Source organism: Macaca nemestrina, chromosome 5 (genome assembly GCF_043159975.1).
Source record: "Macaca nemestrina isolate mMacNem1 chromosome 5, mMacNem.hap1, whole genome shotgun sequence".
Taxonomy (NCBI): domain Eukaryota; kingdom Metazoa; phylum Chordata; class Mammalia; order Primates; family Cercopithecidae; genus Macaca; species Macaca nemestrina.
Genome location: NC_092129.1, coordinates 106,244,902 through 106,362,792, shown reverse-complemented (window position 1 = coordinate 106,362,792; position 117,891 = coordinate 106,244,902). Strand labels below are relative to the sequence as shown.

Below are 117,891 nucleotides of genomic sequence, written 5' to 3'. Positions count from 1 at the left end.
AAATTAAAACAATTGAACTCATGGAGATAGAGAATAGAAGGATGGTTACCAGAGGCTGAGAAGGGTAGTGATGGAGTGGGAGGGAGGTGAGGATGGTTAATGGGTTAAAAACAATAGAAAGAATAGATAAGACATAGTATTTAATAGCACGACAGCAGGACTATAGTCAATAATAATTTAATTGTACATTTAAGGATAAATGCTTGATGGGGTGGATACCCAATTTTCCATAATGTGCTTATTTCACATTGCATGCCTGTACCAAAATATCTCATGTACCTCAAAAATATATACATCTACAAAAATTAAAATTTAAAAAAATTTTTAAAAGACTAATTTAGACGACGATATAACTGACCTGAAATAGAGGAGTTTTATGGATGCTGAGCTAGATATGACCCAAGATATTGTGAGCAGAGACAGTATATGTGGAGAATCAGAAGCACAGCAAAATGTTCCCAAGAATATTTTTGCAATTCTTCAGTCTGTAAGGACAAGAGAACAGTATGTACCTGTACAGTCACTGACTGAAATGCAGCACCCATGGATCCCATGTTACATTATACCAAAAAACCTATCCCAGTTGCACACAACAGACATGACCAGGGTAGATTCAAAGGAAAAGAAACAAGGCTTGAAACTCAACACTGCAGCACTTAGCATGGTAGGGCACAGAAATCTCTAACAGAGGGTGCATCTGCCTATGAGACACAGACCCCTGCAGCATAGCCAGTTTCCCAAGCAGGATTTCCCCTGAACCAGAAGAAACAATCTCAGACATCCATTATCGTAAGTCCAGCAGATACTACCTCTTTAATAACCATGTTTAATGCAAAGGATTTTCTACAGAATCTTAGATTTGGCCCATCAGATGAAGAGCAGAAACTAGGATGCCAATGAAATGAAAATAAAATGAAACTACAATTCAGAGAAGATAAGCACAGATGCAACCAGATGACAACTAACTAGTTGTCACCATTTCTTAGAGTAGTAGACCAGTACCTTAAGCATATAAGTGGATGACTGAGGCTGGGAAGTGGTGGGACCAGGTTGTAGCAGTTTTTGTACAGTTTTGAATTGTGTGCTAGTTCAAAACTTTGCCATAACTTTTGCTTGATGGTTGACATATTTGCTAAAATTAAAGACTTTCATACCAAATGTGATGAAATTTGTCTAGAACAAAATGTTCAGAATCAGATGGAACAGGATTAGAACTCAGCTATCACAAATCTAATTTGCCTAGAGTTACAAATGACTACAGTTCTTCTTTTTCTTAATTTGGATTAAGAAACATGGGTATACCTTGATCTCAAGGCTGAAACTCACGATTTAGGAACTTACCAGAAATTACAAATGAAAAAGATCACAGACCGATGTTTTATAAGACCATTTGATGCTTTGTGTTTCAAAGGGATAATGACTCTTATCTGTGTAAGCAAACTTACTGGCTTACAATTGTATTTTAATATTTACCTTCTAGTTTGTAATGGAGAATGTGTATTTTTGAAAGCTTTTTTCCCCATTGGTTAAATTAACATTACTTAAAATTTATTTCTTTTGAAAATAAATGCGGGGTAGAAATTTGTGTATATTTAGAGGGTATACGTCTCTCTAAGCCCCTCGCTTCTGATTTTTCATTGCTCTCTAGTTCCTTTTATTGAAAATACTATGTTGTCAGTGGTAACAAACTTTAGTTTCTGAAACTTCCAAAACAAAGCAAAGGAATCTTGAATGAATCAAAATGTGAGCCTGTGTGTATATTTTACCCATACTTTAATCAAGAACAAGTCTTTGGCTGTAGAAGAAATGCTCAGCCTTCCTAAGACTTCTTTACTTATAATGAATACATTTAATGACTGTGCATTCTTCTCATAGATGTCTGACCATAATACCCTTTAATTGAAAATCTCAATACACAAATTAAAACTGAATAGGCTGTAGTATTTTTTATTTTGGGAGTCAATGTATGATTTGGGAGAGGGAATATGTATCAGCCCCATGAGAGTGTCACCTTTAACTATCATGTCTTTTCTCATAAATTCATTATGGCATTTTGAGCAATGCGATCCCATGTTGACCATGTTACTAAGCCCCTTCTTAGTCAGCTTGAGCTGCCATGACAAAATGTTATAGACTGGGCAATGTAAACAATAGACGTTTATTTCTCACAGTTCTGTAAATAGGGAAGTCCAAGATCAAAGTGCCAGAAGATTCAGTTCCAGTGAGATCTCTCTCCCTGGCTTGCAGTCAGCTGCCTTCTTGCTAGCTCCTCACATGGCAAGGAGAGAGAGAGAGGGAAGGAACAAGCTCTTTGATATGTCTTTTTATAAGGACACTAATCCCATTGTCTGGACTCCACCTCATAACCTCATATGAACCTAATTCCCTCCCAAAGGTCTCATCTCCTAATGCCACCACACTGAGGGTTAGGGCTTCAATATACAAATGGGGAGGGCTTGACACGTTAGCAGCAGAATGTATCTGAGTACTGTTGTACCAAATTATGTTACCAGCAGTGAAGCCAGCAACCTCAATTCCTGCCTCCTCAGAAGAAAGAATTTGACCAAGAGGCTTAGGTAGAGTGAGAAACCAAGGCAAGTTTTGCAGCAGGAGTGAAAATTTATTTAAAAGCTTTAGAACAGGAATGAAAGAAAGTATGCTTCGAAGAAGACCAAGCAGGTGACTAGAGAGATGAAGTGCATGGTTTGACTTTTTGACTTGGGGTTTTATACAGTGGCATGCTTCCGGGGTCCTGTGTTACTTCTCCTCTGATTCTTTCCTTGGGGTAGGCTGTCTGCATGTGCAGTGGCCTGCCAGCACCTTGGAGGGGCCGCATGCGCAGTGTGTTTACTGAGATTGTGCACATGCGCACTTGAGGCCTTCCTTATCAGTGGAGTGTTTCTAGAGGAAGGACCAATACCAGTTACTCTGTCATTTTGCCTCTTAGTGCATGTGCTTGAGACTACTCATCCAACTCCTGAGATTTTATTGGGAAGTTGCTGATCCTCAGTTTCAGCTTTTTTTCTATCTATTGGGAGACTGCCTTTCCCTGGCAACGGCTGTGATCAATTATTATTTTAGACAGACAGCTTAATAACTGTCTAACCATCCTGTGATGGTTACCTGACATTCCTGATGGTGGGGTGGCCCTCCCTTGCCCTGCTCATGTCTGACTAGCTACCTACTGTAACAGACACAAACATTCAGTTCATAAAAGCCCTCTGGGGTTTTTAATATTTTTATTCCTTTCACTTACAAGTACCTACTGAATACTCTTGAACCAGGCACTGTCTCTGGGATACAATTGAGTTTGTCAATTATACGATGATTCATTAAGCATACACATGTATCTTTTTACCCTATCATAGATTTACAAAGTTCTATTAGCATGACAAAAAGCAACCCAACACCATCTTCAATGAGATTTTTTTGAGAAATTTCTCTCACTGTATCTTCAACTCAAATGAATTTTGCCTACATACAATTGCACAGATACATTTTTTTTTAGTCTAAAATTCTAAAACCTTCATACCAACTTATTATTCAGCTTTAGGATAGTTTTAAGACCAGAGATATTTATGTAAAAACCACTTGCAGAAACTTTTGTAATCCTTTATTACAATTTCAAAATCCATAAAGCTCTAAATAATGTTATTTTCTTTTTAACATCTGATCTGAATAGAGATGAAACTCTTTATCATCCTTATTCATTGCATTTAATGTGAATATTTTTACATTTTGTTGAAGAAATATTAGGGTTTTGCCCCCAGTGCTAAGAAGCCAGCTACACTAACCAAAAGGAAGCACACTTGTACTGAAGAGGAAATGGTACACTCATTTTTTTTCTCACATCAAATTAATAAAGGAGAACCTCTGGAGTTTTGTGTTCAACTGGCAGTAGCACATTTTTAAAGGGACAAAGACAAATGGTTTTGGGATCAGGGAAGGCCATTAGGAAGTTTGGTGGCTTGAAAAAAGTATGTCTTCCCTGAGTTTGCAAACTTTGAAGCTTCTTGGTTCATGCAGTTCCCTCAACCTGGAATTTTGGCACCATTTCTATGTTTTGTCATCCTTCAAGGCCCTGTGAAAATACCACCTGCTTGGTCAAGTTCTCCCTGATTCTCACCCCCAGCCTCTAAGGTGAATCAGTCATTTTTGTTCCCTGTGCCCTACAGCATCTGCCTTGCATCATTGCAACAAGAGCTTGCTTTTCAGTTATGCCTTACCTGACTAGGCCCCAAAACTGTTATCTCTTCAGAGCAGTGACAATTCTTATTTATATTTCTGTCCTCTAGTACCAGTCACATGACTTGCACATTATAGCCACTCTATTTATATGTATTGAATGAATCTGGAGATGTTTAGCCTGGGGAAAATAAAACTTGGGGTAAACATGAAAGCTAAACCCAAATATGTGAATGTGTATCATTTAAAGAGAGAAAAAAACATATTGATAGTGGCAGGAGGTAGACAAATCCCTAGGAAGATAGGGGTGGATCCCTGGTGAAACCCCACCTTCAAACCAAAGACAGTTTAAAACCTGAAAGCCAAGCTACAAGTCTCAGAATCCAGGAACCAGACTGAAAACCTCTCTTCCCATTTGGAACACTTTTGTCTGATTGACCCCCACTCTTCACCTATTTTATATATACCAATCCTTACCTAATTGGTTTTTAATACTGTCATGCTCACCTTCAAGTGATGCCTTTGTTTTAGCCTTTTTTGCATACTCACAAACCAATCAGCCTGCAATCTCCCATTCTGAGCTCATAAAATCCCAGAACTCAGCCACACTTTGGGACTGCCTGCCATTGGGCAGGGGGAGCTACCTGACTTCACAGAGGGGGTTGCCATCTCCAGGTCCCCTCTCTGCTTAGGGCTCTCACTCAGTAAAATTCTCCACCCTGTTCACCCTGTGGCTGTCGGTGTAACCTCATTCTTCTTGGACATGGGACAAGAACTTGGGACCTGCCAAATGCAGATATGAAAAAGGCTCTAGTGATATAGCCCTCCCAGCCTCTGCTAGTGCCAGGTAGTGGCCCCATGTGACAGAAAGCAGCAGTGGTCTGGGCCAGCTCTGGAGCTATAGGCTGGAGTGGAGCAATGGGACTGAAAGAGCTGTTAACATGCCCCCATTCATCAGGCTGTGGACAGGGAGACTGAAAGAGCTGTTAGCATGCTGTAACATCTCCTTTAGGGCTTTGGGGTTGCTGGCATCGCTGTTCATGCTCCACCGCTTTCCCCCTGTCCAGATGCTGGCACTCAAGGCAGAGGCAGCTCGCAGCATGCCCAGCACAGCTATGGGCTGAGCATGAATGCTACAGTGAGCACAGGATCCACGCCAGAGCACAAGCCAGGTGCAGCCCTGTAGGTAAAGTGGGTGGGTTGTCTCCTATGGTGAGTCTGGGGATGAGCGAGGGACAGGTGGGGGCATCACTGGCCACAGAGGTCTCTGGCTGGCAAAACAGCACCAAAAACTTCTACATCAATATTCTGTGTTATGACAGAAGGCAATATTTGGATGAAGGCTGAAAATTAAACATAGACTTTATGCAATACAATTTAGCATGTTATTAATAAAAAGACACCAAGATGGAACATACTACCTCAAAAAAATTGGTGAGGGGAAAGTAAGAAGGCATTCCAACAAAAAGAGGGACCTGTTAAAGTGATGTTGGAGCTGTTTGACAGGACTATTCAAACCTGGGACTAGCTTAAGCGTCTAAAATAATATTAAAAGTAGTGGACCATAATCCACTGGATAAAAGGGAATCCATAAATTAATAATGAGACAAAACTAACAACAACTAAAAATCCCACACAGATCAGAGAGGGGGAGGAGGGAAAGTACTTATTTACAGAAGCTGGTCAACTAACAAATGTAGAAAAATCATCATTTGCAGTCATAATAATAATAATTGGCTGATATGAGATTAATCAATGGACACCAACATTTTGGAAAGAAAAATAGCTTAGAGCTTTCTGAGCTGTGCAAGGCATACAAAATGTATTGAACCACAGAGACATGAGTATGCAGCTTCAGCCTTAACCACCACACCCATGCCTTGGAGTAACTGTTTAAAGGCATTTTGTTCCTGACTGACTGCCTCACCCATTGTCTTCTTGTTCCTGGAATTTGTGATAGAAAAAACAATGTATAGTCAATCAATAGCTTATATTATTTTAATGTAAACTCATGGTAAACAACTTAGGAGTTACTTCTTTTTTTCTTTTAAAACCCACTTGTAACTGCTGCTAATTGCAGAATATATTCAGGGCAACTTCGATCTATGCTTCTGGGCTGCAGTCCTCAAACTCAGCCTGAATAAACTTTCTACTTATATTAGTTTTGCTACAGCTTTTTCTCTTAGGTTGATAAAACCATTGGATGAGGATTGTTTGGAATGGGACATAGTTGCTCAAAGTAAGTCCCCATTTTCACAAAAGGAGAAATATACTTTTATAGGGGAGAAACTCTACAAACCAATGGCCCTGCATGCCTCAAAAATATGAATAACATGAAAAACAAAGAAAGGCTGAGAAATATACCAGTTAAACTAAACTATAGAATAAAGGCCAGGCATGATGTCTCATGCCTGTAATCCCAGCACTTTGGGAGGCCAAGGCAGATGGATCACTTGAGCCCAGGAGTTCAAGACCAGTGTGGGCAACATGGCAAAACACTGTCTCCACAAAAAATTAGCCAGATGTGGTAGTGCATGCCTGTAATTTAGCTACTCCGGAGGCTGAGGTGGGAGGATTGAATGAGCCCAGGAGGTCAGGGCTGTAGTGAGCCATGATTGGGCCACTGCACTTCAGCCTGGGTAACAGAGTGAGACTGTCTCAAAAAATAAAAATAAAAATAAAGGAATGTGACCACCGGATATGTGCATGACCCTGGGTTAGATCTGCTTTGGAAAAAGAAAAGCTGCTCTAACAGACAGTTTGGAGACAATTGGTGAGATTTGAATGTAGCTTGTATATTAGATAATGTATCCGGATTCATTTTCCTGATTTTGATAATTACACTAGGCTTATTTAAGTTCTTGTTCTTGGAGATACACTCTAAAAAATATAAGGGTAAAGGATCATTTTCTCTGCAACTTACAAGTGGTTCTGTGGCAGTGAAAAGGAGGCTTAACATGACTAGCTCCATTTTGCTCCTGACTCCCTCCCCTGCAGTGATATAATGTAGGTTAACTGCTTCTACTTATCTCTGCACATAGGCCAAGATAACTATGGGAGGAATTTAGTTTATAGTTTAATTTTGAAGCAAAGATGATCACAGTTCCTTCCCAAAACTAAAGGCCCCAAGGAGATAAGAATAGTGTACGCACAAGTAACGATGCTATGTTAAAGATTTATAGAAGCATTTTGACCTAACCAAGGATACAATTTTCACAAGACTCCCTTGGACCATTGCTGCTGCCCAGATGTCTGTGATCATTAGCCACCTCTTGATCATAACTCCCTCCCTCTTCCCCTTCCCCTAACATAAAAGGAGCCTAAAATTCTATTAACTTAAGATGGTTCTTTAGGACATTAGTCCACCATTTTCTTGGCTTGATGGCTGTCTGATAAAATCTTCCTTGTTCCAACACCTTGACTCTTGACTTCTTGGCTGTTCTGTGACAAGAGGGGTATAAGTTTGGACTTGTTTACAAATTTGGCAATCTCATCAGCCTGGAGTGACTGCTCATGGTCAGTTGACTTTATCCAGGGAATTGTTGGGTAAACCCCTAGCAGCTGTTAGAGCCATTTGTTCTGTGAGTTCTGCCCTTAATTCCTCAGGATAGCACTGGCTGCCCAAATACATCATTGTTGAAGCAAGGAACCAACAAACTCCTGCGAGTTGATGGATTCAATTGGGAAGTAGAATAAGTTGCTTCAGTGTATACAACTGGGAACACTAGCAAGCAAGTGGGAACAAAAGCCCTCTGTTTGGGCTTTTCCTCAGAAGAAGTCACTTTGTTTTTATATTTGATTGGGGTACCCTGTTAGAGAGGAGAATAGTTGTTGGACTTTTACCTGATTTGAGAACAAATTCATTTGCATTTGTCTGTCGGTTGTTTCTTTGGGCCCCAGGCTTACATGTTTAAAAACATGGGAAAGTTCAAAGGCATGCCTGATTTTCTGGGACTCTAGCTGGTTATATATTACGACCTGCTTGGTGAATATTTAAAAACTGATGGGCAAATTACAGTAAGGAAAATTTAGAGCTCAAATGATTAACCTGCAACTAACTATACAGTTAGAGGCTTCTAAAGCTATTTCTCTTTTCTGACTGCTTTGAATCTGCTGTTATTAAGCTATTGGTGTTCAGATACAACTCACTGTTTATAGTCTAGCTAAAATGTAAACATGAGAAACTCATTTGAAACTAAAGGAAACAAAAGGGTAAAATAGGTTTTTAAAAATCAAACTGCCATAGAGATTGTTTTATCCAAATTTTGGTCTACAGCTTTCGTTGGATTATTTATTTGGGCTAAATTTAACCATGTGAACAAGTCTCAATTCTGTGAGAGACATAATTTGTACCCAGCTATCTTTTATAAAGTAGTGAGTTTGTATTACTATCTCGTGGCTAGAGTTCCAAGGTAAAAGCTATTGGAAACTTTGTGTATGTGTATATATGTAAGTGTACATATACATAAACACATCTACATATACATAGTTTGCTTAAGTAAATGAGTGCTTGTAAATTAAATAAACAAGTTCAAATGCTTTTCGAGTTCACATGACTTAAGTAAATATTTAATAAGTAAACAGTTTTAAAAAGTATTGGTTAAAAAATAGAAATGTCTTCATAATTATCAGCATCCATTTTTGTCTGGGTTTACTGATTATATTTGCTTCTGCTAGAAATTTCAAGGTGTCAGGGTTTGGCACAAAGGTCATAAGACTATAAATCCAGACAAAAACAGAATAATATTTCTTTGTATAATTTTTTGACAAATAAGACTAATATTGTTGATTCAGAAAAAACAGTTAAATATTCTGGGTTATTGACAAAAATATCCATGTGTTTAACTTTACGATTCTAACTTAGGTGAACACCTGATATTCACAGGCTTTAAAATAGGGTAACAGGAAAATAACTTTAAATGATGACTAGGTTTGTCTAGTATCTCAGTTCTAACAAGTAACCTAGATAAACTGCTAAAAATGAATGAATTCAGTAAATATGAATGAAATAAATGCTTGTAGATAAACTTTTTGTGTAGCTTTAATATTTAAATTTAGTTTGGATGCTCGTTAGCTGTCTGGGTCACTTTCAATTAAGAAAGGCTAATAATATGGGGAAATGTGTTTCTAAAAATTGTGGAGTCATTTCATCTATAAAATATTAGTATCTGACAGACAGTTCAATATTTCTTGCTTGCTAGGTTTTTACTAAAATTTAAGATTATTAAAGATAATAATTCTAGTTAATATATAATTCTGTATATAAAGTGAACCAAGGTAAGATGCAGTTTTTGATTAGAGAATAAGTTATAATAAAGACATAAAGTTGTACTTTTATTGGGAAAAATAATGATTGTATATAATATGAAGGTTATTTAAAAGTTATATATGGGCCTGTAATCCTAGCGCTTTGGGAGGCCAAGGCGGGCAGATCACTTGAGGCCAGGAGTTTGGGACCAGCCTGGCTGACATGGTGAAACCCCATTCCTACTAAAAATACAAAAATTAGCTGGCATGCTGGCATGCACCTCTAATCCCAGCTATGCAGGAGGCTGAGGTGGGAGAATCCCTTGAATCCAGAAGGCAGAGGTTTCAGTGAGCTGAGATCACGCCACTGCACTCCAGCTTGGGTGACACAGTGAGACTCTGTCTCAAAAAACAACAAAAAGATTATTTATGAAAGAAGATAGAAAAGAACCAGTAAGCAGAAGAGAGGTGTGAAGGAAGTTATTAATATAAAGATGTGTTTTGGGTAGGGAAGATTATAATGAGAAGAAAATTTATAATTCTGTATGTGATTAAGTTGGCGATAATTAAAAGTGAATTATTTATAATAGTCTTTCTAAGATGGATATCCAATATGGTTTAGATCTTTGTCCCCACCCAAATCTCATGTCAAATGGTAATCTCCAATGTTGGAGGTGGGATCTGGTGGGAGGTGATTGGATTATACAGGTGTTTCTCATGAATGGTTCAGTGCCATCGTTTTGGTACTGTCCTCATGATAGTGAATGAGTTCTTGTGAGATCTGGTTTGTACAAGTGTGTAGAACTTCCCCCTCTCTCTCTGGCTTGCTCCCCCTTCATTTTCTGCCATGATTTTAAGTTCTCTGAGGCCTCCTTAGAAGCTGAGCAGATGCCAGCATCGTGCTTCCTGTATAGCCTGCCAAACGGTGAGTCAACTAAACCTCTTTTCTTTTTTTAATAAATTTCACAGTCTCAGGTATTTCTTTATAACAGTAAGAGAACAGACTAATAACAGTCTCCTATGTTAAAATAAGATTTTTGCTTTTTTGAAATCTTTGAGCTATCACTTTAGCTAATTAAATGACTTACTTTACAGTGACTTGTAATACTATTTTATGATATCAAATGTTTTAAATCTTTGATATTTGACGAATTCTCCAAAATCAAATTCTAAATTCAGTGTTATGACCTCAAACTAAATGTTTAGAGGTCCAAGAGGGACATATTGAGTCAATTAGGCCTATTAAAATTATGGAAGAAGCATTGTAAAATATAAAATTGTATTTAACTTTCTTTGGGTTATATTTATGTAAATGTGTTATTAGTATGTATTCCAAAATTATCTGAGATTCCTATAATTCTGATATGTCTCAGTATATGTTATCAGTAATAATACTTATGTTAAATTGTTGTATGGACTTTTAACCATGACTGTCATAAGAGTTTTATCACTCTCAATTATTGTTTTACTTTAATTCTTCTCAAAAAGCATTTTATTAGCAGCTACAGTTCAAAACATGCTTCTTTTGGGGAGTTCACGTAAAGGACTTGGGTGAGTGTTTTTGAATACAGGTTTCTGATAACTTTGCAGATTGTGCCATTGGACTAGAAATAAAACTAGACTCTAAAAAGCTGATGTGTTCATTATCCCTGTAACCAAAACCCACTTGCTCCCTAAAAACTATTGAAATATAAAATAGATAAATGAATTAAATAAAGAAAGTTAAAAAGGAAGAATAAAATTTTAAATAACCTCGCTAACCTACCTCTCATGATAAATTCTGCAATTGGTTGAGAAATTATCATAATCTAGAAAGTATAGGGCAGTGTGACTGAGCACCAAATGCAAAATCCCCAAATACAAACTCCACTAGAAGAATGCAGGCTTCTGAAAGAATTCCCAGCAAGATGCAATAAATATATTAAGGTAAGAGCAACAACAAAAGGCTGATGTGTTCGTTTTTCTGACTTTGATTCAATGAAATTGCTACTACCTTTTTTCCCGAGGTCCTGCAAGCTGAATCTTATACCTTGTGATACAGGTGAAAATTAAAGATGCTTTTAAGTCTTACATCTGATCACCTCAATTGACTACCTGCTAGACTCTAAGAAAACTGGTTTATAGATTGTTCCCAACAATAACCTTTATTTTTCTTCTGTTTGAAAGCCCATCTGCCATGCCATCTCCTAAAATAAGATGCAGCTGTTTAATGGGACTGGTCTATTCCCAGACTGGTTACATTTAAATGTTAAGTCTCCACTGCAAGCTAAACATAGATCATATGTTACATGCATGTTTGTTCAATATGCATGTGTCAGAACCATGTTCATGAATAATCATAGCTTTTCCTGTAACCTATTAAGTATGTATGTTTAGCTAACCTGTTATATCCACACAGGAACCCCAGATACAACTGACAATGGAGAATAAACTTACTGCCTTTCCTATTAATATGGGAGGGACATATATTCTGTAGTTAACACCCATCTATCCTATGATTCAAAGACTATGATGGTTACAGTGGTGTTGAGGGAAACTGTGACTTACCCCTTAGTGCAATCTTTAGATTGTCATCTTGGAGACCAGAATTGATGGGAAAAACTGAAAAGATGAACCATATTCTCAAAAGAAGCATTGTCAAAATATGTCAAGAAATGAATTTGATTTGGGATAAGTCATTGCTGGTTGCCCTGTTGTGGATTACAGTGGCTCTCTGAAGTAGACTCAAATTGAGTCCCTTATGGTAGGCTATTTGAGGTGTCTGCTCCAGTGGGACCGCCAACTGATGCTTTAAGAGATTTAGCAATTGCCAAATATGTTAAGACTCTGGGCATTATACTGACTTCTGTTCATGAGTTTGCTTCTAGCAGGACCACTCATCCCACAGATGTAGCGCTAGATCATTTTCAACTGGGAGACTGTGTCCTCCGAAGACTGAAAAAACAAGGACTTGAACACTGATTTGCTGCCAAGTTGACAGGGCCATTCAAAGTGCTGTCAAATATTCACTCATCAATTAAACTTGCTGGAATAAAGCCATGTTTGTCCTTTGGGGATTTTCATTTGCTTGGCAAAACAACTCTTTAGTTAGGATCTCGCAATCTATTGCCTCTTCTGCTAAACTCTCCCACTGCCAGATTTGTCTTCCTAAACTGTATACAATTTTACTTAGGTTGGTGCAACTGTGGTTTCAGACCATGAATTTTAAATCATTATAACCAGGCTCAAATATATCTTTATTAATCAAAATAGGAACCATTACAATCAACACATTTTTGCCAATGAGAAATAAGTTTGCTTATTCCTGTAGTGTAAAAATCCATGCTTAAGGATTCAGTGAACTCTTGGAAAGCATTTTCGGCATCCTACTGGTTGTGGAAGTTGTCAAGATGCTTGAAGAAGTAGTAGTCGGTTGACAAGAGGTCAGGTGAATATGGCAGATGAGGCAAAACTTCATAGCCCAATTTGTTTAACTTTTGAAGCACTGTTTATGTGACTTGCAGTCAGGCGTTGTCATGGAGAAGAATTGGGCCCTTTCTGTTGACCAATGCCAGCTGCAGGTTTTGCAGTTTTTGGTGCATCTCATCAATTTGCTGCACATACTTCTCAGATGCAATGGTTTTGCTGGGATTCATAAATTTGTAGTCGATCAGACCGGCAGCAAACCACCAGTGACCATGACCTTTTTCTGGTGCAAGTTAGGCTTTGGGAAGTGCTTTGGAGCTTCTTCTTGGTCCAACCACTGAGCTGTTCATCACCAGGTGTTGTATAAAATCCACTTATCATAGCACATCACAATCCAACTGAGAAATGGTTCATTGTTGTTGCTTGGAATAAGAGAAGATGACAATTCAAAATGACAGTTTTTTAAATTTTCACTCAGCTCATGAGGCATCCACTTATTGAACTTTTTCAGCTTTCTAATTTGCTTTAAATGCCAAATGACCATAGAAAGGTCAACACTGAATTCTTCAGCAAAAAAGTGTAATTGTAAGAGGATCAGTTTTGATGATTGTTCTCAATAGGTCATTGTCAATTTCTGATGGCTGGCCACTATGCTTCTCATCTTCAAGGCTCTCGTCTCCTTACAAAACTTCTAACCACCACTGCACTGTACATTCGTTAGCAATTCCTGGGCCAAATGCGTGTTGATGTTGAGAGTTGTCTCTGCTGCTTTATGACCCATTTTGAACTCGAATAAGAAAATCACTCGAATTTGCTTTTTGTCTGACTTCATTTCCATCGTCTATAATAAATATAAAACAAATAGCAAGTAATAAGTCATTAACAAAAAAAAAGCGAGAACTGTGCATTAAAATGATGAATAACATAACCACATTTATTTAAAAATGTATTCCAATATCAAACGGCAAATTTCAACAATGCAAAAACTGCAATTACTCTTGCACCAACCTGAAGCCTGTTTCTCCAATCACCTACAGGGTCTGATTGATAACTTCGTACCCAGAGGTCCATGCTTCTTTCTTACTCAGCACTGCATTACACATTATGTGCAAAGAAATAATAAAGACCCACAAGCCTACAAGTGTAATTTCTATTGACCAAATGACCTCCCTAGGTTAAGCCACCTATTGCACTTACATTAATTCCTCCTCTAAAGTAGAGACCCATATTAATAAAATTATACAATAGGCTACCTGACTTCAACAAACCTTAGAACACCAAAGCAGAATTAATCTGGGCACTTTCGGGGACTTGTTTATAGACCTATTCTCTGGGATCCCTAGTGGAATTCAGTTAATCCTGGAAAGCATTCTTAAATTGGGCCTTAATATTCTTCTTTTGTCCTGGTGGCCTACAGACTAGTAAAACTAACTAGGTATTGTGTAACCAAAGGTTGCATGAGTTTGACTAAAACTATCAAAGCAAGAAAGAAGATGTCCATGATCATTGCTCCTAAAAGAAGCACTAAGGAATATTTCCTTAGGCAGGTCAAATGATTTTATTCTACAGGCGCCCCTCATCAACTTGTTCGTCATCAACCTTGTCCAGCAAGAAATAGGCAGATGAGAGACAAAATTCTTTTGTACCCAATCCCACAAGACTGTGGAATGACCTTCAACAGTGCAGAAATTGTAGTAGTGAAAGCAGGTCTAGCATGACTAGTTCCACTTGGCTCCTAACCCCACCAGTGCCCCCCAGCACCCTGCACAATGATATCATTTAGGTTAACTGCTTTTGATTATTTCTGTACATAGGCCAAACTAATTATGGGAGGAATTTACAGTTTACCTTTAAAGCAAGGATAATAGTCCCTTCCCAAAACAAATCCCTGAGGAGACAAGGATGGTGTACACATAAGTAACCATGCTATGTTAAAGATTTATAGGAGCATTGTGACCTGACCAAATGCAGTTTCACAACCCTCCCTGAGACCCTTGTTGCCACCCATATGTCTGTGATCATTGATCACCTCTTGATCTCAACTTTCTCCCTTTTCGCCTTCCCCTAACATAAACGCGGCCTAAAATTCTATTAACTAAAGATGGTTCTTTAGGACACCAGTACATTATATTCTTGGTTTACTGGCTGTCCAAAATAAAGTTGCCTTCCTTTCCCCAACACCTTGTCTCTCAACTTATTGGCTATTTTGCAGCAAGTGGTATAAGCTTGGACTTGTTTACAGCTCAGCAATATATATGAAGAAAAACAGAAATTTTATATATATACACATACATATATATATATGAGGAGAGGGAATATGTGGGTGAATCTAGGTAAAAGCTATATGAATGTCAATTTTAATAATCTTACAGATTTTTGGTCAGTCTGATTCTCTTTCAGTATAAAAGTGCATAATTTAAAAAATGTTGAGAGTTCTATTCTGAGAGGTGTTCAAGCAGAGACTGGATGAATTTCTGAGTAATAGGGATTTTAGCTTGGTTTATAAAATGGGACTGGATGATTTCAATTTGACCCTTAATGTGATGATTAACTTTATGTGTCAACTTGGCTAGGCCACAATACCCTGGTATTTGGTCAATCAGCAGTCTGAATGTTTTTGTGAAGGTATTTTTTTTTACATGAGATTACCATTTAAATCAGTAGACTTTGAATAAAGCAGGTTATGCTCCACAGTGTGGGTAAGGTTCATTCAATCCACTGAAGGCCTTAGGAGAAAACACTGAAGTCCCCAGAGGAAGAGGGAATTCTGCCTCCTGACTGTCTTCAGACTGAAACTGCAACATCATCTCTTCCCTGGGTCTCAAGTCTTCCAGCCTACCCTGCATATTTTGGACTTGCCAACCTCCATAATCACGTGAGCTAATGACTTAAAATAAATCAATGGTTTCTGTTTCTCTGGTGAACCTTGATTAATAAACTTAGATTCTATTTCCAGCTGCCTTCTTGCAATTTTCATCTTCCCAGAAGCCCCTTACCCTCTCTCCCACTCCTTGTGTTCAGGGCCTGACATGTAATAGAAGCTCCTCCCCACTACCAATTATGTAACGCAAGGCTGAGAAGAAGCTCAAGGTGCAGTCTAAAAACTAAGATATCATTTGTTATTCTTATTATTGTAAGTTTTGTAATTACCACGATTGCTATATAGAACATGTCAGGATCGTGGCTAGCCTGAAGCCTAACCTCTGAATGATCCATGTCTAATCACAGAGTATGAGTGTCTTAAATGTCATCCCACTCCACTGCTGTGATATATGCCTTCATTAAGATTAAGGAGAAAGAATTTAAATATCGGGGCTGAGCATTTGAACAATGATGTCATTTCTTTTGATCACCTAATGAAAATGTATGGCATTTAACAGTGAATAAATCAGTTTACATAAGGATGCTAGCTTCTACCACTCTGCTCATGCCATTTCCAGGAAAGCCTTCATCATATTTACTGTAACAGTGCATTTCTAAGGGTCTTCCAATTGCAGAAAGTACACTATGGCTGAAGAAAGGTTCGGCACTTTAGTTCTGCCATTTTGTTACCAAGTGATGTAAATAAAATTTAGACACTGGTCAGCATGATGAGAACCCAAAGAGATGAAATGTAGAGACTGGTTTCCTGCAGATGTGATGTTTTAGAGCAATCATAAAAAAATTCCAAATAGAGAGGATAAATATAAGGATAGAAACAGTCACGGAGTAATAAACTAACACCTTTAAAGAAAAGTAAAGAAGTGTATCACGTAGCTGAAATGGGTGAGAATTGTGTCACCTACAGAATCTAACTCATAGTCATCAGAGGAAATAAAAATATTCCCAAGAAGCCATGGCAACTGTTCCTGGAGGCAACTGTGGATGCCACTCCTGGCAACTGCGACCCTGCCGTAATTTCAGAAGTTAGACATCATTTGCTAAACAAGAAACTTCTGATTTCTTTTTAAATTAATCGTGAGGATGGGAAGGGGGAAAGTTTCACTGTCCTCGATTTTGCAGATTCCTTTGAGCTCCAAAGCACACAGAGGGCCACAGGCATGCCTTCTTTTGAGAAAGACACTCTCTGACCTTCTTATCTAAAGCGGCACATGCACCCCATGGCGTTCTAGCCCCTCACTCTGCTGTCTCCACAAAGCCTATTCTTGCCCGAGGCCAGCAGGCTGGCAGCTGGTAAGGCCTACGACCTGAAGCTGGCGGCCTGCATGTGCGGCCTGCTTCTGTGACTTGACAGCTGGGGGGCGGGGTCGGGAGGAGGAAGACCTTGGATAAGGTACTTAGTTTTTCTGTTCCTCCGTTTCTTCTTCTGAAAAATAGGAATGTTAATAGTGCCTATCTCATAAGATTGTGAGAATTAAATGAGTTACTATTGAAAGCCCTGGGAGCACTGTCTGGCAAATAGTCATACTCTGAAATAAAACAGGTGAGCAAAATGTATTCATTGTTTATTGTCTGCCCTATTGGAAGATGAGCTCCACAAGAGAAGGGCCTTATCTTACCCTCTATTGCACCCTCAGTGCTTATGGCAGTGCCTGACCCATGGTGGGCCTCAGTAAATACCTGCAGAAGGTAAGGCTGGGAGCATTGTCGGCTTCTTTTGTGCTGCTTTCCTGGTTTCTCTCTTCTCTTACTCAAATGACCTCATTTGGGTGATCTGGCTTATGTGTTTAGTTAGAAACTCATTAAAATATTTTATGCCAACAAATTCTACAGGCATGTAATCTTGTTAATCCATTCATTCATTAATTCGTTTATTAAGATCATATAGTTGAAGGCCTATAGTGTCTCCTGACTCAAATATATGGCCCAGACAATACTCAGCATGTATTTCAACTATAAGATAATGAGATGTCATTTAAATAACCACTTTAGGCTAAGCCGTTGGGTACAGAGGCCAGCAGGGAAAAGGGATAAGTTAGGAACAGTCAGGGTTGAGATCAGGAACCAACTTTGCCATTGAACATGCATGGGAGGGGTGGCCTGCCTTCCAAATCACAGAATAAAAGGGATCCAACCAAGCTGGCAGCTTTATCTAGGGTCTTCTCTGGTGAACAGAGTGACACAGAGCACCCTGCGGACGGGGTAATCATCGGGTCTGGTCCTAGCTAAATGGAGGGGCAAGAGGACCCATTTGAATTGAAGCAGGTCCTTAGCAACTGAGCTGACTCAGGGTTCAACTCCAAGGAAGTTGGAAGTTGCAGTAGTCTGGGCTTAACTAAGAATTCACACGTTCTCCAGTCCCAGACACATGGCCTGTATTTTAGAACAGAGTCCAGTGCCAGCAAGAAACGGGAGAACTAATCAGTGACCAGTGCGCAGTTGCCAGGGAGACAAAACCAGCCCTACTGCAGTCTCCATGAAACCCTTGGTTTTGGCCTTTCCTCATTTGGGGGGCTGGGCTTTCATATGCATTTGAAAACCAACATCCTTTAGTTCTTGGAAATGTTGCTTATTACTTCTTTAGTAATTACCTCCTTTCCATTTTCTCTCTTTCAGAAATTCTTAATTAAATCTATCTCCCAGTTTGATCCTCTATTTTTTTTATTATTTCTTTTTCTGTTCTCCTGTTAGAAATCTATAGGGGCTTTTGTTTGTTTTGCTCACCGGTCTATTTCCTTAAATTTATCTCCTAGCAATTCTACTGATTTCAGTTTTCAAATGTTAACTTCCAAGAGCCTACCAGTTCTTGTTTTATGGATATAGTGTATTCTTGTCTCCCTCTGAGGAATGTGGTTATAAAGTGTTTGTGGCTGTTACTTTTCTTGCCGTATAGTTGCTGAATCTTTTGAGTTCCTCTTTAGTTTTTCCTTTTTTGTCTCTGCCTTGCTTGTTGAAGACTTCCTTGACATCTGCTCCTCTTTGTCAGTCCTTACTCATAAGAGTGAGCCCCTTGAGAGTGGAGTGAAGCTCTGTGTTCAAGGCTAGTCCTTGTTTCCTGGTTAGCTTCACTGTGGGATTATGGGTAGAGATGGCCATTTTGTTGAGTGACCCTAAAATACTGGCATCTGTAGGTCTGTTCTCCTGCTCAATCTGTTTATCCAGAGAGCATCCTCCACTCTCCTAGCCAGAGAGCTAAGGCTGGTCACCAGAGAATGGAGGTTGAGTTGGGCAGGGGCTCACTACTTGGTATTAGACTTTCACTAATCCCCTGCTTCCATCCTCTTGCCTCTTCTCCTCCACTTCTCCCAACTGGTGTTCCTGAATCTGTCCCTTCTTTGGGAACTTCAGAAAGTTAATCAAGTCTTCCTAGCAAATTCTAAAGATCACAAGGAGTAGCTTATTCAGCAGGATCAATTTTACAGGGTTGCAAATCAGAACTTAAAGACTTTTTTCAGGCATCGCCTTTTGAGGACAATGATTAAAAGGGGCTAAAAAAACCATAAAGAGCTTAGTATAGAAGAGCACGATTGTGCAGGCTAGCATATTCACATGCATGCTCCCAGACACTTTAGGGTGTAGGACCGGGCATGGGTGGGAGTGGAGGGGCAGCCCAGGGACTTCCATGTGTGCTTTTGTTTTGGGTTCATAGTAGGAGCCTATTGGGTAAATCACTTTACCTTCACTAGTAAAATTAAATTAGAGGCTTAGAGTGTGGGATCTTTAGGTTCCCTTCAGCTCTAAGATCATCTGTTCTATTCCACAGTAATAAAGTCATCTCATTTTTATCCCTGTAGGTAGCTAGGATGAATCAAATACAGACATCATAAATTCTACTTCCGGACATTAAGGTGATATGACATGAATGTCACAAATAACAGTAATATCTCCCACATCTTGTGGTTTGAAGGGATAAATGAAGAAGCAATGTTACCTGTGCTTTGCACTTGTAGTTATTTGAGCTTTTCTTTCAGGCTTGAAAAGGCAAAGGCTGTAAAATGGTTTCTTTTAAGGCTTGTTAACATTGGAATTTTATATTTAAAAACCTGCATTATGTATTTAGGAAATAAGAGTGAAAGAAATCAGTGTTGGTGGCTGGGGATGAATTTGAATGTGTAATTGTACACATCACTTCTGAAGGGCAGCTGCAGGAAGCATGTTGGTACGGTGTGCTGGGGTCTATGAGATTGGTTGCTAATGAACGCTTAGCACACACACATTTACACACACAGACACACTCACGCGTGACCTTGGCATCTGCCCTTGGAAATGTCTGGAAATGCTTTCAACACTGCCTTTGTGTACAGTGAAGTGTCCTAGTAATCAGACTTATGAGATACTGGGATCTATTTCAGCAAAAGAAGAAAAAAATAAAGAGAAGGTACTATTCCTCTGGAAAACCTTTGTTCTTCCATAAGCTTAGTTCCTTTCCCTCATACCTCCTTGGGATAAGAGTTTTCTCAATTAGAAACGCTTTTATCTGCAATTTGTAAGATAATGGCTCCCTGGCACCCTTGCAGGTCTCCACACAGGCCCTGGAGGTGAGGCTCAGCTGCAGCCTGACTTGTCTTGGTGAATGAACGCCTTGTCATGCTCTCAGGAACTTGGCATGAATGGCAGTTCTGTGTGGTGCTGTCAAGGCTGTTGCCATTCACCTCCCCACCTTGTGGGAGTTGTCACAAGGTCATTTCCCATCTGTTTCCCTGGTTCTGGTGAAGCATGGGACTTTCCATCTGTCCCCCTTCTTCGGGAACAGTTGCAGACTATAATAGTGCTTGGCTGGAGCCTAGCGTTGTTGACTTCTCAGTCACAGGGTGAGGAGTGACCCACTGCTTGTGCTCCCCATCATCTCCCCCCTTGGCTTGTTGTCATCCTGTGGAACAATGGCTGCAGGTAGCTGGCACCATGCTGATCTGTTTTTTTTTTTTTGAGATGCATCGCGCTCTGTGGCCCAGGCTGGAGTGCAGTGGCCGGATCTCAGCTCACTGCAAGCTCCGCCTCCCAGGTTTATGCCATTCTCCTGCCTCAGCCTCCTGAGTTGCTGGGACTATAGGCGCCTGCCACCTCGCCCGGCTAGTTTTTTGTATTTTTTAGTAGAGATGAGGTTTCACCGTGTTAGCCAGGATGGTCTCAATCTCCTGACCTTGTGATCCGCCCGTCTCGGCCTCCCAAAGTGCTGGGACCATGCTGATCTTTTATGCTGTCTATATGAGTTACACATTAGCTAAATCCATTTTGGCTTGTTGTCTCCTTAACCAGCTGAATCTCTAGAAATACGGCCAGCAAAGCTAGCAGCAGCCCTCATGCTACTGCTTAGTGACTGCCTGGCTGCTCGGCAGAAAACTCAACCAGCTTAAGAAAGAAGGGATGTTTCCTTTCCTCACATACCAAGCAGTCAGGACACAGGCAACTGTTAAGTCAGCAACATGATGTCAGGGCTGATCCACTGCAAAAATTCCTCAGTCATCTTGGTCCTAAGATGGCTGTTCTGGTTCTGGACATCACATCACATCACATCTGCATTTAAGGCAAGATGAAGCAGTGAAAGCAGGAATCATCATCTGTCTGCTTTATTATGAAAGCAAAAGCTCTCTCAGAAATACTCCAGCAGACTTCACCTTGTGCACTATTGGCCATAACAGGATCATAACACCCTGAGCTTCAAAAAGAAAAAAAACAGTTTCTGAAAAAGAGGAGCTAGATCAGCATGATTGGCCTACACTAGACCAGACTCGTCAGAGTACACACTTGGGCTGGTCTCCTTTCCTTTCTGAACCAAACATGAGTTTCATTGGTGGGACATAAGAGTATAAGGTGGATAGGCAACAAGTTGTATCTGCCATTTGAACCAATGCTGCCAGTCCCAGTCCCTTATCCCAGCTTAGTAGGAAAGACCTGTCAGTCGCTGACTCTACTATCTCTTCTTGCTTGCACATCAATTATGTCTCATATTTGAACTGACCAATGAATAACTGGGGCATTGCAAACACAATTTCCAGTTCTTCAGAAACTCTAAGCCTAATCTGAAAGAAATAAGTTGAGAGTTGTCACAATTAAGGACTATAAATGCACCAGCCCCTGAACTCCTTTCTTTTCTTACCTGACAACATCAAATGTTCAGAAGCAAAATGACATTAGGTGAATGTTGAGAGTCTGATGCCACCATAAGCTTACTCACCTTTGCAGTATTCCAAATAAAATAAATTTCTTTCAGGTAAGAGTACTACTATATCCCCTCTTATTTAAGTAAGAGATAATTGGGATTATTGCCTGTGTTTGGCAATTTTTTTTTTTTTTTTTTTTTTTTTAAGACGGAGTCTCACTCTGTCGCCTAGGCTGGAGTGCAGTGGTGCAATTTCGGCTCACTGCAAGCTCTGCCTCCCGGGTTCCTGCCATTCTCCTGCCTCAGCCTCCCGAGTAGCTGGGACTATAGGTGTACGTTGCCATGCCCGGCTAATTTTTTGTAGTTTTAGTAGAGATGGGGTTTTACTGTGTTAGCCAGGATGGTCTCGATCTCCTGACCTTGTGATCTGCCTGCACTGGCCTCCCAAAGTGCTGGGATTCCCTCAGGAGCTAGGCTATGAGAACTTCGCCTACCTTTTCCTTCTCTCCCACCTAACTCCTAAATATCCCTCAAGATGCTGCTTAAAAATAACTTTCTTTTTCATGTGTTTATTATAATGCTTACCACTGGCACACTGGAATTATTTACTTAGACAGTTGTCTCACCCACTACATTAGGAAATTTTCCAGGGGAACGGTTTTGTTCCAAACACTGAGCACAAAGTAGAATGCACAGTAGTAAGTTCTTAACATGTTTTCATTGAATAAAATCTATTTATACCTTCCTTGATGGCTGTCAAAAAACTATTTAAACCATGAAGAATTAATAACATAATTAAGTTGTATATCTCCACCGAAGCACATCAAAATAAAAAGTGCATTTATGGTCCAAAACAAAGACATAAGTAAAAAGCAAATTCAAAGCAAGAAAAATATCTGCAACTCCTATCATACAAATATGATTAATTTCCTTAATATGTAAACCCTTAGAAATTGAGATGAAAAAGATCAATCAGCCAAAAGATACATGAGCAAGGACATGAACAGACAGTTCACATAAAAATGATCCTTAGTGAGAAGACACTCAACCTTACCCATACTTTTAAAAATGCAAATGAAATGATAAGTGAGAAGCCATTCTCACTTACCATGTTGGCAAAAATCCAAAAATTCAGTAATATACTCTGTTAGAGAGACTGTGGGAAAACAGGCACTTTCGACATTTCTGGAGGAACCCAAGTGACACAGCTCTGAGAGGGGACAATGTAGCAATTTCCATACAGTATTACAAATGCTTTCATCCTTTAACTCAATTAACCTAGGACAGGGAGTTTATCCTGTAGAAATCTCTGCACAGTTACAGAATGACATGCACAAGTGATGTGTTATGGTATTGTTTGTAACAGCCTAAGAAACAGCCCATTTCCATAAAGAGAGGAGTGGTTAAATAAAGTGCAGTATGTCCTCAAAATGGAATACTAGGTGCTGAAAAAGAATGAGGACACCTTGTCTGTTATATTGTGAGAAGGTATTCAGGATAGATGGTTCAGAAGAAAAGCTCAGAATAGTGAACCCATTACGATGCCTATAGTGTCATAAAGAAGAGGAAAAGAATATGTATTTGTTTTGGTTTGCAACTGCATAAAGTACTGGAAAGGTATACTGTAAGGAGGGGGGCCGACCAGGTGGATAGAATAGAAACAAAACTCAACGTATACCATTTTAATTTTTAAAATCCATGAATTAAAAACTAATAATCCACCTGTGAATTATTACTTATTAAAAGTTAAAACTTTTAAATCCTACACCTTGCACATAGTGTTTAGAGCCAAACTGCATGTGTTTAAATTTCTGCCTCACTTATTACATAAATGAATTTCAGCAAATTTCTTAACCCTTCTCTGTCTTGAAGGAATTTGATGGGTTAATAAATACAAAGGAATCAAGCCTGAAACACAGTGAGTTCTACATGACTGTAGTCTGTTATTAATACTGCATTTAACAGTAATAATTTTGAAGAACTCTTTAACCCTCTAGTGATAAGATTTCTTGAATTCTTCTGATCTTCCTCACTTCCCCCCCACCCCACACCAAAGGTGGTAAAATGAATGCCAAGAGAAATAGAGTAACATCAAACAGCACTGAGCCAGGGCCAGGTACAAATACAGGAGCCAACACTTGGGCATTGCTGGATCTTTCCATGTCACACGTATGGAAACCCTAAGAAACAAAGTCATTGATTTCTCTTCCTGTTTAGCAAATCAAAAAGAGAATATAATAAATTGGATTATGAGGCATTATGAGTGCACAAAGTGTTGGAAGATGTGTAGGAATCTATAAAACACAGCTCCTGAAAGTATCTGCTGCAATTCTTGATGAAATCAATAGACGACATCTTTCCTAGATACTCAGAAAACGGGAGTCGCTGTCAGGCTGGGAGTTTCTAGAGACAGAATCTAAGTAAATATGTGGCTACAGGTTCCATAGCACTGCTTGTATTTACAGTTTTGAACACACCCATCCCATGGTTGCTTATTTAAAAAAATAAAAACTCACGGATGCAGAAATGATATAATCAGCAAGGCACTGTCAGTAAATTTGCCAACTCCCTTTGGATGGCTTATATTGCCTGTTTCTGTGGAAAATGAATTTGTGCATGACATTTTGATGTTTGGATTATCGGATAACGCCGATTCAAAACAGCACAAAGAAACAGCTTAGGCATTTTTCCTTCTAATCAGAAAAAGAAGCTTAACACATTGTGGAGAAATTGTGCCCCCTGCTGATTTAATTTGATATTAGCGTCATTGGTTTTTTGGGTTTTTTTTGTTTTTTTTGTTTTTTTTAAAGACCTGCAGTGCCGCAAGGTAGCGCAGTGTCTTCAAGGTCAGTAATTTACATGGCCTCCTCTCAGAGGCTGAGGCAGCCTCTCCGTGCAAATAGGAAGTTTTTGCTTGATAGTGACCTTGGGAAAAAGGAAGCAAAGGAGGAATGCCTCCTTTTATGAGCTTTGTGGCAATATTCTAAGAACCTTCTCAGTATTGCCCGTACCTTTGGCGACTCTGAATAGGGAAAGCCAGCAAGCAGTGCAGAGAGAGGAGCTAGTTGCTGGTGAGCACACGCCCCTTGTAATTAATCCCCACTTCCGGACCGAAGGACGGTAGAGCTCAGTCTGCGAAAACTATTATCACCAATGAATAGCAATCGCGATGGAGCATTCCAGATGCTCAGCTGTCATTCTATTAACTAGATGTGAGCCACCCTCTGAAAGGCTCCAGCCCTGGACAATATTGTTAACCAGGGATGTAGCATTAGTAACGGCAGCCTCCTTCTGTGGCCCTCATTTTCATCTTGATGCTTTGTTCCCTTCTTGTTTATTGCCTCTCCACCCGGGCTTTTAATCTGCTTTCCTAGGCTGGTACTTATTTCCAACAAGCTGCCAAGTAATCCCTCTGGAAAAGTCAACGGCCTTTTTTTTTCTTTCTGTTCTTTACTTGTGTTTTTCTTTTTTTATGTATTTTTCTCTCTCTCTGTGTGTGTGTGTGTGTGTGTGTGTGTGTGTGTGTGTTTGCTTGTATTTTGCTCGTGTTCTTTGCTTTGCTTGTGTTCTTCTTCTGATATTTGCATCTTTAGGAGAAATTCCTGAATGAACACAGAGAGGACTTTAGCAATGCATTCGGCCTTGGAGAAGATAAAGGAGGAAGTTTTCAAAGTAGGGGAGGACCTTTCCTCACATCTCTCCTAGACAAGGCCGCAGGCTGCGTGGCTGCGTCTCTGCCGACTGGGACAAGAACAGCCTCTTCCAGTCTACATGATGCAATACTTTTCCAAGATTCAGTTAACAGAGAGGTAGTAAATATTGTCTTTCCCTCCTCTGTACCTTAAAAGGGCTTTCACTCTTTCCAAGGGCCCTTTGCTCTTTGGTTAGAGTTGCCAGATTTAGTGAATGAAAGTCCAGTGTACCCAGTTTGAATTTTATTTTAATATGAATTTCAGATAACGATTTTTTTAAAAGTATTTGTATTTGTTGTTTATCTGAAATTCACATTTAACTGGGCTGCCGTACTTTACCTGGCAACCCTATCTTTGATTGAACTCTGTTTTCACGCTATTTAGCGTGAAACTGTTTCCAGGGCATTCTAAATCGAACTGAGTGACTGCTGAGCCAGGGCGGGAGGTGGTGGGTCTTGGAACCCAGGGTGGCCTGGGCGGTGCGTCTCCTCGCGCTGCTGCCTCAGGCTCTCGCCTCCCTCTAGCGGCCGCCAAGGACTTCACACACTCCGAGCGGAAGCCCTACTGGGTGGCAGCTGCCGGTTCCAACCCGGGAAAGGGCACGTCCGAAAGAGCTCACCCTCAGCGACTTTCTCCTGGAGGGCTGCGGTGGGGGCCTGCACAAGAAAGTGGCCTTGTTCCCAATAGCGGAAATGGAGTTTCCCTTGTTTCACTTAAAAATACAATGACAAAAATGCCTCTGTACAACAGCCTAAGTTGACAGTTGATGTCTAACCCTGGGCTGTACTCACCACTAAACACTGATAGATGTTGTCATTTTCATGCTAAAGAGACCCCACTCATCCCAAATAATTTGTCAAGGAATATTCATGTAGACAGCAAGTTTTGGAAGGTGGAGATGCTTATCTGTCTTCTGTGATGTGCCTGTGCCTGTGCCTGATAGCCAGTAAATAAGTTTAAATGAATTGACAGTGAAATACACTACAGGCTTGGCATTAAAAACAAAGAGGAAACCTATTCCTACCCTCAGAGAATGACCACTTCATCGCAGAGGAGATGATGGCTGCAGTGCTTATGCTCAGCAAAGACTATGGAATTTGAGTCTTGGAATATTAGTTCCTCTCTTAACTTAGGAAATGGATGTCTGGAGGTCTGGGCCAGCCGATAAGGGATTGATATACCTGAGACTGTTTTACAAAACACTGCTTTTAGTGTTTAATGACGTGAGATAGTGTCTAGAGCAGTAGAATGGAGCCAGAACATGGGTTCTAGAATCCAGAGATGACTCCCAGCTTACATCTGAGTTCCTTAAAGGACAGTTTCTGTAATGTAGGTGTTCCATGATTACTTGTTGAAAGAATGAATAAGACTGTGTCTATCACAACCATCTCCACACTCATTGGCTTTAGTGGAGTCAAGGCAAGGTAGAGATTTTAATGACAGAATTCTGGTGATAGGGGCCCCTACCACCAATGGCAGTATTAAGGGGTGATTAGGGAAAAGGGTAGCTTTTAGTCTCTTTCAAGTCACGCAAACAAAGATCACAGAATTTAAGCAGAAGCAAATGTCTTGCTTTACAGTTTCAAGACAAAGTCCCTGGAAGTTGCCCCCTTTTAAATAGATTGTCTCTTAGCCTTGCTATGCAGATACACTGGATCCTGTAACCATGTTAGCCCTATCTGTAATCTTACAAAGTTGGGTGGTAGGTATTTGCTCAGGAAATTGAGACACTAGGTACTCACACTTTTAAAAATAACACATAAGGAAGGCAATAATAATTACATAAGATAATATATTCCAGGCTCTATCTCTTGTTATCTCATTTAATCTTCACTGTAACCCTATAAGGTTATTATTGTTGCCCACATTTTTACAGATGTGGAAATGTCAGCTTAAAGAACTGAAGTAACTTGGCGAAGGTCATAGAGAGAGCCAATATGCAAACTCACATCTGCCTTATTCAACTCTTTCCAACATACGGTGCTGGTACTTGAGTACATGAGGAGGCCTGTTTGTATGCCTCCAAGCAGAATCAAATAGGAAATGTTTGCTAGAAATAAAAAGGAAGCATCAAAGGAAGATATGGAAGGGTCAACCAAAGGGTGAATGGGCTTTGTCCTTTCTTCACTGGAAGTCTGAGCTCAGAGGTGCTGGGTCTCAATAGCTCATTCCTTTAGGAATGAGGTTCTTTACACTTGGACACAGGGAGGGGAATATCACACTCTGGGGCCTGTCGGGGGGTGGGGGTCTAGGGAAGGAATAGCATTAGCGAAAATACCTAATGTAGATGATGGGTTGGCGGGCACAGCAAACCACCATGGCACATTAATACCTATGTAACAAACCTGCACGTTCTGCACATGTATCCCAGAACCTAAAGTATAATTTTTTAAAAATTAAAAATATATGTAAAAAAAGAAATAACATTCTTTAGGTAACAAAGGAGAGGGCAGTGATTCCAAAATCTTTCTCAGCTTTTAAAATGTACACATTTTCAGGCCTTAGCTCCTGGGTATTCTGATCTAGTAGTACTGGGATGGGGCCCTGGAATCTGAATTTTTAGCAAACATAGCAAATTTGAAACCCAGGAGATGTGATGTTATCTGATGTTAATTACTCCTCCAATCAACAACTTAGACTAAATTCTTAAGGTAATTTTCTAACAAATATTTGTATTATTATTTGTATAAGATTATGTTAGGAGAGGAACATAAGGCACTCATTGAATGAACTGGTGTATTTCTAGAGAGCAATATTAATATATCAGAATTCTGATGGTATTTTCTATGCCATTTCACTGGCATTTGGCAGCTTATAACATAGCCCCAGTGGAGATGTAAACTCCTTAAATCTGGTAATTCCACTTTATATTGGATTATAAAAGGTTATGTGGGGGTAAGAACCTCAAACCATTCAAAGAACAGTTAATCTCATGAAAAGAAAAATTTTGAAACCAAAATGTAATAGTGGTTGTTTTAATTCTATGTTCTTTCAGTCACTTAGATCCTCTACTCATTCTCTGAATAAGCATTTTGTAAGTGCTTACCATGTTTCAGGCTATGCTAGGAGCTATGAAGAAGGGGGAATAAGAGCTGCTTAGTTTCATTAACTTTAGTGTGATACACCTTCTGAATCCCGTGAATAAAGAGTCTGGGTAAACTAAGGTCAATAAGTAAAAATAAAACAGATTACAGATGTTCCCACAGTGAAACTGATCACTGTGCACACTGGTGTTTACTTTAATGGACACACGAATGGGAATGGCGTCAGCACCACACTCTGAGTATCATCAGTTGACTCATGAGAAATCCAAAACACTTTGAAAGGAGGTAAGAAGCTGTGTTACATCTTCAACTTTGAGCCCCATCTTGCTGAATCAGGGAGTCACCTGAATAGGCTTAATATTGAGACCAAACAAGAACGGTTTCAAGTTGTTCAACTAGATATTTCCTTCTTTCTTTGTTACTATATGTTGTTTTTCCTAATTATCTAACTCTTAGGCCTCCCAATTCTATCCCTCCTTGTCAATTTACACCATCCATACTCTTCTGGTTAATTAGGATTTCCTTCTTTAGTCATCACCCCAGCACATAAATTTCATTATTTTTAACTTATCTTACTTATCTCAGTGTAAGAAACTCATCTAAATACACCTATCCACTTCCTTTTGCAGACAAGATCATAACATTTGTAATTTGTCTCAGTTGTAGCTGAATAAGTTACCTAGAAGATGATTTTACAGGTTATTTTTATTTCTTTGCTTATCCTCTGTCTACATTTCTGACATGTGCACCTGCTCCAATATCTGAGGTTAAATCTTTACTGGTGGGGCAGGTGAGTAGTTGATATATGACTAACAGGCAATTCTCCTTCAGGAAACTCAAGATTGTGTAAGTATGCCTGACTCATCCCTGCTGCTGCAACTGAATCATGTAATAAAAGAGCAACAACAAAGAGAGGCGATGATGACAACTTAGCTGCAGCATCTCGTTCTCTAGCTCAACAAGCCAACAGGGAAATTATGACCCTGGTGAAACAAGTAGCTCTCAAAATCATTCCAGTCATTCCAAGGAGTGATGTGATTTTTCTTCACATGTTCACAATGAAGATACTATGTAGTTTAATTGATGCTTTTTTTCAAAGTGTGTTCTCTTGTTTCTATATACCTCCCTTATAAGGCTCTATACTGTCATTCAACCTAATTTCTGTTCAACAGAGATTTCTTAAACACCTCCTACATGCTAAGCACTGTGTTAGGAGCTGTAAATATCATTAGGTGGATACAGACATGGCTGTCTTCTGGTACATTCTTTTTCTATCATTTAATCAGATTCATCTATTTTTAAATATGTTGATAATGAGTCAGGATATAAGAATATGAGGCTAAAAGCATGGGCTCTGATCAGAGAGACTTGGTGATGAGCCTTAAGCTTATCACTGTTATGGTGGTCATAGACTTACTTGCATGTACTACTGAGCCTTTATTTTCCCATTTGTGAAATAGAGCTCACAGTAGTACCTACTCCCCAGAATAGTTTTGAGGATTAAGTGAGATAAGTGCCCCAGTGTCTTGAATTTAGCAAGTGTTCAAGAAGTAGAAGTTCTATTTAATTAATAATATGATTTTCTTGAGAATGTATACACAGACTCACTAGTTCTCTGCCAGAAGGTAAGGGACCTCCTTGAGCCTCCTAAGAAAAGCTTTTGACAAAGGTTAAAACTGATGTGTAACTGAATTCATAACAAACTTGTTGAATGGCCAACCAGGAAATATTAAGGTGAAGATTTATCATGTCAAGTGAAATTAAGAGAATATGAACTAGTGCTGTGACCCCAAGCTCCCTTTCTTTAAAAGACATTTTCTCTGATTTCTTCTGAATAAAACAAGTCTTGAGAGAGGCTGTGAAATAATGGTTCTGTGGTTATTAGGTCATCTTTAGAAAGTGCTATATAAAATATTATACATTATATATTCACAATGCACATCATTAGCATGTTAAAAATTCAGAGAAACTAGAAGAAAAAAAGCCAGTTTTAATTTCTTATCATTTTCCAAATTCATTTGTCTGTAGGATTCTTCTTTTGTTGAATAGCATCAAGTAGCATCTCAAGGAACACCCTTTGGGAAATGCTACTGAGAGAAGCTAAGAACTTGCTTCACAATTGTCAAACACTGAAAAGGATTCATACTTGGGAAACTGGCAAACTCTTTTTCTGACCCTGACCCTTACCAGTAGTATAATCATGGGCAAGTCACTTGATTTCTTCACATATAAAACAAAATGATAATATATCCTCCATGGACAGCCATAGAGAGAAGATTCATTACAAAATGCATTTATGGTAGGAACAGAAGTTGACAATAAAAGTTAATATTGTCACAATGTGCATCCTAATTTACACCAAACTCATTGCAAGGAAGCAGGTTTTAAAAGTAAAGTCTTGATACTGGAAGACTGGGAAGAGTTTGGGTGTGCTCAGGACAGAGCTATTGACTAAAGTGTGGGTATGTGTAGAGAAAGAGGAGGAATCAAGGCTGGGAAGACAGAGAAAAGGAGGAAGATAATTTGGTGCTGGGATACTGAGGACACTGATAGAAATGGTGAAAGACAAATGTGAGAAGGGGTGGCTGAGGGGTAAATCTAGACTCTTTTTTGGCATGCTAGTTTGAAGAGCAAGCAAACCATCCAGTTGGCAATTTCATTTATCTAGATCTTAGGAAAGAGTTCAGAGCTTGTGAAACAGGAAACATTAGCATATTACTGTGAAATTTTTGAGAGAAGAATCATTTCTTATTCAGCTCCATATCTTCTGTGTTCAACCTGGTGTCTGGTGCATAGTAGAAGCTCTTAAAAGTTTGATAAATGAATTAATCAATGAACAAATTAATTATCGGCAAGTCTAACAATCCAAGTAGATTCCAAGTCATATAATCAAAGCAGAATAAAACACCAGTTAAATGAATGAAATGATAGCTGAACCCCTGGAATTAGGAAGATTCACAATTAAAGGTACATAGAGAAAAAGAAGAGGACCAAATACAAAACAAAGAGGTACAACTTATTTGATGGCTGGCAGGAGCTACAGAAAACAGAGTCAGAGAGACTGAAGGAGAAATGAGTGTTTTGCAAAAGGACTAGAAAGAAAGGAGAAAGTAGGTGTCAATGATATAAAATGATTCTGCGAGATCAAGTAGAATAAGACTTATTTTCCATAAATATCGTTTCCTTTAGCTATGCTGTAAGAAGAGCAGCATAACCACAGGGTCCAAAGCCCTGATGTCCAAGACGTGGATGATATAGCCTGTGTAGAAGGAAGACTTACCACCCCCACCCCTCCACATACACACTTGGTTGGAATTTAAACTTAAAATAAGCTCCATAATAGGAGGAAACCAGAGATCTAACTTGGTTCTTCTGCTTTTGACATAGAATAGTTCTTTTTAAATTTTTAATCATAGAAAATTTTAAACATAGGCAAAGGTAGAGAGAGGAGTGTAATGAGCTCCAGTGTAGCTGTCACCCAAGTTGGACCATTATCAATTCATTCTCAATTTTGTTTTATGTGTACCTCCACCCACTTTCCCACACACACACACCGGATATTGCAAAGCAACCACCAGATACTATGTCATTTTACTCATACATATTTTTGTGTTTCTAAAAGTTTAAGGATCAGTCTAAAATTGCAATCACAATAACATTATTGCACACCAAAAAATTCAAGTTATTTTTTAATGTCACAACCAACCAGTATTCCAATGCCCTGAATTATCTCGTTCAAGGTCTTTTGGTATAATTTTTTAATACAACAACTAGCACCAGAAACCGAAATGTCTTCTCCCCAGTAAAAGGAGTGGTGGTGTCATTTAAATTCCCTTGTGGATTAGTCTTTTCCCTGCAAACATTTCTGTGCATATTGGTCGCACAAATAAATGACTCATTGGCAGTTTTGATAGCTTTGATAGTTAAATACCTTTGAGGATACTACTTATGCTAATAAAAACCTTCTTATGGTGCACAATGGAAGCTTTATTAATAGGTGAGGAGGAGAGCCTCGTGGGTGTGGACAACTCTATTGCCAGCACAACCTAGAGTCTGGTCAAGGGGAAAGGATACAGAGTCAGATCAAGAGGAAAGAATAGGGAGGGGAGAAGAAAACAGAATGAAAAAAAAAAAATCTTTGTTTTAGAAACTCATAGCCAGAAAAGGAAACCTGAAACAACGCTTTTTAATTCATACTTCCCTGGAAGGAAAGAAGACGCTAAAATAACAGAGGAGCTAGCCTAGAGAGAGCACACAGGATAGGCATGCTATCCAAATTAACTCATTTAATCCTCACAATAATGATCTAATGTCAGTACTATTATTTTGGAAATTTAGAAGCAGAGGCAAATGGAAGTTAAAAATCCCCATCTCCAAGGGAGCATAGCAGTATTTCTGCTACCTGGAAAGAAAGGCGATGGTTTTCCTACATATGTCAGGGAGTAACTGGGCTTCTTTTCTTTTGGATAGCAAAGAGAACTTAGACATCAGACACCCCCAGGGTGGGCCCCTTTTGAGAGCAAGCTCTAAGGCACCATGCAGATCTCGGGGTCTAAAGCAGAGCACACAATTATCTGGAGAGACCTGGTGCTCATTGAGGAAGGAGGGGAAATGATATCACATCCTCACCTTAGACGTGAAAGAGTTGTGTAAAGGGGTAAAGGGGACCAACCAGACAGGAAGATAAGGAAGAAGCTAGGACACAGCCAGCCAATTCTGCCCACATGCCAGTGAAATGGAGAAACTGATGCTGTTTATGCTTGTTGAGAGTTTCCATGGCTTTGCAGGAACTAACCCAATGTTTTCTGTGTTTTTTCACCTACTTTCTTATACTCTATAAGAAAACCTACTACAAAAAACTCCTGCAAGAAGAAAAGAGTTTGTGCGTTTGCTTTGGAAACAGCAGGCTGGGAAAAAAAAAAAAAAAAAAACCTGGATAATTCCAAAGGATACTAGGAAAAGGCATCCGAAAGTAAGCAACATGATGGTAGCTGGTAAAGGGGAGGTAAGGAGGCCTAAGAATGAAAGGAATAAATTATAAACCTGTTTTAAGAGTGAGAGTAGCTTAAGGTTTTAAGATTTATTTTGGGTGGGGGGGAACTTGTTCCTTGACAACAAGCAATTTCAGCATAATTAAAAGAAATCCTTTTAAGAGTTTACATTACAGTCATACTAGGCCCAAGGCAAATTGTTAAACATGCTTCTGCTCCTCATTTCAGCCTTAGACATCCCCTTACCTTTCCACTGTAATAGACTTTCCAGGACTGTTTCAAAATTGAGGTACACACATATACACGTTCATATGCACACATATATACACTAACATATTTGGACTAAGCTATTTCAAACTCATGAGAATGCCAGGTCACCATTTGTTTCTATTAGAATGGCCCTTGGTAATAAGTGAATAACCCTGGTTCTCAGTCCAGTGTTAAATCTCAGTAAAAGATAATGAATAAGGACACAACTTCTTATGCTCTTTGCATGATACTTGAACACTCTCATGCTCACATGTATAAAATCAATTTATTATTTAGCTAACTTTTGGTGGCAAGTGACAGAAAAGTTTGAAGTCAGGAAAGGGAGTCATTGTATTACATAACTGGTGTGGCCAGAGTGCAGTTGACTTCAGTCACAGTTTGATCCAAGACAATGTCAGCAAGATATTTTCTCTCTATTGCCATCTGACATGGTTTGAAGGCTCACTCCACATCTCATGTTGAAATTTAGTTGTCACTGTGATGGTATTAAGAGGTGGGGCTGGGAGGCAGAGTAAGATGGTAGAATAGAAGCCTGCAACATATGTACCCCCTGTAGGTATGCCAAATTTTCACAACTATCTACACACAGAAAAGCACCGTCACAAGAACCAAAAATCAAGTGAGCAATCACAGTACCTGGTTTTACCTTCATGTTGTTGACAGAGGATTGAAAAGGGTTGAACAGACAGCCTTGAGCTGCTGACACCGTTCCTCCCCCAGCCCTTTTCATGTTGTTGACAGAGGCATTGAAAAGGGTTGAACAGACAGCCTTGAGTTGCTGACACCATTCCTCCCCCAGCCCTGGCAGTGGCCATGTAGCACAGAGTCTATGCACTTCGGAGAGAGAGAGAGAGAGTGCAGTGACTGGGGTACTTTACCTTGAACTCAGTGCTGACCTGTCATAGCAGAAAGCAAAGCCATGCTAGGTTCAGCCAGTGCCTGACATGGAAGGTGCATCTGAAGCAGACCTAGTCAGAGGGGACTCACCCATTCCGTAAGTCAGAACTCAAGTTTCTTGGCAAGCCTCACCACCGCAGGCCAAAGGGCTCTGACGCTCTAGGTGAACTTGAGAGACAGTCTAAGACACAAGGACTGCAATTCCTAGGCAACTCCTAGTGTGGACTGGGCTTACAGCCAGAGGACTAGGGTGGCATGTGACCTAGGGAGACACCAGCTGAGCAGCTAAGGGAATGCTTGCGCCAGTCCTCCCCCAACCTGAGGCAAAACAGCTCACAGCAACAAACATGTCTCCTTCCTTCTGCTTAAGGGGAGGAGAGCGAAGAGCAAAGAGAACTTTGCCTTGCATCTTGGATACCAGCCAGACGCAGAAAGGTAAGGCATCTGAAACATGCTAACTACAAGTGTAACCTAGCACAGCCCCAGTTGTGGTGGCTACAGTGTAAAACTCCTTCTGTTTGAGAAAAGCAGAGGGAAAAATAAACAGAACTTTGTCACACACTTTAGAAGCCAGCTCAGCCACAATGGGATAGAGCAACAAGCAGACTCTTGGGATCCCCGAGTTCAGGTCTAAGCTCCTGGACAGCATTTCTGGACCTGCCCTGGACCAGAAGGGAACCCACTTCCCTGAAGGCTGAGTCTCAGGCCTGGCGGCATTCACCACAAGCTAACTGAAGGGCCCTTGGGCTTTAAGTGAACATCAGCAGTGGCCTGTCAGGCCGCTCCCCATCCCCATGGGCCGGGGGGTGGTGCCAACAAGGAGAGGCTCTTCTGCCTATGGAAAGGGGAAGAAAAAATGAGAAAGACTTTATATTGTGGTTTGAGTGCCAGCTTAGCCATAGTAGAATAGAACATCAGGCAAATTTCTAAGGTTTTTTTTTTTTTTTAATTTATTTATTATTATTATACTTTAAGTTGTAGGGTACATGTGCATAACGTGCAGGTTTGTTACATATGTATACTTGTGCCATGTTGGTGTGCTGCACCCATCAACTCGTCATTTACATCAGGTATAACTCCCAATGCAATCCCTTCCCCCTCCCCCCTCCCCATGATATGCCCCGGTGTGTGATGTTCCCCTTCCTGAGTCCAAGTGATCTCATTGTTCAGTTCCCACCTATGAGTGAGAACATGCGGTGTTTGGTTTTCTGTTCTTGTGATAGTTTGCTAAGAATGATGGTTTCCAGCTGCATCCATGTCCCTACAAAGGACACAAACTCATCCTTTTTGATGGCTGCATAGTATTCCATGGTGTATATGTGCCACATTTTCTTAATCCAATCTGTCACTGATGGACATTTGGGTTGATTCCAAGTCTTTGCTATTGTGAATAGTGCTGCAATAAACATACGTGTGCATGTGTCTTTATAGCAGCATAATTTATAATCCTTTGGGTATATACCCAGTAATGGGATGGCTGGGTCATATGGTACATCTAGTTCTAGATCCTTGAGGAATCGCCATACTGTTTTCCATAATGGTTGAACTAGTTTACAATCCCACCAACAGTGTAAAAGCGTTCCTATTTCTCCACATCCTCTCCAGCACCTGTTGTTTCCTGACTTTTTAATGATCGCCATTCTAACTGGTGTGAGATGGTATCTCATTGTGGTTTTGATTTGCATTTCTCTGATGGCCAGTGATGATGAGCATTTTTTCATGTGTCTGTTGGCTGTATGAATATCTTCTTTTGAGAAATATCTGTTCATATCCTTTGCCCACTTTTGGATGGAGTTGTTTGTTTTTTTCTTGTAAATTTGTTTGAGTTCTTTAATTGACAAATGGGATCTCATTAAACTAAAGAGCTTCTGCACAGCAAAAGAAACTACCATCAGAGTGAACAGGCAACCTACAGAATGGGAGAAAATTTTTGCAATCTACTCATCTGACAAAGGGCTAATATCCAGAATTTCTAAGGTTTTTTAACTCCAATCCCTGGCCACCAGACAGCATCTCTGGATCTGCCTTGGGCCTAGAGGACCTTACCACCCTGAAGAGGACATAAGCCTGGCTGGCTTTGTCATGAGCTGATTTTAGAGCCCTAGGTCATTGAGTGAACAAAGGTGGTAGCCAGGGAGTGGTTACAGCAGGCCATGGGCAAAACCTAGTCCTGTGCTGGCTTCAGGTCTGACCCAGTGCAATCTCAGTGGTGTGACCACAGGGATGCTTACATCACCACATCCCCAGTTCCAGGTAGCGCAGCGTGTGAGCGCGCGCACACACACACACACACACACACACACACACACACACACACACAGAGAGAGAGAGAGACACTCCATGTGAGAGAAAGTAAAGGAAAAAAACAAGAGTTTCTTCTTCCTGGTAATCCAGAAAATTCCCCTGTATCTTATTGAAGACTGCCTAGGTGATACCTCTATGAGTCTGCAAAAACCACAGCAAAATTGGGCTTAAGGCCAAAGTCCTTTCAAATACCTGGAAAGCTTTCTCAAGAAGGACGGGCACAAACAAGCCTGAGAAGACTACAATAAATACTTAATTCTTCAGTGCCAAGACACTGAACAACTGTAAGTACCAACACCATCCAGGAAAACAGGACCTCACCAAATGAACTAAATAAAGCACCAGGGACGAATACTGGAGGAACAGAGGTATGTGTTGTTTTGAGGAATAGTTGTTTTGAGGAAACGCAAAGAAATTCAAGATAACACAGAAAAGAAATGCAGAACACTATCAGATAAATTTAAAAATAGATTGCAACAAAAAGAATCAAGTACAAATTCTGGAGCTGAAAAATGCAACTGACATACTGAAGAAATGCGTGAAAGTAACTTAATAGCATACTTGAGCAAGGAAAAGAAATAATTAGTGAGCTTGAAGAAAGGCTATTTGAAAATACACAGTCAGAGGAGACTAAAGAAAAAGGAATAAAAAACAATGAACCATGCCTACAAGATCTAGAGAATAGACTCAAAGGGGCAAATCTAAGAGTTATTGGCCTTAAAGAGGAGGTTGCAAGAGAGGGGTGGAAACTTTATTCAAAGGAATAATATCAGAACTTCCCAAATCTAGAGAAAGATATGGACAATTAAGTACAAGAAAGTTATAGAACACCAAGCAGAGTTAACCCAAAAGAAGACTACCTCAAGGCACTATTAATCAAACTCCCAAAGGTCTAGGATAATGAAACAATCCAAAAAGCAGCAAGAGAAAATGAACACATAACATACAATGGAGCTCCCATACCTCTGGCAGCAGACTCTGTAGTGGAAATCTGAAAAGAGCCAGGAGAGAGTGGCATAACATGTTTAAAGTTCTGAATGAAAAAAAAAAAATCACCCTAGAACAGTATATCCAGTATAAATACCCTTCATGCATGAGGGAGAAATAAAGACCTTCCAAGACAAACAAAAGCTGAGGGATTTCATCAGTATCAGACCTGCCCTACAAGAAATGCTAAAGGCAGTTCTTCAATGTGAAAGAAAACGATGTTAAAAAGCAAGAAGAAATCATAAGAAGCTACAAAACGTACTGATAGTGATAAACACACAGAAAAACAGAATATTATGACATTGTAACACTGGTATATAAAGTACTATTATCTTAAGTACAAAGACTGCACGATGGGCTGGATGTAGTGGCTCATGTTTGTAATCCCAGCACTTTGGTAGGCCCAGGCAGGTGGATCACCTGAGTTCAGGAGTTTGAGATCAGCCTAGCCAACATGATGAAATCCCGTCTCTACTAAAAATACAAAAATTAAGCAGACGTGGTGGCAGGCGCCTGTAATCCCAGCTACTCAGTAGGCTGAGACACAAGAGTCACTTGAACCCGGGAGGCAGAAGTTGCAGTGAGCTGAGATCGTGCCATGGCACTCCAGCCTGGGCAACAGAGCAAGACTCCATCTCAAAACAAACAAACAAACTACACGATGAACCAATCAAATATAGTAACTGCAACTTTTTAAGGCATAGACAGTATAATAAGATATAAATAGAGACAACAAAATGTTAAAAAGCAGAGGATAAAGTTAAAATGTAGAGTTTTTCTTAGTTTTCCTTTTGCGTGTTTATTTACAGAATCAATGTTAAGTTACCATCAGTTTAAAATAACGGATTATAAGATAGTATTTGCAATCTCCACAGTAACCTCAAATTCAACAACATACAATGAATACACAAAAAACAAAAAGTAAGAAATTAAATTATACCACCAGAGAAAATCATCTGCACTAAAAGGAAGACAGGAAAGAAGGAAGGAAGGAAGAGAAGACCACAAAACAACCAGAAAACCAATAATAAAATGGGAGGAGTAAGTCCTAACTTTATGAATAATAACATTGGATGTAAATGAACTAAACTTTCCAATCAAAAGACGTAGAGTGGCTGAACGGATTAAAAAAAAAAAACACAAAAACCATGATCTCTTGCCTGCAGGAAACACACGTCACCAATAAAGATACACATACACTAAAGAAAAAGGAATGAAAAAAGATATGCAATAGAAATCAAAAAAAGAGCAGGAGTAGCTATACTTACATCAGACAAAATAGATTTCAAGACCAAAAACTGTAAGAAGAGACAAAGAAGGTTATTATATAGTGATAAAGGGGTCAATGCAGCAACAGGATATAACAATTGTAAACATAACACTTCATCCAAATGTTATGTAACATTTTTCTCCACAGCACATGGATCATTCTCAGTGGTAGACTATATGCTAGGTCATAAAACAAGTCTTAAAACATTCAAAAATTGAAATAATATCAAGCATCTTTTCTGATCACAATGGAATAAAACTAGAAATCAGAAATAAGAGGAACTTTGGAAACTGTAGAAAAACATCGAAATTAAACAATATATTCCTGAATAACCCATGGGTCAATGAAGAAATTAAGAAGGACATTGAAAAATTCTTGAAGCAAATAATAATAGAAACACAACATACCAAAACCTATGGGATATGGCAATGGAGTATTAAGAGGGAAATTTATAGTTATAGGTGCCTACATCAAAAAAGAAAAACTTCAAAAAATAACCTAATAATATATCTTAAAGAAGTAGAAAAGCCATTACACTACCTGACTTCTAACTATATTACAGGGCTATGGTAACCAAAGCAGCATGTTACTGATACAAAAACAGACACGTAGACCAATGGAACAGAATAGAGTGCCCATAAATGAAGTCACACACCTACAACCATCTGATCTTTGACAAAACTGACAAAAATATGCAATGAGGAAAGGACTCTCTATTTAATAAATGATACTGGGATAACTGACTAGCCACATACAGAAGATTGAAACAGGAACGCTACCTTAATTCATATAAAAAATCAATTCAAGGTGGCTTAAGGACCTAAATGTAAAACCCAAAACTATAAAGACCCTGGGAGACGACATAGGCGATACCATTCTGGACATAAGAATGGGCAAAGATTTCATGACAAAGATGCCAAAAGCAATTGCAACAAAGGCAAACATTGACAAACAGGATCTATTCAAACTTAAGAGCTCTGCACAGCAAAAGAAACTGTCAGCAGAATAAATGGACCATCTACAGAATGGGAGAAAATATTCACAAACTATGCATGTGACAAAGGTCTAATATTCATCATCTGTAAGAAACATAAACCGATTTCCAAGAAATAACAAACAACCCCATTAAAAAGTGGGAAACGGACATGAACAGACACTTTTCTAAAGATGACATACATGTGGTCAACAAGCATATATAAAAAAGTGCAATATCACTGTTCATTAGAGATATGCAAATCAAAACCACAATGAGATACCATCACACACTAGTTTGAATGGCTATTACTAAAAAGTCAAAAAATAACAGATGCTGGTGAGATGGCAGAGAAAAGGATGCTTATGTACTGTTGGCGGGAGTCTAAATTAGTTCAGCCATTGTGGAAAGCAGTGTGGCGACTCCTCAAAGAGCTAAAACCAGAACTACTGTTTGACCCAGCAATCCCATTACTGTGTATATACCCAAAGGGATAAAACTTATTCTACTATACAGACACAAACAGGTGAATATTCATTGCAGCACTCTTCACAAAGACATGGAATCAACCTAAATGCCCATCAAAGATAGACTGGATAAAGAAAACGTGGTACAAATACACCATGGAATACTATGCAGCCATAAAAAAGAGTGCAATCAAGCCCTTTGCAGGAACATGGGTGAACCTGGAGGCCATTCTTCTTAGCAAACTAATGCCTGAACAGAAAACCAAATACCATATGTTCTCACTTATAAGTGGGAACTAAATGATGAGAACACATGAACCCAAAGAGAAACAACAGAAACAGGGGCCTTCCTGAGGGTGGAGAGTGGAAGATGGGAGAGAAGTATAAACAAACAAACAAACAAACAAAAAAACTATTGGGTACTAGGCTTAGTAATACAGTGACAAAATAATCTGTACAACAAACTCCCGTGACACGTGTTTACTTATATAATACCCACATATAAAAGTTTAAAAAAAAAGAACTAGAAAAGCAAGAGCAGACCAAACCCAAAATTAGTAGAAGAAGAGAAATAATAAAGATCAGAATGGAAATGCATAATTTTGAAGAAAACAATACAAAAGATCAATGAACAAAAAGTTTGTTTTTTTGAAAGATAAACAAAATTGACATCTTGCCAGACTAATAAGGAAAACAAGGGAGAAGACTCAAGTAAATAAAATCAGAGATGAAAAAGGAGACATTACAAGTTAAACCAGAGAAATTAAAAGGATCATTAGTGGCTACTATGAGCAACTATAGGCCAATAAATTGGAAAATCTAGAGGAAAGGATAAATTCCTAGACACACACAACCTAACAGGAGGGAACTACAAAGAAACCCAAAATGTGAACAGACCAATAACAAGTAATGAGATTGAAGCCATAATAAAAATGTCTCCTAGTAAAGAAAAGCCCAGGGCCCAGTGGCTTCACTGCTTATTTCTACTAAACATTTAAAGAAGAACTAATATCAGTCCTACTCAAACTGTTCCAAAAAATGGAGGAGTGAATACTTCCAAACTCACTCTTTGAGGCCAGTATTACCCTGATACCAAAACTAGACAAAGACACATCAAAAAAGAAAAGAAAACTACAGGCCAATATCTCCAAGGAATATTTAGGCAAAAATCATCAACAAAATACTAGCAAACTCAATTCAACAATATATTGAAAAAATCGTTCATAATGAGCAAGTGGGATTTATACAAGGGATTCAAGCATGGCTCAGCGTATACAAATCAATCATCAATGTAATGCATTATATCAACAGAATGAAGGACAGAAACCATAAGATGTTTTTTCATTTGGTACAGAAAAACACTTGCTAAAGTTCAACATCCCTTCATGATCAAAACCCTCAAAAACTGAGTATAGAAGGAATATACCTCAACATAATAAAAGCCATATATGACAGACCCACAGGAAGTATCATATGGAATGAGGGAAAACTGAAAGACTTTCCTCTAAGATCTGGAACACAAAAAGGACACCCATTTTCACCACTGTTTTCAACATAGTACTGGAAGTCCTAACTAAAGGAATCAGACAAGAGAAAGAAATAAAGAGAACTCAAATTGGAAAGGAATAAGGCAAATTATCCTTGTTTACAGATGATATGATCTCATGTTTGGAAAAATCTAGACTCCCTACCAAAAAACTATTGGAACTGATTAACAAATTCAGTCAAGTTGCATGATACAAAGTCAACACACAAATAACAGTAGCATTTCTATATGCCAACAATGAACAATCTGAAAAAGAAATCAAAAAGGTAATTTCAGTTACAATAGCTACAAGTAAAATAAAACAACAATGAAGTGAGAGATCTCTACAATGATAACTATAAGACATTGATTCAAGAAATTGAAGAAGATACAAAAAATTGAAAGATAGTCCATGTTCATGGACTGGAAGAATAAATATTGTTAAAATGGTCTTACTACACAAAGCAATCTACAGATTCAGTACAATCTCTATCAAAATACCAATGAGAGTCTTCACAGAAATAGAAGAAATAATCCTAAAATTTATATGGAATCACAAAAGACCCAGAATTCTCAAAGCTATCCTGAGCAAAAAGAACAAAACTAGAGGAATCACATTGCCTGACTTCAAGTTATACGAGAGAGCTATAGTCACCAAAGCAGCATGGTACTGGCTTAAAAACGGACACATACAAAAATTAGCCAGGTGTGGTGGTGTGCGCCTATAATCCCAGCTACTTGGGAGGCTGAGGCAGGAGAATCTCTTGAACCCCGGAGGCAGAGATTGCATTGAGCAGAGATCGTGCTACTGCTCTCCAGCCTGGGCAACAGAGCTAGTCTCTGTCTCAAACAAACAAAACAAACTAACAAATAAACAAAAAACCTGACACATAGACCAATGGAACAGTACAGAGAACCCAGAAAAATATTCATACACCTACGGTGAACTCATTTTTGACAAAGGTGGTATATCTATATAGCAGAAGAATGAAACTTGTCCCCTATCTCCTGCCATATACAAAAATCAAATTAAAAATGTTTAAAGACTTAACTCTGAGATCTTTAAACTATGAAACTACTGTAAGAACACATAGGGGAAAGTTTTCAGGACATTGGTCTGGGCAAAAATTTCTTGAGCAATACCCACAATCACAGGCAACCAAAGCAAATATGGGCAAATGGGATCACATCAAGTTAAAAAGCTTCTGCACAGCAAAGGAAACAATCAATAAAGTGAAGAAACAACCCACAGAATGGGAGATAATATTTGAAAACTACTCGTCTGACAAGGGATTGAAAACTAGAATATATAAGGAAAAAACTCTATAGTAAAAAGAAATCTAATAACCAATCAAAAAATGGGCAAAAGATTTGAATGGACGTTTCTCAAAAGAAGACATGTGATTGGCAAACAGGCATATGAAAAGGTATTCAACATCATTGATCATCAGAGAAATGCCAATCAAAACTACAATGTGATATCATTTCAGCCCAGTTAAAATGTCTTTTATCCAAAAGTCAGACAATAACAAATGCTGGCGAGGATGTGGAGAAAAGGGATCCCTCATGAACTATTAGTGGGAATGTAAATTAGTACAACCATTAGTACAACTATGGAGAACAGTTTGGAGGTTCCTTAAAAAACTAAAAATAGAGCTACCATACCATCTGGCAATCCCACTGCTAGGTATCTAACCAAAATAAATGAAATCAGAATTTCAAAGTGATATCTGCACTCCCATATTTGTTGCAGTACTCTTCACAATAGCCAAGATTTGGAAACAACCTAAATTTCCATCAACAGATGAATCTATAAAGAAAATGTGGGACTTGAACACAATGGAGTACTATTCAGCCATAAAAAGAATGAGATCCTGTCATATGTAACATGGATGGAACCAGAGGTCATTATGTTAAGTAACATAAACCAGGCACAGAAAAACAACTATTGCATGTTCTCACTTTTCTGTGGGATCTAAAAATAAAAACAATTAAACTCATGGAGTTAGAGAATAGAAGGATGGTTACCAGAGGCTGAGAAGGGTAGTCAGGGAGTGGGGAGAGAGGTGAGGATGGTTAATGAGTTAAAAAAAAATAGGAAGGATAGATAAGATGCAGTATTTGATAGCACAACAGCAGGACTATAGTCAATAATAATTTAATTGTGCATTTCAAAATAACTAAGAGTATAATTGGATTGTTTGTAAAACAAAGGACAAATGCTTGAGGGATGCATACCCTGTTCTCCATGATGTGCTTATTTCACATTGCATATGCCTGTATCAAAATATCTCACATATCCAATAAATATATACAAAATTATGTACCCACAAAAATTAAAAATTAAAAGAGATGGGACCATTAAGAGGTGATTAGGTCATGAGGGCTGAGGGCTCTGCTCTCATGAGTGGATTACTGTTGTTATTTCAGGGAAGCGTTACATTGAGAGCGAATTATTATAAAAGCAAGTTCAACCCTTTCTTGATTGCTCACTCTTGTGCTGTCTTGCCTTTCACCTTTTACCTTGGGGTGATACAGCAGAAAGGCCCCTCACCAGGTGCCAGTGCCATACTTTTGGAGTTCACAGCCTTCAGAATCATGAACCAAATAAACTTCCATTCTTTATAAATGACCCAGTCTGTGGTATTCTTTTAGAGCAATGTAAAATGGACTTATACACCATCTCTTAACTATGCATTTTTTGTGTTAACTTGGTCCCAAGACAGCCTCTCTCCACATAGTGGCAAGAGTGTTTCTCAGTGCCTGCTTTATATTCTGCCAGGTGAACAACTTTAGCAGAAAGCTTCTCTTCCCCAGTAGTGTCAGAAAATCCCAGGGCTGACTCTGCTTGGCCCAGCTTGGTCTTCATGTCCATTTGTAGACCAATCACTATAACAGGGGTGACAGAATAACCTGGTGAGAGAGAAAGGGGTCACTAATTCCTCCTGAAACATATAAATTGGTGAGTGGGGACAGAGAGAGGAGGACAGGTGAATCCTCAGAAGTCACTTAGATTATAAACAAGCGGATGGAAAGGAAAACTGGGAATGTAAAGACAGATTAACATTTGATAGACAGATGGATTGATAGATGATGACAGGAGATAAATAGTTATTTAGATTATTGATAGACGAATAATGACTATTGTCAGCCATTTACACCTTAAATATGACTAGAGCTTTTATGTACACATTTTAATAAGTGTGTGTATCCACTGTTGGTATCTTGAATGGTTTCTTCACCTTCCTTTGCTAAGGGATAGATGTTAGCCTTAGTATTTGAAACATTTCTTCTCTATCAAACCAGGTAGACTAATTTTATTTCCTCCTTTTTTGGATTGCTGAAAGTGCTGAAAGGAAAAATAACAGCCCCAATTATTTCAATCAGGTGAGAGGAAATTTATTTCTAACTAAAATGACATTGATTAAAAACAAACATCATATATGTCAGCAAAAAAAGTGTCCCAGGACTTCGCCGAACAGTCTTTCATTGCTAATGTTATACAGTTCACAAAAGTTTGGCCTTCTTCTGCAAGGAAAATTATGTTTTTCATTTATTCACTCAACTTATTCAATAAATTGTTTATTGAATATTGAGGCAGATTTATCATAAAGCGAATGAAGCTTAATTTTTATTATTTTATTATATGCTTTTCAAAGACCTGGAGGAACCCTTAGAGATGTGTTTACATGCTTATATATTTTGGTAAAACTAGTGAATGTAAAAAATATTTACAATGCTGGCCATAAAAAAGAACAAAGCCATGTTCTTTGCAGCAACATGGATACAGCTGGAGGCCATTATCCCAAGTGAATTAAAGCAGGAACAGAAAACCAAATACCACATGTTCTCACTTGTGAGAGCTAAACATTGAGTATTTATGGACATAAAGATGGCAACAATAAATACTAGGTACTACTAGAGGAGGGAGGGAGGGTGGGAAGGAGGGACACAAAGGTTGAAAAACTAGCTGTTAATGTAAAAAACAAACAAACAAAAAACTCTCAAAACTAGCTGTTGGGTGCTATGATAACTTCCTGGGCAATGGTTTCAATAGTACCCCAAACCTCAGCCTAACATAATATACCCACATAACAAACCTGCACATGTATCCCTGAATCTAAAATATAAGTTGAAATTATCTTCAAAAAATTAGCTGTAGTAGGTTAAGTGCACTCTCTTTCCACTCCAACCTTCCACCTGACCACTGAGGGTAGTGTTGAAGTAGCTGCCATCATTTTGGAGATCTGGCTAAGGAGAAGTTGAGTTAAGGTGTAGTTATTGCTAGCTCTGCTTGGGTAGGAATGGCATAAAGGAATATTCTACTGCCACTGTGCCGGCTCACTTAGTTTTATGACTGAAGCTGTAGAGCAGAACGTTACATCAAGCTATGAAACATATCTTACAGTACCTTTGGTATGGAAAGTAAAACAAAGTTTGTATGGAGCCAAAAGCAAACCATAATTATTTAAAATAAATAAACCATTATTTATTTAAAATAAATTAAAATTTATTTTAATTTTCAGAAGCATAAAACTGATATAAAAATTGTAAGTCAAGGATTCAATTCTAGTTAAAATGGAAGTACATTCCTGTTAAGAATATGCTTGATAACACAGAGAACATGCCATACATTAATTTCTTTCTTGATGATATTTGTACAAGATATAATTTAACAGAATTTCTGAGATTGTAGGGCCCAGTCCTGCAGTGAGTATATCTGTGTGTGAAGCTGCATATATTATATATCCTAACTATCAGTAGTAAAAAGTAAATTTGTATCAGCAATGTTATTGCTGGGCATCATAGCTCACACCTGTAATCTCAGCACTTTGGGAGGCTGAGGTGGGCAGCCTGCTTGAGTCTTGAAGTTCAAGACTAGCCTGGGTAACAGCAAAATCCTGTCTCTACAAAAAGTTTGCCAGGCATGGTGGCACACGCCTGTAGTCACAACTACTCAGGAGGCTGAGGTGGGAGGATCACCTGAGCGCAAGAGGTCAAGGCTGCAGTGAGACTGCACTCCAGCCTGAGTGACAAAGTGGGACCCTGTCTCAAAACCAAAACAAAACAAAACAAAACAAACAAAACAATGTTAGAGGAAAGACTAAATTTTTATTATGATGTCCATGAAACAAAAGTATGGAGACATAAAGGGCCAATTCAATTTCCCTCTTGTGAAAGAACAAAGTGAATCAAATTTAAGTGATACAGACTCTTGAAGCACTCCACTTACACCATGAGACTCAAGTATATAAGGGCAGGCAGTGAAAAAGCAAAAAATCGTTGTGGTGGGCTTCCTGCTAGAGGAGATAAACACAACAAACAAAAATCCAACACCAAGGAGGAACTTCTCCCTTCCTCCTCCCAGAACACATGGCTTTAACTAGTAGAAATCCAGCATAATAGGATTTGTTCTGAATGAGCAAACAGAAATACTTATATATTGATTGAAGGAGAGAATGGCTTTGCATGATAAATTGAAAAGTCTTTCTTTTAAATAGGTTTGCTCAAAGAAAAAAAGAGACAATTTTAGAAAATTTCTGAATTTTCTAAATTAAGAATGAATTGAGAAAAAAATTTATTTGTGAAACTAGAGTGAGATAAATTTGTGTTTGAGACAGAATTTGTCAAATTTGTGTTGATAAATTTTGTCTCAAACACAAATTTGTCAAGTACAAATTTGAGACAAATTTTGAGACAAAAGTGTATTTGTGAAATTGGGTTGAGAGATCATGAAGCAAAGAACATTCTAATATCAGGAAAGTTTGGTTTGATACTTGAAGAATTAATAATCACATTTATATGGAGGGATAGGAATGTATTTAGATCAGATGATTTAATATTGTTAAGATGTCAATTGGCATTCTCCTAAATTTGATCTATAGATTCAACAACAGCCCAATAGAAACCTTAGCAGGACTATTTGTAGTAACTGACAAGATGAGTCTAAAATGCATATGGAGAAAAGCAAAGAACTTAGAATATCCAAAGTAAGTTTGAAAAAGAAAAAGTTAAAGGTTTATATTATCTTATTTCAAAACTTGCTATAAATATATAGTAATCAAGACATTGTGGTATTGATGTAAAGATTAATATTTAGATCAACAGAATTAAATAGAGTCTAGTATAAATTCACATGTATATGTTCAATTATTTTGTATCCTAGGTCCTAATATGACTAAATAGAGAAGAGGGAGTCTTAACAAATACTGCTGGCACAACTAAATATTTACTTGAGGAAAAATGAAAAATTACTCTTATCTCACATGATACACAAAAATTAATTGTAAATAAACTATAGACTTATAGTTTTAAGAAGGAAATATAGGAGAAAGTCTTTGTGATCTTTTGGTATGGAAAGATTTTCTATACAGAACATGAAAAGCATTAAATATATAAAAAAATCAATAAAATGAACTTTATCAAAATCAAAAACTACTGCTCTTCAAATGCTACAGGCTGAGGGGAATATTTGGAACACATATATCTGACAAAAATTTGTATCCAGATTATTTTAAACAACACTACTTAATACTAAGATAAACAATCCAATGTAAAAATAGGTAAAATATTTGAACATTTTGCAGAAGAAACACACGAAAGAAGTACAATATTGTTAACATGAGGGAAAGACAAATTAAAGCCAATATGAGATACCACTACAAACCCATTAGAATGGCTAAAATTAACAACATAAACTAATGAAGACAAAACACTGATAATATTGTTTATGAAGATATGGAGGAAGTAGAACTCTTATACATTCTTGGTGGGAAGGGAAAATGGTATAATCATCTGCAAAAACAGTTTAGTAGTTTCCTGAAGAGGTAAACATGCAATTACCATACAACCTAGCAGTTCTGCTGTTAGGATGTTAGCCGTGAAAGATGAAAATATATGCCCACACAAATACTTGTACATGGATGTTCATAGCAATTTTATTCATATAGTCAACAATTAGAAGCAATCTGTCTTAGTCTGTTTAGTGTTGTTGCAACAGAATACTTGAGGCTGTATAATTTATAAAGAAAAGAGGTTTATTTGGTTTATGATTCTGGTGACTGGAAAGTCCAAAAGCATGGCACTAGCATCTGCTCAGCTTCTGATGAGGTTCACATGTTACATCACAACATGACAAAGAAGCAGAAAGGTGAGTGGGAATGCGCAAAAGGGACCAAACAGGAGGAGCAGCCTTTATAACAACCACTCTTGTGGAAACTAATCCATTCTCACAAGAACTAACCCAGTCTCTTGAGAAAAGTATTGATCTATTTTAATGACCTAAACACCTTTTCAAGGAACCACCTCCCAACACCACTATATTGACAAGTAAATTTCAACATGAATTTTGATGGGGATAAATCTCACTGAAACCATAATAATCCAAATGTCCATCAACAGGTCAACAAATAAATTGTGCTTATGTCCACACAATAAAATGCTACTCAGCAATAAAAAGGAACGAGCTAGTGTTATATAACAATAGAGACAATTCAAAAACATTATGCTGTGCAGAAGAAGGTAGATACAAATGAGTACAAAATGTGTTATTTTATTTACATGAAACTCTAGAAAAGACAAACATAATCTACATTGACAAAGCAAGTCAGCAGTCCCTTGGAGCCAACTGCACACTTAAAATGGATGCATTCAGTTATGTAAAACAGGGGTCCCCAGTCCCCAGGCCATGGACCTGTACCGGTTTGTGGCCTGTTAGGAACCAGGCTGCACAGCAGGAGATGAGCAGTGGGTGAGCAAGCATTACCACCTGAGCTCCACCTCCTGTCAGATCAGTGGTGACATTAGATTCTCATAGGAGCAGGAACCCTATTGTGAACTGCATATGTGAGGGATCTAGGTTGTACTCTTCTTATGAGAATCTAACTAATGCCTGATGATCTAAGGTGAAACAGTTTCATCACAAAAGCATCCTCCCCCACCCACCATAGAAAAATTATCTTCCATAAATGTTTGGGGACTGCTGATGTAAATCATGCCTTAATAGAGTTAAAGATTAAAAAAAAAAACCCACAGTGGAGGCAATGAAGATGAAATTTCATTGTCTTTACCTAGAACTCAATCAGGGAGAGAAAAGAGATAAAAATGAAGAAAATGGGGACAGAAAATATAGAGAACAAATCCTAGAAACCCAATCTTTATATTTAGACTTCTAGAAAGGGAAATTCTTTTAAACAAAATTTAAATCCTGTGTTGAGTTGGATAACCAGGCAAAGGATAGAATCTCAGGTGGTTATCTCCCAACTGCACTTGGTTTGTTTGATCTTTCCTTCCTCCTTTTTTTTACTCATTGTGGCATCCAAAGATTACTGCCATCAACAACATTGTATGAATTCTGGCTTAAATATTTATTCCACAAAATCAAAGTTTTCTTGCTTTAGATTCCCAAACTCTGGGGAAGAGAAAAAGTTGTCATTACATTGGACATCCTTTATTCATTTACACAGGACTACAGCAATCATGTTAGCCTACTTTTTCAGAAAGTGTATACTATTGAAATGTGTGTGTGTGTGTGTGTGTGTGTGTGTGTGAGTTCTTATCTTAGGACTGAAAAAGATGTGCACATCTCTCTTAAATTTTGAAGAGACTATTCAGCAGAGGTAGTGTAGATCCCAACACTTCCCTTCAAATGGAGTGGACCCACCCTTCCCAGGAATGAAGAATAATGGCAACTAATCTGTGACACAACAATTTGAGTAGGATTCCTAATATATTCATGAGGAGTAGCCAGGCTTTAGGAAATTTGGCAGTGTTAAGGTGATGTAGTAATTTTGCTGGAGGCTTAGCATAATTATTCAAAACAAGTCCCTAGAATTTCATTCATCTTTTGGATGAAGTCCAGCAGAAACAAACTGAGTGGTTTTGCCAACCAGAGAACAGTTTGAGTGATTTTTCAGCAATGTTACAAATACTTTCAAGGAACAATGAGATTTTAGGAATGACTTAGAGAAGATGCAGAGAACTTCATTCCCTTAAAAATTACTGCTGTTCACAAAAGAGATGTGATGTCACTTATCTTTAATTTTTATAATATTTGTGTTCTGAGACATGACTCTAACTGAATTTTGTGTCTCTTACTCTTAACTTTTTAAATTATGTTTGCTATTTAAGACTAATGTCAATAAAACTCTCATACTTGTACCATTAGAGAGTAAGTTGAACCGTGTAAAAACTAATAATTAGGTTGATGAATCAGGCATGGCAATGAGGAATTGGGTGGAGCTTGGCAAAATTTTTAGTTTCATTAGAATGGAGAAATTTAGAGAAGGAATTTTATTACCAGAAACAGGAAGGTGGAGGTGGGGTCTTTTTCTAGGTGTTCTTCTTTAGTTTCTAAAGTAAATTATTATTCTATGAGAGCCACATTATTTTAATGTGAATAATTTTTTCAGAGATCATTTATTTGTAAACAGAAATGACTAACTCTTACATCATAGTTTTCCTGTTAAATTAGTGTCTTTATACCACAGGCATAACCAACCACAATTGAAAAACATGGTCAGTCTAACTTATTATGGTTTGTCTGTGTAGCCACACCTTGAGATGGGAGCCTGGAAATGCCAGTTTTGCTAGTCTCAGTCCAAATTAGCTACACTTCAGAAACAGATCATCTCAATTTCCTACCTCCTTCCTCTCTCTGTGTACCTATTATTTTCCTTTTCCACAAAAGACATAAAAATCTCTCTCTTTCTTCTAGAAGAAAGAACCTGTCCTGATAGAAGCTGTCCAGATTATACCCTGAATCTGATGATTTAGAGATCATACATTTGAGTAAGAGGCAGAGTCGTGGCCCTGGCCTGGGCTCAGGAGGCCTATGCTGTGCTCCATCTCTGCCACTGTTTAACTGTCTCAGTCTAGGTGAGAGATGCTTATTCCCTGTTCTCCCTTTCTGCACCATCAGAATAAGAGGGCTGGTCTGGATTATAGCTAACATTCTATGAATCTGATTCTTTCTTTCTTCTCATTTATTCTGCCCTAGCTGACCTCCTCAATGGGTGCTTTACAGTTTACAAAGCTCTTCCATACTTTTATGTTTTAAAAAGCCTTTCACACTCTTGATCTCATTAGATTTTTATAGCAACTTGGAGAGATAGGCAAAGCAGATTTTACTACTTTTGCTTTACAGGTGAAGAAACCGATGCCAATAGAGGATTTTTGACTTGCTCATTGGCTCATGGCTTCTAATGGATGAAGCCAAGGTTAGGAGCCACACTGTTAGTAGTCGTTTCCCATTCTATGCAACCACATTTCATGCTCCCCAGTACAAAACAGCTTAAAGATGGTTTGGTTTTTCCATTCTCATTTCTAAGAGTTGAAAACACAAACACCAATTTGTTTGTGAGCTTCCCTCTTTCTGAAGCTTCAGACACTGAAAAGTAATTTAAGGGTTGAGTTCAGAAAATGGCCAATGTACATGTGTTTAACAAGAATTGTTTTAGTCATTGAAATTGGCAGGGCCAGGAGTAAGGTGAAGTGAGTGAGGCCTTTGCTTCAGGCACAAAATTTAAGGGGATACAAAAAAAAAAGTAATCAAGATGAATATTTTAACGGAATTAAAGTGCAATTTAATATAATTTATGTTAAAAGAATAAAAATTATTGCAAAAATACCATGAACAACACATTAAATTTTTAAATAAAGATGGGATCAGTAGAGAAAAAGGATAAAAATTACATACATGTAATTACATGAATACAATTCTTCAATCTGATAAAAATGGCTACTATACCAAATCTGTGTCCTCTGCCTCCAGACTTCTGATTATGTAAGGAACAAAAAGCAAAACTATTCATTTAAACTATTATTAATTGTACTTTCTGTTACTTGCAGCCAAACACACTCTTACCTGAATCAACATTTTTCAGTCTTACTGGCTGACCATACCTATTTCCTACAACTTTATCTTGTACCAAGAAGGTGCACAATAAATATTTATTGATCTGAAAGAAATTTTTCATTAATTGGGGATGTTTTAAAAATAAAGTGCTGATGAGTTATGGGTATAATTCAAAATTGCTGGGATAGACATAGAGAGGCAGTGTTGAGACGGCCATAGCAAGTACTCAAGGTAATAATAGTAGGTAATGTTTGCCTACTATTTGTTATACTTCAGAGAATGTTGATTTTATTTCTAATATCTGCAGCTTTCTCAAAATGTAGCACTTATTTGTCTTTTAGTTCATGGATGCAATCCAAGCTATCAAAGTATTCCTGGGATGAATTATATGTCAATGAGTTTAGCTACTACCAGACTATTTATAGCAGCCATTTAAAAACTTCTATTTCTGCCTAACTTCAAGCCCTTAAACACCTATTGCAAGACTAGTAAGACGTTGTCTCTGCCCTCAAAGAACTTGCCATCTGATGGGAGGTTTATAACCCAATGAGGAGATTATCTCCCACAGGCCTGTTTCCTCCCTGCCTCCTCATCTCCTATTCTTATCTTTAGTGGTCCTGCTCCAAGATTTTAGAGTGACTAGCAATGGCTTGGAGCTGAGTGGTTCCTGCTTCTATTGTGTTGGGAGTGTCAGCTATGATATTAAGTTGGTGTAAAATAAATGGCAAAAATCACAATTACATTTGCACCACCCTGCCCCCAAAATAGTACTTTGAGTTAGAATTCTGAAAGCCTTTCTTAGAAAAACACTATTGATTCTATTTTTTTTTTTTTAATTTCAGGTGAACTTTAAGTTCAATAGGCCCTGTGGGTAGGCCTGAGGATTAATATTTATGTATGACATTGTTTCAGCTGGAAGGCCAGATGAATGAATGATCAACAAATTTTTGGAACACAATACAACAATAACTGGGAGACTACCCATATAGATACTAGGTGCATTATGTAATATCACAATATGCCTGGGGAACATTCCCATAATATCAATTTAAACTAGCAGCAATGAATCCAAACTTGCTTAACAAGGCAAACTCTGTCATCATTCATTATGGAGGTCGAACATCTATTTAGTTACTATTGCATAAATTAACACTTATAACATGTCAGCTAGCTCTCATTTTCAAGATGATTAACATTTTTCTTAATGTTCAGAGGCATTTATTACATACTCTTGCATTGTGATATGTTGGGCATTTCACCATTTTGCCACAACTGCATACTAAAGGAATGAATAAAATTTAGTGCATTCTCAAGCACCATATCAATAATCTTAACTCTGCATCATTAACTCTAAAAACTTGTAACTAATAGTAAAAGTTCACTGTACTTATTTTAAATCTTCTTTTAAATTGTACTGTGTTCTTATATTAAACCATAACCTAATTTCCAGTAGAGATGAAACAAGCTAACAAATTACACACTTATTTCAGCCTATTATTCTATTTATTTGACATATACCATGTATACAATTAGCTTCCAATTGTTAAAGAATTCAGTGTAGTCTGGGTGTGGTGGCTCATACCTGTAATCCTAGCACTTTGGGAGGCCAAGGCAGGTGGATCACTTGAGGTTAGGAGCTCGAGATCAGCCTAGTGGACACGGTGAAACTCTGTCACTATAAAAAAAAAAAATTAGGCAGGAATGGTGGTGCATGCTTGTGGTTCCAGTTACTAGGGAGGTTGTGGTGGGAGAACTGATTGAGCCCACAAGGTTGAGGCTGCAGTGAACCATGGTTATGCCACTGCACTCCTGCCTGGGTGACAGAGATTCTGTCTCAAAAGAAAAAAACAATAAAAACTTAAAACAAAACAAAACAAAAAAACCTGAATTCTAGTTCAGGCTCTGGCTGACCATAAGAACTTGGTCAAATAATTCCTAGTTTGTTTCTGGATAATTTTTTTTTTTTAATTTAAGAGACAAGATCTAGCTCTGTTGCCCAGGTGGGAGTGCAGTGGCATGATCATAGCTCATTGTAGCTTTAACTCCTGGGCTCAGTTTATCCTCCTGCCTCAGCCTCAATTTGTTTATAGAAAAATCATGTGTTCTGTTAATACTGTCTCAAGGGTTTCCAATAGTGTCACATCTAAGACTGCACTGGCCACCAGAAATGTTAAACACAAATCTCTGCATGTCTAGGCAAGAAAATATATGTGTTATTATGAATATGTATTCATATATAATATACTATGAATGTGTATATATATTCATAAAAGTTGTCTGTAAATGAGAAGTAAGGTTTTATGAAGTGGTTCTAACTTTTTCTCACTTTAATCTAGACCTTGACTTTAAACACCTTTTATCTTGTAATTATTAGTTTCTTCACCAATCTTCCCCACAAGTCAATGGCTTTGTCAAAGTTTTGGGATGCACATTATTATCCTCCTGAGGCTACCACAATAATTGGTACATATAAGAAATTCTTTAAATGTTTGTTAAATGAATATATTCAACAGTAATCTGAGGGTATAAAGTACAATTACCACAAAAGTGATAGGTAAACTCTTTTTATGTTATCTAGGTTTTGGTATAAGTACACTACTTCTTCACTTTTTTTTTTTTTTTTTTTTTTTTTGAGACAGAGTCTTGCTCTCTCTCTCCCAGGCTGAAGTACAGTGGTGCGATCTCGGTTCACTGCAACCTCTGCTTTCTGGGTTCAAGCAGTTCTCCCTGACTTATCCTCTGGAGTAGTAGCTGGGATTACAGGCACCACCATCACACCCAGCTAATTTTTTTATTAGTACAGAAGGGGTTTCACCATATTGGCCAGGCTGGTCTTGAACTCCTGACCTCAGGTGATCTGCCCACGTTGGCCTCCCAAAGTGCTGGGATTACAGGCATAGCACACTACTTCTTGACAAGGAAATGTCTTGTTTCCAAAAGTATACCACTGTCTCCCTAGTAGTTATATAAATTTCAGTTACAATTAGGAAACTTCTGACATAAAATCTAAATATGGAAGGATAAATGTTACATAAATTGTTGTAAGCTTAATCACCACTGAAGTTGTTCAAAAATAAGTCTTTGAAAGACAGTTAATTTCAGGCAGTAGTACAATTCCATAGCCATGTCCAGGTATCTTAAGAAGCACTTATACCATAATGATGTATATAAGAAAACATTTTGGACCAAGCTTAAAGCAATTAAGTTATATTAAATATTTAATAGGTCTATGAGAAAAACATTAAATGATCTGCATGTCTGCTTTATACCACATATACTACACCCACAATAGTAAAGAGTCCCATTAGTTCAGGGTGACCGAATTTCTATAAATCCCATGAATAGGAAAATCAGAACTTTTTTCTAGTTGCATATCACATGCTCATTAATTGTCCCTAAAGCCACTGCATAAAACAGGCTCCAGTCCAGTGGATAATTAAGGTGATCCCTTTCCTGAACTAAACAGGTCATGTGGCACTGTGAATGCCAAAGCAGGTAAACCCTGCCTCCTGTGATTATTGATAAATATAAATGAAAATGAAACAAGTTACAAGTCAAAGTAATTATTATGTAGTGTTACAATTATATGACAACAATAAGAAGTATTCTGCCAATAATATGATGGAAACTCTGTAATAATAATACTACTCATTGAATATTTAATATGTGCCAGTCCCTGGGCTAACTGCTTCTCTGGCAGTGTCTCATTGAATCCTCGCCAAAAACTTGAGAACAAAAGCCCAGTTAGGTGATATTGCCCTAGTTTATATAGCCCATAGGTGTCAGAGCCAGGACTTAAACCTCAGCCAGCTGACCCCAGAACTCATGCTTCTTAATCACTTAGCACAGACAATGGGAAATGTTAATTAAATGAACATTTGGCGCATACTATAAGGATCCTGCCACCTCACTATTAATAACTCAGCAACCAATCTGCAAAAAACATTCAAGTGGATTCTATTAACTGCAAACTTATGCTCCTTCCTCTATACAACTAAGGGAACACCTGACCATAGAATGCAGTGCAGGGTCAATAAGTGGGTGGCACAGGGAGTATGGCACAATCCAACATGACCACTGTGGCCAGGGAATGCTCCATGTTGGATCACCATTTCTACTTTACAGACCAAATGTCCATGCATGGTTAGTCCTCTCACAAGTACCAGTCACGGGGGTGAGAAAATCAAAGCACAAGCCTCTCCTACCCAAGAGTGAATCAAAATGCTGGGAGAGCAGGACTCAGCGGTACAAAGGGCATACAGGGTCCACACATACAGCGATTAAACTTTAATCCATATTCTCTGAAATTAACCTCTGATTTCTTTTTGAATACAGTTTTTTAGGTTTGGATGTGATTGTATTGTACACTTTAATCACTCCAGGTGAATCTATATCTTCATGAGAAAAAGATTTCACAACCTTTGTCAAAAAAGATACTCCAGCACATAATAACTCGCTTTTTTTTAATCTGATGATTTTCATTCTATAATGCAAATTTTTGCTTAAATAATTGAGAGTATCATCATCTCTGTTACTCAACAAAGCCTATTTTAACACTGGTAATTGAATTTCTGCAAGTAGATGTTTTTCAGTTTGACCTGCTGTGTGTACCCTTCTTCTCTTCTGTTATGTTCAATGTAACTTGGCTTTTTCACTTTGTTTTAGTCAAGGTAAGCTAACTGTTGTAACAATGAGCCCCAAATCTCAGCAACTATCACAACAAAAGTTTATTTTTTGCTCTAATCACAGTTCAGTTCAGAAAACAGGCAGCTTGCTTCCAAAGGATGAGCTGGGGACCCAGGCCCCACCCTTGTCAACAAGCCGACATATTTAAACACGCACCTATGGAAGGGGAAAAGAGAGTGGAGATTCATGTGGAGAGGGTTTTCATGAATCAAGGGGGAACCAGTACCTGTTGCTTCTACTCACATGTACTGATCAGCTCTCAGTTACTGTGAGGGAGCTGGAAAACATGTAGCCAGAAAGAGGAGGAGGAAATGAATATTGGTGAAGAGTAGCTGTCTTTGCCAAACGTAAGTAGAGTAAGTGAGAATTCTCTTGGCCCAGGGTCTTAGTATTTTATAGTTAAATAATAATTAAGGAAGATGTCAGTTAAAAATATTTTGCCATCTACAATAAACTCTTTCAGGAGATCTAGTCAAAACTACTAGGATGAATACTTGTAAAAAAATTAAAAAAACAATAACCTTGTCCCCTGACCATGCAATTATGGTAGAGAAGTAGGCAAACCAAAATGAATTTTAAATACAAAAATGAAATATGGGATGAACTAAACTACATCAATTTTTTTCATTAGGAAAAAGACTTCTGATGTGAATTAAATGTTGTGAATTAAATGTGAATTAAAACACTATCACTATATATTTATTAGAATGGCCAAAATCTAGAACATTGACCACACCAAATATTGACAAGAATGTGGAGCTACAAAGCCTCTCATTCATTACTGGTTTGAATGCAATATGACATGGACACTTTGGAGGACAGTTTGTCAGTTTCTTACAAAACTAAACAGTACTCTTACCAGAAATTGCCCTCTTTGATATTTATCCACAGTAGTTAGGATCTCATGTCCATGCAAAACCTAGTACACAGATGTTTACAGCAGCCTTATTCATAATTACAAAAAGTTGGAAGCAACCAAGATGTTCTTTAGTATGTGAATGGATAAACTGTAGTACATCTAGACAATGAAGTATTATTTAGTGATAAAGAGAAATGAGCTACCAATACATGAAAATATGTGGAGGAATATTAAATGCATACTACTAAGTGAAAGCACCCAATCTGACAAGGCTACACTATATGATTCCAACTATATGACATTCTGGAAAAAGTGTAACTGTAAAGACAGCAAAAGGGGGAGGGATGACTAGACAGAGAACAGAGAATTTTTAAGGCAGTGAAACTATTCTATATGGCACTCTAATAGTAGATACACATCATACATTTGTCAAAACCTATAAGGTATATACAACACCAAGAGTGAACACTAATGCAAGCTATGAACTTTGGGTCATCATTGGTTCGCTGTATCTACCTGAACCATTCTGGTGCAGGATGTCAATAGTGGAGTAGACTGTGTATGTGATAGGGCAGTGGGTGTCTAGGACTCTCTGTATTTTCTGATTAATTTTGCTGTGGATCTAAAACTCCTCTAAAAAATGAAGTCTAATTTTAACATTATGATTTATAATGAAATTGTAACATGTGACTTGAAAAATTAGCATACAGAAGCAACATCAATAATGCAATAACTTTAATTTTGCTTAGATGATTAATAAATATTTTTCAAGCACTTGTATTCAAACTGTAGGAGATTTGTAGATGTGTTCAGGGATGGCCATGGTATTAGTAATGTTCTTTAATCCAGGGATCCATGGCAGGCCCCTCTGGATTTAAAGTCATTAATTTCTATTATTGTCACAGTGTCTGACCATGAGCCCTTAATCTGATTATCTCTCCTGCTATTCTAACCAGAGCTATTCCACTACTGTCTTATAATGGGTGCAAATTAATTCCTAACATAAAGCAATAAGAGCTACTATAGAAAGTTCTTTAAATTTGTTTTGCTATTAAATGAACTTTGAAGTGCCTCAGTACTTGATTAAGAAATCATGCTATTTTCTATAGTGATTTTTGTTGCCTGAATTCAAATTATATCATATTAATCCGCAGTCCACAATATCAGGACTGAAGAGGTACAATTAATGTTCCAATAACTCATTAATTGAAAGATTTCTCTCTGCAAAGGAGATTTTATTATTTACATGTTTTATAAATATTTTCCAAGGGAACTCCATATTCAGAGCAGCACTGTAACTAGCTATGCTGTATAAATAACAATGAATTGAATCCTTTACTAAGTGGTTAACATACACAATGTATTATGTTACATCAAAAATGCTTAGTACAATCAATTCCCAAGAAAGAGAGTGTAATTTTCTAACTATAGAAAAGCCATTTTAGAAGTAAGCTTTAAGCTGTGAATAGATAGGAATAAGAAAGTCATGATGTTGATGTAAATAAATAATGAATAGTTTGTTTCTTGGTGGAGGGGAATGTAACCCTTTTTGGAAATGAATATAAAAACATATTGTGGATCAGTTATGACAAGAAAATAGCCTAGGGCAGTTATTCTCTTTCTTTTGTATGACTGTGAAAAGAATAATAATGCTGCAAACTACCGAGCCTTTCCCATTACTGCCACATAATACATTAAGAAATGAAATTAAAATAATTTAACCAAATCTGAGGATGAATGAACTTTTAAGAGGATGCCAAGAAAAATGCGGGGAATTCACATTTATTAAGCAATTCCATGAAGCGGACACTGTGCTAAATACTTTGTATGCATTTTTAAATTTAATTTCCATATATTAATCGAGTTAGAGGTTATATCCCCATTTTACAGTTAACGAAAGAAACTCAGAAAGATTAAGTAACTTGTTCAAGGTTGTATCAGTGACAAAGCTCCGAATGAATCCTCATTGGTTCAAGGATGCCTTCAAAAACATTTTTTTTAAAGGAACATTGAAGAGCCTTCTGACTCAAGATGGTAGGGTAAGCTCATCTATCTATTTTCTATCTCTCTCAAGGCTCTGTTAAAAAAAAAATAGTCAAAGATTATCTAAAATGTCTAAACCTACAACAATGGGAAGAATATGAAGGGACTTTAGCAGATATGATATTTCAATAATTTTCTGCAAGATGGAAAGTAGGCAGTTAAATTATAGACTCATGAAGCGAAGTAGAGGAAACTGCCACCAAGTTATATGCAGAGGCAGCTGTAGTGAAGGCGGTAACCAGGTTTTCAACCACAGCCCCCGAAAAATGCCAGACTGATGAATTGTTTTTGGAATGAGAAGTTGGGTCAAAAAAAAGGCAGTTTGAAAAGGCTGTATACAGAACAAACTCCCAGTTTCCTCATCCACAAAATTTATAGCATTATAGCACTTAAGCTTTACTTCTTATATTGTCATTGAAAAAAAGAAAGTTCTCTTATAAATTATGTTGAGAACTAGGGCTCCAGCTAATAAATCAACTAATAATAAATATCACCTGGATAGCTCCGTGGACTACACAATGAATTTGCTTCTAGAGAATATTGCAAACAACTGGACACACTAGAGATTACACTACAAGCCAGAGAGTAAGCTCAGTCTTTTTTTTTTTTTTTTTTTGAGTGGGGAGTTGCTCTTGAGAGTCAAATCAGTTGTATGAAGTGTTTGGTGCTCAAAACTACATTCCCTCAGCTTGCTGCTCATTTCAGGGCTGTAATGGACAGTTCCGTGATCACTGGCAGTGAGTGTCCCCTCTCAAGCTCATTTTTGCTGCTTCTCTTTTTGTTTCTGTCTCAGAGTTACTTAGCCTGAAAGTTACTTAGCCTGAAAATAGGCATATCCCAGATGTCAGGGGGAGGGTACAGACAATGCTCCCGAGGAACCAACGAGAGACAGAAATCTGTAGATAGATACCCAGTCTCTCTCATCCTCCAGATATAAGATTCTAGGTGGTCTCTTTATGGTTCCCCAGAGGGCTCCCAGCAGATGTATTTCAGTGGCTCACGGTAGTAACCAGCCTAGAATATACCCTTGATTGGCATTCCCTCTTTCCCTATCTTACTCCCTTTACACATTCACTCTAGATTTCTAGAGGCAATGCTCAAATAAACTATCTGTATTTAAAATCTGTCATCAGCTCTTAAGAAACCCCCAAAATAAGAGAGGAGAGGTGTAGGAATCAGGCCTATGTTAAGATCTGTGGATGCCCAAATTAGGCCAATTATTTGGCACTCATCCAAACATTGAGAAACATTTATTTAACATTTTTTAAAAGTTTGGAGGTCAGAAAACTGCTTCTGCCAGTGCTACCATCACTGATAACATCATATCTTCCCCATGCTAATGAAGCTGATGATAAATGATGAAACATGGGATTCAGCTATTATCAGAGTTAAGTCTGTCTGAGCTATTTGAATTACCTTCTCTCTCCAAAAAACTCACTCACTCAAGTACATTTTATTGGTAGGATATAAACCAGATCCAAGGCTGTAGCTTCAAGGAAGGTTAGAAATACAGTTTTTTAGCACTTTAGCCTTTGCAATAAGTGATATGTGGGAGGGTATAAGAAAGGAATGGGAACGCATGTCAAGTGCATTGAACAATATTGAACACAGTGTGCTGTGCAGTGACTCAACATCCACAATCGTTGCCTATATTTATCTTCCAAAGAAAAACCAGAGCAAAACCAACATGCTCCAATCTTGCATAGTACAATATGACTTTTTATAAACAAAAACATGATCACTCTCTCCTAAAACAGAAGATCCAAAGTCTGTTCATTGTATCCATCTAGTGATATTGTTCATTTCTCTTCCAGTTCAGTTATAATTCTACGTTGATGTCTTTTAAACTTAGGGCTAAACTATAAATTTTACCATCAATAATATGCCTTATATCAAATAGGAAGGAATAGAGAGAGAAGAGAATTTGGATTAATATATACAAGTATAAACACAAAGCCGGGGAAAATATGCAAAACTATCTCAGATCTTGTTCTTGTAACTGTTCGCAAAATCATAAATAGTATGGTTAACCTAATTTTCCACTATTTATTCCAATTGTCTTTTGCCTCAGTTATTATCTAAACTGGAGAGGATTCTTCACATGGTAGAGAAACCCCAACCTTCATTGCTGAAAGATTTGAGGCCTCGGTAATCCTGACACTTTGGGATTACTAAAGGCATCCATGAAATTTTATCACTGGCCATGTAAATATGTAAATACTTGGAAGTACCAAAGAGGATCTAGTTCCAGACATAGACCTCTCTTTTTTACCCCAGCAATCACCACAGTAGATACAGTTCTCTTCTTTGTTGAATGGCAAAAGAATCCCTAAATTCTAGGTGGCCATTTTGACTTTAAGTGAAACCATTATTGTATCTCCCAGTAGAAACTTTCCTTCTCTGGGTACTGAAAATCTCTAAACCAGCAAAGCAAAAATTCGCGATGATAAAAACAAAAGATTACTGCATGTGGGTATAGTATTAATAGTATAAGAATCTGCTTTCAAACCTATCTCTTGGTTCCCAAATCCAAGCATCCTGGCCTGGGGAGAGAGCGCATAACACATTGGTGACTGGTTTCAGAGCATATACTATACCTTGCAGCAAAGCATCATAGGCTCTCAAACTGTTGTCTTAAGCTAGGGTCATAACATTCTTTAATAAGACGTTTCACTGATTTAAAGGCCACATGCTTCAGGGAGATAGACTATAATGGTATGTTGCAGATAATAGTTAGAAGCTCACAAATACATTTCCCATCTTCCTGGTGACAAACTTAGATTACATTTCTCAGCATCCTTTGCTCTTAAGTGGAATAATTTGAATGAGTTCCTGTCAATAGAGTATGGGTTAAATTTAATGATAATCACCTCCAAACCTGGGTCATTGGTGGCCTACTCCCTCCGTGAAATCCCCTGAGAAGCCCTTCTGTAGAGATGAGCCCTGAGAAGCTCATCTCCTCAGCTGAGTGCAGAAAACCAATTGAGGGAGGGAGGCCTGGGATCTCTGAATGATTTTGGATTCACTCTGCCCTGCTGACTGCTATTGCACTGTGAAAATGGAAATAGAATTTTAAAAAATTATCTATGTGTTCCATCATATTAATTATATTACACACTTTAATTTGGGGTTGTTACAGTAATTATCCTACCCAGACTAATACATGGAACAATAACTAAATTCCATATATGTGAGACCATTGCCTTATTTATTTTATTATAAAATGATTTTTTGGGATATGAAGCAATGTTCTGTGGCATACCATAGTGTTGGATAACACATTCAGTACATTTACAAATGGATCGTATTGTTGGCAAATTCATTCCAGAGTAAGTATCATTCTAGTAAGAATGAATTGATCCCTTTCCCTAATGGGAGCGGAGTGGCTGGCTATTCCAAGTCCATACAACCAGGTCAGCACTGGACTCTGCTGTGGGCAGGTGGGCACTCAGCAGCGGTGTTAGCCAGACCAACCTTGCTGAGAAGTCCATACCATTTGAGCCCATGTAAACCTCTCCCTGGTAAATAATACAAATAATACTTGTGTTATTTTCCTGTGGCTGCTATAACAAATTACCACAAAATTAGTGGCTTAAAACAATAGAAATTTATTCTGTTACAGTTCTGAAGACCAGAAGTCCAAAATGAAGGTGTTGGCTGGGCTCTGCTCCCTTTGAAGGGTCTAGAGGAGAATCCACTCCTTGCCTCTTCCAGCTTCTGCTGGCTGCTAGCATTCCTGACAGCATCACCCCTCCCTGCCTGTGTCTTCACATCACCATCTCCTCTTTGCAGGTATAGCATTTCCCTCTTTTTTTTTTTTTTTTTTTTTTTTTTTTTTTTTTTTTTTTTTTTTTGAGATGGAGTTTCGCTCATGTTGCCCAGGCTGGAGTGTGATGGCGCAATCTCAGCTCACAGCAACCTCTGCCTCCTGGGTTCAAGCAATTCTCCTGCCTCAGCCTCTGGACTAGCTGGGATTCCAGGTATGTGCCACCATGCCCAACTAATTTTGTATTTTTAGTAGAGATGGGGTTTCTCCAGGTTGGTCAGGCTGGTGTCGAACTCCCAACCTCAGGTGATCTGCCCGCCTTGGCCTCCCAAAGTACTGGGACATTTCCCTCTTATGAAAACACTTGAATGGCTTTTATGGCCCACCCAGAGGACTCAGAGTTATCTTCTCATCTGAAGATCCTTGACTTTCACATCTATAAGGACCTTTTCAAATAGGGTGACATTTTTAAGTCCCAAAGCCACCATTAAGCACACTACCCTGTACTTTGTACATTTTGTTTATAAACCCAGTGAGCAAACACGGGGTGGTTAGGGAAATTAAGGAAGGAGGCTGACTAATATCCACAGAACAGATTATCCTGTCCCTCTGCTTATTAACAGCCTCTTCCACAGTAGGTGCCTTTGGTGAGCATTTAAATGGAATACACGAAAAAAAGTGCCACTCAGAACTGTTTATCACCAATCCTCAATTTTATTCGTTCCAAATCCTTGAGCATCTAGCCAAATCATTATCCGTTACCCAAAAAAAAAACTGATATAAATTCACAACCCTGGGAAGTTTTCCTTCTAGGAAAAGGGAGCAATCAGATGTACTGCCCAAAGTTCTTTCATAAGGAGGATTTTCTTGCCACACACATTTCAGGGCAACTCCTAAGTGAAGCTGTAATGCTACCTCAGTTCATTTCCAGCTGGTGTTTGCATATTATGTGTAATAATTTATAAACCAGGCTTGATTACTTTCTTTTACAGTTTCTTAATAAGAGTCCCATCATAAATTAGACTTTGTCCCAGATGGTTTAAATACAGAGCCTTTAACGAAGGGATTGCATGTAGAGATATAGGCAGGCATAAAGAAACAAACAAGGGATGGGGAGGTACAAGAAAACTAGCAAGAATGTGATGCTGTTATTATTCTCTGGAGGGGCAAGGAAAGAAACAGAGCTCAGTGAGAATCAGACCGATGGAGAATAAGCTTCCCAGCAGGGGCTGCGGTTGTGGAGGAAGGTATGTAGGGTCAGAGATGCAACACTAAAGTAGGAAGAGGGCATGGAAGTGTTCTTCACACTCTGGAAACTTTTGATCTCCCATTGGCACTTGCTATTGATTGAATCCAACTGGAAGAGAGGTGGCAAGGGAGCCAAGATGATGTAGTCCATATTGTTCAGCATTTCAGGGCCCAAAACAGAGCAAAATGAATCGGAGGTGTGCAAACACAGCCAGCTAACATTTCATGGGAACTTTCATGTGGTCAAATGTGTGGGCTGAGGGAGAAATGACAATGCAGCAAGAGCAGGTGTGATGGTCACCTGAGGCATTGCTCATGCCTCTTACCTGTGCCTTTATGACTTTCTACTTGATGAAGGAGTGCTGCTGTGCATGCCCTAGTTTATGACACAACACCCAGACCATGATGGGCAGCTGTTTACATGACCATTTTATATTCTGTGGTCAGATACACAAGTCTCTGCCATGGCCCAAAAGCAATCCAAGATCTGTTTCTTAACATTTATTTGGAGACTAGGTCATGGCTTTGCTCTAAGACCTCAAAGGATTGCACTGTAATTCTAAATCAAGGTTTGACAGGGGCCTCCTACAGGATTGCTTTCTGTCAAACACTCCAAGCACCATTTAATCTGTTGGATCTTAAATCTCAAATAGCAGAGTAGCATGCCCAACAGTTCATAGTTACAAATCATTCTCTTACTCTGGACCCCATTCAGAACTAGCAATCTTACGGATAACTTGATAAATGGGTCAAAGTAGCACATTTAAAGGTATGTACATTGTTTCAAAAGTTCAGTGAGATAGTAACAATCATTGGGTCTTTTTAATAGTGGGCAATTTTAATAGCGATTTTCTTTCACCCACTATTAAAGAGACACAATGATTGTTACTATCTCACTGGACTTTTGAAACAGCATATATACACTTTTGTATATGGAGCAGGAATTATCTCAACTTGCTATAAACTAATGGACTGCCATAAACTTTAGTGATGTCATGGTCTTTGAATTTGCATAATTTGTTTTTTCCTCCCACCTTCTGGCACACACACTCCTTAATAAGGAATCTATGAAGGTTGCCACTTCCTACTCACATAGCCAATCAGCATGATACTAACCATGTAGTGAAACAAAGTGATGTCCTATGGCATGATGAGACAGGCAAGGTTCCTGTGTACCAGATTACTACAGAAAACTGGATAGCTGAGGTCAGATGCCTTACCCTACAAGGTGAAATGACTTCTGTCATCTCTTTGTTAGAAGGGAGAAAAACACTTTTAACAGATTCATAGCAGCACGTCAGCTCTCAACATTTTATTTGCTTCAGTTAGTTAACTACATCTGTAACAGCCATTGAATGTGGAGTTACATGGTTAATAATAATACACTCTCTCCAAGACTCCCCAATTTCTGTGTGGGTCAAAGAGGAGTGTTAAATGGGGGTATGACAAAAAATCATCACCCCTGAATTTTTCAGACCTTGGATGATGACACAGACCTCTGACATTCACCCAGAAATGTGGCAATACTTTTGGTCTACTGTTTCAATAAGAAGGGGACATTTTAGGAGCTTCAACTTGGTCCTTCATACCATAATGGCCTTCATTCCATGAGATAGGGAGCCAATGTGGGAGTTCAACCAGAGGTTGAGTATGTCTAATCCAACTACACATGCAGGAACTGGGAAGGGTACGTTTGAGGATCCACTGAGTCACTGTGAGGTGAACTCAGATCAAAATTATATTTATCACCCAGCTTCTATTAAGTCCCCATTTTGACTGGTGAGCACAGTAGCAATTGGGGTGCCCAATGAGCAGCATCTGCTCTGAGTCAGTGTCCCAGTAATCCTCCCAAAGTGTGCTTATTTTCTTTCCCTTTTGGTGAAAGCTAGAAAAAGGATTGATGGTATATCCTCTGACATCACCACAGAATATTTCAAGGGAATCCAATGTTCCCTCCATTTAAAAAGCTCTAGGTCTGTGTACTGGACCAAGAATGGGAATTGGTGAGGCGCTGTTTCTCTCATTGTAATGACTCAAGTCAGGCCAGTGTTTACCAGATTAGTCAGTTATACTAATCAAGAAGGACCTTAGTCTACCTATTTCAGTCCTCAGGACATCACAATAAATTGGCCACCACCATAGACACCCATAGGCCAAGCCATTCTAATAACAACTCTGGCTCTTTTGCCCATGACTGTAATCACGTCTATTTTGTCTCTGGTATTTAAATACTGCCATTTGGCCTCTGCCAAGCTGATACTGTAATTCCCGCTGAAATTGAAATTAAGGAACTCATTTTAGGGACAGCTTCCTCCCTCTGTCATCATCCCAATCTATAGAAAGTAACCACTACAGAATTTTCCAAGGATGCTGGTGGAACTTTCCAATAGATATCTCAAACTAGAGAGGGGCTAGTCAACTGAGTCACACAAGGTAGATCTTCTTCAACATTCCTGACTCCATTAAGTCTCTGGAGTCTTTCCTCCATATTATTCCAAAGAATTTCTAACATATATCTGAGTTTAATACAGGCTGCCACTGAGTCCCTATTTCAGTTGAACAACTGAAAAACCAGTAAAGCTGCTCCTCACTGTTGAGTTATGTCCTCAAAATAAGAATTTTTGATAATACATAAGAACCATATCAATAATTTCAGTTTATTCTAAAGAAATGTTTCTCCCTGCCTTAACATCCTGAGAACCTATTCCTACGCCTTCCTGCAAATGAAAATTAGCCAAATCCTATCATTCCAACTGCCTCCTCCCAGGATAGATTTTGTATTTGTTCTCCTGGGGCATGCTGCAATCTAATTCTCTTTGCAGATCTGATGGCACTGAAAGGGGAGAAGGCAGGCAAAAAGAGGATCAGCATCCCTTCGGAAGGTAACTACCTTGGTTGAGGTCATTATAGAATCTCAAGCAACAAAGGACTAATGCCATCTGAAAGGGAGGAGAGACTGCTTTTATGAACAGGCATATTCAAAGCAATTTAAAGATTCAGGTTCTCAGGTTCATCCACATCTACCCAAATATCCCCATTCTGTTTCTTTAGGTCCCATCCTTTCATGATCAATGCCACAAATTTCACATAGGAAACTACTGAGACTGTGAACTCAAATTGTAATTCTGCAACCCAAAGGAGCAAACTTTGAGTCTTGTTTTAAGGCATTTTAAGTCTGCAGCTATGATATATAAAAGGGTCTCTTGAGGGGTGGTCATAGAAGTTCTCTGCAACTTTTTCCTTGCCCTGAGCCAAGAATTTAAAATAAGAGCAAATACTCTTTCTGTAAGCTCTTCAGTGCAATAGGAAGCAACCCTTCCACTCAAGTTTTCTCTATTTCTCATTTGCACCACAATAGTGCAATGCAGCAGCCAGTCTGTCAAAGGCTTGTCTTCAATAGCTATTCTATCCTATGTGGCCATATGTGATCATTTAGCTATTTGCTTCATGGAAAACAGTATCCCATTTCCCAGTGGTCATGAAGTTACCACTGCCTATAAACAACTAAGTCAGATAACCAATCTCATATTATATTTAAAAGTCGATTTCTTGATCAAATTTTGGTACTGAATACTGCATTAGGTAAGGTTCATCACATGTAATAGATACCACTCAAGGTATTCAAGCAGAAAATCTTTAATTTAAAAGAGTAGATGCTTACAAAATTATTGGTAACTTGGAGGAATAAAAGTCAGGAGGCTATCCTTAGTCTTTAGCTTCAAATTCATTCAACCACATCTGTCGTAAGTGCCATCACCATTAGCACTGTCTGTATTCATAAAATTGATGCCAAGATAGTGGAACATGTTATCCAACTGTTTCCAACACTTTTGTCTGTAGGTGCCCACTTACATAATTGTGCTACTACAGAAAGGTGACACCCACCTCCTTCAGCCTTTGTAAAATTTCACGAGTGCCTCACATTGACAAAACCTAAATTTACGAGGGGATCACATGGGAATCTGAGAAATATAATTTTTAGTTCCCCAAACTCTGTAATACTGAAGGAGGGGAGAATGAGAACATATCAAAGGGAAAGGAATGGATTCATAGTGCTCATAAACATCTAGTACACTAACCTAAAGATGATGCTTATTTCTGAAGTAGTTAATATTTAGAGTAGACTTGAGAATGTAAACTCCAAATCTCAACCTTAATGATAAAGTAGAAATGTGTTACCCAAATTCATCTGGCTGCTGTTTTTCCTCATGAGTTCCCAAATTACTTTTATTTCTGGAGGAAAGATTAGGTACCATTTTACAAGGGCTGGCAGTAATAATTCAAGCATAACAAAAACAAATGTTGAATAAATACAGCTTTGAAGAGCAGCTTTTATTTTGTGATCATGTTTTATAACATTTTTACTGAGATCTGAAATCACAGTATATTGGAAACCTAACTGTATTACGTACAACTGATAAATCCTAACTATATAATAAGCTTATAAACATTGTAAATGTATTTGATCCCCAGATTTATTAATTAGAACACAAGCCACATTCTCAGGTGAGGTGAGACTGTTGCTAACATAATGCTATCTATCGTACAAGATTCAATCCATCCACCCTCCAATTACCAAATAGCTAGCTAATCATTATTCTTGCAAGACTGGTTCTTAGAACAGCTTCCTCACAGGGAGGAGAAACTCAGTTGAAATATAATGCATCATGAATGACAAAGAAGGGATTTCAACTGGATGCTTTCCTTTTCCTCCATGGCAAATTCAAAGAAAATAAAATTTAACTGAGAAAAGGAACAATCTGACTGGCTTCTCTAAAATTACAGAAAAGGGATTCAGGAATACCTAAAGACTGACAAAGTACATGGAATATGTATATAGACTGATGAAATAGTTATTCTTTATAACAATCTTGTATTTAAATTGAGAAATAATAATTTCAAGATCCTATGTTTTTAGAAATAGCCATATTATCTAAACCTTTCAAGATTTTTTGTATTTAGGATGGCTTTTAATTTGGACATATTGTGTATAGATGTTCAAAAGCAACATGACCTTCTGATAGTTGCATTATAATTAGATATTAAGTGATGTGTTTCAGTGTGCACTTGCTCCCTCTGAAAGGAGATACTACTTTATGAACACATTCCCTGGGATAACCTCATGTATGAGAATGGAAAAAAAAATCAAAATCTAAGTTCAGTTTCTATTTAAGACCAGATGGGTCTCCAGGGAAGAAATGTATGAAGAAAAATTTGCTCATGTATATTGATGTGTAAACATGTTTTATGTGGTAAATTGAAAAAGACAAGAAAAAAAAGAAAAGAAAAAAACAACAGCCTAATTAAAAGAAAAAGAAGAAAGTTTAATTTCTCAAAGGAAACAGCAAAACCTACATTTCTAAGTCTGAAAGAACACCAAGAGGTGACTCATAGCATCCCCATTAATCATCTAAAGACAGCTCTGGATCCTCTTCTGCTAAGTCACAAGGCTCCTGCAGTGCTACATTCTAAAATCTTACAGTCTTCATGTGGCAGTGGTTCTATATATCAATTATTTTAAATTTAGGTTTCTTAATCTTCTCCAGGATTCACAGCCTGCTATGAAAACAAATTCAAAAGGATCTGTGCCTTTCAATTCACAGCTGTGCCTTCCCCTCTGTAATTTATAGGCAAACTAACTTCTAACACTTGTATGATTTGTAGTATTTTGAAACAAAAATATTAGGTTGGTACAAAAATACTACAAAAAAAGAATCCATTTCTACTTCTCTTCCTTTTCACAAATATTCTTGTCATTCACAAGTTATCTGCCTAAAATACAAAAGACTAAGCATGGATTCTAAATTACACCACTCACAAGGACTTGCTTTCTAAGGTCACTTGCCAAAATTACTTGCACGCTGAGTGGCAGGTGACCAATCTCCTTCAGCAGGTTTTATGATTACTGCTGAGATACTGCGTGCCTGTGTACACAGCTCAGTATCACAGTCTCTCACCTCTGCTGCCCTATTTACCATCCAGAAAGATGCTGAAATCTGCCATCCAGGTCCATGCTGAGCAGGCCAGCCAGCACACATCGTGGATAGCTGTAGCTGTTTTTTTCTTAGTAAGCACAGTGTTATGAGTACAGCTGGCTGAGATTATGGCTATAACAAGGAAGGAACTGGGAGAGTGTGAACTCTCCAGTGTGGTGTCTCATTCTGAAGGTGACAGAGATTCAAAAGTTCTGCTCCAATAGTCAATATATAGCATCTGACTTGTATTGTCAAATAGATAATACAACAAAAATCACTTATACCTCTATGTTCTTTCTTATTTACAGGGTAGCTGAGTTGCATATATGAAACAAGCCTGTAAATTAAGATATTCCTAATAAACTAAAAACACTGCTAGATTCCATGTTCTAAAGTACAAACATAATGATCCATGTTAAAATACTTTTGAATACCTTGAAAGGATGCATAACAAGAGAAAGAGAATGAATTAATAATATTAAAACTAAAACTAGTCATCAGTTAGTTTCCACCAGCATAACAATCAAGAGTAACAGACTTGGGAGGCCAAGGCAGGAGGATTGCTTAAGGCGAGTTCAAGACCAGCCTGGGTAACATAGTGAAATCGCATTTCTACCAAAAAAAAAAAAAAAAAAAAAAAAAGGAAAAAGTAACAAAGGAAAGAGAAAGAGCTACAGTCATCTATTATAGAGGAAAACTCACATGTCTCAGGTATTTCTAGTTATTGTAAGTATTCAACAAATTCCCTGTCTTCTATGTAAGAAAATGTTACTTTAGTTAGTGATAAAGTTTTACCGAGTAGGAGACACAAACTTTATTCATCAGTTTTTAGGTATCAGGCATGCAACATATCTGTGATAATAGATAAATTATGAAAGCTATTGGAAAAGGCTGTATTTATGACATCTTAAAACCATCTTCTATAAAGAAACTTACAGTAAGAACTGAATGATTTAAATGGAATACAAGAACTTCCCCATTTATGTTAAGAATAATTTAGAAGAAAATGGTATGTTTTATGTCTGAATGAAAAGCTCTTCCAAAAGCAACTAGTTTTTAAAGTAAAAATATGCTACTACAGAAAATAAGCTTTTTACCAGAAATTGTAGATACCCAAGTTCTAGTTTGATTGTTTTTCTATATAGGAAATTGCAGCAGAAAACAATTTAGAATGAACTAAATCAAATAAACATCTAGCAGACAGTTTACATTATAATAAACTGATTAACAAAAAAAATCATTTTTTCCACAGCAGAAGTATATTTATTGTGCTGAAATCAGGTAGCAGGGAATGAATAGTTCTTGGGAACCAGCACAGAATGTTCACAAAGATTTACAAATCTCTAGTCATTACACACTGAGCAACAAAACAAAGGTGTTGAATCCTCTTAGATCAAACTACTTTATATGTTGCAAATTTTCTGTAATTCTCATGACTGCATGCCTTTGGGGAAAAAGTGTTTAATTTTAATGCACAATAAATATGTTATAGCTTACAAAATATTCTGAAATAATTTGTACAAACAGCATACATCCTTCACATGCAGCTTTGACATGTTGTTGATACTTAGAGATATTCATGCTTTTTTTGGTCACATTTTGTCTTTCTCTAGTAATCCCTTTGCAACATCCCTTAAAAAATTAACCTATGTAGTAAGACATGGTACAAATTCTTTCCTATTTTATTTCCAGTTGTTCACTTATATTACACGAAATACGTCATCTGTAAATAGCAAATTGAATGTCATAGTTCTGACTACTCTCACTTTTATTCATTTTGTGTTTTAACAACACCTTGTAATATTAAGCATTGAATTTAACAATCTTTAGCACCAAGGAGTCAAGAATATTGCACCAAAATGGGTTTATACTTCATACCTAGTTAATAAATAAGATCTTGCAACTTAGTCACAAGGAAAACGTTACTCCAAAATTAAACACATTGAAAGAGAAGAATAGTTTCACAGAAATGTTTGGTGTATGCTATTTGTCATAAAAGCAAAAAACAACACTAGTGGATTTGAAAGTTAATATTAAAATTTACATTAGAAGACTCCTTGATTTTTTAATTAAAATTTATTTAATTTTAAATGTTCTTTCCAACAGAAGAGGTAGGTATATTTCCACATATGAAAAATCAGTAACAGCCATAAATCAAAACAAGGAAAGCCTGATAAAAATCAACATATTCTAACAGCACATAAATGTAACTATCTTATGATGTTACTAATAAACACATGAGTTGTTTCATTTTTCAAACAGACAATAATTTGAATTTTTATATATTTCAGCTAGTAACAGGAGTATTCAAATGCTGCCTTTTCATCACAAAAAATTGTTTCCCCACAGTGATTTGTGCAAGTCATGGTGATCTCTGAGTCACCAGACAAGACTTTACTGCAATTCTTTCTTATTTTCACCAACACCATCATCATCAAGCCTCTAAGATTCTACAGAGATCAGATTTTAAAAATTTAATTACAACCAAAAGTACAGTCTGACTAGAGGTGGAGAGATTTGACCATTCTGGTCAGCAAATGAATTCAAATGTGCAAGTTAAATGTATACACATTTCCAGCTTTGGACAAGAAAATGTAACACCACTGATTTCAGTCAGTAGATAAGATAATTAGTAATTTGTCAAAATAATTCATAAAGACTGGTTTCTGTGATCGTCTAAAATTCAGACCGAAGAATGAATGACTGTAAGATACACATGAAAAATCTCATCCTGTAGACAACTGGATGATGTGAACAGGGGGAGAATCTCCAAAGTCACATAATGATTGCTTTGGTCTGCAGAATATCAAGGCTAATTTTTAAAAAAATGTTTAAAATAAAAACTTCATAAATAAAACATCTGGGTATGGTATTAACACTTTACTCGGTCTAAGAGTTACTAGGACATAGAGCACATTTGTCTTTTCTCCCCACCCCCAAGCTCTCCTTTGCTTCTGTTTTCCCTGAAATTTTATATGACATGGGAGTTTTTCCTCACTGTCAACAACAGTTAAGGCCCAGTTCAATTTAATCTCCTTTTGCTTTTCCATTTTTCTGCTTTTTTCCATTTTCTATCACGAGTTGTTTTTCTGATTTGCTCACACCATTTGCTGAAATACCATTCATGGCTGTTTTTCCAGTTTTTGGTTTCTTAGGCTCTTTGTATGTCCGAATGTAGAAGTTAAGAAAGAGAAATATGAAGCTGATTGCGTAGGCAATTAGAGCCCAGTGCATCCATTTGGGGAAGGGGCAGTCAGTGTAAAGAGACAGTGCTGTGTGCCCAATGGTCACATGGAATTGAACCTGAAAAACAGAAATGACAGCACAAAACATTTAATCTGAATTGTAAACAACTTTTAACAACATCAGCATCTTCTACATAGCTATCACAGGCCCAAATTTTGCCACACTGTGCAAAATTTATTGTTTTCTGGCTCCCATGGCTAGCTCTTTCTCATTCACACCTCAAATGCCATCTCCTCAGTAAGGGCTTTCTGACAAGACTTCAATTTCAATTGGCCCTCCCAATCCCATTAACCAAAGAGCTTTTTGCATTTTTTTTTAAAGAGAATTATAACTATTTGAAATTGTCTTTTGTATTTGTTATTTCTTTATTGCCTATCTTTCCACCAGAATATGACTCCAGAAGGCAGGGCTTTGTCTTGCCCATCAGTGATTCTTGAGTCCTTAGCACAGCATCAGGATCAAGGAACATGTGTTGAATAATGTTATCTGATGAAAGGGAATCAATGGCCTAGGAGAGTAAAATAATAGCATTGTAGGCTCTTCAATTTTGTTTTCCTCCCACATTTTAGATTGGTTTCCATCAAATATCAAAGTAGCTCATTTATTTCTTACAGAGAGTAGGCAGGTAAATTTTTATTTGAATGAACACTATCCTTCAAAAACTAATATTTTGATGGCCGGGTGTGATGACTTATGCCTATAATCCTGGCACTTTGGGAGGCCGAGGCAGGTGGATCAACTGAGGTCAGGAGTTCAAGACCAGCCTGGCCAACATGGTAAAACCCTGTTTCTACTAAAATATAAAAAATTAGCCGGGCGTGGTGGTCTATGCCTGTAATCCCAGTTACTCGGGAGGCTGAAGCAGGAGAATTGCTTGAACCTGGGAGGTGGAAGCTGCAGTGAGCCCAGATTGCACCATTGTACTCCATCTTGGGCAATAAGAGCAAAACTCTGTCCCCATACCCCCACCAAAAAAAAAAAAAAAAAAAAAAAAAAAAAAAAGATAAAAGCAATATTTGGATAAAATGTAGTAGACATTTCAGAATAAATACAAAAAGAATCACTTTCAACTTTAAAAATTTTTTAAAGGAAAAAAGCCAAAAGTGAGATGATTAAAATGAAATATTCTGATGTATCAATAAATGAATGGGTCAAGACATAATGTTAACAAGTGTTAATTTTTTATACAATTAACTTATATGACTGACTGTTGTGAGAACTTCTGGCTTGGAAATACAAATTCAACATCCTGTTTGAAACGGACAATTGTGGTTTCTCTTTTCAGGACAGCATTGTCCTTAAAATATTAATTGTTGATTAAAACAATCAGTATTACTTATTTTAAATATTATTAAAATAATGTATGCCATGTAAGCTAAAAATTTATACCATATTAAACAACTTTTATAATTTTCCTTGGCAAATATTTAAATTTGAAGAACTTTTGGTTTCACAATGGTTTTTAGAAGCTGCATCACCCAAAAGGGTGTGTATAAGGGTGTGATTGGGTATGGCGTCACTCAAGGAGAGGCAGGTGTAGGCTCCAACAAAACAGAGAGGACTAATTCACACAATTTTGATCACCTCTTCATTTTCTTGGGTCCATTTACTACTTACTGAGAGAAATGAATTACACAAACTGTGTTAACAGCTTTTACACAAAAACTGGAGGAAGCTTCCTGTACCACTTTGGTTACAAATGAATCCTTCACACCCATCATTTCCCAAAAGTTGTGCTTCCTGTTTGGTTAGCCAGCTGTTTAGCAACTTAAAGCAGAGATGAATAATATTTCCAAATGTGATTCCACTGATAAAATTGTGCACATGCTATGATTAAAGCAAATTATAATAAATTCTAAAGCTTGAAAAATAGTTACCAGGTTGGCTTTGAATTTCCAGTTTGATTACAGGCCAATGCCTAGCATCTGAAAGATACACTAATGCACACACTCAGATTGCCACAAGCAGTCTTACTGGGGGATGTGCTGAAAACTGTCTGGACTAAAGACTACCATTTGAAAATATCTGTCTCTGCTCTCTTAAGGACAGTGTTTTAGAGAACTACAAGGAGTTCACTTGTCCCTGTTCCCTTCCTTTGCCCCGCCCCTTCCTTGGCTATGTGCTTTCTTTTCAGCTGTATAGTCTAAATATATGAGCTATGTTAAAGACTGAAAAATGAAATAAAAAACAAAATTTTAAGCAAGGACAACAAGAAGAGAGATAATAAAATTTTAAGTTAAGAAAATCACCTGAGGGGAAAACTACATATTATTTTTCTATTCAGACATAAATCTACGTACTTTGTAGCATGCTTAGATCTTTAATCATCCTTTCCACAAATATGTTTAGACAATGTTTTCCTTAGAGAAGTGCTATGTCTAGTCTTTTAAGGATATTAGAAAAACAAAGACTTGCTGTGACCAACAAGTCTATAAATAAGTCGGCTGGAGTCAAGTGGGCCTAATTGCAATATAACTAGAGGATAAAGTTAATTTCATAATAGAAAATTGTCTAAAATGACTTTGCACTTTAAAATTAATCAAATTTAAACAATTTCAGTATTTTCCCAGAAGAAACTTTGGAAGCATTTAACTCACCAGTTGCAACATAGTCAGGTATCGTTTCCACCAAAGATATTTCTGAATCCATGGGCCAAATGCAGCTAACCCATAGTATGAGTACATAATCACATGGATGAAGGAATTCATCTGGGCTCCAAAAAATGCTTTAGAAAAACAACAGGTAATTACCAGATACAGAAAATTTTATTAAGCAGTAAGCCACTGAGATATACAATAAATGAATACACAGTATTTTTTAATATTTAATATTGAGTACAGATTAGGAATGAAAAATATAAAGTAGTACTAATAAAAAAGTTTTCCCTTCAGATTAAGCTAGATATTTTTAAAGTTTAGATTTGAGGTTTTACCATATAAATAAAAATGTATGTTCAAATGCAAAGGACTTTCAAAGTGGTAGGTTTTCAAATGGGGTACTCCAGTGAGCTTAAATAGGCCCAAATGTAGAACTGTTGCCTATGTCACTTTAATTCTACTATTCTTGCCTTTAGATGTGCCAATATACATATCTATAACAAAACAGCACTTATTTCTTAGGTTTCCAAATAGTTTAAAATATAACAGCACTACACATATTGAATAATTCATTTAATACATATAAATCTACAGAGATATTCTAGTCAGTCTAAATCAATGACATTCTTTCTCTTCAGAATATTAATTAAATCAAGGTATAGATGTAATAATAAATTAATTTTGTCATAAAGTGATCTAAGTGTTCAGTTCAGATTTACTAATTTTCTTTTAAAATTACAGAGGTTGCCTTTAACTGTATTGTTTTAAGGTTGGCCCCAATAATATATGTATTAATTTATAAGCTGCCAATTATCATAATATGACAATGAAAGCAGGAAGGTGAACTATACTATAATGACTTGTACCCTGGATCCTCCTCAGAGGAATCATCTGCATCAATCTCAACATAGTGAATCATCCTTAATCTACAGGCACCTGAAAAGACAGGAGGCAGATCTTGGCCAAACTATGAATTTAGATCCTCTTTAACATTAACAAGGCTATATAAAATTTCCTTTGAATAAGAACCAACAAGACCTATACAGGCTGAGTATCCCATATCCAAAATGCTCAGGACCAGATGTGTTTCTGATTTCAGATTTTTTTAAACTTTGGAATATTTGCATAGATATAATGAGGTGTCCTGGGGATAGGACTCAGGTCTAAATCCAAAACTTCACATACACCTTATACATGTATCCTGAAGGTAATTTTATAAAATTTTAAAGTAATTTTATGGGTGAAACAAAGTTTGTGTACTCTGAACATCAGCAAGCAGAGATGTCACTATCTTAGCCACCCATGTGGACACTGTCTGCGGTTGTCTGGCATCAATATTATGCTGTACACAGAAAAAGGCTAAGAGGGTCTTTTTTTTCCCTCAGGTATACTGAATAAAGTGTGTTGTGCACTTGTGTTTTGACTGTGACCCATCACATGAGGCCAGGTGTGTAATTTTCCACTTGTAGTATCATGCTGGTGCTCAAAAAGTTTTGAATTTTGGAGCACTTGGATTTCGGATGTTTGGATTAGGGATGTTCAATCTGTATTAGAGCAGGAGTGAGCTATGGGCCAAGATGGAAATCTTCAGATTTGAGGGGTTGTGTCTTGGTATTCTTTGGATCAGAACTACTAGTCCCGTTCCCCATCAAAATATTGTTTTCTACCTTTAGTCTTGGTTTATGCTTATCTCTGGGGCAAATCTTTAGGTATTAAAATAGTCACAGATAAAAAGCTAAAGTTACACTTGCCTCAAATTTTTAAAAAATGAAATGATGGCTGGGTGCGGTGGCTCATGCCTGTAATCCCAGCACTATGGGAGGCTGAGGCAGGCGGATCACAAGGTCAAGAGATCGAGACCATCCTGACCAACATGGTGAAACCCCGTCTCTACTAAAAATACAAAAAATTAGCTAGGCATGGTGGTGTGTGCCTGTAGCCCCAGTTACTCAGGAGGCTGAGGCAGGAGAATCGCTGGAACCCAGGAGGCGGAGGCTGCAGTGAGCTGAGATCACGCCACTGCACTCCAGCCTGGAGACAGAGCGAGACTCCATCTCAAAAAAAAAAAAAAAAAAAAAAAAGAAAGAAAAAAAGAAAAGAAAAAACAAAAAGAAATAAACATGGAAATGATTAACCACGAAAGCAAGTTAAATGGTAGATCAAGTCAAAGTCCTAGGTTCTCACTGCTTTCCACTGAACACATAGATGCAATTAAACGCAAGCAGTATATTCCTGAAAATGCTCACCTTGTCCTCCTGCAACCCACTTAATTCCAATCCACCACAAGGTAAACATCGTACAGTGATGATACACATGAAGGAAAGAAACCTGGTTGTTTTTCTTTCTCAGAATAAAAAACACTGTGTCCAAATACTCAACTCCTTTAGAAACAAAGTACCACCACAGAGCAGCAGCTATCTGTAAAAAGGGAAAGCGTGTTATAAACACCAAAATGACACTATTGTACGGATTTATACTCATTGTAAGTAAGTTCAAAATAAATATTTGTATATTGTACAAAATGTACAAGGCATGGAATCATTTATGCCTAAGTAGTTTTGAAAAACCTAAGCATCTCTCCATGGGGACAAAATAGAAAATAAAGAGTCCAAAGCTCTGTCTGTACAGTGCTAATAAGTTAGAGAACATTTTCTGTCTGTTCCAGAGGTAGATGTCACATAGTGTCAAACTGCTGAATACAGAGCTGGAAGTACATTCAGACTGCTATGCTTTTCAATTTGGTAGAGGAACTGAGATGTTGACTTTGTAAAATGAGTTTAGTTGTTCATGCTCAGCCTACATTATACCTCAGAAAAACATGCAAGTAAGTTCATGTAGCAATTGGTCTCTGCAAGTGTCTGCCTGTCTGCCCACCCTCTCCCCTCACCTCCTCCTGCCTGCGCGCCCCACCCCCTCACCGCACCAACATGTGCAACAACATAAATATCCAATCACATCAGTTTGTAAATATTTTAATATTTTTTAAAATATTTTTAAAATATTTTTTTAAAAATATTTAAAATAATAAATGGGAATGAACAAACAAATATTTCCCAGGTCATAAATATAATCCTGCTTACATGAATAAGTCTTTTCTTTTCCTGGGCTCTAATTAAGTCACCAGATGGTGCAGAAAGATTACATTACATGCTGAGATTAAGGATCCAGTGAGAGGTGACCTCTGTATGTTTTAAAATGTTTTACAAGAATCCTACTACAACAAAAACCAAAACTTAATTTTTTATGTCAAGTATTTTCTATGATAAGCATCCTATGTATAAATAACAAATAAGGCAGTACATAACTAAAATCTATTTATAAGCTTTTGTGTGTTAGGGCCCTGTCAGATTCATTTACACACGGGCTTAGGTGTTTTAGAGTTGAAGGATCCCTTTGTATTTTATACCTGCACCCGGTATACGTCATGAGATTTTTGTTTGTTTTGGCTTTTGCATTTGAAAAACAAAATTATAATTTTGAAGTGTGGGGAAAGAAGAAACAGAAAGCATATAAGAAACGAAGTATTTACAAACTGAGAATTATTTACTGGATTTACTTGAAAAATATCGTTAAAAATGATATGAATTGGTGGAAAATAAGCTTGAAATAGCTAACTACTCCCAGCAACACTACAGTTAATATTCACTATTATATTAGTTCTTTAAAATAAAGTAACTATCACCATTTTGGCATAGTAACCTGTAACTAAAAGGAAAGATATAATCACTTATTTTTCCTCCATCTGGACCTCCACATTTGCCATAATTCACATAAAATAATAACAAATAATAAGTCTCCTTAGTTTGCAAACTGCACTAGGTATCTTTAAATAAGCTACACCAAAAGTGATACTTCTTGGCTACATAACAATGAATACAAAAATGAGTCTCTCCATAAAATATTCACTCTATTGCATCCCATATTAGAGAGGAGAAGAGAGCACGAGCAAGATTCCAAATGAAATCTGTTGCAAATCTCAGGTTCTTTATCCTCCTAGATTACAGTTCTCATGATAGCTCATTTTTTAAAGACTTGAAAGTTTACCTCTGTAAGCGAGAGTGGTATTTTTAACCTTTATCCTAAAAATAGTAATATGTTGCCCCATCTAAGGGTTCTTCTATGCCTACTCCCAGAAGTCAGTCAGTCAAACACTTCTCCCTGTTCCCTTCCCTACAGCAAGCAAGAAGTCAGCTCTCCAACTGAAGAGATTCTTTGGCAACAGTTATCAGAAGAAAATTTTTCATAGCCAATACATCTAGAGAGGAGCCGCTCTCATTTTCTCTCACTCACATCCAGGTTTTATTTCTTCCTTAGTCATTTGTTTACATGGCTGCTGTCTGCCTCATCACCCTCACTAGAATGCCAGCCCCACAAAGGCAGGGCTTTTCAGCTCGTCCCCAGTGCCCCTCACAATACCAACATATAGTAGATGCTCAATCCATTATTTAATGAATAAATAAAACCAACATGACAACCAAACCGGTGACTTTTCATCAGTCCATAAGTCCTCTAATAGGGAAATGAAGATATGTACATAACATGGTTAAGTACATTAAGGCAATTTGGTCTCCAGTCTTGATGAATACTGATATTTATATAGTGTCCACTCCCCATGGCAGGAAACTGCTTTTCTCAAGGGAAGTCACTGGATATTATTACTACATATACTATAGGTAACATAAAACATGTTATGTTTTATATGTAATTTCTAGTATGAACCACAGTATATAAGAAGAGCTCAATAAATACTTAATAGAATAAAGTAATCTGTTGTTTCTTTCGCTTAAATTAATGTTAATTTTACTCATGTAAGTGAATGGAAAACAAAATATAACATCTTGTTACTAGCGGTTTTTCTGCAAATATAATAATAAACTGAGTTTATGCCTATACAAATTGTTCTATGCTTAATTTCCTAAACATTCCACACTTCACAAAACATTTACTTTTCCTCACTTTCCTTTTCTTTTTTTTTGAGATGGAGTCTCGCTCTGTTGCCCAGGCTGGAGTGCAGTGGCCAGATCTCAGCTCACTGAAAGCTCTGCCTCCCAGGTTCACGCCATTCTCCTGCCTCAGCCTCCTGAGTAGCTGGGACTACAGGCGCCTGCCACCTCGCCCGGCTAGTTTTTTGTATTTTTTAGTAGAGACGGGGTTTCACCGTGCTAGCCAGGATGGTCTCGATCTCCTGACCTCGTGATCCACCCGTCTCAGCCTCCTAAAGTGCTGGGATTACAGGCTTGAGCCACCGCGCCCGGCCTTTCCTCACTTTCTTAATACATAACTAGGACTCTAAGAGTTTCTATTCTTGCCCAAAAACAAACAAACAAAAATCTAATATAATATCTTTAAAAGAAACATGAGACTTCTTTGCTTTAACAAATACTGCATTCTAGTAATCCAATGCATATTTGCTCATGCTGCAAAATAAAAAACATTCTTGAGATACAAAAACAAATTTTAAATTAAGTACTTTTAAAAAAAGCGTAGTTTTATTGACTCATAACAATCTAGTATAATTTCACTATCATATTAAAGTACTTTTTTGCCAGGTGTGGTGGCTCACTCCTGTAATCTCAGCACTTTGGGAGGCTGAGGCAAGAGGATCCCTTGTGGCTAGGAGTTCAAGACCAGCCTGGGCAACATAGCAAGACACTGTCTCTACAAAAAGTAAAAAAAATAGCAAGGCATGGTGGTGCATGCCCGTAGCCCCAGCTACTTGGGAGGCTGAGGCAGAAGGATCAATTGAGCCCAGGAGTTTGAGGCTGCAGAGAGCTATGATCATACCACTGCACTTCAGTCTAGGGGACAGAGCAAGAACCTGTCTCTAAATGAATGTTAAAGAACCTGTCTTTAAAAAACTACATTCTACATTTTCACAGATTGGGGCCTATAAAAATCAAACCACTTTTACTGATTAAGAGTATTTTTAATGTACTTACCCTGACTTCATTAACATTATTAGAATAATCCACACTCTGGCAAATATAGCTATATCCCGCATTATATGATCCCATGAATAACTGGAAAAAGAGTAGTAATATTTGTAGTAAAGTTTTAGTAAATACAGCATTAAAAATACAATTATATACAAAACGTAGCCTTTCAAATTATTTTAAAAGCAATATTTTCTTTAAAAATTTCAAATGCATTAAAAAATGTCATGCATTCCAATTGCTAGAGGTTACTGTGCATTAATTTGTTCTATAATTAAAATATAAATTAAAAATCACATGTAACTTTTATACTGAATATTGACTCTATCTATTAAATACTTCACAGCATTAAGAGAAATTTTTACTGCTAGGACTCAGATTTTAAAGTTGTCCTACCTTAATTGGTTTCTATGTTTGATGCAGAGTGGTTTGCGTATAACAAATTAGGTACGCATATTCAAATAAATTAAAGTGTTTATGAAGTTGAGACTTGAGGCTAAGTTTTCAATTAAAGAAATATTTCTTTTTCGAAGAAGAGTTATTGCTTATTTTCCAGCATTACTAGTCAGTTCTCTGGGATCACATAGAATTTTAATGAGTCTCTTAGGGAACAAATTCTTTATACTTATGCAATTTAAAAAATAGCTGTGTCAATCTAGCCTTTAGAATTTCCTTTGAAAATGTCACGGAGAATTTGCTCGTGCCCAGAAAACTATATAATGCTTAGTAACAACAGCTATATGGTAGTTAATTCATTTTAATTCCAGCCCCAAATACAACATTACATAAGAGGATTTACTTGAAATTGGCATATTTTGATCAGTTACCAAACCGGAAACTACTGAATAAGAATTACAAATAAATAGCTGCTACTGTTTACTGAGTGCATAATACATGCCAAACATTATGCAAAAATTATCTTACTTAAATCTGATAATAACCCGAGATGGCAGGTATTTAAGTGGGGAAAACAAAGCTAAGAAAAGTTAAATAACTTTCAATGCCAGAACCACTAATAAGGGTTCTTTTAGAATCCAGTTGTTCTTATTCAGACTTCCATTTTAAATAACTGCCCTATACTTCATGTTTAATTTTTTTGTTATTCAAAAGTGAAAAATGTCAAAAATGTACTTTTAGAGTAGCTAACAGTTATGTCTGGGTACAATATTACAATGATGGTTTTATACATTTTCATTTTTAAATATCCAATAACCTTGGAAAATTATTAAAGTGATCTTAAAAACATACCTCTCTGAAGATAAAAAAGTTAAGCAAAACCATCCCAAAATTATAGATAATGAGCACTAGACGCATCTGAAAAGGTTCTCGGTCCTTCATCCACTTTGGACCCAGCCACACAAACAGGAGATAAAGAGTGCTTATACTTAGTGTAGGCCAAGGAGACTGCATCAGAGGCCAATTCTCCACACGCTTATCTATAGAGAAAACAAAATATCATAAAATTAATCAATAAATGTTTTATAAAACACACTTTCTAGGAATCAAGATGTCTCAACTTAATTTCCGAATTTGACCAAATATGGATCACTGTCCTTTGAGTCCCAATAAAAAAAATACATGGTATAAAAACCAAAGAAACAATATGGAATCTTGCAAATGGCTTTTGAAAATTATGCTTCATTACTTATGTTGTCACACATTATGTTTTACAGAGACCCTGGAGAACAAAAACAAGAAATAAAGCTCACTAAAAACAGAGGTGATTATCTTGGGATGAAAAGTTAATGAAAAACTTCATATACAGAAAATAAATATCTTAAGGAAACATTTGTCTTCCATATTATACATGTGAAATTTCTCAGGGCAGCCTGGAGGCTGCTCTGTGTGTCCACTCCTAAAGCAGGCAAGAATTTAACTGGAGAGGTACAGGGTGATGGTAGCCATTTGCTGATAATCTAGAGACACTGAAGACAAGAGTACAGGGCACTGAGAGATTAAGTTAGAGTTCACACTACAATTCTATAATGTATTTAAATAGTCACCATGTTCAAGACATTTTTCTAACTTTTTCATTGAGAGCATGCACTTATTTTATTCCCACGAATAACTAACTTGAATGTTTTTCTCTAGAGCTGTAAGTCATATAACTTACATATGTGGAACTATATATAATGCAACACATTATTTTACTTAAAATGAATTGATTGTCCAGCATATTCAAATATGCAACCATAAATCAATTTTACAATGGAATGTTGCCACAAGTAATACATTTCTCAAACAAGAATGATAATGAAATATGGATGGGATTAACAAAAATCTTTTAACGTTATAAAAATATGTTAATGTTAATTTTTATATTTCTAAAAGCTAAACAACAGTTATAGGTTGCAAATCTAATTTCTAGTTTATTCTTGGCAATGGAAAACATTTTTACGTCCTATTTTGAGGAAATGATGTATTTTTAAAGTAGTAAAAGAAAATTCAAGTTCTTAGAACCAAACTAAATGAATTTAACTTAATTGTTGATTATAATAACTCCCTATTTAGACTGTCACTTTTACTAAAAGCTGTATATGCAAAATGCTTCTGGATTAGTGAACTCGGTATTAAAATATCTTACTTAAAAAATGAATCTGTGTCTATATACTGTCAATAAACAATAAGATACAAGATATAAAATATATACTGTCAATAAACAATAAGATACAAGACATAAAACACAATATTTAATCAAATAATTTGCAAAGTCAGGAAATGACACAACAACTATGGTTTTAATGAAATTAGAGTTGTTAAAAAGGTGAGCTATTGCTTGATGACCTGTGATATGGGAAAAAAAAAAAAGGTGATAATGACTTGAAAGAAAAACACATATGGGAACCAGGAAAACAGAAAAACTGATTTTATTTCATAGTTTTAAAGGGAGGTCTATTATTCATAGACATTATAGCTGTATCACTCAAATCAAACACATTTCAGAGTTAACAATAAGCCAATATATTTGAACCATAGGAGAGATAGTAAACCTCTCATAAGGAGGAAATGACTTAAAAGATGGCCCGGCTGACTTTTGTTAAAAAGGCATTGTGCCACTAAGGACTTATCAATGACTGTTCACTTTTCTTAATGGCATTTTGTCATTTTACGTTAATTATCATCCTATGACCGTATCTTTCAATGCTAAAGGCCCCCCATAAAACACGAGGTGCGCATCCACTTAGGCATTTCTTTTTCTATACTATAGAAAAAAAAGATTTAGACAAACCCCCTATATTATAGAAGAAACATTTAGACAAACTCTCTGTTCTAGGTCACAGAGAAGGAGGTGCTGTGGTATCCTGTTCTTTTTCACAAACTGTAAGGCAGGTGTTGTTTTTCCTATGAGACTTATACAAAGAGCAAAAGTACTCTGATTAATGCCATACTCCATGTAACACAGGAAGATAAATTTGTGAGACTTTAATTTCTAACATCACAGATTATCTTTCACCCTTATCACATACAGAATTCCTATTGACTTCAAAGAAAGTTCTGAGTGGCGGGTACAAAAAAAAATTTAAAGAAATAGGTCCAAAACTCTGCCAGAAATGAAGAGTAAATAAAAGTGCTCATTCTTTTTGATGTGTAGTGTGGTATGCTGTATCTGTATCATTCTCATTCAACAGAGAAATTTAAAGAGAAGACTACCACAGGAGAGAGAAAAAGAGACATTAGTGAGAAGCTGAAGATCTTACAATATGAAACACTAATAGAGGCCAATAGAAGAATAGAAACAGGAAATAACAGAGGAATCAGAGAAAGCACACAAGACCCTACCAGTAAGTAGACTGGATTCTATTTATTTATTTATTTATTTATTTATTTATTTATTTATTTATTTTTAAGAGATGGCATCTCATTCTATTGTCAGGCTAGAGGGCAGTGGTGCAAACATGGCTCAATGCAGCCTTCACCTCCAGGGCTCAAGTGATCCACCTGCCTCAGCCTCCTGAGTTGCTGGTATCACCAATTAAGAGTAAATAAAAATGCTCATTCTTTTTAATATATAGTGTGGTACACTGTATTGTTCTCTCATTCAACAGAGAATTTTCAAAAGAGAGAGGAAACAGGCACTAGTAAGAAGCCACCATGACCAGCTGACTGGCTGAGTTCTAACACTGGCTGTGCTACTGTGCACAGGACCTTAGGTGCACAGTCTGCTTCATTTCCTCCATCTATAAAACTGGATGGAAAGTAGGTAAACTAGATTAGTGTTTCTCCAGTTTCAATGAGAAAATGAATCACCAGGTTGGGGGTTGGGTGGGCATGGTAAAAATGCAGATTTTGAGACAGTCTCAAAATCATTTTTACCCATGGTAAAAATGGGTCTGACATGCAGCCCATTTATTTTCTTTTCTTTTTTCTTTTTTGAGACAGTCTCGTTCTGTTGCCTAGGCTGGAGTAAAGTAGCATGATCTCTGTCCACTGCAGGCTCTGCCTCCTGAGCTCAAGCCATCCTCCCTCCTCAGACTCCCAAACAGCTGGTACTACAGGCACACACCAACACATCCTACTAATTTTTGTATTTTTTGTAGAGACAGGATTTTGCCATGTTGCCGAGGCTGGTCTCAAACTCCTAAACTCAAGCAATCCATCCATCTTGGCCTCCCAAAGTGTTAGGATTACAGTTGTGAGCCACCATGCTCGGTCCATGCAGCCCATTTCTAAGAAGACTGCATTTTCCAGGAAGCTCTAACTGATGCTATGCCATTATTCCATGGACCATCCCCTTTTGAGCAGTAACAAACTAGATGATCATTTAGGTTTCTTTTAACTTCTGAAAATTGTTACTTTTAAAAATAATTATTAGGAAGAAGAATAAGACTAACGGTGAGGAAAACTGGATCAAGAAAATTTTAACTGGTCACGGGATGCATTTTGCATGGCCAGAGCACCTGCACATGTTACTATTCCATTATAGCACTCATTACACTGTCCAGTGACCTTCTTTTAAACTGCTTTCTCCCTGAAAAGAGGGGCTGGGTCTTTCATTCTTGTATTGCAAGGCCTATCAAGGTACCTAAAAATATATTTGATGAATAAATAAACAGCAGATAATGTTTTCACATTATTCCTCTATTCTCTGTCCTTTCTGCCAAATCCAACAGTATATTTGTTGACATTCAAGGTTTTCTGTGTCCAAGAACCCTTCCTACAGCTTTTCCCAGATCCTCCTCTATGTTGTCCTAATAACTTTACCCTCAAGTCAACAACTCATCAACCCAGTATTTAGTGAATATGTGTGCTCTATAAAGCTCAATGATCTTTTACTTCATTCCTTACTCCAGGGGAAAAAAGCAATGCCCTCACTTCTTTGCCCAACAATGTAAGGCATGCATTAATTCAACAACCACTTAACAAATCCCTGTTTTCAGCCTATAAAAGGCCACATTTTACACCACACCCTTTTCAAATTAGCCCTTCTAGTTTGGAAGCGTCAGAGAGCTTTCAAAATTTCAGCCTCCCAGGATGATCATGAAAGCCGTAGTAACTGTCAATCCCTAACGCACAGCATAACAATTCCCAACCTTCTGATAATATTTGGATGAAATTCCTCCATGTCTTTACATGTTATAATACTATACAAGTTATGTTTGTCTTTCTGCATGTATTTGCATTAATATTTCCTTTAGTGCTTCTGATGAGATGCAAATATTCTATATTTCTTTCACATGTTTCCTTTTCCACTAAAAAGGGCTGTGTCACAACAGTACCATACAATGATAGGAAAATTCACCATTACTAACAGTTCCACCTAAGTTTTGAACCAAAAAAATGTTGGGGGACTAAAACAGTAAAGGAAAATCATGAATACTAATGTTTCATGTATTTTATGTAAACTTTAAATATATTAAAGTAAATTATCCATATTTTCATTAACTCAAACGTTTAAATATATACATTAGTATTTTACAGCTAAATTAAAACCTCTAATTCATTTGGGCTATGTACTGAATCCAAATGTAGATTATACATATTAGAGTGACAGGAGATATATTTCTATTATGTTGTCAACATCCTAATCCTACACAGTTATCAGTGGGATTTCACATCATGAATTCATTAGGAAAAAAGACTGAAAAACATCTACTAAAATCCTACCTCTGTTACCACCACCGAAGTCACACCCTGTCGCCAAATAGTACAAAGATCCAAATACATTTTATGTAGTATTCTTGGGAGTTTCTCTTTAGAAAGTTTTGGTGGGATGGAGGGGGAAACAAAAATGATACAAATATAAATGGACTCTCGTCAACTTGTTTTATCAAATTACTTTCATATTTTATACTATAAATATGCTTATTAACATGTTTGTACCTTCATGTGTTAGTAAATTTGCTCTTATTTTGAGCCTGTTTATTAACAATTTTAAGTCTTTCATGTTGTCAGGTAAACCTTTATCTAAACAAGAATCATAAAATTTTAGATTTAGAAATGATCCCTTTATCTTAAAAATGAGATTCAGAGAGGTCAAGAGACTTGCCACTGCAGGTAAAGCAAGAGCCTCATTTAACCTAGCAGCTGTTGTAGGCACTACTTAATCACCATGTACTTAAATCTTAAGGGAGAAAATTTCCCATTGATTTTTTCTGAATTATAGGTACAAATGCTAAATTTTAAGACTGTTCTTTCAAGGGAAAGAAAATAAGAGAGACTTTCAAAAGTTCCTTCAATAGAAAGAATGACAAGAGTTACTCAAAGGAACCAAGTCGTACCTTCATTAGGTGCTGCATCTGGCAGACCTGGATCATGAATACTTCAAAGCCATGATACCGAATAAGGGAAAAAGACTAAAGACTAAAGCCTGGAAAAGAGAAACAGGCCTCAGCAAATACTAAGAGAACTTATGAGAAATCAGATTTAATCTCCATTTTCAGAGAGTGGAATTAGAACCAAGGTAAGTTACAGGAAAGTAAATTTCACCTCAATTCAGGAAATTTCTGACCAGTGGGTCTTTCCCTTTTGTACATAGAAGGAGCTGTCTCCTTTGGTAACGTGTTTCCCATCCTAGTTTTGAATGAAATTTAAGCAAACCTAAAGCCAAATATTATAGCAAATTGAGCTCAGGAGCAAAAGTCTTTATTTTAAAAATGAGAATTACTATCTCCCTATCCTGTTCATTGCCAGCACAGCTCCCTGACCCAGGTTTCCATCATCTCTTGCATTCTAGTCGTCTCCAAGTCTGCCTGCCTGTCAGAATCACCCGAGGGAGCTCAGATTATAGTGTCCAGTCCTACCCGCAGAGATTTTGATTCAGTAGGTCTGGGGTAGGACCTGGGAATCTATGATTTTACACTTTAACCTTTGCAGACCCTTAAAACATTAAAAAATAGTTTGTAATGAAAATATTTTGAGACTGATTTCTAAAGCTTATGCCAAATGGGACTGATTTGTTTAATGTGGTCAGCAATCATACAATTTTATCTTTATTAAAAGGCTACATAACAATTATATAACTATGGATGTTTGTCAAAATTCAAAAACTGTTCAGTAAAAGGAGTCAATTTTACTATTTGCATATTATTCCTTTATGAAAATTGAGGGGGCCGGGTGCAGTGGCTCATGCCTGTAATCCCAGCACTTTGGGAGGCCGAGGCAGGCGGATCACTTGAGGTCAGGAATTCAAGACCAGCCTGGCCAACATGGTAAAGCCCTGTCTCTACTAAAAATACAAAAAAAAATTAGCTGGGCATAGTGGCGTGCACCTGTAATCCCAGCTACTCAGGAGGCTGAGGCAGGAGAATCACTTGAACCCGGGAGGCGGAGGTTGGAGTGAGCTACGATCACGCCACTGCACTCCAGCCTGGGTGACAGAGAGAGAGAGAGACTCCTTCTCCAAAAAAAAAAAAAAAAAAGAAAAGAAAAGAAAAGAAAAGAAAAATGAGGGGTCTACCTGAAATGGGGTTTTCCTTGAATACCTTCCACCAATAAGTTTTTATTCTTAATCTGATTTTTATCTTAAGATCACATAGTATGATGGAATAGACAGAACAGACTCTGAAGTCAGACACTACTCCTTTGGAGCGAAGTGATTTTGGCCAGATCACTTGGTCCCTGACCTCTTAATGCTCAACTAGTAGAGGAAGAGACAGATACGAGAATTCAATTGCTATGCAGTGTGATAAGTGTAATGTCAGAGGACTGTCTTATGTACAGTGGTAGGACAGAAAAGGGGAGAAGGCAGGGTTTAAACACAGACATCTGAACTTTTTTTTCAAAGAAGAGGAATTTGCCAGGCAGACAGGGAGGAAAGTCCTTTTTCAGGGGGCAGAATTAGAAAGACCTATAAAAGTTCCCTTAGCACAATGACAAGAGATATGCAAATGAGAATATCTGAATACCCTGAGAGAACTGAATGTATAAACAGCCCAGAAGCAAGAAATAAAACAATTTGGAAACTAAGCAGACCCGATGGAGAGGATATATACAAAGGAAGAGGGCAGGAAATGACTGTGATGATCCCCTAAGTGGTCTTACAAACTACACTGAGGATGCTGGAATTTATCACGCAGATAATGAAGAAATATTTGTTTTGTTGTTGTTTGTTTGTTTTGAGACTGGGTCTGGCTCTGTTGCCCAGGCTAGAATGCAGTGGCATTATCTCAGCTCACTGCAGCCTCCACCTCCAGGGCTTAAGCGATTCTGGTGCCTTAGCCACCCAAGTAGCTGGGACTACAGGTGCGTGCCACCACATCCAGCTAATTTTTGTGTTTTCTGTAAAGACAAGGTTTTGCCATGTTGCCCAGGCTGGTCTTGAACCCCTGAGCTCAAGCAACCCACCTACCTCAGCCTCCCAAAGTGCTGGGATTACAGTCATGAGCCACCACACCCAGCTGGTTTTGGCTTTTAAAAGATCATGGTAGAGGCAGTGGGGTGTGGACTGAGGGGAAGGGGATATGTCAAGAGGCAGGAAAACCAGCTGCATCAGTGGTTCTCAACACTTGTCTACTGCTAGACTACCCATGTAAGAATCCTGTGCTTGTTAAAATTATAGATTCCCAGGTCCTACCCCAGACCTACTGAATCAAAATCTCTGCGGGTGGGACTGGACACCATGATCTGAGCTTCCCCGGGTGATTCTGACAGGCAGGCAGACTTGGAGACCACTAGAATGCAAGAGATGATGGAAATCTGGGTCAGGGAGCTGTGCTGGCAATGAACAGGATAGGTAGGTATGAAAGTTTCATGGGTGAAATCTACAGACTCCACGACTGTTGTGGATGTGAGAGAGGAGAGTGAAAGAAAAGCCCAGGATTACTCCCAGATTTCTGTGCTATCCGGCAACACAGATAGTGAAGTCATGATCCAGAACAGAGTAAAGGAAGAGGAGCAGATCTGGCAGAAACCGATCAGGGGAATATTAAATATCTAGCATCTGAGCTACTTGTGGGACAGCTAGGTGGAGGCATCCAGTAGCCTCTGGTGCTGCGGAGGAACTGCCAGGGCTGTGGACACACAGAGGGGTCACTGGACAAAGACAATCACACCAGAGTTTGAGGTCACAAGGGAAGGAGCATGTAGAGTGAGAGAATAACATGAAAAAGGAATGACTCTAAGGACAGTTGAAGATGAGTGGGTGAAATGGCAGCAAATAAGCCAGAGAGGCAGGAGAAGAGAAAACCATGTCACAGAGACCAAGAAATTTCCAAAAGGAAAGGGTGTGGAACATAATCTATAGCTGGAGAACCAACTGTTGTTGCCTTTTCTTTTTTTAATGAGGAAATAGTTACTTATAGGGTTAATATGTGATAACTAAATGAACCAAAGTATGTGAAGGTTCCTAGCACACATGGACACCACGACATCACGTATTCCCTTCTGCTGCAGCCTATTCTCTCCCAACTTTACATCTTCACAGTGTGTCTCATGTCAGAGATAATCTGAGCCCCTCCACTTAAAAGTCAAGCCCCTCAATGTCTTCCAGGATTTTTCTTCTCAACCTATATTCTGAATATGGACTCTCAAATCAGACTTACAAGCATTAGACTCCTCACTTACCAGCTGAATAAACCCAAGAAGTTACTTAGTGCCCCTGGCCTTATAGATGATAGTAGGGCTGTTGTGAGGAATATGTATACAGTATCTGACACACTGTCAAGAGTTCAATAATTTTTGGCATTTCATTATTATTGACACTGATCAACCACTAAATCCTCCTCTGTCTTCAAAGAGAAGAGTTAAACCAAATTAAATAAAAATTACCATGAATAATTAAACTTAGAAGAGTTTACACTGAGAAGAAAAAAACGTTTTATGACAGACTGAGAAGACATTTTGTAATTCTGTATTTATTTGTTCAGGAGATAAAATACATAAAAATTCTCACTCTGATTTTTAAAATTATTTAGAAAGGCTAATTTTTAAAAACTCTTTTTCATGACAATATAAACCAGATTTTAATAAATAATAAAATGCCTGTAATCTAATAGTTTTCATTTAACTCAGGTAACTTCTACTTAATATACAAACAACTATAATTAATACTTACAACAAATTATCAGTATTTTTATTAAAGCAACTTCCTTAAAAACCTCTAATAAACCTATTTTTTTTTCTAATTTCTTTTAAAGCTTTTTGCAACTCAGGATCTCCATCAGTCAGAATAAACTATCTTCCCCAAGTAATCTAAGTTAGTAAAGTTTTACTATAATCTCCCAAAAGAAAAAATAGTACTTAAAAAATGTTTAGAACATCCAAACCCCTAGAAGAATTAAATAAAAGGTATACAAGAATACAGCAGAAAATCATCTTAGATGATGGCAAGGGGAGTCACATGGAGCAGAGGCAGCTTGATACAGGGAGAGGGACAAGACGTGAATTAAAAACCTAAATTCTAGCTTTCATTTATTTTCTGGCCCCATGACTATGAACCTGAAACTCAGAGCCACTATTTTCTCATATGTAAAGTGAAGGTGATAATAAGATTAACCAAATCATTGGCCCTTTTGATTCAGGTAAAATGAGCAACAGTTACTGATCAACATAATATGGTTCTAGAAGACATACAAAATTCCTGTTAGGATAAAAAATAAATAAATCTTCTATAAAATACATGCTATCATTTGATATTTACATTAATAACTTAAGCACGTTTAAAAATTCTTTTTCCATAACAGTACATAGTAGTAGATTGCAAAACAAATTAGGAATACTCCATTCCCTTGTTATTCAAAGTAGAGTCCATGCACCAGCAGAAAGGCATCACCTGGAACCTTACAAAAAATGCAGAATCTCAGGCCTCACCCCAGAACTACTAAATCAGAATCTGCATTTTAATAAGATTCCACAGTGACTTAACACATGAAAGTCTAAGGAGCACTGCTCTGGTCTACTCAGAAGTGTGAGCCTACTTTAACAAGTAATTAAGTCACAAAATAAAGTTGGCTTGATTTCTTTCTAGATTCTATCTGAATAAATCAGTGACTTCCTCATCTTCTAAAACCATCTATATTTGTTTAATCTACCATAAACAAAAGAAGAACACAAGTCTAACAATCGCTAAATATTGAGCAGCTTCAGGAGTATATTCAAGACACCAAGAAGTCTGTACTATATTATTCCCTAAAACTATCCATCCTTTAATTTGTTAAAACCAACAGTTGCAAATTAACTCCTTTTTTTAAAAAATATCTGGCTACTAATCACTACTAATATACTAAGTGATATTATTAAAAATCTATTTGCCTTTACTGATTACACACAAAGGTTACCTATTAGTATGTCACACTGTACACTGCAAGTACCTCAAGGGTAACTGTAGTCTTTTTCTTAAGGAAATAGTCAATGTCTTCCTCCATTTCTTACAAATGTCATGAGGGCCAATGCTACAGCCCTTATTCCTTGCTGTATCTCTGTAACAATGCCAGGTATGTAAGAGTCTTCAAAACATTTGTTAAAAGAAATTTTCAATGAAAACTGTAGATAACAGCTATCAAGAAGAGTCTGGGAAAGAGCTTATCTCTAACAAAGGGAGTAAACGATATATACCTTAAAGGCCTCTCCTAGGCTCAAATCTAAAATGTGATGCTTAACAGATTCCTCAAGCCATGTCTATCATTGAGGTGAAAAAGGCAGAACTAGAAGAGAAGGGCCTTTTAAATACAACCGGACAAATGAGGCAGGTAATGAACACTCTGAGATACACTCTAGAAATAAACAGATTCTGAAGGTGGCGGGTGAAGAATAGTATGATCAGTTTCCTGTTTAGTCAGCATGATTAGCAGGGAAAATTTCTGTTATAACCCCTATGTACTCAAAAAAAGAGGATGGAAGGTTTGAGTTTGGAAGAGCACCTGGATGAATGGGAGGAAAGGGTAGCTTTTGCAGAATGCAGGGGTAGACAAAGAAGAGGCTGGGCTAAAAAGTGGCAAAGAAGTCAGAATGTGATGGGCAGACAGGAGGGAACAGAGACCTTCACCAGCAAAAGAGGGGAAAGCTGCAATGTCTCAAGGTATGAGGGAGCAGATGCCCTGAGAGTCATTCAGCACAGGGTTAAAACAAGATGTTTCCTCTAACTCAGTTCTGTAACAGTTACCCAAGAGCCTGAAAGAATGCAGGACAGAGTCAAAAAGCAGAGGAAAAAAGAATTTTCACTGCAAGTTTGCCTGAATAGAGATCATAATAATGGTAGAAAGTGAGAGAAATTACAAAATTTCCTAGAGCAAGCAAAAAATAAGAACAGATTCAGAAGCTGTAAAGAAGAAAAGACAGTAACACAGACGAGAGAATCAATGTGTGATTTCAAGCTGAAGGCTGGTTACACTGGGATTTCATTTGACAGGGTTAGTATTAGATGAATCAGGTTCAGGGAAAGTCAGTTTACTCACCTGGAAAATGGGGATAATAACAGTACCTAGCCCAAAGGAATATGAGGACTAAATGTGGTAATACATATAAAGCACTGGACACAGTGCCTGACACTTAGTAAGCATCCAATAAATGTTCACTATTATTACTGGGCAATAAAATGGTATTTATTGAATAAGTAAGTAGATAATGCTGCATTATAAAAAGGTCACTGTTGGGAAGGAGAAAGATCTTCATCCTATTCCAGTTCTGTTACTTTCTAGCTATGTAGCTTTGAGTCTATTTCTGCATCTACAGATGGTTAAATAATATCTAACTTATAGAGATGATCTGAAGATTAAATATAAGGTATATAAAATGCAGTACTACAGCATCTTAAAATGGTCCTATACTAAATGCTCAATAAATGGTTATGAGTTTCATCACGTGCAGATGATATCTGGTTTCAAACTCCTGACCTCAAATGATTCACCCGCCTCAGCCTCCCAAAGTGCTAGGATTACAGGCGTGAGCCACCACACCCAAGTGCAGATGATGTCTAAATTCATGACTTCAGAAAATGGCCTGTTCATAGGGGAAAAGGAGACAATTTCAAGGGGGAAAATATATCTCAAGAGAGAGAGCTGAAGAATGCTGCCTCATTTCCTGGAAGCCAAGATCAGAATACAAGTAGTTTCCTTCTCTCCCTGTTTCCAAATTTTGCTAGGCTTCTCAGAAAAAGTAGTCATAAAATTTAACCTGGGAGTTCCAAGTTCAACCATCCACTCAGTGCTGCCAATGAACTCAAAGCTTTAAGAAAATTGAAATGGTGCTTCCCTTTAGCAAAAAAGATGGAAGATACCATTAGAGTGTGTGAGTTAATGGGAACTTTAGCCAAAATCTTCCCTTGACTCTAACAGTTCTATAAGTTGAATAGTCACTGGGTAAAATACTGTTAGTCCTGAATGAATTTCATTATCCTTTCACTAACAAGTTTCTAGCTCTTGTATTACGCAATTTCGCAAATACTTTCAAAATTCGCTTTGAATAGACTTTTTTAAAACAATCCTACGCCATCATATGGAAGTTAACCATCTTCTCAGGCTAAATATCACATTTCGTATTCTACATATATTCACATATTTGTGTATGTATGTAGTATATGAATAAATATCACTTTGTAGTTTAATCTCACACACCAGCCTTTATAGCACCTTTGAATATTTAGATGTCTTTCTTTAGATGATCTCTAGTAATATTATGACTGCGTTCAGATTTAGCATTCTTAACAGTGATACTTTGTAGATAACAGTAAAAAAAAAAAAAAAAGAAAGGTAAAATAAAAGAGAAACATAGATTACAGGCCTGGTTATTTCTTTATTGCTTGGCTAGTGTGATGGGAAGACAAGGGCAGTTGGCTAGGGACAAAACAACCAGTGCACACTCATTTGCACTATAATGACCACCTACAAAAGTTACTTAACTTCTGTAAATCTCAAGGACTTCTAAATATATGGAAAAATGCCTTCAAGACCTATCTCCCAGAGTTATTGTGAAGTTCTTGGCAAGACTATAAAGCAAAATACAAAGCTGAAGTTTTCCTTCTTGTTATTTGCTACTTTCTAGCCACTTGGATTTTTTTAAGCCAACAGCTATATAGTCTCTTTATAAAGTCATTTTACTTTAAACTGAAAAAATAAAGAAGAATTGACTGTTTTACCATTGAGCACTGAAGAGATCACTTCTACAGGTGCTAATGTATTAATTTTACAATATATGAAATTCTTGCATTGTTGTTAAAAAAAAAGCACATAACATAAAATATACCATCTTAATCATTTTTAAGTGTACAGTCCAGTAGCATTAAGCATATCCACATTGTTGTGAATCTCTGGACCTTTTCTATCTTGAAAAACTGAAACTTTATACCCATTAAACAAGTCTTCAGTTCTCCTTCTCACCAGGCCCTAGCAAACATCTTTCTATCCTCTGTTTCTATTAATTTGACTACTTTATTTATTTATTTATTTATTTATTTATTTATTTATTTACTGGGCCAGGATCTTATTCTGTCACCCAGGCTGGAGTGCAGTGGCACAATTATGGTTCACTGAAGACTTCACCTCTCAGGTTCAAGTGATCCTCCTCCCTCAGCCTTCTCAACAGCTGAGATTAGAGGCATATGGCACCAAGCCCGGCTAATTTTTAATATTTTTTGTTGCCCATCTTGGTCTTGAACTCCTGGGCTCAAGTGATCCTTGAGCCTCCACCTCCCAAAGTGCTAGGATAATAGGCATGAGCCAGTGGGCCCAGCCTGAATTTGACTACTTTAGAGGGTCCATACAAGTGGAACCATAATGCCACATACATAATTATCTTTTTGTGACTGGACTATTTCACTTAGTATACAAGGTTCAACTATGTTGTAGCACATGTCAGAATTTCTTTCCTTTTTAAGGCTGAATAATATTCCATTGTACGTATATACCACGTTGTGTTTATCCATTTATCCATCAATGGACATCTGGGTCATTTCCAACTCTTAACTACTGTGAATAATGCTGCTATGTACATGAGTGTGAAAAAATATATAAAATTAGTTAAAAACACACATCTGTGCTCAGGTTTTTGTTTGATAAGTGAATAAAAATGAAAACAGAAAAGTTTGCTTCTTGGAATTCTGCAGTTCAAAATCACAAATGCTTTTATGTGATTATACCTGACAGTGAGTAACTGATTCCCTCAATGGATTAATGCAATTGTCTTTCAAATTCCAAAAATTTTACTCTAATACAATATAATCATAAATAAAACATCATACTAAGGTATTTGTTTACATATAATATTTCGTGAAGAAAAATATATGAGAAAAGATTTTAAAAATTTGTATTTTGATTTGTTAATGAACATACTGATACCAAAACCACTTAGTTTCTTTTGTTTTCTCTTCTGTAAGACCTACATATTTTCATCAATTTCACAAAAATCTTAAGCTATACTTCCAAACTTAAGTAAAAAATGCTCATATATAAAGTGTTTATAATAGAAAATCATTTGTAATGATGTATGTTAAAATTTCACATTTTCTACTGGAAAAATATGAAGACTGAATTTAGACTGATACCTAGGCTGCTGTTTTAGGAGATGTTATAAGGATTCAATAAAGTAAGTCTTAAAGGTTATGTAGTTCAACCCTCTCACGGTACAGGTAGAAATAAGAGACCCAAAGAGTCATGAATAACTTGCCTAAAATGACATAATATGCCGTCCTCAAAAGCTGAGTATCACAAAATAAATGTAATATATAATTGAGATAATTTTATTCTTTAATATTATTGCTACTGTTTTTGATAAAATAGTTGGCTCTTGGTTATTCAAGGAGTCTAGATAATTAAATAGGTATAGTGTTATAGCAACAAAAGCAATGTTATTTCAAAACAGATGCTTAAATATCTGTATACTTTTGTTTCTCTATTCCTCTAGCTATTTCTTATAAAGCAAATTTTAAAAAGTAAAAAGGACTAAATAAGAATCTGTTATTTGTACTATTCAGGCAGTGTTGATAACAGTTTTGCTGGAAAATATTTTATTTATTACAGAGAATGAGGTTTCTGAATCCCTGATAAATGTATGTTTATTTGAAACTGTTTTACCTATTCCAAGAATGAAGAAAGTGACATCTATATCTAGACTTTTAGAGTCAGGTAGAACCTTACAGATTACCTAATTTAACCCTCTTAATTTACAGATGAACAATGCTGAGAATTGGAAAGGCAAAGGAACTTGTCCAAACTCTCACAGCAAATCAGCAGGGCTAAAACCTAGGTCATCTAAATCCCAATCCAGAATTCTTCCCATTCACTATACCACACCGCCCTCCTCACTTCCACACAAGGCAATGCTTCTGCATAGACAATGAAGAGAACAATCATATCTGATTTTATATGTCTTGAAATCTTCATTTCTTATCTGTTTTGTACTACTTAATGGCCTGATTTATTCATTAACTTTAGTTAACAGCAACTGAATTAATGACCAACTGATAAAAAATATCATTCTTTTAAAAAACTCTCTGGCCAGGGCACAGTGGCTCGTGCCTGTAATCCCAGCACTTTGAGGGGCTGAGGTGGGCAGATTACATGACACCAGGAGTTTAAGAGCAGCCAGGGCAACATGGTGAAATCCCGTCTCCATTAAAACCAAAAACAAAAACCTTCTATAATTTAGTGTGGTCTAAAGTCTTATTTATGTTTAGCAACCACAATATACCAAGATTCAAAATTATGCTAGATTAAGAGCATCATCTCCTGATACATATCAAATCAACAAATATATGTGATCATCTCTGGTGTTGGAGAGAAAAATACAAACGAGTGAAGTGGTAAATAACAATGAAAGTTTACACAGTTTGAGACTAGGGTCATAGAAGGAATGGCACAGGAAACACATGAGTAATTGCTAAAGACAATGAGCTCCTGTGAGACAACAACTTGCTCCAGGGTACCATGAACAAGAAAGGCTTTGCAAAGGAGGACTACTGTACTGGGTTCTGGTAAAAGCTATCTGGAGAAGTAAACAGGGAAAAGATGGGTAAAGGCAAGGGGAATGGTGGGATGAGAAACATAAAGGTGGACATGTATACATTTTACTCAAGAGTCAGTGAGTTATCCCAGTTGCCTAGAGCTGCAGGTCTTTGGGAAGGGGAATACTGAAGGATCAAGCTAGAAAGTTAACGTGGACTTTAGCTTTAAAAGGCCATGTGTTTCCTCCCCTCTCCTTTCTGAAATCCAAACCCGTAAGATTTTAAAAAATATATTCTAATGGAAAATAAAACAATAGCACCTTCTTTTGTTAATAGGCAAAATGTCCTATAATGAAGAGGAAAAAAAGCCATCTAAAGTGAAAAAAGATGGACTCTGTTACACTACTCATTTCGGTGTGCTAATATATGCCTAATTCGTAATAGTAAGTGGCTCAATAAATGAAATATACTTATGTTAATAATGTTAAATCATTTACAGGTGACATTATCCACAGGACTTGAGAGAAAAATAAGAAAACAAATTGAATTTTTAAAGGATGACCAAGTGCTCTGTGGCTCTTAAGATTACAAAAGTGATATAATTATCTGCATAATTCTTAAAACTTTGTCTTCCTAAGCCAAAGAATCTAAGTTAAAACAGTTAAAACTGTGTCCTGACACCAGTTTTAGAATCTGCATTGTTTACCCTCCTGGAATTCCACCTGCAATAGGATATTTTACTGTATGCTATCATTGGGGAATGGACAAGAGCATTAGCTATTAAAGTCTAGCAGTCAGCCACCAAAAATCAGATTGGGGTGAAGGAAAAGACAATAAAAACCAAACCAAAACAAAAAACCATAAATTGGCATGGACCTCCCAGAGGCTTCAGGGAGCTTATGAGTAAAGGATAATTAGGACCTCACTGAAAACAGTGACCAAGGGAGATCCCGTGTTAGGAGCTGGTGATGTTTCATTTTTTTTTTTTTTTTTTAATTAGCTGCCTACAACTTGGAATCAGAATGTCTTTTCTCAAAGAAACATTCAAAGAAAACTGCCTTACCAGGCTAAGCCAAACAAAGAAACCTATTTTAGATAATAACATAGATGAAAAACTAAATATTAACTGTGACAAATAATAAAATTAATGTAAGCATACTGTGCAATATTTAACACACATGCTCCTCTGGGGCCTAGCAATCCCTAAGACAAACCTGCTTTTACTTCAGCTTATTGAAGCTGAGTTAAACATCCCCTCCCACTAGCCTCCAGCTTCATCAAACCTGGATGACCCACTGGCCTGGCCCTTAAGCACCTTCCCAGTTTCCATGGTTTTCAGTCAAGCTGTTCCCCTTGCCTTTGACACCTTTTGCCCTAGTCTCCCTCTCCAAATACTCTGACAGTAGTCACATCAACTCCTCATTCAAGGGCAGAGGGAAGTAAACTGTGGTGAAGCAGCTAAAATATTCTAAAAACAACCTGTATATTCCTTTCAGGTAGGAGAAGGAGAGATGAGAAGAGCAGGGAAGGACTTTTCTGATCTTCCCTAGGACCTAGCTAGGCCTGAGTCTGACAGATCACACTGCTTCCAGACCACGATATCGAGGAAAGGGGAATGACAGTGACCCCCTAGACTTTGCAAGCTACATGAGGGCAGTGACCAAGTGTCCTCCTTCCCTCCCCAGAGCCTAGAACTGGGCCTGTACGTGGCAAGTAAATACAGAAAGAATGAATGGTATCAAAAGCCTGGCTTCCACATTTTGTCATCCTACAGCTCTCCTCCCTCTTCCTGTACCACTCATCCCTTCTCCTTTCTGACCCCTCCAAAGTGAATTCAAGGACCCAGCAAGTTATGCTCTAACTGCAACTACCAAGTGGACAATTTTTTTCACCAAAATGTGGGGTACTGTATCTGTGAAAAGAGGGCCAATGCCAACCATTACCACCCCCAACCAACAGCACTCATACCCTGTGAACAACAGCTATTTAGAAACAAATGTTCAAAAGATATATGGCCTCACAGGAGACACCTGGCTTTACTGTAAGCATCCTACTAACTCTCTAGGGTGTTTATAGGCTAAATGTCAGGCATGCAAAAAGCTATTAAACATTTATTAAAAGCATGAATAAATGAATAATGTCGAAAAGTTGGGTATTCATAGATTGGGGAATATTTAGATTCATCAGTTTTAAAAATGTATATACAACTTTTATTACATATATACTTTGAGCCTAGGACCCCAATCCTAATAATTTAAATGTACTTATGAAGTGAAAGAATAGAAGAAAAAAACTAACATGATGACATGGAATACCTACTAACAACTGGTATAAAGTCCTACACCAGCCTATACTTTAATATAAACCAACGCTAATTTCCTCGTTCAAAATGTCTATAAATATAGAGAAATAAAAATTATTTTTGTTGTTTTTCTAAAAGTACAGTTCTTTCAAAGTTTCAATTCCAATGTACAAAGTGTTAATACTATAGTAAAAGTAACATTTTTGTTGTTAACATATTATGGACCATATTTTGCATTTGCTACACATGTGCCTTTGAAAAGCCCAGTTTTCAGACATTGTTTTGGATATGTTTGGATATTTAAAATACCATTTGATATAATAGCACAAAGTGGCACTTGATGAATTAATAAAAGAATGAAAGAAGCATGTAACTACAGCACTAGGAATGAGAGCAGCCAAGGACAAGTAGCCTACCTCATTTCTTGCTCTCCCTCAATAATTTGCATCCTTTCACCACACTCATCACTATTTCTCAAGACCATCTTTCTCTCCCGCCCATTTTTGTTTCCCCTTCTTTCCAAACATCTGACTCACCAACTTTTGTTTAACCTCATCTAATAAGCTACTTTTCCACTTTGATATCCCCCACCCAGATTTTCATCAAATTATGCTGAGAGGTGGAATCAGAGCAGAGTCAGTGAGTGCAAAAAAAAAAAAAAAAAAAAGGGAACACGAGTTGCACAGAATGAAGGAGAGTAAACGTAAATGGGACACCAGACTTCAAGTCTACTCGGCCTGGACCTCAAAAATATTCCTCCTTACACAGCAGTACAGCAGAACAGACTATATCCACTAAGCCTCTCTGTTGGTTAAGAAATACCATCTGCCTACATAAGGTAGCTCATTACAGAAAGCAAGGAAGCAGTCTCAGGTTTCGTAAGTGGATAGTCAAAGCACAAGCAAACACCTTCCTTGGGCCTGCTAGTGAGAGGTCACTTGTGTTCTAGGGCTACTCTCACTTCTCAGGCTTGGCCCACAATATTATATTATTCTATATGCCCTTCAAAACCTAGTAGCAAGCTTTCACATGCGGCAACTGCACAAAATGTCCTGTTTCATTTGTGTGTGTGTTTGTTTTTTTTTTTAACACAAACATCATTAGGAAGGAATTCACCATCACAGAAAGGTGTATTCTACCTTTGCCCTCGATTTTTCCTTCTGAGACTCAAGAGACGGGAAAGCTCCGAGATAGGATAGGAATGACAGGACTGAGAACTCCTGGGTGTGGCTCTGGCTATATGGAGACTGGAGGATCTCGACAGTGTCTAACTCCAAGGTATGCGAAGTGCAATTACCTGCTAAAGAACTTGTCTGATGTTCAGCTCTATACAATTGTGTAATGGGAAGCCCTGATGCAATGTTTAAAGAACCGAAATCATAGACATGAAGGGAAGGGCACATCTTTACCAGTTTTTGCAGGTACAGTGTAACATTAGTGTAACAGCACATAGAAAAAACAAAAAAAACTTGGAGAAACACTCCTTTGAAAACTGCATTTTAACCATTTTCAGCTGTAATGAAATAAATAGCTTATTTATATTATTAAATAGCTTATTTCCCAGTGTCAAAGTTGAGATCTTCTGAAAAAGAACATACTTTTCTAAAGAAGTGAATGCAGTATTAATGTCAAATAATCATTTTGTCTCGCACAAAAATAATTCCAGCAAACGTTTTTCCCACAACATAAGCCCTATGTATCGGACTACACTTATGCTGTAAACCACTGTCTCATTTAACAATAAACACAAAAACTACAGGAATACATTTTCATTTCGAAGTAGGGAAGGCAGAGTCATAAGATGGAACGTTAATATCCTTCACTGATAGGATGCAGTGTGGTACTGCAAAAGGATCAGAAAAATTCACATCGTAAAATCATTTCTGAAATCCTTTAAACCTTATTTTAGATTTCAAAAACTTTTCAATGTTTTAAAATCAAAAGCAGCGAAGCAAATGAAGAAATAACCGGTAAAATGTAAAAATACAATATCACAATTGGGCACTAGGAAACCTGCATAAATCAAACAATTGACAGCCCTGCCAAATTAACCGCAACAGCTAAAGAAAAGTTTGCTGATTTAAGAACTGTATATATGTAGGCATCTGGGACAACCTCTAGGTGTTGCTGTAGAGACCCCATTCCTAAAGACTGATTTCTTACCCGGTGTTTTGGCCTCCCCCTCCCTCTGACTGCACTGCAGTGCGCAAAGCCATTACAGACAATCACTTCAAACATATTTGCTGTCGAAAATGCCTCGGAAACTAACAATTCTTCAAGGTTCAAGGAGCCAAACAATGTTATTTTACTTTTCAGTCCAAATTATACTATAGATGAAGGAGCTAGATAGAAGAAAAGATTAGCAGGGTTGTGTCAAAGCAACCAGGAGGCTGAAGAAGCCTCCTGTACCTTCAGCTGCCCCTGAAGCCCTCCCTCCTCCCCAGCCCGCTCTCCACACAAAATAGGACTAAATGTTAAAAGGAATCCTGTGCACGGGGAAGAACTGTGAAGCAAGCTCGGGAGATGTGGGAGCAGAGGGTGGGGCGGCTCCTGCGAGGAGCTCTTGGCTGTACAGGCTCCATCTGATATGTCAGCTCCCGCATCCGAGAGCTGATGAGAGATGGAGGCAGCTCAGAGGAAAAATCTGCGAGTGTCGGGGGAGGGGAGGCCTTAACATTCGGATCAGATTAACCAGTGTTCAACCGCAATGCCCCCGTCGGCCCCTCCGCTGATCCGCAGCATCTGAAAGCCACAGGGCGCGGGGGCCTGTGGGGCCCGGCCCGGGCGCTCCGAGACCAGGGGTCGGTGACCCCCGCGGGGGACCAAGCGAGGATGGGGAAGTCAGCGGCTTTACCTGCGATGGACCAGGTCCAGCGGTAGAACTCCACCGTGTCGTTGAGTGCCGTGGACACTACGTTTAGGACACTACCCGGCTCCGAGTCCAGGAGCCCCATCGCGGCGATGAGCTGGCGCTGGCGGCAAAAGAAAGAGGAGACCCCGAGAGGGGGCTGACTCCGGAGGCGGTGGCGGCCGACGGGGCGAGCGGCGGCCAGGGAACACCTCTAACGGCGGCGGCCCGGCTGCGTCTTCTCCTCCTCCTCGAGGCGCCGCGGCGGCGGGGATGCGGCGGCAGCGGCGTCTACTAGCAGCGCCGAGAAGCAGGCGTCGTCAAGGTTCCCGGGAGAAGGAGGAGGTGGTGGTGGAGGCCCAGCCGCCAGCACAGCGCGCTGCACCAGTCTGCCGCCTCGCGCCGCCGCCCCTCCAATCTCCTCCGCCGGCGTCACGTGGCCGCGCGCGGGGGCGGGGGGCCGGCCGCCCCTCCTCCCTCCCTAGCGCTGGGACTCGCGGGCTTAGGGATGCTGCGCTCACGGGTGCGACGTGAGCCGGGCTTGCGCAGGCGCGCGCGGTCGCGCGGGAGCGGGACACCTGGGCCCCTCCTTGTCCCCTCCCGGCACGAGTGGCCCCATCATCCTTCCCCGCCCCTCTCCCGGGCATGGGCCCCTGCGGAGGAGTTCATTCACCGCCTCCCCACGGGTGACTTCTTATCCGCCCAGGATACGTCCTGGGAAACAGGACACGGGAAGAATGGGTGTTCTGTGGGCAAGGATGAGGTAGGCGTGGTGCTTTGGTCCTTACCTGACACTCACCTCGATTTCACTTGTGTTCCTGTTTCTTTGACCTCCACCAGCACATGCCTGTCACCATGACAAGAGAAGTGCACGTGTTATGCCTCTGAAGAAGCGAAGGGTATTTGTCTTCCATGCTTCAGCGATGGAGAATAGACTTTGGGGTCGACCCATAAACAAATTAACATATAATTGAATGAATGCTTGCATGTGTTCTGTAGACTTTTTTGCTATACATGGAATGAACAAAGCAATATAATTGCTAAATTAGGCCATTAGCAGTTCAGAGAAGAGGGAGAACCAAGAGGGCCTGCCAGGTGAAGTCCGCTGGAACCTAAAGAAATTGAGGTGAATCTAAAAAAGATAATCGCTCAAGAGGCAAAGGGCAAGTTAGTGTAGAGAGGAAAACAAAGTAATTGTGGTTTATTTTGAAAAATTGTTTAGATAAGGTATAGGAGAGCCTACCCTTGAAAAGTAACGAAAATACACTAATTGCAATTCATAATTTGATGGTTTCTCACGTAAAACAAGATTTTTGAGAATAGTCCAATAACCTTTTCATCTACTTGTTATTTAAATGTGTCACCTACTTGTTTAACCTTTTCTCCACTTGCTCATTTTGGATGCTACATTTTAAAGACCACTGAGTCAAGGGTCTTATTGTTCCTGCCCTTTCACACTGTTAATGTGAATGCTATCTTTTATCATACTGAAATGATCTATTTCCCAATTGACCTGGTTATATATTGTCTGTATTTTATATTGGAAGCATCCTAGATGGTAAGAATTATGTTTGGTTGTTTGATGAGTACCTAACCCAGTGCTATAAACAATAATTAATAAATATTTATGATGACAAAATATAACATGTCTTTCAGAGAATAATAAGGATTATTGTGAGTGGCAGGAACTTTATTGCAGAACTAAAGCAAACACAGACTTCTTTAAATGCCCTATTCTTGAAATTAACCAAATAAAACGTAATTTATTAATTTGTGAAATATATTTGCAAAACTAAAGTTTTCTGGATTGGAATGACAATATCTCAAGCCTCAATCCTAAATTATATGTAACAGATTCTAGTAGTTATAAAAAAAAGAAATCCAGTCAAATCTCTTCGTTTAGGGAGTAGATAAATATCCATTCATTTACGGTGGTGATCTAGCCAAGTTCGGATTAGTTCGAGCTTCACTTAAAAATTTGATTACTATTTCTATACTGTGGAATCCTGGATTGTTTAAGGAGAACATATTTCTACCCATACCTCCATTCACACACGCAAAACCGCAGCATATTATTAATACTTAATAGAAGGAGAAATTGTTAAAACGGCTTTCCCTGGTCTTTCTTCTGCAGTGGAGGTCAACTTAAGTCCCTACTCACTAGGGGGCGCCAGTCACGTATAAGAAAATCATAGATGAGCTAACCTTCAACTGGGAATGGCGGTGACACAGGTATCCCGGTGTCCACACTCCACCTGTAAAAGTAGAATGTTTATTTACATTTATAAGCCGTCTAAACATATAGCAAGAACCAGAACATAAAACTTACCCAATCTGGAACCCTATTGCCTGGCATGAACAAGTGGTTTATAAATACCAGTGACTGCCCAGAACCAAAGCCTACCCAGTTTCGTTGTGCAAAGGGAAGGAAACCTGCATGTCTGCCACCTAGAATGACAGCCATCTAACCAAAATCTTGGTAGCATCATAACAGAATAAAAGCAAATACAAGCAACAACAGCATCTGCAAATTTTGAGAACAGAGAGTTCTTTCATGTGGATCAAATGCAAATAGGATACTGTTACCTACAAAACCTAAGGGAGAGGATATTTTATCATAAATTTTTTTTGTATAAAAGAGCAATTTTTTTTCTCTTTTTAGTAACAGGGTCTCGCTCTGTCAGCTAGGCTGGATTGCAATGGTGCAATCATAGGTTACTGCAACATTGAATTCCTGGGCTCAAGCTATCCTCCTGCCTCAGCCTCCTAAACAGCTGGGACTACAAGCCTGCACAATCATGTCTAGCTAATTTTTTTATTTTATTTTATTTTATTTTATTTTATTTTATTTTATTTTATTTTATTTTTTTGTAGAGAAGGAGGACTGGCTGTGTTGCGAGGCTGGTCTCAAACTCCCGCCTGCAAGCAGTCCTCCTGCCTTGGCCTCCAAAACCACTGGTATTACAGGCATGAGCCACCACGCCCAGTACAAAATATTTTTAAATGTCTTACAGTCCATACAAGGTTAGCAACATAAATCAAACTATCCACCTTTTTTTTCCTAGTCCACCTTTCCATGTTGGTAATATTGTCAACAACCTCTGCTTTCAAAGAAAACTGAACTTGGAAGCCTGTTGAGTCAGGAGTAAAACGAAATAACCTAATTAAAGAGTTTGTAGAGAAAGACTTTAAATCTTCTAGAAGTAAATTTTGCTAAATGGATGCTACTTAGAGAAAATGGAGAAAATTGTTGATAATACTAACTACTGTCTATCAGTTCCAATCTTTTGTTCTTTCTGCTCACTACTCCTCCCCCACGTTATAGCCATCATATAACACAGGTACTTGACTAACTTGGAATTACAATGTTTTCCACGAGATATGTTTCATTCAAACGTTTAAAGATTTTTACCTTTTTGTTACCTTGTATGAATTATTTTTATTTAAATGGACATAGATTATCTTGATAATATATAAGCACAGATAAAATAACAAAATAGAAACAAAATGAAAATCCCCCCATAATCTCATCTCCCATTCTAAATACATTTCACATGCCTATATAAGCCTTTTTTTCTTAACACAGATGGTTATTTTTTAATAATGCTACTATATAATCTGCTTTTTTTAAAAAAAACTTAATACATCAGGAATACTTTTCAACATAATATCAACTACTTAATATTCCATAATATGGATATACCCTCATTTATGTAGCCATTTACCCTATAGATGAGCATTTAGATTGTTTCAAATTTAAACTACTATATCAATTTGGCTATTAGTATCCACAGTATGCAATTTTGTGCACTTGTTTAATAACTCTTAGCATAAATATTTACAAGGGAAATTTCTGGGTCAAAAGTTTGGGACTTTTTTGAGGGGGGAAGGTGGTTGTTTTGTTCTGAGATGGCATCCCACCCTCTCGCCCAGGATGGAGTGCAGTGGCACCATCTTGGCTCACTGCAACATCTGCCTCCCGGGTTCAAGCGATTCTCATGCCCCAGCCTCCCGAGTAGCTGGGATTACAGGCGTGTGCCATCACATCTGGCTAATTTTTGTATTTTTATTAGAGACAGAGTTTCACCATGTTAGCTAGACTAGTCTCAAACTTTTGGTGTCATGCGATCTGCCCGCCTCAGCCTCCCAAAGTGCTGGGAGTACAGGTGTGAGTCACTGTTCCTGGCCAAAGGGTTTTAAATTTACAAATTTTGATACATCGTGCCCACTTAACCTCCAGAAATAATACCAGTTCACAATTCCACCAAAATTTATGAAAAGGTGCTCATTTCCCCACCCCATTCTCTTTGCTGAATTTACGCTTTGAAATCATTACCAGTCTGAGAGGTAAATATTGATATTTCATTGTTGCTTGACAGATTATCATGTTTATTGCAATTTTAGCCTTCTTTCAAGAATTGCCTGTTTGAATTCTTTAGACATTTTCCATTAGTTGTGTCTACCTTTTCTTATTGATTTGTAAGAGATATTCATATAATAAAGTTATTAACAGTTTGTCTGCATATGTTGCAAATATATTTTCCTAGTTTGCTATTTGTCTCTTACTAAATTTATTATAATGACTTTCAACTAGGTATATTGGATACTGGGAATAAGTTAGGTTCACCCACCACCACCTCCAACAGAATCATATATCAGAATGCCTTCTCAGCTTTGCAACCCCTGGTACGTATTTCTAAGGTACATATGCTACTCATTTCCTAAGAATGACAACTACGAATTACTTACATTGTATATTCATTGTTTCGGTGTCACCCAACATGTACACCCAATCTATATTCTTTACGGTCAAAGCCATTAGCCCAGTCTCTCTTCACATAGCCATGTTTCAAGGCCATATCCCATACTTCTAGTCATACATGCAAGCATATAGTGATAAGAGGGCCAAACCATGGTGGTTCTGCCAGTTTTTCCTGGCTTGGTTATACCAAGAAAAGTTTTGTCACTCTTAATTGAAGTCTTATCTGAGTTGTGATTCCCTTCACTTACTACTCTAACATCTGTGTCTTCATGGATATCAACAAACTTTGGTCCAAAAAATCTGGTAATAAATTCCAAGTGTTAATGGGGAATGCCTTTTCACCCTCCTCTTACCTTCCTATTACTACAGAGAAATCTGCTTTCAGGGTAGGAGAAGACAAAAAGAGCCCCTGAGAGGAAAAAAACTCACCATGATAGAGGAAAGAAACAGGCTGTATTTCAAGGACTTACTTTTAAAAACCCAAGACATCAGAAAAATACTTGGTTCTAGGAAAGCATTTAGTTGATTCCAGAAGCTATCTCCTACCAGCCATCCTGATGATCTGGGAATGCCTCTTAAGGAAAATGGTTATATGTGAATAAATGCTTAAGAACTTGCCAGTAAATGAACTGTAATTTTATGGACTCAGCAACTTTGCAATAGGACTCACCTGCCTGTGAACCACACAAAGATGAATGACCTCCCTCTGATCTTGGAGAAACTGTCTTGAACCTGAAGAATCCATACACACCATACACAAAAGCAAATGTGAATAACACCTAAGGGAAAACATTGGCTTCTGTAATATCACTTATATGTCTGTTCCCTTTTTCTCATCCTTATCGGCTCCTCCTCTTCTTTGTGGCCTGTGAATGTTAAAATTCAATTACTTCTGGCTGCTTTACAAGTTTTTTTTACTTATGTTATCCTTCCTGCCTAAACTATTATGATTATTATTATTTTTGGCTGAGCACAGGGGACTTTATTGATAGTACATGACAATATGGGGCTCCCTAGGTCCCTCCCTTTTCAAGGGGTCTGCATGGAAACTGTGAGGCGGGGAGATTCTGTGTGGTGGGGGATGAGCGTGCCAGGGACTCCCCAACAGTGAGGGCCTCTCTCTTCCTCTTGTGCTGTCACTGGGGCTGGTGGTCCAGGGGTCTTACACCTTGGAGGCCATGTGGGCCATGAGGTCCACCACCCTGTTGTTGTAGTCAAATTCATTGTCATACCAGAAGATGAACTTGACAAAGTGGTCGTTGAGGGCAATGCCAGTCCCAGCATAGAAGGTGGAAGAGTGGGTGTCGCTGTTGAAGTTGGAGGAGACCACCTGGTGCTCAGTGTAGCCCAGGATGCCTTTGAGGGGGCCCTCTGATGCCGACTTCACCACCTTCTTGATGTCATGATATTTGGCAGGTTTTTCCAGATGGTAGGTCAGGTCCACCACTGACACGTTGGCAGTGGGGACATGGAAGGCCATGCCAGTGAGCTTCCCATTCAGCTCAGAGATGACCTTCTTCACAGCCTTGGCAGCTCCAGTAGAGGCAGGGATGATGTTCTGGAGAGCCCTGTGGATGTCACACCACAGTTTCCTGGAGGGGCCATTCACAGTCTTCTGGGTGGCAGTGATGGTGTGGACTGTGGTCATGAGTCCTTCCATGATACCAAAGTTGTCATGGATGACCTTGGCCAGGGGTGCTAAGCAGTTGGTGGTTCAGGAGGCATCGCTGATGATCTTGAGGCTGTTGTCATACTTCTCATGGTTCACACCCACCCTGAACATGGAGGGGTCAGCAGAGGGGGCAGAGATGATGACCCTTCTGGCTCCCCACTGCAAGTGAGCCCCAGCCTTCTCCATGGCAGTGAAGACGCCAGTGGACTCCATGACATACTCAGCGCCAGCATCACCCCACTTGATTTTGGAGGGATCTCGCTCGTGGAAGATAGTGATAGGATTGCCATTGATGACAAACTTCCCATTCTCAGCCTTGACAGTGCCATGGAATTTGCCTTGGGTGGGATCATACTGGAACATGTAGACCATGTAGTTGAGGTCAATGAATGGGTAATTGATGGCGCCAATACCTACTTTACCAGAGTTATAAGCAGCCCTGGTGACAAGGCACCCAATATGACCAAATCCGTTGACTCCCACCTTCACTTTCCCCGTGGTGTCTCAGAGATGTGGCTGGCAATGCGAGAGAAGATGTGGCTGTCTGACAAACAGGAGGGGCAGAGAGCCCTGCCTAAATTATTTCATGCACTCTCATAGCCTTGGTTGCCATCTGCATTCATAACTCTCAGATATATATGTTCAACCTAGATCTTCTTTCTAGCTCATGTATCTCATAGCTTGTGTGGTACTTTCTCTTTAATGTAACTCAGGCATCTTGAAAATCAACATGTTAAAAACCTATCTTCCCCTCCCCACAGTGCACAAGTGCAAAAAGTAATCAATGACATTTTATAATATTCTCCCTTCTAACGGATATCTAATTCATGACCACCTCCTATTAATTCTGCATACAAAATATATCTTGATTTTTTCCACTTCTTCACCTCTACTGCATATAGTTTAACCAAAAGTTCTATCATTTCTCTCCCACCTTAATCACTTCAATCACCTTTATTTTTATTTTTATTTATTTATTTATTTTTTTGAGACAGGGTCTTGCTGTGTCACCCAGACTGGAGTGCAGTGGCATGATATTGGCTCACTGCAACCTCTGCCTCCCAGGTTCAAGCGATTCTCCTGCCTCAGCGTCCTGAGTAGCTGGGATTACAGGCACTCACCACCATGCCCGGCTAATTTTTGTATTTTTAGTACAGATGGGGTTTCACCATGTTAGTCAGGCTGGTCTCGAACTCTTGATTTCGTAATCCACCCACCTCGGCCTCCCAAAGTGCTGGGATTATAGGCGTGAGTAACCGCGCCTGGCCTCAATCACCTCTTAACTGATCTCTCTGCATCCATTTCTTGCCCCCTACAATTTATTCTCACACAGCACTTTAAGTATCTTTTAAAATTGCACATCAGATCATGGCATTTCTCATCTTAAAATCTCTTAATATTTCTAGTGCTCTCAGGAAGCTCCAAAGCCTCCACATCTAGAAGCTAAGAACATTGTAAGTCTTTCTTCTTGTCTAATGAAAATGTGATCTAGAATGCCTATCATTCATTTACTACTTCTGCTTTTAATATACAGGGAAGCTAATCTGAACCTCTTTCTGTTTCTCCAAAGAGCCAAGCTTCCCTTGACTCAGGGCTTTTGCACATAACGTTCTCCCTCTTGGAATACTGTTTCACAACTTCTAACTAGAGCTAATACCCACTTTACCTTAAATGTACAACTTAGGAAAACTCTGGCTCCCATAACAGGGTTAGATCCCCATTGCACACATGTTCATAGTGTCTTGTACTTTTTTGTCATAGTATTTGTATCATTTAGCATTAGATCTGATTATATATTACAGAAAAACCCAAAAGAAAAGTGCCTAAAACAAAATAGAATCTTTTTATTTTTCACTTCCTTAAAGGATGTCAGGATGTGGACAGACCAAAGTTAGTAGAGATAAAAGAGCCAGTATAAGGTAAGCACATAATAACAGACCTTTAAGATACATAAAGCAATATTTGACAGACTAAAAAAATAATTAGACAAATTTAAGATTATTGTTAGGGAATTTAATACCCCTATTATATAGTTAATATAATAAATTGGCAAAGATTAATTATAATATGGAAGAGTTGTATTACACTATAAATCATTTGACCTGGTGGAGGCCAAATTAATGGGCCTGAAACACTCACAAAGATCTATAATTCTATGGGCTGTTAAATAATTCTTAATAAATTTCAAATATGAAATAATATAGAACTTGACCACAAGGGGATTAAATGGGAAATCAATAACAATGAAATATCTATACAAATTTTTAAGGCCAAGCACAGTGACTTACACCTGTAATCCCAACGTTTTAGGAGGCACAGGCAGGAGGATCAATTGAGGCCAGAAGTTTGAGATCAGTCTGGGCACACAGTGAGGCCCTGTCTCAACAACAACAACAAAAAGTATCCAATCTAAATAATAGTTAAAACACAGCATACTAACATGTATGGGATGCAACTAAAGCAGGCTTTGTAGGAAAATAAATAATTAGAAGAAGAAATTGCAATCAATGTTCTAAACTCCTAATTTAAAGAGCTGGAGAAGTAAACAGAAGAAATAATACAGATAAGAGCAGAAATAAAAAAATAGAAAGCTGACAATTGAGAAAATCAGCAAAGCCATCATTTGGTTCTTTGAAAATAGTAAGAAAATTTATAAATCCTGACATATTCTGATGAAGAAAAAAATAGGGAATAAAAGAATATTATTACAGAATCTCAGGCATTAAAAGGATAATAAGAAAGTATTATAAAAGTTTTATGCTAGAAGATTTGATGAATTAGATAACATAGACCAATTCCTTAGAAAATACAACTTATCAAAATGGAAACAAGAAGAAATGTAAAATTTGAATAGTCTTGAAAGAAATTAAGTTCATAATTTCTTAATATTCTAACAAATAGCTCTATGCTTAGACAGCTCCATTGCCAAATCCTATGAAATATTTAAGGAAGAAATGTTACCAGTGTTACACTCAAACTCTTTCAGAATAAAGAGAAGGTAACTCTTCTCAACTCATTTTATGATGTCACCATAAATCTGATACCAAAACCTACCAAGGACTCTTCAAGAAAAATAAATTATAGTCTAATATTCATCATGAACATACATGCACAAATCTTTTAGAAATTTATCAAATCAAATTCAACAAGATATAAAGAGGATAATACATATTTCATGTGTATGTACCCAAAACCAGTGTCAAAATATGTGAGGCAAAACCTGATGGAGTTGCGAAGAAAAATAAACAACTTCAGTATTAGAGACTTCAACACTAATTTCAGTAATTGATAGGTCAAGCATTCAGAAAATCAGTAAGAGTGTAGTTGATCTAAAGAACACTCTCAGTCAACTTGATCTAACTGACATAAAATATTCCAACCAACAACAGCTGAATATACTGCTTCCTCGAGCTCACGTGGAACATTCACCAAGATACACCACATTCTGGGCTATAAACATACCTTAACAAATCTAAAAGAATAGAAATCATACAAAGTATGTCCTCAAACCACAATACAATTAAATTAGAAATCAACAACGGAAAGATAACTAGGAAAACCAGAAATGTTTGGAGATTAAACAGCATATTTCTAAATAACATGTAGGTCAAAGAGAAATCTCAAGAGAAAAATACTTTGAACTAAATTAAAATAAAAATGCAACTTATCAAAGTTTGTGGGATGCAGCAAAAGCAGTGAAGTTTTCATAGTATTAAAAGTATATGTTAGAAAAGAAAAAAAGGTGGAAAGTTATTAAGCTTCACCTTAGGAAACTGGAGAAAGAAGAGCAATGTAAACTCAAAAGGAAGCAAAAGAAAAGAAATGATAAAAAATCAGAGCAGAAATCAGTGAAACTGAAAACTGGAAAACAACAGAGAAAGTCAGCATAACCAAAAACTGCTTCTTTGAAAACGTCAATAAAATTGAAATCTCTATCCGTGCTAAGAAAAAAAGAAAGAAGATGCAAATTACTAACATCAGAAATGAAGGAATGGTCATCACTACTACTCCCATGGATGTTAAAAGAATAATATATGAATACTCTGAACAAATTTATGCCCACAAATTTAATAACGTAGGTAAAATGGACTAACTTCCTAAAATACACATATTACCAAAATTCATACAAGGAAGATTAGAAAATATGAATAGAATTATATCTATTAAAGAAACTGAATCCATAATTCATTAACTTCTAAAATGTAAAGCACCTTGTCCATTTGGTTTCATTTGTGAATTCCATCAATATTTAAGGAAGAAAGGATACAAATTCTCACCATCTCTTCCAGAAAATAGAAGTACAGGGAACACTTTCTAACTCATTTCATGAGACCACTATTACTCCAATACCAAAATCAGATAAAGATATTATAAGAAAGAAAACTACAGACTAAAATCTCTCATAAAATAAATGTTAAAATCCTCAATAAAATATACCAAATTGAATTCAATAATGTATAAAAATAATTAAACATCAAGACCAAGTGGGATTTATTCTAGTTATCCAAGGCTGGTTCAAAAATCATTCCAAATAACTCAAAAATCAACATTTAAAAGTCAGTCAGTATAATCCATCACATCAACAGGCTAAAGAAGAAAAATATGATCTTATCAACTGGTGCAGAAAAATCAGTTGACAAAAAACTAACACCCATTCATAAAACAAACTTTCAGCACACAAAGGATAGAGAGAACTTTCTTAACTTGATAAAGAATATCTAAAATTGGCCTACAGTGGATATCAGACTTAAATGACTAACTGAACATTTTCTCCTTAAAATTATAAATAAGGCAAAGATACCCTGCCCCACCACTCCTAGTTAGCATCATACTGGAATTCCTAACAAGTACAATAAGATAAGAAAAGGAAATAAATGTATGTAGACTGGAAAGGAAAAAATATAACTGTCTTTATTCACAGATAACATGATTATCTATGTGGAAAATCCCAAAGGGTTATCAACAACAAAATTCCTAGAATGAATAAGGGACCATAGGAAGTTTACAGGATACAAGGATAATATACAAAAATTAATTGCTTTATCAATAATGAACAACTTGAAATGGAAATTTGAAAAGCAATGCTATTTACAATATAACCAAAGACAATGAAATACTTAGGTATAAATCTAGCAAATTATGCACAGAATCTGTATGTGAAAATCTATAAAACTCCAATGAAATAAATGAATGGAGATATAAATAAATGGAGAGATAAGATATTCTATGTGCACTGGTTGGAAGACTAAATATTATTAACATGCCAATTCTTCCCAATTTGGTGTACACATTCAATGCAATGTCAATAAAATCCCAGCAAGCTATTTTGTTAATATCAACCAACTGATTCTAAAGTTCATATGAAAATGTAAGAGACTTAGAATAGCTAACACAATACTACAGAAGAACACAGTTGGAGAACTCACACTACTTGATTTCAAGACTTAATGCAAAGTTACAGTAGTTAAGACCTTGTTATATTGGGGAAGAATAGACACATAGAATGATGGAAAGAATGTAGAGCCTAGAAATTGACCAACACATATATAGT

At 37.7% G+C, this 117,891-nt stretch overlaps 1 protein-coding gene, 1 long non-coding RNA gene and 1 pseudogene across 5 annotated transcripts; 1 reads left to right on the top strand and 2 right to left on the bottom strand.

The window, feature by feature from the left end:
• The first annotated feature begins 15,542 nt into the window (after window positions 1–15,542).
• LOC112429159 (uncharacterized) lies at window positions 15,543–110,323 on the top strand. Of its 4 annotated transcripts, none has more exons than XR_011623601.1 (5): window positions 15,543–15,712; window positions 85,119–85,165; window positions 87,075–87,227; window positions 104,163–104,336; window positions 106,747–110,323. It is a non-coding gene; the product is annotated as an uncharacterized lncRNA (long non-coding RNA). The 4 variants fall into 4 exon arrangements; XR_011623602.1 differs by lacking the exons at window positions 104,163–104,336; window positions 106,747–110,323 and adding exons at window positions 87,492–87,642; window positions 87,826–90,149; XR_011623600.1 differs by lacking the exons at window positions 104,163–104,336; window positions 106,747–110,323 and adding an exon at window positions 87,492–90,149.
• LOC105495556 (ELOVL fatty acid elongase 4) lies at window positions 70,002–106,300 on the bottom strand. Its single transcript, XM_024797221.2, has 6 exons — window positions 105,913–106,300; window positions 84,694–84,881; window positions 83,452–83,532; window positions 79,759–79,930; window positions 77,513–77,640; window positions 70,002–74,972 (listed from the first exon to the last, which is right to left on the bottom strand). The coding sequence occupies exons 1-6, from the start codon at window positions 106,010–106,012 to the stop codon at window positions 74,697–74,699; spliced, it is 945 nt and encodes a 314-aa protein (XP_024652989.1). The 5' UTR covers window positions 106,013–106,300; the 3' UTR covers window positions 70,002–74,696.
• Window positions 110,324–111,785: 1,462 nt separating the features above from the next.
• Window positions 111,786–112,829, bottom strand: LOC105496700 (glyceraldehyde-3-phosphate dehydrogenase pseudogene; annotated as a pseudogene).
• Between the last annotated feature and the right edge of the window lie 5,062 nt (window positions 112,830–117,891).

Bases quoted from the DNA above. Each gene is read 5' to 3' on its own strand.
- LOC105495556 (XM_024797221.2), bottom strand. From the start codon at position 106,012: ATGGGGCTCCTGGACTCGGAGCCGGGTAGTGTCCTAAACGTAGTGTCC. The intron at 84,882-105,912 runs GTAAAGCCGCTG...TTTTCTCTATAG, and splicing joins CTGGACCTGGTCCATCGCAG to ATAAGCGTGTGGAGAATTGG. The intron at 83,533-84,693 runs GTATGTTTTTAA...CTCTTTTTCCAG, and splicing joins ACTTTTTTATCTTCAGAGAG to TTATTCATGGGATCATATAA.